The sequence below is a fragment of the Panicum virgatum genome, chromosome 9K (assembly GCF_016808335.1).
Source record: "Panicum virgatum strain AP13 chromosome 9K, P.virgatum_v5, whole genome shotgun sequence".
In the NCBI taxonomy this organism is placed as follows: domain Eukaryota; kingdom Viridiplantae; phylum Streptophyta; class Magnoliopsida; order Poales; family Poaceae; genus Panicum; species Panicum virgatum.
In genome coordinates, this window is record NC_053144.1 from 51,384,047 (window position 1) to 51,516,914 (window position 132,868).

General features: G+C 44.1%; 10 protein-coding genes and 3 pseudogenes across 14 annotated transcripts; 4 read left to right on the forward strand and 9 right to left on the reverse strand.

Moving 5' to 3' along the window:
* The first annotated feature begins 7,429 nt into the window (after positions 1–7,429).
* LOC120648099 (protein NEGATIVE GRAVITROPIC RESPONSE OF ROOTS-like) lies at positions 7,430–8,950 on the forward strand. Its single transcript, XM_039924858.1, has 5 exons — positions 7,430–7,435; positions 7,535–7,622; positions 7,723–8,258; positions 8,331–8,508; positions 8,588–8,950. Exons 1-5 carry the CDS (start codon positions 7,430–7,432, stop codon positions 8,605–8,607), a joined length of 828 nt encoding a protein of 275 aa, XP_039780792.1. The 3' UTR covers positions 8,608–8,950.
* Positions 8,951–10,271: 1,321 nt separating this feature from the next.
* LOC120652100 lies at positions 10,272–14,070 on the reverse strand (annotated as a pseudogene).
* Positions 14,071–16,100: 2,030 nt separating this feature from the next.
* On the forward strand, positions 16,101–19,567 carry LOC120652101. Of its 3 annotated transcripts, XM_039929817.1 has the most exons (5): positions 16,121–16,990; positions 17,066–17,131; positions 17,216–17,302; positions 17,384–17,642; positions 19,151–19,567. In XM_039929817.1, the coding sequence occupies exons 1-5, from the start codon at positions 16,780–16,782 to the stop codon at positions 19,299–19,301; spliced, it is 774 nt and encodes a 257-aa protein (XP_039785751.1). In that variant the 5' UTR covers positions 16,121–16,779; the 3' UTR covers positions 19,302–19,567. The 3 variants fall into 3 exon arrangements, with proteins under 3 accessions (XP_039785750.1, XP_039785749.1, XP_039785751.1); XM_039929815.1 differs by lacking the exon at positions 19,151–19,567 and having other exon boundaries at positions 16,104–16,990; positions 17,384–18,794; XM_039929816.1 differs by lacking the exons at positions 17,216–17,302; positions 19,151–19,567 and having other exon boundaries at positions 16,101–16,990; positions 17,384–18,794.
* A 336-nt stretch (positions 19,568–19,903) lies between these two features.
* Positions 19,904–21,505, reverse strand: LOC120652102 (SPX domain-containing protein 5-like). The gene is made up of 2 exons (XM_039929818.1): positions 20,997–21,505; positions 19,904–20,851 (listed from the first exon to the last, which is right to left on the reverse strand). The coding sequence occupies exons 1-2, from the start codon at positions 21,219–21,221 to the stop codon at positions 20,309–20,311; spliced, it is 768 nt and encodes a 255-aa protein (XP_039785752.1). The 5' UTR covers positions 21,222–21,505; the 3' UTR covers positions 19,904–20,308.
* Positions 21,506–35,186: 13,681 nt separating this feature from the next.
* LOC120648100 (probable nucleoredoxin 1-1) lies at positions 35,187–36,351 on the reverse strand. Its single transcript, XM_039924859.1, has 2 exons — positions 36,286–36,351; positions 35,187–35,843 (listed from the first exon to the last, which is right to left on the reverse strand). Exons 1-2 carry the CDS (start codon positions 36,349–36,351, stop codon positions 35,187–35,189), a joined length of 723 nt encoding a protein of 240 aa, XP_039780793.1.
* Positions 36,352–39,107: 2,756 nt separating this feature from the next.
* Positions 39,108–45,885, reverse strand: LOC120648101 (probable nucleoredoxin 1-2). The gene is made up of 4 exons (XM_039924860.1): positions 45,163–45,885; positions 44,569–45,054; positions 44,006–44,485; positions 39,108–39,179 (listed from the first exon to the last, which is right to left on the reverse strand). The coding sequence occupies exons 1-4, from the start codon at positions 45,235–45,237 to the stop codon at positions 39,108–39,110; spliced, it is 1,113 nt and encodes a 370-aa protein (XP_039780794.1). The 5' UTR covers positions 45,238–45,885.
* Positions 45,886–46,659: 774 nt separating this feature from the next.
* On the reverse strand, positions 46,660–50,032 carry LOC120652104 (annotated as a pseudogene). Its single transcript, XR_005666460.1, has 4 exons — positions 49,798–50,032; positions 48,406–48,899; positions 47,826–48,314; positions 46,660–47,528 (listed from the first exon to the last, which is right to left on the reverse strand). The product of XR_005666460.1 is annotated as a probable nucleoredoxin 1-1 (transcript).
* Positions 50,033–53,482: 3,450 nt separating this feature from the next.
* Positions 53,483–62,235, reverse strand: LOC120652107 (ubiquinone biosynthesis protein COQ9-B, mitochondrial-like). Of its 2 annotated transcripts, none has more exons than XM_039929822.1 (6): positions 61,797–62,235; positions 61,594–61,701; positions 54,838–55,005; positions 54,584–54,755; positions 53,951–54,024; positions 53,483–53,839 (listed from the first exon to the last, which is right to left on the reverse strand). In XM_039929822.1, exons 1-6 carry the CDS (start codon positions 62,139–62,141, stop codon positions 53,750–53,752), a joined length of 957 nt encoding a protein of 318 aa, XP_039785756.1. In that variant the 5' UTR covers positions 62,142–62,235; the 3' UTR covers positions 53,483–53,749. The 2 variants fall into 2 exon arrangements, with proteins under 2 accessions (XP_039785756.1, XP_039785755.1); XM_039929821.1 differs by lacking the exons at positions 61,594–61,701; positions 61,797–62,235 and adding exons at positions 58,601–58,708; positions 58,804–59,222.
* Positions 62,236–63,181: 946 nt separating this feature from the next.
* Positions 63,182–69,679, reverse strand: LOC120652105 (3beta-hydroxysteroid-dehydrogenase/decarboxylase-like). Its single transcript, XM_039929819.1, has 12 exons — positions 68,697–69,679; positions 67,298–67,387; positions 66,856–66,989; positions 66,595–66,765; positions 66,194–66,316; positions 66,021–66,100; positions 64,744–64,942; positions 64,458–64,554; positions 64,175–64,349; positions 63,905–64,061; positions 63,681–63,747; positions 63,182–63,597 (listed from the first exon to the last, which is right to left on the reverse strand). Exons 1-12 carry the CDS (start codon positions 68,944–68,946, stop codon positions 63,461–63,463), a joined length of 1,680 nt encoding a protein of 559 aa, XP_039785753.1. The 5' UTR covers positions 68,947–69,679; the 3' UTR covers positions 63,182–63,460.
* Positions 69,680–70,410: 731 nt separating this feature from the next.
* Positions 70,411–75,803, reverse strand: LOC120652106 (3beta-hydroxysteroid-dehydrogenase/decarboxylase-like). Its single transcript, XM_039929820.1, has 9 exons — positions 75,469–75,803; positions 74,699–74,788; positions 74,090–74,223; positions 73,662–73,820; positions 72,776–72,898; positions 72,622–72,701; positions 71,639–71,840; positions 71,466–71,537; positions 70,411–70,718 (listed from the first exon to the last, which is right to left on the reverse strand). Exons 1-8 carry the CDS (start codon positions 75,713–75,715, stop codon positions 71,478–71,480), a joined length of 1,095 nt encoding a protein of 364 aa, XP_039785754.1. The 5' UTR covers positions 75,716–75,803; the 3' UTR covers positions 70,411–70,718; positions 71,466–71,477.
* Positions 75,804–82,470: 6,667 nt separating this feature from the next.
* On the forward strand, positions 82,471–98,255 carry LOC120652108 (annotated as a pseudogene).
* A 15,003-nt stretch (positions 98,256–113,258) lies between these two features.
* Positions 113,259–118,698, reverse strand: LOC120648103 (root phototropism protein 2-like). The gene is made up of 3 exons (XM_039924861.1): positions 118,640–118,698; positions 118,056–118,378; positions 113,259–113,950 (listed from the first exon to the last, which is right to left on the reverse strand). The coding sequence occupies exons 1-3, from the start codon at positions 118,696–118,698 to the stop codon at positions 113,259–113,261; spliced, it is 1,074 nt and encodes a 357-aa protein (XP_039780795.1).
* Positions 118,699–118,719: 21 nt separating this feature from the next.
* Positions 118,720–121,236, forward strand: LOC120652109 (protein TIFY 10a-like). Its single transcript, XM_039929823.1, has 5 exons — positions 118,720–119,111; positions 119,427–119,559; positions 120,200–120,441; positions 120,534–120,591; positions 120,685–121,236. Exons 1-5 carry the CDS (start codon positions 118,994–118,996, stop codon positions 120,827–120,829), a joined length of 696 nt encoding a protein of 231 aa, XP_039785757.1. The 5' UTR covers positions 118,720–118,993; the 3' UTR covers positions 120,830–121,236.
* Positions 121,237–132,868: the final 11,632 nt, after the last annotated feature.

A 132,868-nucleotide genomic window follows, 5' to 3' on the forward strand; every position in this document is an offset into this window, starting at 1 on the left:
CCTTATACAGAAACACCTAGAAACCATGTTTTTGACCCAGAATGGTCCGCGGTTGGCCGGAGGACGGTCCGCCAAATGGTCCGCCGTTTAGAGCCGGACGGTCCGCTTTTTCTAAGCCGGACGGTCCGCGTTTAGTGGTCTATCACCCCTACACTTAGCTATGATTAATCCACATATGCACTACATGTCTAGCCTCTTTTATCATAGTTTTGCAATGTTAAATCATACCTTCTCATATCATTTGCATACCATGTCAATCATTCATGGCATATTTATTTATCATGCATCATTGCACTCATGTAGAGACCGTGACGCCGGAGCAAGAGGAGCTTGAACCGGAGATTGTTGGAGACTCCACTTTCGTTGAGACTCAAGGCAGACAGCTAAGCATTTCTTACACCCTATTTTGGATCAATGAAGTATATGTGTCTTGTTTGCGCATGAGTTACTCTATATATATCATTGATTGCTTAGAACCTATTTGATGCATTATCAACCTTGATTAGGATATCCTCCTTAGATGAGTATGCTTGAATAGGTGTCACGAACTATATGCTTAGCCATGCTTAGCTACGGTACAAGACGAGAGGTGGCAAGGTCACCACCACTCGCGAGCTATAGGATGTTTGATTAATTTTACATGATTAGTCAAGAATGGTTAAAAGTTGAGCAAATATGAAAGATGATTTGGACTTGGGCAAGTATGGTAGGGCCATGTTGGGATGGAGCTCACATGGTTAGTCTTGCTTGAGTTGATTAAGGACCGGTCGTTATCACTGTGATACTTGAGCACTTCTCCGTACAAACCACATACTTTATAATGGGATGGTAAGCCAACTAGCATGAGTCACACCTTGCCTTAATTGGATTCGGTGCGAGTTGTAATTGAGTGTGATCGGCATTTCTGGTGCACTTGTCCTTCCCGACCGTTCGCTCATAGTCAGTTGTGTTTGTGTGAAAGGTTGAGGCATGAATCAACACTTATCCTTGGCCGTGGGTATGGTCGTTGGTCTTGTTCTCATGTGGGAAAAGTTGTACACCCCTGCAGGGTACTTAATCTATTGCAATAGCCGCGCTCTCGGTCATTGAGCACGCTTTTGTACTTGGATTTTAACGTAGTGTTACCGAGTAAGTTCATGAAAGATTGAGCTTATGATTATGAACACTTTATTTATTGTTGACGCAAAAATCAACACACTGGAATCCGAGGGCAAGTGTTCGCCAAGCACGGAAAATAGACCAAGCGTGCCAGTCAATTTGACCTATTGATTGACAAGGAGACAGGGTAAACGTTAAATTCGAGGGTGTATCGGCTGGAGTTCCGATTATCCCTCAGATAAGCGTATCGGCAAGCTTTGCCGATACTGAATGCGATAAAAGAATATTTAAATGCAAGCGTGTAATAAACGAGTGCGTCGGCAGGATCAGCCGATGCACTAGACGACAAAACCGGCTTTGAGTAGCCGATTATGCGTGTGTAACAAAATCTAAGCTACGAATGTGTAACTCAGATGATGTAAACTAAAAACAGATTTAAACCGGCTTTTGAGATAACAAAAGTGTTACTGTAAAACCTAAAGCCGATCCAATATGTTTTTAGGTGTGATAATGGCCAAAAAGCGTAGAAAAACCTACAAATCTAGTCGATATCGATAATTGGCGAATAAATCTAGACGAGACGACATCGATACGCCCGGAAGTCAAAGCCTAGATAAACTCGATAACTTTTGAATAGATCTAAACGAAGCCACAGCGATGCGCCCGGAAGCTAAGGCTCAGATTTATTCGGTAAACGAAAACTTACCAGCAGATCAAGTCGCTCGAATGTGATGCGTTCTTGATCAACTCGAAAGAACTCGTCGAAAAAGAAAAGAAAAGGCGAAGTCGCCGAAAAAATAAATTGCAGGTAAAAAGTAGAGTTGTTTGATTGATCATGTGATGAAAATTACAATGACCGTCATCCCTTTATATTTATAGGGGCGACTTGGATCTCACGCAGACTCCGACTTATCTAAACCAACTATGATTTGACTACCTTAATTAATACCTAAATAATGGAAATATTGAGATAAATAGACTCTAAGTTCCCTTACGTAGAATCCTTACTAATTAAGCTTCCTTCCGATTTCTCCAGAAAAGATTGATCTTGATTGGCTCCTCTATGGATACACCACCGGCCATCAAGTTGCGCATTATCACGCTCACCAATCATGCACGTGCACCACATATCCAGCCTTGCCACGTCTCTAAAATAATATGCCTTTGATTGAACGTGTACAAAACTCAGTTCGCATGTAGATCCTTCACCTGGTTGCACACGCAAGCTTCTTCCCTTTAAATTATCTTTCTTTATTTTGATCAGCTCTGCCTTCACGTGACTAGCCATGCGCTGCCCTCTAATATCAGGTGGAATCCATACGAGGCAATAATTCTCCATCCGTGTGCATGCTTCTGGCTCTATCGACAACTGCCAATGCATATCGGCTTCCACATTGATACTCTATCCAAATATACCAACAGCCGATTGACTCAAAATTCAGAGTACATCGAATTTACCAAAATTTGGTGTCAACACTTATGCAATTGTTTGATGCATGCTTTAGAGATCATAGATGCTATGTCTTTTGCTTATTACAATTTGATCAAAGTAGATGCTTTTTATGCAAAAGTTAAATACCTTATCCTATCCTTGCTACTAACCAAATGCATTATCCTTGAGGTCGGGCTAGCATATACCCATATTGGATAAGCCCTGCGAGTACCCTTTGTACTCATGGTGATATCGTTAAAGTTGTTGCAGGTGATCCGCAGTCGGAGGCCGTCTTTGGGTACTTCTACCCCGCGGACGGAGGTGCGGGTGAGGAGTAGATGGCTGGTGGCTATGAGAAGGGTACTATCGGCATATAGTGTTAACCTTCTATTTTGTACTATGTATGGAGTGAATGCGATGTAGAACTTTCCGCTGCAAAACTCTGAAACATGATGTCCTTATACTTGAACCTCTTTTATGTAATTTAAACTCTATGTACGGTTGTGCTTGTGTGATGATGTCCACATGTTGTGCGAGTGAAGTGTGTTTAAATCATAGGCGGTGCTCATGACACATTCCAATGACTACCGGGATTGGCCCTCTTTAATCTAGTTGATCAATGGACGATAACTTGATTAAACGAGATTAACTTAGGCTGGTTCCTCACAGACGGGGCTTCAATGTTTCATGCATGATGCATCGAGGTGCATAAATTTTGAAAGTACAGATTGAGGCCACTTGTTAAATGTGTCCATTTAAGTACAAAACGCTTAAAATATTCTATGGCTTTTGATTGGATTTTATCATCGTGGAGATATCTTATTCACGAGTAATTAGAATCAAATGAAGCCCAATCCTGTGAAAGTCGTACGCAAAGAAGAAAAGGATTGGAGCCGCGGTGTCTCCTGAGCCCCAGCATGGGCTAGTGGGCACGTGTCCAAATAGTGGCCTGTCTACGTGGTGGAAGGTCAGCAGCTCTTGCCGTACAAGCTTACAGCGTCTATACTCGTATAGTATTCTCCATGTATGACTATTGACTTGAACAGTTGGGGTTAATTCTGACCGAAATAATATCGTTGCCAAATTTCAAGGCTGATGAGTAGTTTACTTGCGTTCTAATTTAAGACAAGCATATGTTAAGGATTGGAACGAAAGGTTCGCATTAGTCCAGCAGGTTACCTTGATCGTTCATCATTAGGCTTATTAGGCACTCAGAGTAACAGCCGCATGCATGGCTATTAAGTTATAATCGAATGTACTCAAGTGCGCCGATCTCATTGGCTGGCAAGACTGATGATGCATTATGTCCGGGCTCCAACTTATTCTAGGAAAAAGTTAAGTTCTTGCTCACTCTCATCGATGCATTCTATTTGTACATACAATAAATTAATGATTAATGATATATATGGATGCATCGAAGAGATCGACCGCCATGAAACGACGTGATTGCAGGTTATGTACCATATATACCTTTTCAGTGACAGTACCACAGAGAGAGGTAGGATAAACTACATTCATGCCCGTGATGGGCATTATCACACGTACCCCAATCATACTGAAGTGTTCCTCTCAAGCAGGTCTCAAAGTACTTTCTATGCGATGCAGTTTTGCTTTTACAAGTTTCGTAATGAGAGAACACTAGCTATGAGCTTGCTGTGCTTTTCATTTCTGGATCCCCAAGACTCCCCTTCCTTTCGGCATATCTCGTGGCCCTTTATTAGTAGAAAAAAAAAATTTCTAGCATGACTTCCAAATACAACATAATATCATGGAGAAAAATCATTCTCCAAATTCCTAGTTTTTTTATTAGGTATCTCTCCAATATCCTTAGTTAATTTTCTATTTTTCTTTCTTACATTTCCATTGCTACAAAACTTCCACACTACTACAAAAATCTTATAATTGTTTATTCATTTATAAAAATAATTAGAATATATATAATTACTTCATTCAGCCATGTCAACATGTGCATAACTATTGGGATCCATAAGAATTTATTACTATTTCTTTTTCTCTGAATCAGCCCTATCCATGAAATGCATATCTTATTCATTTCTTCTCTAACCAAAGAATAACCCAAAAATCTATTATTTTTCATCCAAGAGATTTCTCGTATGGTTTTCAATGTAATCTCTACAAATGCAGCATTTGTACGAGCTTTTATTTATTAAAAAATCTATCATTTTTTTGTTTTTAGCAAACTCGATTTAAGTGCTTATTTGTCTTACTACATGCTCTTCATGGTGCTTTATTTAAAGAATTATTGTATTTTTATCATAGTTTATCGAAAAGCTCTCTCAAAATTCCACAGCAATGCACGGGGAATCACCTAGTCTAATATATGAAAATAGGCCAAAATTATCTTTGAAGACCATAAAAAAGTTAGCAATGTTAAATAATTATGACTGGAGGTAGTACTGTTCAAATCCATATATAGAGTAATTAACTGTCGCGAGGGTAATTATATATGAATGGGTGTTCAGTTATCATGCAACGCTAGTTGTTGTTTTTTTTCCTTTGCAAGGACATGCAGGCTAGCTTATTAGCGATTGTTCACAAAATTGTATAAAAAGTTCTTCCTCTAGAGAATTCCTTTTCTCCATGAAAAAATATGGTTGGAGAAGCTTTTGATTTTCTATCCAAAGGGGGGGGGGAGTATGCATTGTTTATAAGAATTTCGAAAGGATTTTCAAGCAACAATCAATGTGGTGCAAATTAGCATGATGTCTGCTGTTTTTATTAATGTTATCTTCTCCAATTTGGCGGGTCGAGGCGCTTAATAAGAATGTCTAGGACTTTACATGCCCTAAATAATTGAGCTCCGATAGATAGGTTGCTCATTGGAAACAATAGCATAATGGTGCTGCGTGTTCAGGTCAAAAGGGCTAGCTGTGCGTGCGTGCATCAGCGCATGCGTCAATTACGCTCCGGGAAACCACTACCTTGTCTCTTCATGTGCTGCTTCTCGGCGTCCTGTGCATGAATCTTGAGGCAATATCTTCTAATCTAGGCTACCCAATCGATCAATCATCAACATATCACCCGTAAAAACTAGTCACTCATCACTCGCGTTTATCACATCTGGGAAAAATCCGAAGCTAGTAGAATGATCGATCTCTCATCCTCATATTTTCTTCCTATATGTGGCGAGAAGGTAATGCGACTTAATTAAATCACATAATGCTAATTAATAAATTTTGAACATTTGGATTTGTTTAATAATGCTACTTAATTGGATTTGGTTAATTGGATGAGAGAGATTATATGAATTTCGATTGATTTTTTAACCATTAGCAAGCATGAATATCCTTGCCTGCAGTAGATGGTGAATATTGGAATATCTGTTTCATTGATTTAGAGAATGGTGTTATTAATTTCGGTTTTTGTTTCCTCAATTTCTCCCTATGAAATAAATGCATCATGTTGCATGATGCTTCATTTTTAAACAAAATTTAGGATTTAATAATTGTTCATAACCTCCCTTATGACCAGTAGTATTGTCATTATTGTTTTAAACACACCACACATTATCATTCATCATTGCTTTTTAACACTAATTACCATTGATAATAGATAACAACCACAACAACAACAACAACAACAACTAATTATTACTAATAAGTAAGGACAAACCAAGTGCATCTCAATGCACCATATCCATCTTGTGTTGTATCATGATGTCTCCACACCTTTGTGCACGAGATCAATTGCTTATTTTCCATTGCTGTGTCAATGACATGTGGGAAGCCCTTCTGCTTCATTGACGGTGTTAAATAAGGGATTGGGTAAGAAATACAGTAAGAAAAATAATTATTTTATTTAAGATATTAAATCTCCAACTTTTCCAGTTTGGGTTAGTTTGGGTCTCAGCTGCAGCGGATCTACAGTAAGGACACGGCTATATAATTTTGAAGCAACAACACCAATTTTAACTGCTTCATGTTGTCGCAATGAGATGAGTGCAATTATTTTTTTCCCAGTCTGAAGCTTGTGCACTACCTTGGCTCATTGGCTCCAGGTGGCTTCGCTCCTGGTGTTCGGGCAGAGCTAGTAAGACCCTACGACCTAGCTAGAAACCAGGCTAGCTAGACCAAAATATTAAAAATATATACCAGTATGTTCCTTTTCACATTCAATATTCCTAGTGTCCACTCTTGAAAGGCATATTTTGATTTGGAAAATTCGAACCATTTGAAATTATTTTTGTAATATATATTTTCTAGAAGTTGACGATACAAAAAGAAACCTGAAATTTCAAAATTTTCTTTTGATTTCTTCTATTAAATAGGCTTGGCATGAAGCTCATGAACATGTCAGAAAAAACATGGAACTACTTCCCCAGCTCCTTCTAAGATCACATGCGAATACTCCTCTAGCAAATCAAATTTCTGATATAATTCATTCAGGTTAGAAAAAAATAATGAGTACCCAACTCTGTAACAAAATACTCCCAAGAGAAAATATTATAGTTGACATGTGCTTCCTTAAACTTGAAGCTATTCTGCCCATTCCATTTGCCACTACAATTCAGTGTAAGCACGCTGCTGCAAGTAGGAGCATCGCACTAATTAAATGCCAATTAGATATCAAGTATGACTAATGATGACATGCTAATCTCCAGCTATTTAAGCATAATCCTCCCCTTGGCAGGGGACCAAACCAGAGGTAGCTACTACTACTCACTAAGAACTTAACTTCCTCCTGATTGCCTGGTGAGAACATACTCAAAAAGGGCTTTGGGACCAGCCATAGAGCCCCTGAATCTAAGTCCTATATATCGTCATTGCCGAGGGGTTCCCCACTGCATTCTTTTCTGCAACCTACCCTTGCCGTCCCATTGCAATTGCTCCAGGTCGTTGGAGGCGAATCTAAGCTACAGATTCTTGGAACGGGACAACGATGGGGGTAAGTAAAACTTCACTTGCATTGCAGGAAAACAAGAACTAGCTCATGACAGATTGTACGAAAAAGTTTACGGTTCTGTATTTTTTTTGTTGGCTGCAGATCATGAAATGGGTGCAGAGCAAGCTCCATGGGAAGACGACGGAGAACAAAAACTTTGACGGCGCGGCCGCCGTCAGTTCATCTCGCGGTAACTCTCATTGCATTATGCTTGCAGCGTGTGTGATCAGATCACTGATCAGCACTGTCAGTCGTTGCTGTGCTAAATGTGCGTATGTTCCTCTGCATAGGTGTTGAAGTCCACGAGAAGCCACAAATCATTTATGAATCAGAGAAGCATCTGAGCGCCGATCAATGGCCTCAGGCCGGCCTCCTCTCCATTGGCACGCTCGGCAACGACGAGCATCCACCGCCGCAGGAGGAGGACCTGCCGGAGTTCACCGTGGAGGAGGTGAAGAAGCTCCAGGACGCCCTTGCGAGGCTCCTGCGACGGGCCAAGTCCATGTCCAGCGCCCGCGGCTCCGGCGCCGGCGAGGACAGGCCGCCGCTGGACAGGTTCCTCAACTGCCCGTCCTGCCTGGAGGTGGACAGGAGGGTTCAGACGCCGAAGCACGGAGAGGGTGACGGCCAGACCGGCGACCTCTCGCCGGACACCAAGATCATACTGACCAAGGCCAGGGACCTGCTCGACAACAGCAGTGCCAGCGGCAGCATCAAGCAGAAGTCGTTCAAATTCCTGCTCAAGAAGATGTTTGTCTGCAATGGTGGCTTCTCCGCGCCGCCTCGGAGCTTGAAGGACCCACTAGAATCAACAATAATGGAGAAGGTACGCGTGTGCCCAAACCAGCAGACATGGTGAAAGATTCTGTCCTCTGAACTTCGACTCTGTTATTGGCAGTTCTTCCGGACGATGCTTGGTAAGAAGATGAATGCCAGGTCGGACAATGGAACGGCGTCGTCGAGGAAGAAGTACTTCTTGGAGGATGGAACCAAGGGGAAGAGGCGAGGTGGTCGTCGTTGTGGCTGCGAAGAGGAGAGGGAAGAGAGCTGCAGGTGGGACAGAACAGATTCTGAATGTAAGTCTCTGTCTACTCAGAAGTTGCATGCAATATTGTCACAGTTCTGTATCTGAAAACCCATTCTTTTTTTGTGCAGTCATTGTTTTGGAGATTTGAAGCGACATGAACCAGGACTATGCTGAAGACATGCATGTACACGTGAGACCAATGGCAGTGGGATCAAGAATATGAACGAGTCATCGGCCGGTGACAGTTGATCAGGGTCCTGGGCAATTAAATGGAAACCACGAGAAAGAAAAATGGACCCCTGCAAGCAAAGACCTTGAGCTGCTTGCATTCCCGCATTGGGGAAATTATCAAATCTCAAAACTCCTTTTTCCTTTCCTTTTGTTGTTTTTTTGAGATAACAATCTCCTTTTTTTGGTCCTAATGAGAATATGTAAATTCATTTTGCGGCACATATAGTTGGGCTGGAAGGAATTTGAATCAGCTTTGATATGGTACATAGATGTTTTGTGAAAGGGCCTGTAGCCTAGTGATTACAAGAGCCTCAGTAGTACTTGAGGTCCTGGATTCGACTCCCTTCAGTGGTAGTTTGGTAGACGACGTTCCCGTCGACAGGGAAGCGTCTGTGGTGACTTCGTCAATCTCAAAGATTTGCCGGCTCCGTCTCTTGAATGTGCTCATAGGGGTAGGATTATGTGTGTGTATTTATAGAGATGAGTGTGCATGCGTGTTTGTGAGCGTATTCGTCTGTACTGTGTTTCTAAAAAAATATATATAGATGTTTCATGTGGCCTGGCTCATGATAAATGCTGCCCTCCCGCAAGAGTGCATCTGTACATGTAACGTGTTATGTTCTGCAGTGTCATGTACAGACCAGAACCGTTATTTATCAGTCAGTTCATGTACGTTGAGATTGAGCACCTACAGGTTGTATGAGTAGTTTGTCTTTAAAGGAAGTTTCACAGCCACTGCAGTTTTTCTATTGTTTTGTCAATTCATTATATTAATAAAAATTGTATTCTTCAAAGGAAAAATAATGTTTTAGGAGCGTGTGAATGCTGGAAACGTCCCTCTTGTTGTCGCCGCCCAGGGCATGAGGCCAGTCTTAGTGGGAGTGTTATTGACACAGTTATCATGACTGAAAACTTAAAAACTGCGCCAGTGGAGTGTCATGATGATGACACTCCGCTCACATTCTATGACACTTCTCTCTCCTATTGGTACATGTTAGTAAATTTAATGTCTATGACACTTCTATAATACTTCCACTGAGATTGCCCTGACAAGCATACGCAAATAGTAGTAAGGCTGCATCGGTACTTGAGCCCTTCTATTACCAAAAGAGGAAAGCCAGGCTGCTTTTTGGCTGTTTGGCAATTGGATCGGTAGCAGGGGCCCGGCACTTCCGGGTTCAGGTTAACAAAAAGGAGGGCAAACATGTGCGTCCCAAGCAACGCCTGTAAACCTTGTGGAGTCGCCATAGTTTAATCTCCGCAGCATCGTGGCCAAATCTGAGCCAATCATGGTTCGTATAATAACCTAGTCAATGGATCCGATGCAAGCAGGACTTTCATTGCTGTTCAAAACAGAGGTTGTTCAAAATCGAACACTTTACTACAAATTACTGCCAAATTTAATTTGTTCGGTCGCTCAGAAGTACATGGACAATGCAAAATGTGCGACACGAACGGCACAAGGGCAGAGCAATGAGCAGCATGCGCCACTGACAACAATGCTTCTTACTGACGAATAACGATCTGGCAACACCATCTGCCTGAAGGGTAACAACTAACATCCACTGCGGAGTCAACGCGGATAATGTAACCGGGATTCCAAAACAGTCAAGTTAAAACTGTCGACGCGCTTCCAAAACATAAATAGCAGAACCAAACAACAGAAAAAGGAGGCGCTGAGTTCCAAAAATTAACATCCAAACTAGCATCTTTCTGTGGCAAATGCAGTCAGTTTTAAAGCAAACAAGTTCAAAGGCAAAACAGATATAATGGTGATTGCTATGATGAGCGTCGGAGGCAGCAATGGAACTTTAACAAGGTGTTCCATTCAACTTTGGCTCCCTGATGATCCAGTTTCTGGAGGAAAAAAAAAATCAGCAGATCAGTATTCCAGCAGAAGCCAAAGGTTCTTCAAATAGAAATATAAACTTTTATTGTCCTAACATTACAGCAGGGTCAAGGATACGAAAGTCAACCTAATAAACTCGACAGATGCAAATTGTATAATGTATTAATGTGATGTGAAATAAGTGAATAAAGAAACCAGGGCAAGGCTCCGGAACCAAGCACTGCACAAAAATTGACGCTATTGCTAGGAACTACTCTAGGGTTTTATTCCAAGGAACGCATACACAATCCACTCCCACATACAACAGATCAATGAATCCAGAGTGGTCTAGTGGGGTACATTATTTATTCCAAGGGAAAATGTTCATGATGTACACACAGCATACCTGAATACTTATGAGGGGGGAAAAACAAAACAAATTTATGACAAGGAGGTCCCACCCAATACAACAGCCAGATAGCAGCAGTACCAATCAGCTTTCTCCAAAGGTTGGCTAGCAGCATGTCTATTGGGCACTTTGGCCAAACTAGAGCTGCTACGAAAAGGCAGCTCTTATGTGGCTTCTTCTCCCAAGTCCCACAATCTTACCTCTGGCTTCGCTGTTTGAATCAGCTTCAGCTTATGAAGCTCTTAAAGATTAAGAAATACTGTGGGATATTCTGTGGCACTGTTACTGAAAGCTTTAGACTGATTCAAAGCAGAAGACCCCTAGTAAGCTTCAAGCCAATGACAAAGGGCTCCTGGACCTAATGAACTGAAGCTAACTTACAAAGCTTATCTCTGTCAAATATGTTACCAGTTAAGTGGAGTGTTTAGAGTGGAAAAGGGCTCAAGTTCTTGGAAAATTCACAGATGAGTCCAAACTGAACCTAAAGCTAGTCCAAATATGCTCTTAAACTACTGGTTGTGAATTTAGTCAGTCCAAACATGCTCTTAAACTACTGGTTTAAGGCAACTTACAGATTTTGTTGAACGCCACAATGTCGCAGCTCTGAATGTACTCATTGCCTGGCTCAGTGCAGAGATGATCCTCAATCAGACTGTCGACAGAAACAAGGTCATCCACAATGGTCATCATAATTTGCATCTTCTTGATGCCATATCCAACTGGAACAAGTTTTGCTGCAAAGTACACGCCATCTCAAGTTCAGAAAGAATATACTGAACTTTAACAGGTCATGGTAAGTTGTTAGACCTGCTTTGATAAGTAGAATACTATGAAAGAGCAGAGTCACATACTGACATACATGCACCCCAGAGCAGACCTTCCATCTTCACGCTCCTAACAGCTTCCTCAAGTTTTTGCATGTCAGTTTCATCATCCCATGGCTTCACATCTAGAAGAACTGATGACTTCCCAGCTAAAGTAAGATACATCAAGTTAGCAATGGATTTTCTCAGATCAACCTAACTTCAATGTTTTGGTTGAGGGCTAAATGAGCATATATGCAACTGAATGCAATAAAAATCACTACAAGATATGATGATGCAAATTTGGCTAAAAGCTTGTTGTAATTTGCATCCCACTTCATAATATTATAAAAATACTAATTAGGGATTTCAATGCCAAGGCCCATGCTTTTCTTTTTCTACTTCTATTCAATACCACTGTCTAAGTCAACTACTGGGCAGGAAACTAGATAAATCAAGAACAGACATACACTCTTTCTTCTTGCCAGAAGCTTTAACAGCTGCTGCACGTGCTGCTGCTACTGCACGCTCCTCTTCAGTCTACTCACCGAATAGGTCAACATCATCATCATCTTCATGAGCTGTCGATGGCTGAAATCACAAATGCTTCAAAAAAAGGAGATAGAAATACAAATTTTCACAGTGCAAACTTGTTAAATAGCAACTTTGGTGCCAGAAAGATGGCAAATCAAATTGCCCATTGTTGGTATCTAAAAATTGCCTGTCTGAGTACATCTTTTTGGTCCTGAGCCAGATACTGAACAGTTAACTACCACAACAAGCTATATAGCAGTTTTGTAACCTTTTGGCCAGCAACTCCAGGAGTTGAAGCCACAGAACAAGCGGATGACTCAACCTTGACACCTTCACCTTCGGCAATGACTCCACTGCACATCAAATCAGAGTATTTTTAGGCACATGAAAAATGCAATGAAACTGTAGATATCAGCAGTAGCTCAAGTACACACCTGGACCTAAGGAGAGCACTGATATGATCGTACCACCTTGTAACATTGACATAGCTCGATGGGGGAGCTGATGACAATGCAGTGAAGACAGCCATGTCATCCTTTGAAGCTTGGTATCTAAAGTGGACAATGATTTAAGGCCCGGAATGTGACAATAAAGACGATCCATCAATGATCATGAACACACATTATACAACGCAGTTACATACCCGGTAATGTAACTTCGGGTGAGGAGGTAATGGTTAAGCTTTTGAAGGCCTGCCTCAGAGTTGACATTTGACAAAACGACCGCCATCTTGAGTCTAAAATCAACTGAGTGACCTGTAGGCAGACGAAGGAGAATAAGCAAGAATCTCTAACAAGAAAGACCCGCGAGGCTGATTCGGAGTTCTGCGAAAGCTTGGTTGGGAAGCTGTACTATCGGACCCTCAGCAAACTCGGCTTGTCGCCTGGTGGAGTGATTCAAGGAAAAAGATCTCAAAGGATGATAGACAGTGCTTCGATTCTATTGTGGTCTTAATCTGCTGGCTGCTCTGGAAGGAGAGGAACGATAGAACTTTTGATCGGCGAGTTCGTACGGTGGATGACACCGTCACTTGGGTGGGTGACGAGCTTCTAGCTTGGTTCCAGGCTGGTTTCAATAGCTTACGCCCAGCGGTAGTTGTTTTTGGTGGGTCTACAGGTCGCGCAACAATAGCTGTATAATAGTGTATTTGTTTCTCTTGAGTTGGTGTTTTCTCGGAAACCAACTCCGTTGTAACTTAACTTTCTTTTCTCTTAATGAAAAACGTGGTCACTCGCGGTCGCGAAAAAAAAAAGAAAGACCTGCGAGGCACTGTTGTACCAAAGAAGATAGCATGTAAGCATCTCACAGGCACAGCAATAAAGGGATAACTACATTGTACACAAATAATCAAATCACAATCAAGTAGCAAGCGGACTGCAGTGCAGTGCTATCAATAGGATCAACAGGCGTTAAACGAGTGCAACCTCAACAGCAAGCCCAGCGGATGGTGTTATTGCCTGCAAGGCTGATAGTGATAGGGTAGAATCGAAGCAGCAGCGAGCAGGACCTATACGAGCACGGACTTCAGTTAAGGCGTGATCTAGTTCTCCGCGTGACGGAATGTCGGAATCTGCTGGCCTTATTCGGTTGTTCAACTAGGCAACCTAATCCCGGGTTGAGATTGAAGAAAGTCCGAGGCGCAAGACTTACCGGCAAGCAGGGGAGGACGCCGGCCGGCCGGAGAGGAGACGACGGGAGGCGGGGTGGGGAGGAGAAGACGGAACTGATGCACTTCCGGCAGCGGCGGCGGAGGACGCTTTATGTGCGATCCTCCTTCCCGCAGCCGCCGATTGCTGTGATGGGCTGATGGGCCGAGAACGCCTTTTTTTTTTTGGAGAATGGGCCTCTTGTCGTTACTGGAGACTCCCCTCGTGCTGAAACTGAAACTGTTCTCGACAGAACTGAATCAGGTGCCGATGCTGAAAGTGCAGTGGTTTTCTTTTCTCGCGCAGCAGATGATGAAGAAGCCGAAAGTGCAGTGACGATGAGTTTGAGATGAAGCTGGAACTTCTAGGTATAGATCTCCTTCCTGATGCTTACGTCTTGAAATCGGTCACGTAACCACTTACAAATCACAGCAGCGATGATGCTCAATTGCTTATCAGGTTCTGAAAAAAAGGGAACAGATTGATAAGAACACTGAAGAGCAGTTTAGACAAGGGACCAGGCCAGTAGAACTCCCCTGGCCCCTGCTGTCTGCCCACCGAAAATGCATCATCCTACTTGATCATAGTTTAGCTCGACCCCTTAGGAGTTCAGCTGTTTTTCTGGTCACATGGAAAACAGGCGATAGAATTGCTAACATATGAAATCATGACTACATGTGGCCATCACATACTACAGATCTTATGCTTCATTTTTTTAAAAAAAAAGAACTTTAAAAAGGCATCAGGCTTGGTCAAGATTTTTCTTAAAACTTCCATGTGGAGTACTCTAGTCTAGCTTGAAATCTCTACAACGCCTTTGCAGTTCTTGGCTTCTTGCACGGGGTTTAGATTGAACCACTTGCTTTGTGGAGCCTGCCCAGACTACCTGCACCCCAGATTTGTCCGTGCGCATTGGTCAGTTGGCAGGCTAGTCCGCTAGTGCAGCGAGATCAAATGGCCGCATATGCTCGACGTAATTGGCTGCTTTACACAAAGGCGGCAATTCAGGATAAGATGGGCTCACTCGTAACAATTATAACTAATCTATCAGGCAACGCCACCACTACCCATCCATCGACCATTCTTACACTGTCCATCTGCGGATCGATCTGCCTCAAGGGGGGGGGGGGGGAAGGGGGGGGGGGGGGCAAAAAGAAGGTTATCGCCTCGGCATAAAAACAAGCATATGCTCCTGCCTGTATTTTGTTGACCACTGACCACAACACCTCTTTCTCCCTCTCTCGATCGATTTGGTGAAGCCAATAATGAGATTGCTAAAGTGCTTCCTTTATCATAAGATCCTGATTACTAGTTGCATTACAGTTTAACATCGCAGATGGCGACCTGTGTGACCATCTAGATAGATACAAAGATCTGCAAGATATTACAAGTCGAACTAGGCTTTCAGAGACAGGTTCCTCTCATCCTCTGTCCCTTTTCTTGTCCTATCCCAAACCTTAAAACGGTCAAATAAACAGAAACGAAAAATATCGGCATAGAAATCTCAGAAAGAAAGTTCACTTTCATCTACTTCTAGGGAAAATTAGTCGCGTACTCTCCGGAAAGTTCCTTTCAAATGCTGAAGCATGCAAAAACAAGACGCAAGATGTTCAGAGCTTCAGATTCTGAAATGACCCATTTCTGGGACTCTGCAATCGATCTGAGGAATCTGTTGTTGCCGACGCAATTTCATCTGTTTACGCCACCCAGTCCTTTTCTGCGCATCCAAACTCGCATGCTTTTCCTGCCCCTTCTCCGCAGTGGGATCTTGCTGATCATAGCTAGGGACCCTCCTCCCAGTCTCGGCATTTCTGGGAGGAATATCCAGTGTTCATTATTAGAGCAGCAACATGCCCATCCGGCCATCTGTCTGTCTGTCCACGTCGGCCGCCCTACCTTTGTGAAAGAATATGCTTTGTCATCTTCCAAACTTGAAAGCGAGAAAAGAAAGAAAAAAAAGCAGAGAGAGACGCTGCTATCTGCATGTGAAAAAGTCCTGAAAGCTTATGAACGCATGACCACTGGCATCGACCTCGGAACAGATGCTGCCTTGTTCTTCCTCAAGCAGCCCCATGATCGGCCAAGGTATATTCGCCCGGCCGAGAGGATCATCTCATCTCATTTGACGTGCTGCCTGCGCTTACGACCAAGGGCGAATTCCATTCGTTCGCTTTTGGAATTGTCATCAGGCATTAGTTACAGAGACCCAAAGGATTTAAATGGTGATGGGTTGACTTGTCAGAAATAGTGTAAACCACTTGAACAGCACAGTTCAGAGTTTCTTTTGTTTGGTGTTTCGCCTTCGGCGTTGCGTTGCCTGCCGTCGACTGGATGAATTCTCGACCTTGTTTTGCTGGCTCTTTTGACTCGTCAGGAGCGCAAGTTGAACGTTCTCTTGTCTCCGGAAAGTTGATTCTCAAATCCTCCCGAAGCTAGAGTTGTACTACCAGGACACCTTCTTAGTATAATCTTGTCATTAACCCTCCGTTCTTGTTTATTAGGCGCGCGGCCACGGAGCACTGGAACCAAGAGCGATTCTCAGTGCACGCACGGGCTTTAAACGCGGCGAAGTTTAGGCACCGTAGAGTAATTGCTGCATGCAACATAGGCACCATAGAGTAATTGCTGCAGGCGTCCCGTCGGTTGCCAAAACGCCACGGCAAATAATTCCCGCGCCATTTTTTCAATCAGAAAAAACATTGCCGGTCCAACCGCCAAATTCTTTTTCGCCATCGTCAATTTTTTCCCTGCCCGCGCTCATTGCATCTGTCTTCTGCCCCGAAATTTTGAATTGCATCTACACTTTTCAATCTGCGCCAAAGCAAATGGAAAACATGTGTATAAATAGCTTCTCCAATTCTTGTAAGCCATGGCGGATCCACACCCAGATGGAGGCTTTGATTTGAATAAAGATGCTGTTGGGCTTGATCTTAATGTTCCAGTGCTTGAAGATGATGCTAGGGAGGTGCAGCGACTACCTGCTGTAGAGATTTATCTACACAACCCGATTGACTGGGATGAGCTGCAAGAAGATCTCTTTGATTTGAGTAACCCCATATATTTTCATGCCCCTGAAGAAGGTTCGAATACTTTGAAGTCTTTCTCTGTTTGTATCTTCTTGTTGTCGCTAATATGTTTGTCAAATTAATTTGTAGGAGATGAACAGCATGACTTCCAGGACACTGAAGGAGAGGACATACAAGATGTACATCAAACGCCAGGTTTGCCTCTAAACCTTTTGTAGACATTTCATCGATTGGAGTTTTTGGTTTTGGATGGTGTAGACATTTTTTGTTCACTTGCAGATGGAGATGTACCATCGAATTTGCCTTTCCTGAATCAGAGTGCAAATGCCCAAAGAGATGTTCTACCTGATCTAAATATAATGCCTAGTAGGAGTACTGTTATTTTAGTTTTATTTTACTCAATACTCCTACATGCTGTCTCACACCTTTTTTGCTCTTCATGTACAGGTTTAGAAGATGATACTAGTGGCTTTGATCCTGATATTGTTCAAGATAACAGCAGCAACAACACTTGTCCAGTTAGTACGAGAAAAAGAAAGCAATATAGTGATGATACAAAGCGAGCTGTATACGCCATGCTGTTACAGGGATCAGAGCAAGGCCGTTTGCCAGAAGGGTTATCGTTGCAAGTGTCTTTGGCTATGGATGTGTCTCTCAGATCAGTGCAACGTATATGGCTACAAGGGCAAAAAGGGGGAGGAATTCATGGTGTCGTGAACAAGAGGGTGAACCATTGTGGACGTAAACGATTTGAAATCCCAACAGAAGCAATAACTTCCATACCGTTTGAACAAAGGACAACTTTAGAATACCTAGCAAGGGCTTTGGGGCTGTCCAAGAGCACTGTCCATAAGCATTTGAGAGAAGGGAAAATTGAACGGCACTCGAGTTCCATCAAGCCATATTTGACAGATGAAAACAACAAGGCCCGGGTGCAGCATGCTCTCAACATGTTAGAACCAAGCACAATTCCTCACCAACCGATCTTTAGGCATATGTACAATGTGATCCATGCTGATGAAAAATGGTATTATAGGACTAGATCAACTCAAAAGTTCTATTGTGCACCGGGTGAGGAAAGGCCCCGTCGGACTTGCAAGAGCAAGAATTACATAGAGAAAGTAATGTTTTTTGGTGAGCAGTCTCAACCTTGGTTCAATGAGCAAAATGAATGTACATTCGATGGGAAAATTGGCATATATGCATTCATTACTGTTGAGCCTGCAAAAAGGAAGAGTCATAATAGGCCACGAGGCACTCTGATCACAAAGCCAATGACATCAGTAACCAGGGATATAATCAGACGTTATATGATCGACAAGTTGTTGCCAGACATCAAGACAAAATGGCCAGCTGAGGGTCGACATGAAACTATATGGATACAGCAGGACAATTGTAGAACTCATATCCCGGTTGATGATCTTGAGTTTTGTGCAGCAGCACAAGCTGACGGATGGGACATCCATTTGACATGTCAACCTGCAAATTCTCCAGACACAAACGTTTTGGACCTAGGATTTTTTGCAGCCATACAGGCTTTGTTCCACAGGAGTGGCATGCCAAAAAACATTGATGAAATTGTGGAAAAGGTTGAATCAGCTTACTGGAATTTCCCTGCTGGTAGGTCAAATCGAGTATTCCTCACACTTCAAGGCTGCTTACGTGAGATATTGAAGGAAAAGGGAGGGCAGCATTACCCTGTCCCACATATGAAGAAGGCAATGCTGGAGAGACTAGGAGAGCTACCAAAGACATTGCCATGTGATGCTGCCATTGTTTAAGAAGCAATAGATTTTCTTGCCGCCGCCGAATGATCATTTGTAATCTCTGAATTTTATCAACAATCATTTGCATCCAACTCTGAATTAGTACTCGCATCTTTTATCATGTCATGACCAGCATGCATCAAGATTACTGAAAAGAACTTGCAGTTTTAAACAGAAATTCAACCTTACATGACACCACGGTGCTTTCACCAACCTAAACATTGAATCCTAAAAATCTTAACATACGGATACATTCTTCAACATTGTCATCATCTAACAAGTTCAAATCACCATCGATTGCACGTTTACCTCAACGGATTTCATCCATTGCTGTCGCACCTTCAAGAACATCACTGCTGCCTGCGCCGAAGTACAAAGGAATAAAGAACGGCCCTATTATCTTGAAAGCTTCATGCCGGGCGAAATCTGACATGAATACGTCGATGGGTAGTGAAGCTAGATGGACGAGAGCTTGCGCTGCCTGTTCATCCTCCTTCGTGCGAACCGGTAGCTTGCCATCATCCTCAACAACGAGCATCTTGTCGCCGATCTCATCGCCGTTGCTGCCGGAGCGGAGGACCTCATTGTCGTTGCCATAGGAGCAGATGACCTCGTCGTCGTTGCCGTCGGAGCGGAGGACATCGTCGCCGTTGCTATTGCCGGCGGAGCGGATGACTTCGTCGCCGTTGCCGTCGGACCGGAGGACCTCGTCGCCATCGCTGTTGCCATCGGAGCGGATGATCTGGTCGCCGTTGCCGCCGTAGTGGACGACCTCATCGCCGTTGGAGCAAACTTCAGCTCCGGCGGAGGCGCTAGCCATGGAAGCAGAAAAGAAAAAAAGATAGGTGGATTGGATGTAGAGGACCGGGATTTATATGCATTCGTGGGCTGTTCGTTTTCCGTGGGCCAATTCATTCCGCGATTAAATGAGCAGAGTACCGAGACACACCGACGCGGCGACATCCTAAAAAATGAAAAAGCAGAAAACGGACGGGCGCCAAATAAACAAGAACGGAGGGAGTATGCCTAACCTTCATTGTCAATTTTCATTCATGACCTTCATGAGTAACATGTCCAAACCGGCATAATAATTTATCTAGAGCAGAACAGTCAGAACCTTCATGACCATTCATTCAATAGTCGAGATGACTTGTCATTAGGTATAATTAATTGAGGAAAACATCAAGAATTTAACAGAGGATTTGAGCAACTTTGATCCGCAGCATGGTGCTGGATTTGCCGGTAAAAATTCACTGCAAGAACAATGCTGATTGATCCTGCTTGTTACATTATTTAACCCTATATATAGTCCTACTAGTAGTCAAGACAAGGGCACACATCTAAAGTTAAGGAAAAGGGAGTGATATTACAGGCTGATAATTACACATCTGATCTTTTCAGCATTTGTATATATAGATAACACTGCAGCGCATTTCGTGACAAAAAAATAAAATAAAATAAAAACGGTAGCCTCTAATAGTTAATTTAATTATAGCACCGCATTATACGTATTAATTAATTGGTGCGTTGCTCATCAGTTGTCGTGCAACGGAGGACATAGGCGGGAGGTGGTGAATCGCATCGCATCCGCAGCAGGACACCTGGATCACTGCGTGGGGATGAGGGGCGACGCCGGCGGCTGGACGGACTGGAGGAGCCAGTCGGACTCCGGCAGCGGCGCCATGGGCGGCAGCGAGAAGTGGCCGATGGTGGAGCTGCCGCTGCGGACCTCCTGCATGGTGAGCAGCGCGGCGACGGTGTTGCGGAAGATGCTCTGCTCGGCGGCGGCGAGCGCCTGGCGCTTCTCGAGGTCCCTGGTGGCGGCGGAGACGGCGGCGGTGGCGGAGGCCGGGAAGACGGTCTCCATCATGGCCTCGCAGTCCCTGACGAGCTCGGAGATGAGGTCGGTGGTGAAGAAGGGCTGCTGCAGGACGCCGGCGATGACGGGGAGGCGGAGCACGCCGCCGGTGCGCTTGTCGAACTTCTTGAGGATCTTGGCGAGGCCCGTGTAGTTGATGCTGCTGTAGTTGAGCAGCAGCACCATCTCGCCGTGGAAGTCGACGACCTCGCGCTGGATGCGGGCGACCTCGGCGTCCGCCGCCGGCGAGGGCTTGGCCTCGGCCGCCCGCTGGATCCTCTCCTGCAGCTCCTGCGAGAGCGGAGGAGCTGCACGCTGTCAGCCATGTCGTGTGGACAGAGCGGGCGGGATCGAGGTAGGTAGAGAACGAAGAAACAGAGAAGCGTTGATTGATTAGCAATCTCAATCTGCAGACTACTGCAGGAGCACTACCCACCCTCTGCCTGATGACGAACTCCTCCTCCTGCTCGAGGAAGAAGGCGTTGAACTTGTCGACCTCGGCGTTGAGGAGCGTGAGGAAGTCGGCCTCGGCGGCCGGGGAGGGCGCCGCGGAGGAGACGGCGTTGACGCGGCGCTTGAGCTCCTTGTAGTTGAGGAAGTGGCTCCGCCACTGGGGCAGGCTCTCCTCGATCTGCTTCTTGAGCCGCTTGCCGAACTTCATCGATTCTGATTTGGTATATCTCTGTAGCCAAGACAATATAACTAGGTAGATAGATCACCTAACTGCTGGAACGAGAATGAGGAGGGCGAAGCACTGGCGACGCTGAGCTTAATATAGGGCGGATGGAGGCCAGAGGTGGGTGTTGGTTGGAGCAGCAGTAGCTAAGTAGTAGTAGTAGTAGTAGGAGGCAGGCAGCACCGGCAGGGGAGGAAGAAGACGGGGGAAGCGAATATGTGGGAGCATATCCGATGCGTGCAATCAAGGGGAGCATCACGGTTTTGGGATGGGGAGAATGGGAGGTGGGCAGGGATGCTGGGGTCACGATGGGCATGGTTGCTCCACGGAGCGATCCGTAATCGCTCCGTCCGACTCATTTGCTAGGTGGTGGAGCACCGGTCGCTCCATTTGGTACTTTTCCAGCCCCGCGGTGCACCTATGGTTATCGTGGTTCGACCCACGTACAGCCCTGCCTCTCCGTCTCTGTTTGCCTTTAGTTAATACGTATAGATTCCAGACCCTTTACTTGCTTTACAGTCACAAGTAAATTGATAACTACTGACGATACGTGGCATTTCCCTAGCTACGCTGGAGTTTCATGTATTACCAAAGCCATCGTAAAGCATTCAGGATGATGCAAGCCATATATGTCATATATTTTCACAGCTAGTGCTTACCATGTAGGGTGCCATATACAGAAAAAAATATTTAATAGCACCATCCATGTAGATTTTCATTACAGAAAAAATATTCAGATAATATCTTTATAAAAGCATTCAGTTTTGGAAGCAACTGAAGTGACTGACAAAAAATTGCCCCATGAGTGAACATTCAGCATTCAGCTTTGGTCATTCAGTGATACAGGAACATTCAGCTATGCTGCTTCCTTCAGGTTATGCCAGACTCCAAGATATGCCAAACTCTAGTTTTCACCTTTCTGGACCACAGTATAATTTAGATTAGTGATGCTACCCCTTGTCTGTTGACTTGAACTACTCCCTATGAGAGTATCTGCTACTGTACATTTTCAAGAAGGAAACACGAAGATCTGAACAGAAACTGAATCATTGCGGACTTTTGTGGACACAACACAACACTTTGTTTCCTATATGTAGTAGTCATCTACAACCTGAATGCTAATAATACTAAATAAGCTCATCAAAAGGTCCTATATGTTGGACTGAATCTAATTGCAGTTTTAGAAAGCAGAGGATGGATTTCAACACACATACCGGAACTTCATTCATGTTGATCAGGTTGCTCAATGAAATCATGGATACTTTTCATCCGAAATTTTGATGAACCTACATAGAAATATTTATTTAGAGGATATTTTCATGAAGACTTAAGGCATCATAATTGCAAATAGAGTATATAAAAATCTTACTAGAAGCTCGAATCCAATCTTGACGGCACACTAGTGCTTCAACCGTTTCAGGAGCTAATCGACTTCTGTCATCAGATATCACTCTCTTTCCAATGTTGAATGCTGATTCTGATGCGACCGATGAAGCAGGTACCACTAGAATATCTCTAGCCATACGGGACAGAATTGGATACTCAAGAGAGTTGCTCCTCCACCAAGCAAGAACATCAAAATGGCAACTGCGAGGAATAGTAGGCTTAGCTAAATATGTATCAAGCTCAGAAGGCAGCTCACTTGTTGAGGTAGCATTAAGGCTCATGTGGATGTCCCAATCTGCATATCTTCCACTTGTGCTTGTGATCAGCTGAACATCTGCAACTTGTTGTGTTGCCTCTTCACTACCAACGGTCAGTTGTGAGTTCTCCTTAAACAGGTCCTTCAATAGCTTCTTCACTGTAGCAATTTTAGAATATGCATTGTTACCAAATGCTTTTCTCAGACGGAATTCTATGTACCCAAACTTAAACCTTGGATAAAAAATAACAGGAAACGAGACCTGCAACCATGTCAACTTCCAGTATCTATAGAACTTTCTCCGCATATACTCAATTGTCACAGTAAGGTCAGAGTTCTCCTCAATAGCTCTATTCTCCAAGGCATCAAGAAAGTGGCATGTTATGCACATGTATCCCAATGTTTGATTTGATGTCCACATATCCATGGTCAATGAAACTTGACTGTTGGCAGTTCTTAATGCCTCTTGAAGAGCTTGTTTTTGCTCTTTAAATGCCTTCATAGTATCAGCCGTGATTGTCCTTCTTGATGTCATCTTGAAAGTAGGATTTAAGCTGGACACAAATCTTCTAAATCCATCATATTCGACGACTGAGAATGGCATTCCATGAAGTGAAATCATTCTATCCAACTCTCTTCTCGAGACATCCTGACTAAACCTCCATTCCTTTAAAGCTACACCTTCATGAGACATTACAGTAGACTTAATCTGATTTTCAATATTCATCACACTTTGTCTCACTTTGCATCTCTTCAAGTGATTTCCCATAGCACTTGTTCCTGACCATCTCTTAGCACTGATCTCAACATTGCAATGGATACATTGACCTTTGGTAACAATACCCCCAACACGAACTTTGGAGAATTCAGTCCAAACCTTAGGTCTAAATTGCATGTTCTCCTCTCCATATAAGAATCCATCTACCATCTCCTCAACACCACCATTTTCAGCAGGTTCATCCTCGTCCTCTTCCTCACCTCTCCAGCAGTCGCCTAGATCCCCACCCTCGTACCCCCAATGATAACCACCACTGTCAGTATTGATGTGATCATTAGTAGTACTGGTTGGAAGACATGGTCTGTTGTTGGCCTGCAATCCTTCAATTCTTGAAAGTGGGGTTCTGTATTGCTTCCCTCTAAGCTCTACAGCCTCAATTTCAGGAGTACCAGTTTGGAGAGAAGTGTCTGATCAAACAATAATAGTAAATTGCAAGTATCTAAATGCAATTGAAAAGGCTGGAAATACATATTTGCATTCTGATCTAGTATAGCTTTAATCCATATTCATCAAATGACACCTATTCCTATAGTCAATTTTCAGAAGGAATCAAATTAGACCACGTAGACACCTATATGCTATACTTGATCGAGCCATGACAACGCACCTCGGTGTGATCCACCGTGGTGTACTCCCGCTGGAACATGTAGACGTGCCTCGGCGCCCCCTCCTTCGCTGTCGAGATCCGCCTCTCTAGCATGGCCTTGTTCCGCTCTTTCATCCTCAGGCATGCTAGTTGGACGAGGCTGTCACAGAACAGTCCAAATAATACTGATCAAGTGCAATAGTTAACAACTTAAGCTTAAACCACAGCTTCTGCACTCAACCAGTACACCCAGACTGCCTGCTGTAACCAGGATCGATTACACGGGAACTCTCGACAAAAGACGAGCACAGATGATTACATGCAAAAGCAGAGTTCAAATTAATTTACAAACAGAGTTTAACACAAGCTTCAAAAATAATTTACAACAAAGTTTTACAATCAAGGGTTTACAATCCAAATCTCAGAGTTCAACACAGCGGAAGTAAAATAGAGTTTAAAACAGAGACCCAAAATACAATACGATAACTGCCATCGACGACAAAAGACGAGCTTCACATCTTGCCCACTGATGTGAGGCCAATCTGCCCGTACTTCATGGAGAAGACGGAACCCACTCAACAGTCCAACCCGGAGGAAGAGGCTGACCACTCCAAGACGCGCAGATCTCCTCGAAGTCTTCCGGAACACAGCCTGCTCAGAAGGGGTGTAAGGATCGATGGACCAAGAGGGGGGGTGAATTAGGCCTTTTTCAAATTTCTAAAACAAAATAAAGCAACCTTAACCTATGCAATATTAGTAAGGCTCAATTCACCAACCGGCTAACTAAGCAAACTACACAAGCTATAAAGGATACAACAAGATATAAAACTAAGCAAGGTAGAGCTAAGTTATGATCTCTAGGGTCAAACACATGAATAATTGCATGAAAGTAAGTGCTTGAATGTAAAGAGTGGGCAAGAGACGACCGGATTTTTTTTTCCGTGGTGTCGATGTGTTGGCACACACCCCTAATCCACGTTGTGACACTCACTAAGAGTCTTGTCACCTCCCAAGTCACCGAGATGAGGGTGCTCACTAAGAGTCTCCGTTCACCATCCCGACGTGGTGTAGCTCAAGCCACGTACAAACTTCTTCGGGCTCCCACAATCAACTTGGCAAGCTCCGGAAGAAACACCTCAATCACCAAGATCGCCTAGGTGCTGCCAATCACCAAGAGTAACAAGCTAGGGCCTTCACTTGAGCAAGAATCGATCACCAAGAATGAATGCACACAAGCTTCTCTCTACTCAAGTCCTTAGTCTTGCTTCTTGGATGATTGAATGATCAAATGAGTGGAATATGAAGCTCAAGGTGGCTCTCAACAATAGTATGAGTGTATGAATGTTGCCTGGTGTCAAGAGACTTCAAAATGACCCATTGGAGGAGTATATGTAGGCAGCTCACGCGGATAGAGCCGTTGGAGAAAAACTGCCAGAAAAGTACGCAACGCCGGTTAATCCGACGGTCCTCCAAAAGTCATCGTCGGTTTAACCGATGAATGTAAACTGACCATTTGGAAAACTAGCCTTTACAACTCAGGCAATTTAACCGACGTATCATCGGTTTAACCGGTGAGTGTAGTTGTCCACTGATCAACTGAGAAACCAACTCTCTGGACAACTGCACCGACGCTAACTCAAACCCATTGTCGGTTTAACCGGTGAGTATAACCTTGGAAATCCCTGGAAAAAACAACTTTCTGGACAACTGCACCGACATTAATTTTAAATATCGTCCGTTTAACCGGTGAGTATAATCTTAGAAGTCCCTCGAAAAACCAACGTTCTGGACAACTGCACCGACGTTAATTTCAAATATCGTCAGTTTAACCGGTGTACTCAGTGTCCATGCTTCAGTGACAACGTTTAACCGACGTATAGAAAATTGATGTCGTCGGTTAAACCGGTGATAAGATTTTTTTCCTGATTTTGTCTGTTTTGATTTGAGTCTTGAATGAAATCCAATTCTTCTTGAGATATGAGTTGAATAGCACTTGTTTGAGCTTCCAAGAACCTGAGTGACCAATGTGTGCATCCATTTTTGATTGACCATGTCCATGCTCAAGTTACTTGGCCTTAACCCCTCTTAATAGTGCGATCGCTACAAAACTATAAAACCTATACTAACATAAGTGTCCTTCTCAACCTTGCGACACTTTGGACTAGAAAGATCCTTAGTCTTGTTATATACTTGAGTTGAATACCAAGATCGCCTTTTTGAATGAAGAAATTTAGGGGCCTCTTTAACAAATAATCCAATGAGCGATAAGATTTCATTAAGCTGCACAAACTCATTAGTCACAACAATGGTTGTCATTAATCACCGAAACATACCTAGAGGGCCTAGATGCTTACAATATCCCCCTTTTTGGTGATTGATGACAATACAAACAAAAAATAATGAGAGAGCGAGAAAGGTAAACAGGAGAAACTCAAGCAAACTCGAAAGAGAACCAAAGAGCTCAACGGCTCAAACGGAATCCATAGATATGTCTCAGAACACAGCATATGCAAGAGTCAAATGTACATATCCATGAACTAACATCAAAATAGATATAAAACATCAAAGTCCTGCAACTACGAGCTCTCTCTAGCTCTACCCTCAGTGACTCCCCCTAACTCTCTCCCCCTTTGGCATCAAAGCACAAAAAAGGCGAGCTACGGGTCCTGCTATCGCGGCACGGCGAGGAAGCGGTCTAGGTCGTCGTCGTCGTCGGACGGAGAACCCTCGGTGACGGACAGGAGCTGTGGGTCCGAGCTGACTGGAGGTGTAGCTGTCGTGGAGGCTCTCGTGCTGGCACTGCCTGGGAGAGGGTCCGTAGAAGTGGTAACCGGGTCAGCAGAAGAGGTGTCAACATCTGAAGTCGTAACTACTGAGGCTGCCGGCTGCGTCGACTGCGGAAGTATAGACTCCTCTCCTCCTCCTCCCCCTGAAGGTAGTGCCTGTGGTACGACGGGGAGGGCGACTGACTGAACCGCTGACGGTGAGTCCTGAAAAAGCGTAGTCGCTGGCAGAAGCGAGAAGAGCGGACGACCGGCAGACCCAAGAAGTGCGGACATCGAGAACGTGGTCTTCGGTGTCGTCGAAGAGGCTGGAGCTACAGTATGGGCTGGAGCTAGAGTGACTGCAAGCTGAGGTGCTCCAACACCCTGAAGTCCTGGCTGCTGCGGGGCGAGTCCGGTGTGAGTGTAAAGCTATGTGATCATCCCGAACATCGCCATCATGCCCTGCTGCATCTGCTGGAACTGAGCGTCTGTCCTCTGAGAGACTCGGTCAATGAGCCCGACAAAATGCTCCTCGGCTGCAGCACGCTCTCGGGCAGCCTCCCTCTGAATAGCTGCATGCTGAGCCTCATGGGCTCTCGTGGCCTCCTCCTGTGCGATCCGATCCTCTCTCTGCTGAGTGACAAGCTGCTGAAGGAGAGAGGTGAGCTCGGACGGTTGAGTCACCTGGGACTCTGAGATAGTAGCAGCTGCTGGTGACGATGGAGGTGGCTCTCTGGACCATCCTGCCTTGTCGTCGTGACTGGCTGGTGCTGCAGAAAAGTACTCGTCATCCTCGGAGGAGTCTGTCTCAAGCTCAGACCAGTGAATCTCATCATCTCCTCCGGGAAGCTTTGCCTCTGCTGCTAGTAGTACCTCGTCCTCCTCTGCCACTCGGGCCTGTACCTCAGCTGACAGCCGTGCCATAGCAGCTCTGTCTGCCTGTCTGCCCCCTCCTCCGGTCCTGTGGTGCAGTGGGACGGTAGACTGGGAACCTGGGAGCCTCATCCTGACGGTAGACACCGCTGATGGGTGACTCAGCTGGCACAATCATAGAGCAGATGAAACTGATCCAGTGAGCATAAGGAAACTGGCGCACAACACCCATCCCGTCAGTGATCACATCCTCTATCTCAGCCAGAATAAAATCCACTATGTTAAATGGCTCGTGAGTGAGGATGTGTAGAAGCAGTAACTATTGTAGACCTGTGAACCCCTCTGGGTAGCCACTCCTCGGTAACAAGGTCCTCCGGAGGGCCATGTGAACTGTGTACGCCTCTGGGGTCAGCAAGCTGGGGACTCTGGCATACGAGGCTGGGAAAGGCTGACGGAAGCACCGAGAGATCGCCTCGTGAGAAGGTGCTATCCCGCCAATCATCGCCCTGCGAGATGGATCTGCATCTCCGTATACTCTCTCGTGCAGGGAGACATCGACCAAGTCGACTCCAAGGATCCCTGCAATCGTCGCCCTTGACAAACCAAAGACCTGGCCTCCAAACATGAAGTGCACGGCTCTGTGCTCGGGAGCAATCCAGGCTGTGGCATAGAACACTCTGACCCAGTCCTCAATGTATCTGTTCTGCTCCATCTCAAGTAGCCTGGGCAGACCTCTGAAGTGTGCAAAGTGCTCTCTAATGTCTGCTCCCCCTGTGGCTATCCTCAGTGAAACCCAGCCGAGCACCCTGTGCGGAAAGATCATGTGACCTCGCCTCTAGTAGGTCTCGTAGAAACTGGCCTGAAGAAGTGTCCAGAACCTACGGTCAACCCTGCTATCATGAGTCACGGGGAACCAGTCCTCCTCTGCCATGCTCCACCTGAGCCTCTTGACCTTCGCCGCATTGGCCTTGGTCAAGTTCTGGAGTAGCACACCTGGCTCCAGACGCACAACAGTGTCCATACGAAACACTGCGCGCTCGACCGCTAGGGCCTCGGCTCTACGGGCTGTTGCTGCTGCTGTCCTGCGAGGCACCTGTGGCTGGTGACCACCTCGTGTCCTGGGCTCGGTGCGACGCTCGGTCGCTGGTGAAGACTCTGTTGCTGGGGACGTCTGCTGAGTGCGACCAGAACGTCGTGGAGTCGGTGACCCCTGAGTGCTCTACCCCTGAGACTGCTCTGACTGCGCTGCATCTGAATCTGCATCTGAATCTGAGCGATCTGACTCTGCAGCTACCTCAGACGTGGCCCTGTTGGCCCTGCCACCTCTGGCTCTGCCTTCGGCTCTGGCTGGCTGCTCCCGGATCCCGAACGGACGAGCACGGCCTGACGCCTGCTCCTCGGTGGCCTTGGCCACCATCTCGGCCCTCTTGGCCTCCCTCTCTGCACAGGTCCGCTTTCGGACCGGCTTCTCGACCACAATCTCCTTTCCCTTCCTTTTCTCGCGACCCATCTCGGTCAGGCAATATGTCAAACGCTTTGCGATCATAGTGCGAGAATGTGGGCTACGGCTGCGTGTGAATGGCGTGCAGGGCGCTGCTACATGCGTGTGGCGGTGGCGTGGAGGTGTGGCAGTGGCGGCTCTGTGGCGGCGGTGCAGATGCGCACGGCAGCGGCGGCAGCGCACGGGCGGTGGCGCACGTGGGAGACGGTGGAGCGGGCGTGCGCGGGCGCACTTGATATTATGATGAGAAGAGTAGGCAAGAAGGATGCGGATAGCTTCAAGTCTTGCGACCGGAGCAAAAGTTTCACCAAAATCCAAACCTTCGACTTGAGAAAACCCTTTTGCCACAAGTCTTGCTTTATTGCGTACCACCACCCCATGTTCATCTTGCTTGTTTCGGAAGACCCACTTGGTGCCGATGATGTTCTTGTTTTTCGGAGGAGCTTCGAGGACCCAAACTTCATTGCGGGTGAAGTTGTTCAATTCTTCTTGGATGGCCATCACCCAATCTGAGTCCTCAAGCGCTTCCTCTATGCTAGTGGGTTCAATACAAGAAACAAATGAGTAATGTTCGCAAAATGAAGCATGCTTAGAACGAGTTCTTACTCCCTTGGAAGGACTACCAATGATTTGATCAATTGGATGATCCTTGGAGATAATACCATACTTCACTAGCGGTTCATGAGTGGATGTTTGTTGAGGTGGATCATGAATGACTTGTGCTTGTGGTGGAACATTTTGCTCTTTTTGTTCTTGGACTTGGAGTGTTGGCGGTGGAACACTTTCTTGAGAATGTAGATCATCTTTTTCTTTCTCTTCATCCACTTGGGGTGCCATGGAGGTGCTTGGTGTAGACGAGAAAGGTCCTCCCCATTGATCATTGCCTTCATACACCTCTTCCGGCTTGATATCCCCAATGGACATCTTCTTCAATGCTTCTTCAATCTCTTCATCACCTACATTGTCATAGCCAACAACCTCCTCTTGGGAGCCATTAAATTCATTAAACTCCACATCATATGTTTCTTCAACTAACCCGGAGGTTTCATTGAATACTCTATATGCTTTGGAGTTTGATGCATAACCAAGAAAGAAACCTTCATCACATCTACTCTCAAACTTACCGAGCCTTTTCTTCTTATAAATGAAGCATTTGCAACTAAAGACTCGAAAGTAGGATATGTTTGGTTTTTTCCCGGTGATGAGTTCATATGGCATTTTCTTGAGGAGTCGGTGGGGATACACCCGGTTGGATGCATGGCACGCCGTATTGATTGCTTCCACCCAAAACCTCTCAGACGTCCCATAATCATCCAACATTGCTCTTGCGGAGAACTCATGTTTGATACCCTCTTCATCGCACCATTCTTCAATCTTCATATTCTTGAACTCGGTGCCGTTGTCACTCCGGATCTTCACAATTGGTGAGTTGTATTCCCTTTGAGCTCTTCTTGCAAATGTCTTGAAGACTTCCGGAGTTTCACTCTTATCGCCTAGAAACATGACCCAAGTATAACGTGAAAAATCATCAACGATTACTAGGCAATAGAGGTTACCACCAATGCTCTCGTATGTGGTTGGACCAAAAAGATCCATGTGAAGTAGCTCGAGCGGCTTGGGGGTAGACAACATCATCTTGATGGGATGATGTGTTGCAACTTGTTTTTCGGCTTGACATGCACTACATAGTTTGTTCTTGTCAAAGGTGACATCCTTCGAGCCGGTGATCATCCCTCTCCTGTGGGCTTTCTTGAGGTTGCTCATGCCAATATGAGCAATTCTTCTATGCCAAAGCCACCCAAGAGACGACTTGGTGAAGAGGCATGTCATGGAGCTTGTTTGCTTTGAAGAGAAATCCACCAAGTAAATGTTGCCATGCCTAAACCCCGTGAATACCAATGACTTGTCTTCTTCAAAGGTTACTACAACACCATTCTTGTCAAAGGTACACGTTAGTCTAAGATCACATAATTGAGCAATTGAAATAAGATTAAAACTAAGTGATTCTACAAACAAGACATTAGAAATGGATAAATCTTTAGAAATTGCTATTCTACCCAAACCTAAAACTTTTTCCCTTGAGTTATCACCATAGGTGACATGTTCATGATCGCCGGGGTCTTCAAGAGAGGTGAACATGCTATCATTGCCGGTCATGTATTAAGAGCAACCGCTATCAAGTACCCAATGTTTTCCACCGGCTTTGTATTTCACCTACACAAATGAGAATCATTTTTAAGTTTTTGGAACCCAAGCGAGCTTTGGGTCTTGCACATGTGTGACAAGAGCTTTGGGAACCCAAAGTTGCTTGGTTAGCTTCTTCTTTGCTTCCTTTGTGATCTTGCCAATGAATTTGGCCTTCACCTTGCCCTTTACCTTACTCAAAAGAAAGTGGTTATTTTAATGCATAGATGAGTAATTTTTAGGTTAAGTAGGAAAAGGACGTGATGGCAAAGGACATTCCCTAGTGTGGTGCCCGGTGACTTGGCAATGTTGACAATATGATCCAACTTCTTTTATGAAGCTAGTCTTGGTCTCCGGAGAAGGAGTAGTGCCTTGGTTTGGCTCCGGAAATGAACCAAGACCTCTCTTGCCATAGTCACGAGCATTGTTGAAGAGAATTTTCTTGTGGATGTATTCTCCTCGTGAGAGTTTCTCCACACTACTCTTGAGGCTTGCCACTTGATCCATCAATTCCTTTTCCCTAGAAGGAGCAAGCTCGGACACAACATTAGTAGCATGTGCATCATTGAGTAGGTCATCACATGAAGTAGAAGCATTGATCTTTTCAATATTTTCATTGATAGAGTTCTCAAGACTCAGGTCAATTGCATCATAGGCAAACTCAAGCTCTTGATATTTGTGAGCTAACTCCCTATGCTCTTGCTTGAGCTTTCTGTGACTCTCTTCAACTTGCTTAGCAAGTGCAAGTGACTAATGGTGCTTTTTGAGCAAGTCATTGTACTTGCCAAGCAAATCGGAGTGAGCTAGCTCTAGCTTGGCATGAGTGCTCTCAAGAAGTTTGACCTTGCCATTTTCCCTCTTGATGACGGATGTATACTCATTGATGAGGTTAGCAAATTCATTAGGATCAAGCTCATCATCACTATCACTATCACTATCCTCCTCACATACCTTTGTGTTACCTTTTGCCATGAGGCACATAGGAGGTGGAGGTAGCGATGGTTCTTCATTGGTGAGGGCAATGGTGACGATGTCTTCTTCATAACTCGATTCTTCACTTGATGAGACATCGGTCACCCATTTTTATTTTTCCACCAAGAAGCTTATCTTGGTGTTGCCTTTCTTCTTTGGGAAGAGCTTGGTCTTCTTGTCATGGCTCTTCTTCTTCCCAAGTTTCTTGTTTTTGTTCTTCTTTTCATCTTCATCGTCATCGCTTGAATCATGGCGATGCTTGCCCTTGTTATCCTCCTTTCTCTTGTCCGGCTTGGGGCAATCCGGAGAGATGTGACCTTTTTCTCCACAATTGTAGCATGTTTTGTTCTTGACATCTTCCCTTGGCCGGAACATTCTTCTTTTATGGTCAAAGTTGTAACCCTTCTTGTTGATCTTGTCACTCAAGCGTGTGAACTTTCTCATCATGAGAGCAAGTTCTCCATCATCTTCATCATCAGATGAGCTTTCATGATAATCATCTTCTTCATTGGTTGAGCTTGATTCTTACTTGATCATCTTGAGCTTACGGTGCTTGTTGGCCTTGGTTTTGAGAGCGATTGATTTGTTTGTAGTTGGCTCTTCGGACATACCAAGAATACCAATTTCATGAGCGCGAATTTTGCCCACAAGCTCTCCCACTTCCATCATATCAAGATTCTCCTTTTGAAGCATAGCATTGATGATGTTGTACTGGGGCTTCGGAAGGAGCATGAGTATCTTACGATTGATGTAGCCACTGTCAATTTTAGATACTTTAAGAGCATTAATGTCCTTGACAATGACATTCAAGCGAGAATACATATCATTGTAATTTTCATGAGCTAGCATTTTAAAAGAATCATACTTAGCTCTAAACAAGTGATATTTTTGCCCACAAACTTTGGGGGAGCCTTCATGAATTTCAATGAGCTCCTTCCAAATATCACTTGCCAAGTCCATGCCATTAACTCTAGCAAAGACTTCCTCACTAATGGCTTCGAAAATTGTATTTCTAGCCTTAGCATTCCACTTTAGTTGTTCGGGGGTGGGATTTCCGGGCGACTAGGGATGGCAACGGGCCCCCGATGGGGATTTCATCCATTAGGGGATGTAAATGGGGTAATTTTATTCCCCGTGGGGACCTTAATGGGCAAAAAACCATCCCCGTCGGGTGAGCCGGGGGCAGGAACGTTCCATGCCTCTCCGTCCCCGTTCCCCGTCGGGGACCCGTCAGCACTCAGCAGCACAAAAAGTCCACGGGCCACTGTAACAAAGGTTGTTTGCCCAAGGCCACAAACATCATATAAAAGCAATGTTCCAGTGTAACCCTAATTTATTTCTCATCTTCATCTCCAGGAGGCGCCGCCGTCACTCTCTCTCAGACCTCACTCTCTCTCTCAGTTCAGTCTCCGCCGCCGCCTCTTGCCCTCATCCTGTCCAGCAAGCAGCGCCGCAGCGGCCGATGCCCCTCCACTCTCCGACCGTTTGGCGCGCCTCTTCACTCTCCGGCTCCTCGACCTCCGTGCCGCCGATGCGTTACTCTGAGCTGACGAGCATGCGACCACGCTTTCTTTGGGGGAGCAGCGGCGACGCCAGCCGCGGACGCGAGGACAGCGGCGCCGGTGGGGCGCAGCGGCGCCATCGACGGGCGCAAGGACTGGAGGTCTGCAGCAGCCATGCGTGCGCCTAGGGGGTGCAAGAACTGCGGGTTGCCGCCTGCGGCAGAGGACCTCCGTGCGGCTGCGGCCGGGGATTATTTGGGGACGGGGTCCCCGTCGGGTCTGCTATCCCCGTCGGGGACGGGGACGGGGATATTTTGTCCCCGTGAGCAGTAGTGGGGATGGGTAACGGGAGATTCTCGAGCAGGCGGGGGGGGCAGAACGTTCGGCTGATCCCCGGCGGGGATAGCCCCGTTGCCATCCCTACTGACGACATCGTCACCCACATGCTCTCCAAGGGCCTCCCTGATGAGGAGATCACGGACAACGTCATGTTCCTCATGGTCGCCGCGCATGACACCACCGCCGCCCTCATCACCTTCCTCCTCCGGCACCTCGACGCCAACAAGGACGCCTACGCCAAAGTTCTCGAGGGTAATTTAATTTACACTTTGCATTTACGAATTTCAATCCAGTTTTGGCCAAGCAAGTACTCGTGCTGATGGATTCATTCCAATTCCAACCATGGATATCTGATGGATCGAGGAGCAGAGCAACAAGAAATCGCGTAGAGCAAGAAGCCAAGGGAGGCCCTGTCGTGGGACGACCTCGGCAGGATGCGCTACACCTGGGCGGCGGCGATGGAGACGCTGTGGATGGGCCCGCCGACAGCTCTCGCCGGACGGCCGGTCCGACGACGAAATTCCGGCCGAAATTTTCAAAAAAATTCGGTGATTTCGACCAAAATTTGAACGTGCCTGTTTGACCGGCAGAAACGAAATTTCGTCCGAATTTCGCGAATTTCGGTCATTTTGGACCTGGGCGGAAAATTTTGCAAAACGAAATCGAAAACCCTGATTATTATTCAAAAGACTATTACATGTTTTTTAACATTTCTGCACCTGAATGTTCAGGGCATAAACTGCTTAAAAGTTAAAACTCAAACATCACCAGTCCAAACACTTCAATTCCAAGCAATACTATTGAATGTCTATGCCTTTCTGCACACACCTCCCTCACATGCATATCCCGCTGGGGATTCATCACTGGCCTCTTCCTTCTTGCCCTTCCCCAGCACACACCTAGGGTGCAGATTGAAGTCGCACCGCTCGCACCTGTAGTACCACGAGCTACCCAGCCCTTCACAACCGTCGCAGCTGTAGGTGTCAGCAGTGTCACGGCGCGCGAGGACAAGCTCGTGCCTCTCATGGAGCTCGTGCTTCACCTTCTCAGGCCACGCCTTGGCCTCTCCATCGAGCTTCTTCTCCAACTCCTCGAGTGTCTCTTGGGTGAAAGGGAACGCGTCGGCACCGTGCGCCAGCAGGTGGGATTTGGCATCCCTGGTGAGTGTCTGCTCGGAAGGACCTACGATGATGAGTGAAGGGAACCCATGGATTTTGAACTTTTTCATCAATAGTTCCCTCCTTTCGTCTCCCAAAGGAAGCGCAAGCCATGGCATGTCAGAGAAAAACTCGTCATAGGAGCTCTGGTCCCTGTCGAAAGAGATGAAAATGATCTCAAAAGCATGCTTCTCCTTGATCTTTTTGTACTCCTTGACAAGTGTAGGCAGGAAGTCTCGGCATGGTGGACACCATTTGGCTGAGAAGTAAAGGATGACAGTCTTCCCCACTAGTTCTGATACAGGAACCTAACAGTACATAAAAGAATATTTCAGTCTTCCCATGCTAATCACAGAGATCGATCAATAAAACCAATCAAAATTGCATAAAACAGTTAGAGCATCTCTAGGAGTACCTAAAAAATAGAGACAAAAACTCGATTTTGGGACCTTGCCAAAAATTATTGGAAGGAGAAAAGGTCCCTCTCACCCAACGGTTCCCAAAAATTGGTTGTAAAAAACTTAAGAGTTAAATACGCCAGCGGCCCTCGAACTTAAGAGCCAAAAATCATGGCATCGTAATTTCCAAAATGCAGTAAATGTTTTGAATTATGGGGTCGGTGCACAATTAGGACTTAGAAGTTTAATTCTGCTGGGGACCGGTCTGACCGGTCTTGACCACCGGTCTGACCGGTTGATCTACGTCAAGCCCATGCAGACCGGTCTGACCGGTCGGTTGCACCGGTCTGACCGGTTGAGCGCAGACAGAGACCCCTAAGTTGTGTTCAAATAATTGATTTTCGGCGATTTCTTCCATGATTCGGATGTTAGTTGCAGTCAAGATTTTTCTTATGTAATCAAAAAAATGTAACTAACCCAATCATGGTTGAATGCAGAATGGGAGAACCACCAAACCCTCCTGAGTTGGCCCAGTCCATTGCGGCCATGCTCACTGGGCGCGATGAGCAGACAGCACTCCTCCGTGAGCTTGTGGCACAGGGCAGAGCGCCGCAGCCTGAACATCACCACCAGCCGCCTGCTCCTGGATATCCAGAGTTCCTGGCTACTCAACCACCGCTCTTCCATAAGTTGGATGAACCACTGGAGGCAGACAGCTGGCTTTGGACTATTGAGTCCAAATTCACCCTGCACCCGTACAATGATGGGGACAAGGCAGGATTTGCCGATCAGCAGCTTAGGGGCCCAGCACGCACATGGTGGGACAATTATGTGGCAATGTTCCCCGCGGACACCCGGTTCACTTGGGCACAGTTCAAGGAAGCCTTCAAGGCACATCACATTCCAGCGGGGGTGATTAGAAGGAAGCTCACAGAGTTCTTGGCCCTGAAGCAGGGCAATAACAGTGTGCTACAATATTCCCAGGCCTTCAACACTCTATCACAGTATGCCGGGTACCATGTGGACACCGATGAGAAGAAGCAGGCCTGTTTCAGGTAGGAGCTCAGTAGCAAGCTCCAGAATCGCTTGGCAATGGTCAGGTTCGACAGTTTCAGTGAGCTAGTCAACGGGGCTATCATTCAAGAGGACGCCCATCTAGCTCACAAGGCGGAGAAAAAGAGAAAAGCACCGGTTGTGGGATCTTCTGGCAGCGCTCCTCAGAGGTTCCGCCTAGTACAGTTGGGCCCACAGAGAGCCCCTTTTCAGCACCAACCACAACAGCAGTGGGGATACAGGCCCCCTCAGTACACGTCGTCACAGGGGACAGCCAGACCTCCTGTTCCTCAGTAGGGTGAGTAGAAAGTATGGGTGCAGCAGCCGGGGGTGCGCCCCAATTTATTCCCGTGCTACAACTGTGGGCAGCCTGGACATTTCGCACGCAACTGTCCGATGCCACCGAAGCAGGGCCAGCAGTCCGGCCAGCAGAGTCAGAAGCAGCAAGTGGCTCATTTCAAACCAGGACAAGTGCACTATACCACTTTCGAGGCCATCCCTGAGGGAGCACCAGTGATGTCGGGTACGTTCTCTATTAGCGGACATCACGTTACTGTGCTATTTGATTCTGGGGCATCTCACACATTTATTAGCGAAGAATGTATAAGCAGACTGGGATTAGAAGTCGAGAGCATATCCAGGCCATATAATATTCACTCACCCATGGGGCACTTGATTACTAATCAACTCGTTAGACAAGTTCCCTTGCAGTTACAGGGGAAAATTTTTGCCACCCAGCTTATAGTGTTGCCAACCCAGAAGATGAATATTATTCTCGGCATGAATTGGATGGGAATTCACGGAGTTATTCTTGACACTGTTTCTTCATCTGTGCACATTAATTCTCCTGTCCATGGTTTGATGACTTTGTCTCTCGCGAGCTCCACCCCGTTGGTGTATGGTGAACCACGCCGAGGACAAGAAGCTATCAGATATACCCGTGGTATGCGAATATCCGGACGTCTTCCCGGAGGATTTGCCTGGAATGCCACCGGATCGTGATGTAGAGTTTGCCATTGAGTTGCAACTGGGAACGGCACCAATTTCCCGAAGACCTTATCGGATGCCACCCAATGAGCTGGCGGAGCTAAAGAAACAATTGCAGGAATTGCTTGATAAGGGCTATATCCGTCCTAGCACGTCACCTTGGGGCTGTCCTGCACTCTTTGTGAAAAAGAAAGATGAAAGCCTCAGGTTGTGTGTGGACTATAGACTTCTGAATGCCGTCACAATCAAGAATAAATACCCACTTTCCCGGATTGACATCCTGTTTGATCAGCTATTCGGGGCCCGGGTATTTTCAAAAATTGATCTCCGCTCGGGTTATTATCAGATAAAGATCAGAGCTGAAGATATTCCCAAGACGGCTTTCTCCACCAGATACGGGATTTATGAATATCTGGTCATGTCTTTCGGGCTAACCAATGCCCCTGCTCATTTTATGTATCTCATGAACTCGGTATTCATGCCTGAGCTAGATAAGTTCGTCGTGATTTTCATTGACGACATTCTGATATTTTCCAAGGATGAGGAAGAGCATGCAGAGCATCTCCGCATTGTGCTTCAACGCCTGCGGGAGCACAAGCTGTATACCAAATTTAGCAAATGTGATTTTTGGCTCAAGGAAGTCCAGTTCTTGGGCCACATCATCTCAGATAAGGGGATTTCTGTTGATCCTAGCAAGATTCAGGATGTCCTAAATTGGAAGACTCCAGAGTCTGTTTCAGAGATCCGGAGTTTCCTTGGGCTAGCAGGCTATTATCGCCGGATTGTATCGGAGTTCTCTAAAATTGCTAGGCCCATGACTGAGTTACTCAAGAAAGGGGTGAGGTTTATTTGGGACGACAAATGCGAGCAGGCCTTCCAGACTTTGAGAAAGCTTCTGACGTCTGCCCCTGTCCTCGCTCAGCCAGATATTACCCGGCATTTTGATGTGTACTGTGATGCATCAGGTACGGGTCCCGACTATGTTCTCATCCCTGTTTGTTTCCGCCGGATATTATTCGGCCATTAATACTTGTTGTAATGCATCAGGTACGGGCCTAGTCTGCGTCCTTATGCAGGATCAACGAGTGATTGCCTATGCCTCCAGAGCTCTCAGATGGCATGAAGAGAATTATGCTACTCATGATCTGGAGCTGGCAGCGGTCGTGCATGCATTAAAGATCTGGCGCCATTATCTTCTGGATAATCCTGTTCACATATAATCAGACCACAAGAGTCTTAAGTATATTTTCACCCAGAGCAAGCTGAATTTGCGCCAGAGACGGTGGTTAGAACTCATCAAGGATTATGACCTGGAAATTCATTACCATCCGGGCAAGGCTAATGTTGTGGCTGATGCGTTGAGTCACAAAGCTAGTTGCAGTTGTATCTCAGCCACAGCGGTGCATGCAACCTTATGTCAAGAAATGGAGAAATTAAATCTGGTCATTGTATCTGAAGGCACACTTGCTAATATTACTCTCACACCTACACTCCGGGATCGAATTGTGGAGACTCAGAAAAAAATGCTGGCATGGAGAAGATTAGGCAGAGGCTTATGGAAAATGATCCTAAGGCTGCATGTTTTCACCAGGATGGTGAGGGTGTGTTATGGTTTAATAGTCGCCTGGTGGTACCTAAAGACTTGGAGTTACGGAAGCAGATTCTTGATGAAGCCCATCTCTCTAGGTATTCCATCCACCCGGGAAGTAACAAAATGTATCAAGATTTGAAGCAACGATTTTGGTGAACACGGATGAAGCGGGAAATTGCTAAATATGTATCCGAGTGTGACACCTACCGAAGGGTTAAGGCGAGCCACTTGAGACCAGCCGGCCCTTTGCAACCCCTGAGTATTCCATCCTGGAAATGGGAGGACATCAGTATGGATTTCATTGTCGGCTTACCCAAAACTTCCAAGGGGTATGACTCGATATGGGTTATTGTAGATCATCTCACCAAGTCGGCCCACTTTCTACCGGTAAAGACCACACATACGGTGAAAGCAATATGCCCAGTTATATTTGGATCGTATTGTGAGTCTTCATGGAATTCCAAAGACAATCATTTCAGATCGGGGAACTCAGTTCATTGCACGGTTCTGGGAGCACTTTCACGCCGCCCTCGGCACTCAGCTCCTCCGTAGTTTAGCTTATCATCCCCAGACTGATGGTCAGACAGAAAGGGTAAATCAAATCTTAGAGGACATGCTTAGAGCCTGTGTGCTCACATATAGCCAGAAATGGGATGAATGTCTACCGTTGGCCGAGTTTGCGTATAACAATAGTTACCAAGATAGCATCAGAATGGCTCCTTTTGAGGCCTTATATGGACGGAAATGCAGAACGCCATTAAATTGGCCAGAAGCTGGGGAAAGAACTTTCTTTGGGGCGGACATGGTGAATGAAGTAGAAGAACATGTTCGGGTCATTCAGGAAAATTTAAAGATTGCAAAATCCCGACAAAAGAGTTACGCGGATAAGAAACGTCGATATGTCCTATTCCAAGTGGGAGGTCATGTTTACTTACGGGTCTCTCCAATGAAAGGGGTTTAGCGATTCGGCGTAAAAGGAAAACTTGCACCTCGCTACGTTGGGCCTTTTCCTATTATTGAGCAATATGGGCCGGTAACGTATCGCCTGGAGCATCCTGCCCAATTATCCGCGGTTCATAATATTTTCCATGTCTCCCAGCTCCGGAAGTGCCTCCGTGTTCCAGAAAAGGTGATTGGCATCGAGGAATTGCAACTGGAGCCCGATCTTGTCTATCCGGAGCAACCAATAAAAATTGTTGATTTCAAGACTCGGGTTACTCGGAATCAAACCAGCAACTTTTATAAGGTACAGTGGAGCAATCACTCCGAGCGAGAAGCCACATGGGAAACCGAAGAGTTTCTTAAATCAAAATGTCCGGATTTGCTCCAAACTCACCAAGTTACCTAACCTTCCATGCATTTCCATGTTTCTTTGCAATTTAACACCTCCGTTAAATCTCGGGACGAGATTTCTTTTAGGGGATAGGATTGTAACACTCAGCTATTAATTCACTGCAGTTAAGCTAATTAAGTTCATTAGTTTTGGACCTAAATAAGGAACCATAAGTTAGCAACCTCTTTGTCAGTCTGGCCCGGACCGGTCTGATCGGTATGGGCGACCGGTCTGACCGGTCTAAACCGAGTTGGCGGTTTTTGGGCCCCACAACATTTAAATCACCCTCCTCTCTCTCCCAACGCCTCATTCCTCCTCCCCGTGCCCAGCCCGAGCTCAGGCTCTCCCCCTCTCATTTCTCCTCCAAACCCTAGAATCCGAATCCCTCCCTTCCCACTTGATCCGAGGTTGAAGGAAGCATCAAATCGGCGTGGAGGATCATCAACTCCCTATGTTCCTTCCTTGAGCCGCTTGGATTCAAGTTCTTGTTGTAGGGGAGAGCTCACCTCAAGGTAAACATGGGTTTGGCTCGATCTCTCGTTCTAAATGGTTGTAATCGATTCCCTATGGTCAAATACGTCCTAGTGTATCCCTGAACTAGATCCTAGAAGGGTTTTAGAATTGGTGGGCGATTTTCGCCGCGTCAGGGATTCTAGCTTCTGTTCTGGTTGGGACCGGTCTGACCGGTCGGAGGGACCGGTCTGACCGGTGATGCGGCTGGGTTAGTGTGACCGGTCTGACCGGTGGGGGTTGGCTGAGAGGGTGTAAAGTCGGGGTAGTGGGTACAATCGGTTAGAAATTATTTTGGCTATTAATTGTTAGTAATTTTTATAAGTCATGCACGCATTCTCATGTCATATGTATATGCATACGTGTAGCAGCCGCGGTGGAGGAGGTCGTATACGAGGTGGTTGAGGAGCCACAGGAGCCGCAGGGGCAAGCCCCGCAGGAGGAGGTTCGTGGGGAGTCGGCCCAAGGCCCAACTCACCCCCAGTGTTGAGCAGTAGACGCAAGGCAAGCCCCGGAGCACAACTTATTAATTTAAATTATGATATATATATATATATATATATTACTTGTGCATTACGTATAGATATTGGTTGAAACCCTAGTTGCATGATCTCTTGGTTTCCTTGAGTTTATACTAGTATGATAGGACGATAGTAATGCTATGCTTAAGAGTTCGCGGTAGAAGTCGAGTGACTTCTTGTCACTCGCGAGAGATAGAATATATAGAAGTCGAGTAATTGTCAGTTACTAGCGAGACATAGGTTATGTCTACTTGTGTTATAGTACTTGAGTATTGAAATGGATATGGAGATGTGAGACCGGGCGGGGATGATGTATAGGTATGGCCGCAGGACAGGGTTCCTGGGTGCCTTAGCCCCGTCTGAGTCGATTAAGGACCGGTCGTTGTCGGCAGTGCTGATCGGGGATTGAATTGTATTAACCGCATGCTGGGAGTAGGAGGTAGTCGAAACCGGTAAGCCGAGTACTGCTTTGTTTCGAGAGTACAGAACTTCTACCCATCCCTTAGGGCGAGTCGAGTGGCCGCTGAGAATCGGGATGCATATGTTTACTTTTGGTGGTCTCTCGTAGGGCTCGGCTGACTATATGCAGGTGGGGTGGTTCTGTAGTTCGAGGCAGGGAGGGGAATGGTTGGCATGTATAGTCCGACGGGGCAAATGCGTGCCGTGTTGGTTAGGTCCACCTTGCAAGGTTAAATCGGATCAATTCGCCGTGTCTCGCGGTTATGATGGCCTTGATCTCTTTGCTGCATCGTAGCAAAATGTTAGAATATGAGTTATGTATATTTATATAAAATAATGAGTACATTGAATTATTTTGCTTGCACCACCATGATTGCTATAGTGGGTCTATGCAAATATTAGATGAGAGTTCATTTATATAGAACCTGGAGCTAAAATAATGAAAGTAAGGAAACTACTTTAGTCGCTCTTTCTGCAAAATAACCATCAGCCAAAAGCCTTGCATGTCTAGTTATGTGGGCTAAGTTATACCCACTGGTCGGGTAAGCCTTGCTGAGTATTAGAATACTCAGGGTTTGTTGCCACATTATTATTACATGACATCCGGACGTCGACTTCTGCACCTGTTGTGTCAAGTTCATCCGCCGGGACGCAGAGGGGTAGCAGGTCGAGGAGCGGGACCCTTAGGTTAGGGCGCTGTCGAGTTGTACACTTGTGGGCTGAGTGTGCAGCCCTTTTGTTTTGCGTAGACCGGTCTGACCGGTCCGTGGGACCGGTTTGACCGGTGGTGTTGGCAGCATGGTGCCGACCGGTTGGGTGGACCGGTCCGTCCGGTCGGGGTGGATCAGAACCGATGTAAGCTAGAGTAGTTGTAGGATCTTTGTTTTCGACTTCAGTCATGTTTATGTAAGTGTTAATTTTATAAATTATTTATGTATTTGAACTTGTTTTGTAAAACTAAATATTTCGTGTCGTGATCACTCTTATATTTTTTAAGTAATGAGTTGTGCTTGTACCATCTGCACCCACCTTCGCGTGGGACTACCGGTGTTGTTTCGATTGGGCCGTGGGTTGAGAAAGGATCGCCAAATTAAGCCGTTAAGCTAATACGTCCGATGTATTTAAATGACGACTATTGTGCTTAATTAGAATTTTAATTTGACGGTTCCGTCGCAGTCTCCAGCAGATACGGTGGCCTGACGTTCTTCGGCACAGCGCAGCAGACCCAATGACTGGAAGCGGCAGCAGCATCTCCAGCAGGGTACGGCAGCCTGGCGATCTTCAGCAGGGTGCTACGGGCATCTAAAAGTTAGCGCGCATAGAGATGAGCTCGACGCAGGAGGATCTCGATTTGGTGGGGATCTGTGATTGGGAGCGCATCAAAGCGGTGGAAATCTGGCTCGGTTGGCTCCGGTTTTTGGACGCGCGGAAATATTGGGAACAGGTTTAGACAACTGTTGGAGCAGTAATTTTGATGATGGTTCTTAATATGAGGTTTTTGGGATATGTATTGGACCCTCTTGAAGATGCTCTTAATTCGTTTTACTAAACAGACAATCTAAATAAAAGATAAACTGCAGGTGATATAACAATCTGTACGATTATAAGACATACATACCTTCGCCCCATCTTTCCCAATGACAAAGTTCAAGTGATCTTTGACCAGAAGGGATTCCAAAGTTTGTGATGCTTCTTTGGCCTTGGACTTTTCAGTAAAAGTTTCCAGCTTCTCAGCACTGAAGGGAAACCCTTCCCACGCCTCCAAACCATGCTCTTCAATTACATCCGCGATGTTGTTGTTCAGTGTTTTCCCATCAGGTCCAATCAAGACAAGTGTGGGAAGAGTCCTAAGCTCAAAGTAGCGAACCAGTTTGTCACACACCTCGTCACCGTGAGGAATCGCAAGCCAAGGCATGCTGGCAAAACTCTCATTAAACACCGACTCGTCGTTGTTGAAGTATACCGCTACAACTTCAAATTTCTCTCCCACCTCTTTGAGTTTCTCATATATCTTAGTGAGCACTGCCGTGAACTCATCGATTGGCCTCACCACAAAGAACAAAGCGACGTACTTCCCCTCAAGCTCAGAAATGGGCACCTGAATAGAACCGTCGAACCTGAATTTGTTGAAAATAAAAACTGAAGGGAAAGAGACGATGAACAAGTGCATTGATCAGGTACCTTGTCTCCTGTGCTTGAAATCAGGTAGTCACGGGTGTGCGTGCCAAGAACACTATGAACAGTTTGGTTATCCTTGGCTGCTTTCTCCTGCTCCTTCAGTTCGTTTATCCTCTCTAATGTGAATGGGGAGGCGCCCACACCATAATCGCTGATAAATTTAACGCCCTCTTTTGTGTAAATTTCACCTGTTTCTCCACTAAGGATGACAAGGTTTGGAATGCCGTTGACCTTATACCGCTTGTTGAGGCGCTGAAGGCAGTCAGAGTCCGAGAATGGGACAGCCAGCCACGGCATTTTTGCAAAGTACGCGTTGAACGACTCCTCATCCCTATCGCAAGAAACAAAGACGACCTCGAGACTCCTGTCCTGTGTGGTCAGTTGTTCATATACTTGGACAAGCTTCGGTGTGAACCGCCTGCAAGGTGGGCACCATAAGGCTGAGAAGTAGAGGGCCACGGAGCTTGCCTGGATGCTGCTGATCTTCACCTGCAGGATAGCAGAATGACCAGGGTCATGGAGAGGCAGAGCTACAGTGGGAAGGTGTCGGGAGAAATTAAGACAAATGCAAGAGGCAAGATGAAGATTCAGGGTGACCTGCTCGCCGGAGTTGCGGACGAGGAAGTCCCGGTCCCCGGTGGCGAGTATGTCGCCGATCGCCCGCTCCGCCATACTCAGCGCTCTAGCTAGCTAGCTCACCTCGTGGACTTGGATTATTTATTGGCTGGAGCGATCGAACAAGTGGAAATATAATGTGCGAGCTGGTGTTGGGTAGTGGGTGGTGGCTTCCGCCGCCGGTTGGTTTAGAGGTTTGGTTTTACGGAAGGCCAAGCGGAGCCGGCCGGGGTGGCGGGGTGGTCTCCGCCGGTGAATTTTGGCGGCTCGCAAAAAAGTCCCGTCGATTCCAAGACAAAAGGAAAAAAAATCTCCAAGTTCGCTCTTAAAATCTAGAAATTCTCATGTTAATCGAAAAAAAAATTACCCACTACTGGCATTACAATAAAATTTGTCCAAAATACCCTTATGCCTAATTAAAATTAACCCACCACTGCCATTAAAAAATAATCTAAAATACTCTATATTTTATTATTTATATTAATTGCGGTAAATTAAGTCATGGAAATAGAAAACTTATTTGTACGCACGAATTGAGAAGATTAAAATATAAAGCAACCACCTTTTGAGCCTACAATCCAATCAATCTCATATGTACAGATCGTTGAGTGTTCATCTTAACTAAGTTATAGCTTAGCCGAATATGGAAGACCGGAGTTATCTTATTATTTAGCCAACAAAAGAAGCCTCCACGTTCGCTCTCAATGTCTAGAAATTCTCACGTTAATCAAAAAAAAAGAAAAAAAAATTACCCACCACTGTCATTATAATAAAATTTGCCCAAAATATCCTTATGCCTAATTAAAATTAACCCACCACTGTCATTTAAAAAATAATCTAAAATACTCTATATCTTTATTTATATGAATTGCGGTAACTTAAGTCATGAAAATAGATTCTCGATGCTAGCCGTGCAAATGCACGGCTAGTATCAAGAATCTAGTATCGATAATCTATTTATATAAATTTAACAATAATAATAATACCAATATATATAAATATTTAGATTCTCGATACTAGTCGAGCAAATACTGAGGCCATCTCACTAGTTATACAATAATAACAAGAACAAGAATCTTCTTCCCAAAGTCCCAACACAAGTGATTTCGCAAGAACACTGCGCAACAAATTGACCCCATAAAGCTGTATGAACAGTACCTCAACTTCAACAAACCACCACCCAACGAGACAAGCAAAATGCCAAAATAGAGTAAAAGACCTGCTTCCAGAAACAAGTTCAAACAAACGCAATGGAAATTGGAACATCAACACCACACCCTACTACTATATATTTTCTCAACTGGATGCAAACCCCCAGCATGATTCAGATCGAACAGAAATATATAAGATGTGGATCCAAAATCAGAACAAGCATGCAAGATTCAACTTTCACAAACAAAGATGCAAAACAAAATCAAAACCACCGAGCTGAACCAACTTACTCCAACCCGCATATCCCACAACATGCTTAAAGAAAAGAAAATACCATGCGTGGCAAAACCAGTTCTTTGATCTGAAATAGCACTCACGTATACATCTAAAAGTTCAGGGTGCGACTACTATCGATTAACACAGACATCGACAGGCCAAACACCTCAACTCCAAGCAAACCATCTGATGATTATTTATTACCACACCACACACCACTCAGACAGCACTAACACAACCCCACAATAACAGCTCTAGGCCTTCCTGCACACATCTCCCTCGCACACATACCCAGCCGGGGCTTCCTCAGCAGCCTTCCCATCCTCCTCCTCCCCCTTCTTTTCCTCAGCCAGCGCACACTTGGGGTGAAGATCGAAGTCACACTCATCACACCTGTAGGACCATGTGCTGCCCATCTCTTCACACTCGTCGCAGCCGTAAGTGCCACGGCGCAGCAGGACAAGCTCATGCTCTTCATGCAGCGCATGCTTCAACTTCTCAGGCCACCCCTTTGCCATCTCATCCAGCTCCTTCTGCAGCTCCTCAAGTCTCACCTCGGTGAAGGGGAAAGCATCAGCACCGTGGATCATAAGCTGGGCCTTTGCATCCTTACTGACAGTCTGCCCAGTAGGACCAATAGCGACAAGTGAAGGGATCCCACGGATTCTGAAGGTCTTCTTCAGGAACGCCTTCCGATCGTCCTCCAAGGGAAGAGCAAGCCATGGCATTTCAGAGAAAAATTCATCAAAGGAGCTCTGATCCCTGTCACTAGAGATGAAGACAATCTCAAAATCACTGTGCTTCTCCTTGATCTTGTTGTATTCCTTGACAAGTGTAGGCAGGAAGGCACGGCATGGTCCACACCATTTAGCTGAGAAGTAAAGGAGGACAGTCTTCCCCACAAGTTTTGATACAGGAACCTGCGATATACATAAAGTATACTTTAGTCTTCTCATGATAATTAGATTAATATAATCAGAACCACCAAAAAGTGCATAAAGAACTGTATGTGTCTTTGCTAAGCAGACAGTTAAATAAAAGGATGACATTAAACAATATATCCCTCATCAATTGGCAGAATTCTGTTTTGATAAATGTCTTTTTATCATCTATCAATGCCTGAAGTTAGCATAAGAATCACTATTCAATGCAGTGATATAAATTGTCTTTTGCAAGGACAAAAGAGGACTTTCGTATAAGAAGTGAAGCAACAGTACCTTTGTTCCATCTTTTCCAATGACGAAGTCCAAATCACCACTGATTAGAAGGGACTCCAAGGTCTGTGATGCTGCTTTAGCTTTTGCCTTCTCAGCAAGAATTTCCAGCTTCTCAGAGCTAAAGGGGAAGCCCTCCCATACCTCAAAACCATGCTCTTCAATTATGTCCGCAACATTGGTGTTCAGTGTTTTCCCATCGGTGCCAATAAGAACAAGTGTAGGAAGAGACCTAAGCTCAAAGTAACGAACCAGCTTCTCACATATCTTGTCACCTTGAGGAATTGCAAGCCAAGGCATCTTTGCAAAACTCTCATTAAATGATGACTCATCGCTGTCCAAGGATACAGCTACAACTTCAAATTTCTCACCCACTTCTTTGAGTTTCTCATAGATCTTGGCAAGCACAGCAGTGAATTCATCAACTGGACCATAGCCACCCACCACAAAGCACAGACCAACATATTTCCCCTCGAGCTCAGAGATGGGTACCTGGATACAGACAACAATAGTAAAAACAGGTAAGCATTTGCAGAACCATGAATCAAGTAAAGGTGATAAAGAAGTGGCATCAAGCAATTACCTTGTCTCCCTTGTTTGAAATTAGATAGTCCCGAGTGGATGTGCCAAGCACGCTTTGAATAGTTTGATTATCCTTTGCTGCTTTTTCCTGCTCCTTCAGTTCATTGATCCTCTCTGGTGTGAAAGGGTAAGCCTCTACACCATACTCGCTCACGAACTCAACACCATCTTCAGTGTAAACTTCGCCAGTTTTTGCATCAAGAATGACAAGGTGTGGGATACCAGAGACCTTAAACCGGCCATCAAGGCCTTCACGGCCTTCAGAGTCAGAGAAAGGGACAGCCAGCCATGGCATCTTTCCAAAGTATGCATTGAATGCTTCCTCATCCTGATCACCTGAAACAAAGACAACCTCAAAGCTCTTGCCCTGAGAGGCCAGTTCTTTGTATAATTCGATTAGCTTGGGCGTGAACCGCCTGCATGGCGGGCACCATGAGGCTGAGATTCTGAGAAGTAGAGGGCCACAGGGCTCGCCTCTATGCTGCTGATCTTCACCTGCAGGATAAAAGAAGAAGAAGGCACATAGCTGTTCAGCTACCACATTCTGGTTGAGGATAGCAAGATGGCTGAATTCATTCACCAAATGTAAATAATTATGCTTTGTCACCAAATGTAAATAATTATGCTTTGTTAATTGTAGAAGAAGAATCTGATGCATAATTCCAGAAATAATCGTGCCTGAACTTACTGAAGGTATCATAATCTATGAATTAATCTCATTATCTTTCAGTTACAGAATTAATATCAGCCACCATATTTTCAGAATAAAAGATCAGAAAAAACGTTACCCCCATCTTGCACTACAGATCACGGCACAAAGACTGGCAGTTATCCTGCAAGAGGACAGGATTCAAGTATCCTATTCCTAGATAGATCCCCTAAGAACATAATGATTCCATAGTGGAAGGAGAACGCAGGGTTAAAACTAAATCTGTAGCATGGATGGACTTTTGAGCTCAGTAGCCTGAATGAATGAATAAAACAGAGAAACCTAAAAGAAATAAATTGAACCTGTTGGTAAAAATTGGGGGCTACTGTAGCCGTTTCAACTTTGTAGCAAGCTCGTGCCTCTCCTCACATGCTATGCCGGTTAAAAATTGGCAATCCTGCTCACCGCGGTACCTTCCGAGTTGTACGGTTCTACCCAAGTAGAAGTAAAAGATACTGAGCTCTACATTAAAGTTGGCGAAGCAAAACCCCTCTCCCACCGACCACGAAACCCCATCCATCATCCGTCGGGATCATCATTCATCCAACCGAACGAATCGCTAGAAGAAAGACGAAGAAGCGACGAGCCACGGGGACACACAATCCGGCCACGAACAGCACCAATTAGCGAATCGGGAGTTGCGGAGGGAGGAACGCAAAGGCAGAGAACGGGGGGTGGTTTGACCTGCTCGCCGGAGTTGCGGACGAGGAAGTCCCGGTCGCCGGCGGCGAGGATGGCCCCGATGCCGCTGCCGCCGTTGGTGGTGGGCTCCGCCTCCGCCATCCGCCGCGCGTTGGGCCGCGGTCTTGCGCTCGGATTCGCTTGGAACGGGTGAGAGCAGGGCTGGCGCAGGAGCAGAAGAGCGTGTGCTGCAACTGCGAGGAACGGGGGCTGGGTAGTGGTGGAGCGATGCGATGCAATGCGGTGTGGTGGCGTGCTCCGCCGTCCTGTTTATATAGGCGGGCGCGCGGCGCGCCGGGCGCGGGGGCTGGTCTTCGCCTGAGGACTTGGGCGGCCGGTTAGCTTCCTTCCTCCGCTTGCAAGGTGGACTTGAAAACATCGCAGAATCTCAGAAACTTGTGATTATTTGAATTTCAGGATTTCACTATTACTGTTCTTCAGTCAGACGACTTAACTTTCACTCAGAGCTAGCAGGCGAGACTTACGAAAAATACTTAAGGCGTGTTTATTTGAGCTGCAGCTTTTGAATCTTTTCTGAAAAGCTACTATTAGTCTTTTGCTTTTGAAAAGCTAATAATAACTTTTAGATGATGGTTTTAGATTTCTGGACTCAAAAGGATAGAAAAAAAGCTTAGAAAACTGAGCTTCAGTTTTGCATATAAACTTGGTTTTTCTAAGTTTTTAGTTTTTTTTGGAAGCTGTATGAGAAATTCACTATTTGTTTGAGCTTTTGGTTTTTCACATTAAAAAGCTGCCTCAAACAAATAGGGTCTTAGAACAGATTTAGATGTTAAAAAAGTTTTTTTTGATCCAATAGAAAAGTTATGGATAACATAAATTGGACAATAATGCTGAGAAGAGAAGACACGGGGACTCTAATGGTGAGGACTCGTCTCTTAGTGGAGGACCGCCGGTGGATGGTGCTAAGGCGGAGGAGGCTAGTGCTCACCGTAGTCAAGTTAGTATGGTAGGAATGGGTCGATGCGGCGGGAAGAAAATATCCAAAAATAAGTAGGGGAAAGTGGCGGAGTAGTTGAGTATGATGAGATGAAGGATGTTTAATTTATTAAATCCGATGAATGAAATTCTTTTTCTGCAAAAGAAGGAAAAAGGAGACATTTGAAGGCTAGTATATATTCTTTAAACTGAGTTCAGGTGATCCATAAAATTCAATGTCATGCTTATACACAATGCCACACGCTATGAATCACTCACAAAAGGTCAAATTAGGGGGGAAAATAATCTCTTGAAGGATATAGCGGTGCTCCCGCAATCACGTTACTCCTTTTCGTTTGCTTAGAGTCTTCGCGCTTTTCTTTTCCCAAAAGTGCGGCCACACGCATTGCCGTCGTCGCGATTTCCTTTTTTAAGTGGAAAAGAAATTCCATTAAACCTCTGCTGGCACACCGAATGAATGTAGTTGTATCGTTCGCCAGAAGAGACAAATGCAAATTGGTGGGTGGTGATGGCATGGCCGGTCGCTTTAGCATGCCGGTCATGTCGTGTCGCGGTTCTTTCATGGAATTTTCGGTAAGGCAATGGCTGTCACGTATATTAATTATCTGCCTTTCCCTGCCACACGAACCGATCGATTCGTCAATATCAAACACAATTGCGAGCGGCGACGCCTACTTTGGTTGCCAAGAAATACTCTGGCCAACTAAAAATCTGATCCAAGCAGCTACCCTTTATCTAAAAAGTAATAGAGTAGCTAGCAGGACATGCCCCCTTTTTTTTTGTTTTTGACGGACATGGACTTTGTTAGGCAGTGAGAACTTCCTGATCTTCAGTGCTAAGAAAACTCGAGCCGGTTCTTTCCACATTGATAAGTTGATTGTCTCATCCGATTTCTAGTTTTCCACTACTATACTGCTCTACTAGTTTATGATCACTTACGCGTGTCCTAGTCATCACCGTACGAACAATTTGGGTCTGGCCGGCGAGAAAGCGACAACGACATCACGGAGCCTCGCTAAAGCACAATCTAGTTATTGACCCAAATATAAAAGCTAGGGCTAGTCAATGCCAAGGTATAAGCTAGGGCTATGTTTAGTTGTAAAATTCAAAATTTCAAATCTATCACATCGAATGAGAATCTTACATGCATAAAGTAGTAAATCTAGACAAAATAAAAACTAATTACATAGTTTGCTTGTAAATTTCGAGACGAATCTAATAAGTCTAATTAGGCAATGATTAAACACTAAATTACTACAGTAATCATACTCTAATGATGAATTAATTAGGCTCATTAGATTTGTCTCCTAGTTTACAGACGAGTTCTGTAATTAGTTTCACGATTAATCTATATTTAATATTTCAAATGCGAAAAAATTCAATTTCAAAATTTTTACACCGGCAACTAAACAAGGTCTAGCCTTCGTGAAATAAAAAGTGCTGATGTGTGATGATCCAGAACTTTCCGAACACAGAGGAACCTTTTGCCGCAAAAATAAAACTTATGTATATTTTTCTTTAACCCTTTTCACAAAATGACGAATATTTTTTGCGGGTAAAAAGAGAGAGACAAATTTACTAGTCAATTATATATCCGGACGAAGTTCACAATGGTGAAGGCGTTAATGTGGTTTAGACGAGAAAGCTACTAGTCATTGGTTGCTCGGCGAGAGCGTCCGCAATGATAATAGTTAGTACTAGCTACGTAGTCTGCTGATATGAGATGAGAGATAAAAAAACTATTTTATACTATTGGATTTATACATTCCTCTCGCATGTTCTTGGACTACATGAAATAGATCAGCTATTTACTCGTCGTTAGTGACTACTCTCCCTTCTATTTTTTTATTGCCACATTAGATTTAGCTAGCTATTGCAGAAGCCCTAATGCTCTGATGCTGCCAATACTATTATTAGAGTGCGAGCCAGGCTGTGTTTAGATGCAAAAAGTTTGCGAAAAGTAAAGCTGAAAAGCAGTGTAGCACTTTTCATTTGTATGTGGTATTGTCCTAGCTAACTAGGCTCAAAAGATTTATCTCGCAACGTACATCCAAATTGTGTAATAAGTTGTTTTGTTTACCCATATTTAATATTCCATGCATATGTCATTTGGTATATTTAATATTTCGATGTGACGGAAAATTTGGAAACTTTGTAGGAACTAAACACAGCCCGAGATCCCTGCAATTTGCTCGTGAAGGTGCGTGCGTGACGAAAGCACCATGACGTTCGCCGAATTGATCGTTGATCGGTCGGCGTCAACTCCCAAGTCTTCGTCGCCTCTTATCTGGCCACCTACATGTTTCTTTTTCCTTGCTTTCACATGGCCTGTCCGTCAGCCCTTGTAACCTTACCTTGCACATGACCACCTGCTTAGTCCTTGCAGAGCAAGCCAGACTGCCAGAGCCTCTCGAAGCCTCAACTGACGCCACGAACATACAGGAAGTTTCAGCCGGGCCCGTCCAATTAACTCCCGAATCATTTTCGATGCTAGCTGCACCAACGTCACGATCAGCTCAACGATGTACTCCCGCGAACCCAAGCCCAATCAAATCGCAACATAAAGAGATGACGAGCGACTAAACGCCCCCATCGGCAAACTGGAGCCTTCAAGGGCAGTTTTTATTTTTTAGAGAAAACAAGGGCAGTTTTTTTTTTATCTAGACCAGAAACGTCTCCAACGAAGGCAGATAACGATTGGTCCAAGCGTGGCCTTACGCGTCGTCGCCAATTAACAATGAAGCTGAGCTCAAAGCGAATAATTCCACGCCTTTGCACGCATGCGCGTGACGCGACCACACGATCTGGCAGCGTTTCATCTGAAATGAACCTAGGGTTATTATATACACTGTCACCAAACCCTAACGTGATATGGAACCACAGCACAATTCGCTTTATTAAACAACATGCCAACTGGAGAACGAAAAGGGCGCCGGTGGATCGGAGAGACATTTGAGAATGAAAAAGCAGTCGATGCATCCCGCGGAACTGTTCCAGTTCATGAACCTCGGTTCTGGAAGACTCGGTTCAGGACCCCCTGCACGGTACCACCCATTCCTGCTCCCACGGCTTCAGCTAGGTACGCGGCCTGAGAGGAGATTTGTTTTGATTCAACAGGTTAATACGTGATACCAAGGAGGCCACGACACACAGCGGAACAGCTCATGTGATGGTGTAATTTGGGCATTGTATGTCCTACCTCTTGGAAGGTTTTCTGAAGATCAAGAGCATCCTTGATGCGGCGGTTCACAAACATCCACGTATCTCGAAACTCTGCCAAGTGCCACAAGTGGGAACAATCCATTAAAAAAGCAAAATATGGAATGGAAGCTATTTACTTGAATGTGGTCAACACTGACAGAAAACGAGACAAGGACCCTTAATCATTTTAATTATATGATGTGCTTTCTCAACACTGAAGCCAGAAGATCAGTATTTGAGTCTAACACGTTCTTTGGACTGCTTCTTTCTATGTTTTAATTATATATTACACAAGCAAAAACAAACAACAAAAATGTAAGACAGCAGGGTAACAAAAAATGTTCTGCTTCTATTGTGCATTTCCAGATAATTTGGGGGAAAAGAAAAGAACTGTAACTTCAAAAAAAGAAAAGAACTGTAAGTCACAAATGCATTTCACTCTGGCATTGTTCCAAAGAAAAGAAATGGTAAATCATCTGCATTCTAAACCACTGGCAGTTCAACTAGTGTATCAGAAACGTCTTTTTTCAATTCAATGCTTGCTGTCAAAGTCAAACAGTCAAACTGCTGCCTGAAATCACTTGCAATAAACAAGAATAGGAAACCAATAGTGTTCTGGAGAAGTGCAAACCTGGAGAATTGTCCGTCAACATATACACCTCAGAGGTTGAGTAGATACCACCAAGCACAGTACGCTTCACATACCAATCAATATCTGATCCAGCATCTCCAGCTGCATGCCAAATCTCATCAACCAGGACAGCTCGCTGCTTCAAGCTTGTTGAGACGTTTGCTGGTTGAGACTGTCAAGTACAATACAGATGGTATTACATCCATGTGACTGAAGTAAACTCAGAAGCCCAAAGGAAGAATACTACTGCACACCTGGATACTCAGTGCTTGAGGCCACTTTGATATATAAGGTGCCTGCATTTCCAGCCTCATACGAACAAGTTTTGCGAGCCTCTCACTCAGTATTAAGCTCTTCAACTGCTCTCCTTCGCCAGCATCAATGCGATCCATCAGTTGTTGAAGGCAGTCATCCATGAAAAACTACACAGAAAAACGAAAAGAAAATCAGCATGGGCACATTTTAACAGAGAAAAACAAAGTTAACTTCAGACTTTCCAGGACTTTTCTAATAATATTTTTGCTAAAGACAACAATGACGTGTTTTACTCATTCAATGAAGTAAAATGAAGATGTATCATGTGCTATGATGCTATTGATTCATGTTAACATTGGAATATCCAATTATCATGCAGATTATAGAAGACAGCACCTAGAGTCGTATAAGGCATCTTTCACTCAATTATCTGATAGTTAAGCAGAATTTCATGTCAGAGGTCAAGCCATTCAAGAATCTGGGAAGATGCATCGGAAGTTTAGAACACTGGTGGAATAACATCAGTTCAAAATAGAAAAAGGGCACTATGTACAAGGCAACAGCAAGGGATCATCTAAAGTGAGCCACACAAGAAAGGATTTTCTTTTTGAAAATATGCAATAATTTAATTGACTTGAGGAGGTCAAGTTTTCCGTGATTCAAAATTAGTTGCCATCACAAACAAGACGACCTCAAATCTACCAACAACTTTCTTTTACCATAATTCACTCCTTAAACTCAAAGTATTAGAACCAATGTTTTCAAATCGAGCGATTAATCGCAATTAATCGCGATTAATCGACCTTATCGGTCCAGCGCACTCGATTAGGGTCCACGACTCGATCAGGAAGCCTAATCGACCGGTCGAGCGACTAATCGGCGACTAGAGGCGATTAATCGCCCGACTAGGGGTATTCTCGATCAGGTTTGTGTAACTGGGCTAGATTGTTTGTGGGCCGGTGAGAAATTGAGAGGCCCAAAGCCCACTAGGGTTAGAACTCAAGAGAGGCTCCCAGCGGCCAGCGCCACACATTCCGTCCCCGTCCCGACTCCGAGACTCCCGAGTCCCGACCGAGCCGCGCTCCCTCCATTGCCGCCACTAGGGTTAGGCCGCCGCTCCCTCCATTGCCGCCGCCGCCACGGGCTGCCGGCGCTGCGAGCAAGCTCCCTTCTTCCCTCCGCTGATCCGCTCCCCGTCCCGACTCCGAGACTCCCCAGTCCCGACCGAGCCGCACTCCCTCCATTGCCGCCACTAGGGTTAGGCCGCCGCTCCCTCCATTGCCGCCGCCGCCACGGCCTGCCGGCGCCGCGAGCGAGCTCCCTTCTTCCCTCCGCTGATCCGCTCCCTCCGGCGAGCTGCCCCGACCCGCGACCTCCTTCTGTCGGCGAGCGAACGCGAGGACGGGTGACGGGTCCGGCGAGCTCCAAAGAAGATGGCTTCGTCGTCCTCTGATAGTGCGGGTGAGCAGTTCCTTCTTCCCTCCTTTCCCTCCACTGAAGAGGATGCATGCTTCCATTTGAATGATGATTTACTAGAGTAGAGATTAGAGATTTATCATAAGCCTGGCCTAGTTGGCTTTTGTTATGTATTGAACTATGTTTTTGGCCTTGTGTTGGACCTGAACCATTGTTGCTTTATCCTTCATTGCTTCTTTATTAGTTTGGTTTTGTACTTGTTGCTGCTGGCCTGCTACTGTGATGCATAATTCAATTTATTGATTGTCATATAGTGCTCTAACTTGTTAATTCTTTGTTATTCCAGCTTCAACAGGACAACAGCAACAAGTCAGCAAGAATATGGAATTATGGAGTTTGCAAAGAGGATCAGGAGCTATGGAGTATGGATTATGGAGGACAAGGAACCAATTTCAAGAAAATCACCATTTGCTCTATATTCAGTACTAGACATAGAAAACTAGACACTTTCTTGGCCTAAAATATATATGAGAATATATACTAGTAGTTCAATACTTAACTCCTATACTATATGAGTATATATATATATGGATTCTAAATGTCCTGGACGACTAGGGGACGACTAGGGTCGATCAGACTCGACTAATCGACCCTAGTCGACGACTAATCACGATTAGTCGTCTGGTCCGCCCATTGTTCGATCAGACGATTAGGCGATTTAAAAACATTGATTAGAACCAGTAAACCTAAACCATCATGGATCCCTCCATGATCTGCCCTCCAACTCCATTTTCACTTGAGTTATATTTTCTTATTCCTAACTCTATGGCTTCCGCCCATATCTTTTTCCCATCACCTCTCCCTTCAATACAACTAAATCAACACAAGTAACACCTGCAAGGTGTTTTTCATCTATGCACAACTTGAACATAAGTAACCTAAGTCAGAGTGAAAAGCATTGCCAACAAACAAAGCATCAAGTATTGTCATGATTGACAAATGACAACAAGTGTTAGCTCACTGAATAGCTGAAACGGAATCATTGTAGCCAACACAGACGGCAGGAGCACCCAGGGAGTCCAGAGACATTACAATGATGAGGAGCTTGACAAATCAAAGAAGAGATAATTGTACAGGACTAGCAAATCTGAGGCAATAATTGTCTGCAGGAATGCTCAAGCATAAGAATGGCTAAGCAGGAAGGGTATCAAAGCATAGGAATGCTCAAGGCTCCATTTTTCTTAAAAAGTCAGATAAGTGTTGAATGCTCATTTTCATTAAGTCTTTCACGGTACCATACAAACGAAGGCAACCTAGCCTCACACAATAACAATCTAAGGAAACACACATACATTTCAGATATAGTAAGGACTAAGGAAACATCATGTATTCAAGAACCCTAGGAGAAATAAAACAGATTGTCAACTTGAAAACGAAATGCAGGCATTCCAGATAGAAAAAATAGTAATAAGGTCTCATTGGTTTTTTAAGTAGCTGTCACATCGAATATTCGGATGTCAACTTAATATAAAAATAATTGCATAAGTTGCAATTAGGGCTCTAAACGAATCTATTAAGTATAATTAATGCACGATTAGCGGATGATTACTGTAGCAATTAGTGGTCAAATTATGGACTAATTAGGCTTAATAGATTCGTCTCGTGATTAAGTCACGACTTATGAATCAGATTTGTAATAAGTCTATATTTAGTGCTTCTAATTGGTGTTTAATCATGCGGTGTGACGGGACTTATGACTGAAACTTAAAAAGACCAAACCTGGCCTAACTATTACCATCCTGTATACCGCTAATTCAACTATATTGCCTGGCATTTGGTGTTGATGAATAGTAGCTAGTAAGAAATCCTCACCAACATTCCATATAAAGCATTTGGATTGTCATTAGCAAATGAATGGCAGAAATGGATTGTTAATACAATGAAGTTAAAGAAAATAAACATCAGTCATAGCCCATAGCTACCATAAAGCTTCAACGAGATCCACCACACCTTTTCTTTTGAGGGCAAAGGAAGATCTTGATAAATCATTGCCATACAATTGTCAGAGAGATTGTATATCAAAAACATGGCTAAGCATGAATTAATTAACACAAGAGAGTAGTATGAATGTGTAATGAATCCATGGTTTCAACACGAGGCTGGTTATGTTAGCTTCCAATCCAACGAATTGATACCTTAAGTGAACCATTCACCAGAGCTATATCACCAATTAAATCTAAGTATGTAGCATCACCAAATGTTCTTTTCTTAGGGAGATTAATCTGGGCATCTCATAGAATCAATATGCTCGCAAACGCAAATAATCCATTGGATAAGCAATGATACCTCAACCAGGGCGGCCTCCTTCCTTGGGAATGCGCCGACGATGGCCGGGGAAATGCCCACGTCCCTGGCCCCAGCGACCATGGCCGACTCGCTCCACCCCATGCGCGGCTACACCACACACGACCAACAAATCTCGCTCAAACAACAAAGACGCGCGCGAAACGGAAGCAGATTTGTGGGGGGGAGCGGGTTCGAATCGCAACCACGTGGAGCAGCGACGCGCGGAGGACCTTCTCCTGCTCCTCGTAGCCCGTGCCGCCCTGGCGCCGCGCCCCCGCCGCGGCCCCCGGCGACGACCTGTGGGCCCCTCCGGCACCGGCGGTGGCGGAGGACGAGGACGAGGCGCCCGCGCCCTCCGACCTGGGCGGCTCCGCGACGGGCTCCAGCGGCGGCGGCGGGAGCGTCTGCGAAGGCGGAGGCGGCCCCGCGTCGGCGGAGAAACGGCGGGGAGCTACCGCGGGGGCGGAGGCGGAGGCGGAGGGGAAGGGAAGCCGGCGCGCGGCGGCGGCGCGGGAGAGGAGGCGGCGCGCGGCGAGGGAGGAGGCCATTGCGGTGGGGGAGCCGGGGAGGGAGGTGCTCGCGGAAGGAACGGCAGCGACTGGAATCGGAGCGTGCGTGGGGTGTGACGCCGGACGGGTGACGGGTCCGGCGAGCTCCAAAGAAGATGGCTTCGTCGTCCTCTGATAGTGCGGGTGAGCAGTTCCTTCTTCCCTCCTTTCCCTCCACTGAAGAGGATGCATGCTTCCATTTGAATGATGATTTACTAGAGTAGAGATTAGAGATTTATCATAAGCCTGGCCTAGTTGGCTTTTGTTATGTATTGAACTATGTTTTTGGCTTTGTGTTGGACCTGAACCATTGTTGCTTTATCCTTCATTGCTTCTTTATTAGTTTGGTTTTGTACTTGTTGCTGCTGGCCTGCTACTGTGATGCATAATTCAATTTATTGATTGTCATATAATGCTCTAACTTGTTAATTCTTTGTTATTCCAGCTTCAACAGGACAACAGCAACAAGTCAGCAAGAATATGGAATTATGGAGTTTGCAAAGAGGATCAGGAGCTATGGAGTATGGATTATGGAGGACAAGGAACCAATTTCAAGAAAATCACCATTTGCTCTATATTCAGTACTAGACATAGAAAACTAGACACTTTCTTGGCCTAAAATATATATGAGAATATATACTAGTAGTTCAATACTTAACTCCTATACTATATGAGTATATATATATATGGATTCTAAATGTCCTGGACGACTAGGGGACGACTAGGGTCGATCAGACTCGACTAATCGACCCTAGTCGACGACTAATCACGATTAGTCGTCTGGTCCGCCCATTGTTCGATCAGACGATTAGGCGATTTAAAAACATTGATTAGAACCAGTAAACCTAAACCATCATGGATCCCTCCATGATCTGCCCTCCAACTCCATTTTCACTTGAGTTATATTTTCTTATTCCTAACTCTATGGCTTCCGCCCATATCTTTTTCCCATCACCTCTCCCTTCAATACAACTAAATCAACACAAGTAACACCTGCAAGGTGTTTTTCATCTATGCACAACTTGAACATAAGTAACCTAAGTCAGAGTGAAAAGCATTGCCAACAAACAAAGCATCAAGTATTGTCATGATTGACAAATGACAACAAGTGTTAGCTCACTGAATAGCTGAAACGGAATCATTGTAGCCAACACAGACGGCAGGAGCACCCAGGGAGTCCAGAGACATTACAATGATGAGGAGCTTGACAAATCAAAGAAGAGATAATTGTACAGGACTAGCAAATCTGAGGCAATAATTGTCTGCAGGAATGCTCAAGCATAAGAATGGCTAAGCAGGAAGGGTATCAAAGCATAGGAATGCTCAAGGCTCCATTTTTCTTAAAAAGTCAGATAAGTGTTGAATGCTCATTTTCATTAAGTCTTTCACGGTACCATACAAACGAAGGCAACCTAGCCTCACACAATAACAATCTAAGGAAACACACATACATTTCAGATATAGTAAGGACTAAGGAAACATCATGTATTCAAGAACCCTAGGAGAAATAAAACAGATTGTCAACTTGAAAACGAAATGCAGGCATTCCAGATAGAAAAAATAGTAATAAGGTCTCATTGGTTTTTTAAGTAGCTGTCACATCGAATATTCGGATGTCAACTTAATATAAAAATAATTGCATAAGTTGCAATTAGGGCTCTAAACGAATCTATTAAGTATAATTAATGCACGATTAGCGGATGATTACTGTAGCAATTAGTGGTCAAATTATGGACTAATTAGGCTTAATAGATTCGTCTCGTGATTAAGTCACGACTTATGAATCAGATTTGTAATAAGTCTATATTTAGTGCTTCTAATTGGTGTTTAATCATGCGGTGTGACGGGACTTATGACTGAAACTTAAAAAGACCAAACCTGGCCTAACTATTACCATCCTGTATACCGCTAATTCAACTATATTGCCTGGCATTTGGTGTTGATGAATAGTAGCTAGTAAGAAATCCTCACCAACATTCCATATAAAGCATTTGGATTGTCATTAGCAAATGAATGGCAGAAATGGATTGTTAATACAATGAAGTTAAAGAAAATAAACATCAGTCATAGCCCATAGCTACCATAAAGCTTCAACGAGATCCACCACACCTTTTCTTTTGAGGGCAAAGGAAGATCTTGATAAATCATTGCCATACAATTGTCAGAGAGATTGTATATCAAAAACATGGCTAAGCATGAATTAATTAACACAAGAGAGTAGTATGAATGTGTAATGAATCCATGGTTTCAACACGAGGCTGGTTATGTTAGCTTCCAATCCAACGAATTGATACCTTAAGTGAACCATTCACCAGAGCTATATCACCAATTAAATCTAAGTATGTAGCATCACCAAATGTTCTTTTCTTAGGGAGATTAATCTGGGCATCTCATAGAATCAATATGCTCGCAAACGCAAATAATCCATTGGATAAGCAATGATACCTCAACCAGGGCGGCCTCCTTCCTTGGGAATGCGCCGACGATGGCCGGGGAAATGCCCACGTCCCTGGCCCCAGCGACCATGGCCGACTCGCTCCACCCCATGCGCGGCTACACCACACACGACCAACAAATCTCGCTCAAACAACAAAGACGCGCGCGAAACGGAAGCAGATTTGTGGGGGGGAGCGGGTTCGAATCGCAACCACGTGGAGCAGCGACGCGCGGAGGACCTTCTCCTGCTCCTCGTAGCCCGTGCCGCCCTGGCGCCGCGCCCCCGCCGCGGCCCCCGGCGACGACCTGTGGGCCCCTCCGGCACCGGCGGTGGCGGAGGACGAGGACGAGGCGCCCGCGCCCTCCGACCTGGGCGGCTCCGCGACGGGCTCCAGCGGCGGCGGCGGGAGCGTCTGCGAAGGCGGAGGCGGCCCCGCGTCGGCGGAGAAACGGCGGGGAGCTACCGCGGGGGCGGAGGCGGAGGCGGAGGGGAAGGGAAGCCGGCGCGCGGCGGCGGCGCGGGAGAGGAGGCGGCGCGCGGCGAGGGAGGAGGCCATTGCGGTGGGGGAGCCGGGGAGGGAGGTGCTCGCGGAAGGAACGGCAGCGACTGGAATCGGAGCGTGCGTGGGGTGTGACCGACTGGGGCGAAGAACAAGGGCCGTGCGTTGATCAGGGCGGATGGACGGTGGTGATCTGGTCACCGATGAAGAGAGGAAGCCCGCGACCCCGTGGTGGTTCGTGTTGTGGGCTCGGGGCGCCCGTTCGGAAGCCACGTATCGCGCGTGGGGCAACACGTGGAATCGAGCGCGAGCTCGACGTGTATGGCGAAATCACCACGGGCAACGACGGCTCATGGCCGATGGTTCAAACTCTCTGAGTTCCACAGTACAAGTACAAGCGAGAGAAAAAAAATCCTCGAAGTCATGTTAATTAGAATTCAAAAGCAATTCGGGGAGTTAAGACAGTACAAACACGAGTAATTTCAACAGTTTAGAATTGAAACGAAGCCAGTTTCTGAGAACATGATTATCAATTTCCACCAAAGTCCAGGGTTCACGTATGATCCCTTTTCATATGTTTCACAAAATTTCATTGTTACAAAAGTGCTCTTTCCGTTTCAAATTATAATTCGTTTAACTTTTTCAACTCCAAATTTGTACAAAAATAGTTAAATTTAAATTATTTTCAAAAAACTTTTATTAATAAAGCAAGCTGCAGTAAAAAAATGATATTTCACAAAAACGAGTGGTCAAACTTAAGGTTAAAAATCAAACGAATTATCTAGAACAAAGAAAGTAAATTTTAGCCCATGGATGTGTATTTTGCCAACGAAGGAGCACCGAAGTGGTAACCGCGGGTGGTGCTTCAGAGCAGCCAAAATGCAACAAGCCTGCACGGCACATGTACATTGCTCACTCGCACCTGACACGCTCCACATATATTGCACATTTTAGACACAAAAGTCACACTTAAGTCAAGTTCCGGAGCAACTACGATTCTACAAAAGCGTAAATTCATGCCCGTACTGTACAGACGGGTTTTTGCTGGAGGGCTGAAATCAACAGGTTTCAGTAGTATCAAAACTAGTCTGCCTGTATACTTATTCAAGCATGCACCCATTCTGCCATTCAGCAAACTTATTGCAAGATGAACTTATCTGTCAGCCAACATAAATGAGAAGAGAACCTCTCAAGAGCGGGAGAAAGCATACAGTTTCATACCATACATCAACTAGACAACTACCTATTCCTTATCAGCCGCTAGGCAATTCTGTTACGTCAATAAAAGAATGCAGACAAATTCCAGGCGTACAAAAACAATAAACAGCAAGATAATAGCACTAAATGAAGCAACTGATCGTTTGCAAGATCCACATCTACATTTGTTCCTGGCTTGAAGATTTCTTATTCGAACCAATGTGCGTAAGAATAGAGCACGCGTCGCCAACCATACTGTCGATGGTGTCCTCCCATTTCTCATATGCTTTGAAGCCAGTGAAAACCAGAGCAGTACCTGTTGTTTACATGGGAAAACCAGTCAAGTGTTCATGCTGCTTGTATTGTGGTACTTGAGGGAAGTGTGACGATTTTCCATACCTATTTTGAAGGCAGCCGGAGACGACATTGAACTAAGAATGCTGATAACCAACAGAGATAATGCAACCTGGCACAAACAAGAGAATGACAATGACATTTTAAACAGAAAAATATGCCAAGAATCACTATGCCTCCCACAGGATTTAGAATGTGAACTGTGAAGCATGTACTAAAGAACTCTATTTAAATGTACAAGTATCAGACAGAAGCAGGGCTTAGCATGCCTTGAAAAACAGTGGCCAATCATTTCCTCTGCAAAGAGATCTTAGAGCACCGACTAAAGAGTTCCATGATGAGCTGATGGAATGAGCTACATGATGGGCCTCCACCTCTGTGATGTGAAAATTTGAGGCCTCAAGTTTCTCAATCTTATGGCCAAATCTGCAAAGTTATTATCCAGCACAGTAAATTACAATTGCCAACAAAGTGCTACTGTGAACAACCAAAATGGTGGTTAAACTCAACAAAAGAAAAAGGATAATAAAGAACCATACACATTTGCTGGCAGCATGCCATGAATGAATAAAAACAATGCAGTCAGTGACAAAAGCTTTGCCATAGCTGTGATGAAGGTGTAACCACATGTAAACAAGTGGTAATAGATAACAGCCAATAGTAGTAGCACCGTCACTGTTTGCTTTGTATCTTCCCAAAGTAATGTTTTTGCCACTGCATACCGATAGATAAATTGGTGAGCATTTAAAATTGCTATAAATATATATGGTGGTTTGTTGTGCGTGTGTTGTTGTTTGGGGGGGGGGGGGGGGCAATTCATACAATTTCCATTCCCAAGGAAAACTGACGCCTTTGATATGCTTCTCTGATTCTGAGCTCGTAGATGGGGGTATGATTCTACGGTTCTCTTCAGTCCTTCCTGAATTTCAAAATAGAGATTGATTAGTTATTGCCAAGTAGGCAACATACTAGAAGCAGATGCCTTAATGAACTACTTGCTCCAACCCCATCAAACAAAAACGCACATCATGCCAAGAAATACAATTAGTTTCCTTTCGAAAAAAAAGAAAGACAACTAATAATTAAGTTAAAGGATATAGATAAACACCTTAAGGGGCACGAGGGGCTCATAACCAAGCTGGTCCTTTGCTCTTGAGCAGCTGAATGTCCTGTTACATGAGAGCAGCCTAATCCTTGAAGGGGTCAGCTGAGGAACTTTCATTCCATACTTGGCAAACTTCTTGTAAGTCCATTCTACAACATGAGCCACTGGCATCATAACAGAGACAGGTATTTTTATTGAAGGCCTGCAATGAAGTTCTAAAAGATTAGTACACTTGTTACTGAACTTCTCATACAGAAATGAAACACATCTGGACTCCTCATCATTAAAATGAATTATTTCCTTGGCCCTAAAAAAAGTTGTGCTTAGTTTATTGGCCCTTTTTCTCTTGAACTTGGCTATTTGGCCCAAAACGAGTTTAGTTTAGTTTCTTGACCCTTTCGTCACCTGCAGTTAGGTCTACAGTCTAATTATATTCAAACACATCAGTTTAAGTTTTTAACCAAGAAAGCGATAACATAAAGAATTTTTTCATGAATTTTTGGTATTTCCCTCACTAGTAAAAAATTTCTAGGCATTTATAAATCTATTTTCAGTTTTTAAATCACAGGAACATGGTAAAACAGAGAAAAAATCACTGGAGTCATATCTAAGCATGCTGGATCCAGCAAAAATCACCAACATGTCATTTGAGCTACTGAAAAGTAGATATTGCTATTAATAGTAAACATAAGTGTAGCAGGTAAACATCTAGGATCAGTAACAGCTAAGGTAACTTCAATAGCATACATAGTTAGGAGGCCCAACAATCTATAAATGAGCTTACAGAATAGACAAAATAATTTCTCTCACCATGTCTTCAATTTTAGGAATTCAAAAATAATGGTGTATTTAATCTAGGGATGAAAGTGAAGGAAATCATTTGGGTATACTCAAAAGTTAGTGGACAAATAAGCTTAACTTGAAAGTCAGATAAAGATAACAACAGAATCATATCAAAAGTTCAAAACCTACAGGAGCAATTCAGTGAACAAGAGACATGATATATCTAACAGGAAAATATTAGCAACCGAATTTGAGCCTTTGTGATAAGGTTCTTGAGCTTTTTAGTCATGTGGATATTTACTTATCATAGACTTAATTGGTACTAATAAATGTCCTAGCTCTTTATATACATTACTCTATATGGAGTCAATGTGGAGGAACAACCTAAATATTAGGATACAGTCTGCTCAAACAATACATGATCTCGACATTCCACAATGGTTCACATAACATAAATTAACCAAATTGAAGATGATATTTGTTGGAAACATTAATACCTTTCATATCCAAGACCTTCTAAAATCAATGACATGAACTCCCAGAATTTGATGGGCTCCATATTTGTTATGAAATAGGTCTGGGAAAAAATATCAAACATGAAGCTTAAAAGTAAGATCCTGAGCAAGATCCTAACTTCTCTAGAAGGTTATATGTTAAGTGAGATCTTTACTTTTCCAGCGGCTATCTTTGCACCATCTTCAGATGATAAAGTTTTCTCTGCACAAACATGGCCATATGCCACATTTTCCACATAGGTGAAATCATAGTAGTTATTCCCATCACCAATAATGTACTGCACAGGGAGCAGATTGTGTTTTTTAGGAAGTGTATTAACATGAAAAACAGTTTCGTATGAAGCTTCTCTAAAATTCTAAAATATAAACAAGGGCTAAAAATGTGGGATACCACATATAAAGTTGCTTAGTTTCATATGATTCCAGCAACTACTTAAAACAAAATGGTATTCTTAATCTGTCAATGGGAGTTGTCAATATGTACATGCAGCCATTAACATTTACTAAACTTGGCATATTGAAGTCGACATATAAGTAAGTAACTAACTATTCTTACTTTGGATTTCCCTGCCCTTGCAGCAGCAACCAGAGATGGAACCAGTAGCTTATCGCCAGGGCCAAAAATGCTACTTGGGCGTATACAGCAAGTAAGAAGCCCTTCCCTACCATTAGCCTTCATCACCAGTTTTTCTCCATCTGCCTTCGTTTCTGAATATGAATCATTAAACTGGAGTAAGAAAACATCATGTCAGGAAAGATGAAACAAGCGCAAACCAGTGTCAAATCAAAAAACAAATGAAATCCATATGGAACAGACCTTATCTGGGTAAGGCATTGATTCATCTGCATTAAAAATTCCATGAACTCCATCAAATACAACACTCGGTGAACTAGTGTAGATGAGTCTCTTCACCTTGCAACGGATACAAGCATCAATAACATTTTTTGTTCCTGTGCAATGTTTAATACAAATCATTACACAAAGTTAGCTGTTTTGAGTAATAGGAAGTAGGGTGTATTTGGCTTGCAACTAAAATTACCACCTAGTAGCCAAGCCAAATTTTGGTCCCTAAATTGGTGGCAATGGCTTCAGACACCAAAATGAAGGCCAAAGAGAGGCTATTAAGCCATAGTTTTGGAACCCAACCAAATGATCAAAGGTGCCAAATTTTGGCTTGCCTAGCTTGGGCATACTTCAGCCAGAAACCAAACACACCCTAGGAACCAAAGCTGGCTGCACACAAGTTAGCAATACCAACCCTCGACGTTGACTGAATAATGAAGATGGAAGTTGTTGATGGATGAATCTGGAGCAGCCATATGGAAAACTACTTCGGCCCCTTCAAAAGCTGCAGATAGAGAACATATGCAGTGAACATAAGAACAAAGGCTGCATATATAAATTAACTAATTGATGAGTAACGCAAATAATAACTTTTGCACATTAGAACCAACTGGTACTTAAATTAGATTAGCTCAGAACCAATGGTTGCTCTGTTGCCAAAATTGAACAAACTTGAGAACTACTAAGACAAAAGCAACTAATAGCAAGACATCTGAAAGTGAAAAATACACAAAAGTGAGGGACACTAACTAACTGGTTCTTACTTGCATCTTCATTATCATATTGACCTAATGAGGGTCATTGATTAACAGATTCAAAACTAATTCTCACTAGCACTGTTGGACCAAGGATAAAGGCCCCCACCCCTCCCACTATAACACCTGGGTTTTATGGTCGGGTTGGCTAGGTGGGGCGCTCTAACTTGGTACCAGAGCCGAGGTCCTGGGTTCGATCCCTCCCGGCCACGCATTTCCGCTGCGCGATTTCCCCTGCGTCTCTCATGTGCTAGACCTGCTGCGGGCTACGCCGGGCCCTAGAACCTGCTGCGGGCTACGCCGGGCTCGCACGCCGTAGGGGGAATGTTGGACCAAAGATAAAGGCCCCCACCCCTCCCACTATAACACCTGGGTTTTATGGTCGGGTTGGCTAGGTGGGGCGCTCTAACTAGCACCAAGACATGTCCCATTGGTATACCCCATAAAATCAACTTAATACTTCTCACATCATTATACTCCACCCGATAAGGCTAAGATCCAGAACCAACAACTACAAAATACCATGTTCGAGCTGAATATCCGAAATCGACTCGTGGTTTTGTATCACCATTCACATCCATATCACAAAGGTGTACCCCTATGGAACAACTGATTAGTTCCACAGGACCAACGTGGGTAGGTGGCGGGCAATATCTGAGAAGAAGTGAGCACTAGGCCAGTACAACCAATCAGAACTCATACCCAGTCATATATACAGTGTGAAGCTAACAAAATGAATGTTCCACAAGACCACAAGGGTAGGATCAACACTATTTAGTACTATCTATCTATGCAAGTATGTATCTCGGCAGTCTTCCAAAATTACTCAAATCATACGGAACTGCCACACTAAATGAAGATGGTACCGTATCGGGCACATAGAACAATTGGGAACTAAATCATGCGGTCCCTGTGGCAGACATCACTAGTTTGTCCGATTTCTTAAGCCCAACAACGATAATCGAAATCGGAGAGCGCACCGCAGCCGCGCATCGCCTTTCGGATCCTACCCTGGCTAACGATCTGGGAAGGGGGGAGAAATTGGTAGACCACACACACCTCTGGCGACCTGGGCCTTATCGCGGAGGTCCGCGGAGACGTAGGCGGCCTGGCCTTCGCGGAGCGCGGCGCCCAGGTGCCCCTCCTCTTCGTCGCGGTCGAGCGCGATGGCGGGGGCCAGGTCGGCCACGCGCACCCGCCACTCGCCGGAGCGGAGCAGCATCGTCACCAGGTGCCTGGCCGCGAAGCCGCGGCCGCCAGTCACCACGCACCACCTCCCGCCCCCTCCGCCCGCCGCCGCCGCCTCCATCTCCCCTGCCGCCGCCGCCGGATTCGAGGCGGACACAACGAGGCACGCACTGCGCGGCTGTGTGTGTGAACTTCTGTATGGCGAGCCTGTGGGTTGGTTGAGCACTTGAACTGTTGCGATCCGATCTGTGGCGTGCGAGCCTTCCGGTCTAGCGGGCCCCGTTTGTCAGCGGCTGGTCCGTACTTCTCGGGGGATGGCCCACCTCCAGCGACTGGAGCTTGGAGGCTGGGGCACAATTAATAATTTCACTCGTTTACCACGAGCTGGTCGAGCAGTGGGCCACGTCTCAACACAGCGACGTCTCGCAACAGTGGTTGCTGAAATTGGTGGGGTTCCTAGGGGTTCAAAGTTCAAACTCACTCGACGTGCAAGTGGAAATGGGGATTCAGTTTTATCAGTTTATTCGGTTACAAATAGATTTCTATAAATGCAAACGGAACCAACTCAATCCCCTGATTTTGTTTGGCTGTCGAGAAAGTGTAGCATTTAAGGTCCAGGGTTATGGGTGTAAATTGGTGTTCCTTATGTGCGCCTTCAATCTCCGGTGCTTCTCAAAATAAGATCATGTTTTTAAAAAATAGTATAAATATTTGAACTAAAGATGATTGAAAGTACATCTAAGAGTCACAAATTTGCACCTCTAGTTTCGAGCTGCTCAAGTTATTTGGCTAGTAAGGGGTTGTTTGGTTCCAGGAGCTAAACTTTAATCCATGTCACATCAAAAAAATCTTAATATTTAAAAGTATTAAATAAAGATTAGTTATAAAACTAAATGCAAAACCCCGGGACTAAACTGCGAGACGAATCTAATGACGTATATTAATCCATGATTAGCAGATGGTTACTGTAGCATTGCCGTAGCAAATTATGGATTAATTAGACTCATTAGATTCGTCTCGCGAATTAGCACTCAACTATCAAAAAAATTTATAAACAGATTTTATTTGATACTCCAAAATAGTAAAATTTCTTTTGATGTGACAAGGACTTTAAAAAAGTCCGTTGAAACAAACACTGCCTAATATTAAGTCTAAGGCCTTCCATAGCATGTTGCTTCACTACTGGTACATCATCTCGTAGATGATGTCAGCTTTGCTTGTAACTTCATACCGTACAACATCACTATCTTCATCATATACCTAAATCCCAAAAATCATCTCCTCTCTCCTTCCCTCCAAACGCGAGCAACATATTTTTGTCGGCAAGGACAATGCATGTTCATCGATTGCCAGTGTTTGAGCACGGTAGAATCCAAAAGGTACTTTCAAGCATGCTTTTTGCAGTACCTATGGAGGGCATAAAGGCACGATTGGTTTTTCTTACATGCGATACGTCTTGCCAGATTTGAACTTACAAATGTTAGGCGGAGCTTTTTCACCACCCGTCGCCCTTCATTGCAAAAAAAAAATGCCAAGATTCGTGTGGGCTTGCCAAAGCATGGGCTTCCACCCAAATGCCAGCAAAAAAGTTGAATTGATGTTACTTTTTATATATTTTAGCCAAAATGTTATAGAAATATTACAAATATAATGTATATTTTTTATTGTAGGTAGCATAACTTAAGTACATGACTGATTGTTACGGAGTGATCCTTACAAAAATTACAATAATCATATTGTATCTCTGCATACCTCAAGAGATTTATGAGATTAATATTTTATATATGGAGACATCATCAATATAACTTTGACTCGTATCATCACTCCGGAAGTGCAATTCTATATATGCAACAATAAACACACCATGTCGTCGCCGAATCCATGCATGAAAACCTAGTATTAGAAGAATTAGAATTAGTTAGCTTGCCACGCATAATGTTCCATTATTGCACATAGAGCTATTATAAGATTTATGATACGATCAATGCTGTATATAGCCTCAAAACTATGCAGGCCACCTATCTATATTTTTTTCTCATGTACAATTATTTGAAAAGTTTAATATTTATTTATATATTTGTATGCGAACTTTTTTGGGATCAGGGGCAAAACTACATAGAGATTAGTGGGTGATAATGCACCCCTCTAAAAAAATGGAAAAATAGTGATTGTGTCTATAATTTTCACCATATTTGCACCTCTATAACTGAACTCTATGCACCCACGAGGCAAGTGCACACCCCTCCAATTTGCTTTAGCTTCGCCACTGTTTGGGATGGTAGTATTAGGGGGACTATTCATGTCCTCTTAGATTTGTGCACCATTTAGGTTGCTTCAAGTTGATGCATGGCAAATGTCATGGATATGTATCTTGGTCACTAGGAAAAGTGAGGAATTGAGAATGTACTACATTGAAAATTTTGAAGACTTTGTAGGAAGAAATGAAAATCTTTTAGCCTTTTTCTCTCCTAAGTATATCCTGGTATGCATTACCATGTGCCTTTCATAGTTGTATATTAATATTTAAACTGCTAGATAGAAATATTGAATATGATATACAAAAAATTTAGCATGGCCAACTTTCCTACAAGACATATAATAGATAAGTAGAATACAAAGGCAATTGATGCAAATTCATACCTTTTCCTCTTTCTAAGAAAAATCTTTATTTTGCAATTGAATGTATGATTTGACTGTTGTCCTTAGACCATCCTGACAATATATTAGAAAAGTGTGTGAGTGTTTGGAATACGAAAGGGTTACACCAATATAAAAATGAAGTATGATGGTAACAAAAAGTTAATGTTAAGAACCATGATCGTCACAGTAGGTTTGTAGCCTAGTTCTTCAATAGCTTTGTTACAACTAAATGTTCTATTGAGTGTCACATATTTAATCCTTGCTGGTGTAAGAATCTGAGGCTGAAACATTCCATAGCTGAGAACCTTACACCCCCACTCTACCAAATAGCTTATGGGCTTGATGATAAGCACTGGTAGTCTCATCTTGAATAATCTACAATAAACTTTCAACAGATTAGCAATAGAATTCAGTTCCATCATGTGTGCTCTAAACTTTGAAAAATATGTATTCCAACATAAAAAATAATTTAAATGAATTATTTATTAGAAATAAATATGAAGTGAATAGTTCACAATTAGACTCATTTCTATATTGTGTACATAGTGTGAAACTTACATGAAGCATTGGTTGCAAAGGAAGAACTGTTGAATAAAAGGTAAATATCATCAAATTTTATAGTCGAACAAATGTACCTCGCTAAGAAATCAATGTATCAATATATACAAAAAAAATAGGAATACCATTTTAGATTTTAAATAAAATATTTTTACCAAAACCATCAATTTTTTCAAAAAGGAATTGATATTCATATTCTAATTCCACAACACAATAACAACCATCGAGTAACAGGGTAAATATTTCAAAATATGCCACAAAACTATAATGCATAAAATTGAAATTCTAATGTACTAGATATGAGTCTTTTGTAAGTAAATTTGGATGGAAGTGTTGTATGATAAATTATCCACCACATGGTGCTATAAGTAACATTCTGCATGCTATATGTAACCTCAAAATTACTACACCAAAACTTAAATTGCCTAGAGGATTACTGATCAACTGAGGCATGCAATGGATTTTATAATGAAGGTGTTGTAAAATGGTATGCGACAAAGTTGATATTTTATTTTTATGCATAGTGCAATACTTTTTGCAAACTACAAAGTAGAAGACTAGTAATTAAGGGATAAGACTAGATCCATAGAAAGGGCACCTTTTGTGTCCAAGTTCTCCCTGAACCATGTGTATGAAGTCCCACATATTCATTGGCTCCATATTAGTTATAAAGTAGGCCTGGCAATTTTGAATGTCATGATAGTTCATATATAGTATAGATTAGAGGTAGCCATTCAACAGTAAAAGCATACTTTCCCTCCACTTCGTTTTGCACCCTCCACGGTAGAAAGAATCCTTTCAGCACATATATGAGAATGTACCACATTTTCAACATATACGAAATCATCATAATTCTTCCCATCGCCAATAGTAAACTACAACAATAATATTACAATATTAGGTCCACTTATGTATACATAGATCGCAAAACCTGCCATTGAAACATCCCCATTGTTATATAGTGTTAGCAATAAATTTTATTGCTTGATAGGTATATAAAACATTATTTAATTAAGCTAGATTTGTTATAACATGATGTCATAACTCCACACCAGTGTCATTTATAACTGAGTAGGTACGTCAATTTTTGAGTTAATTTGTCTTGATTTGGTATTAGGCGGTGCCATAACTCTGTAACAACTTTATTTATAGCTTGATGGAAACATCAAATTTTGATTTATTTAGGTTTGATTTAATATTAGCGCTAAAACTCTAAATTAGTTTCATTTATAGCTTGATAGTTGTCTAGTTCACAAACCTCGCTAGTTCGAGACATATGCACTACTTTGGAAATTGGACCAATTTTTGTTGGGACAAATAAATTCTGCTTATAGACCCAGCAAAGTCTAGTAGATCAAATTTGTAAAAAAAACTACTAGTATATTGAATAACATACTAATATTATTATACCATTTAAAATAAGATAGTTTTATCTAGACATTTATGATAAATAACTTTTTTGAACATTCATTCAATGATGTGTAGATGTGTCTAAAGATCTAATATGTCAAAAAAATTAGCTATGGGACATCAATGTCAATTATTTTAGTCATCACTATGTTATATCTTAAAGTAGATTTGTTCCTATAAAATATTTTTTTACCTCTGCAATATTAAACATAAATTATATTTCCTTACTTGTGTTCGTCCATATCGATCCAGAGTTGGTAAAATCAAATCACCAGGCCCAAAAATGCTACTAGGACGTATGCAACATGTTAGAAGGTCATTGGTTCCATTGGCCTTCATAACTAACTTCTCTGCTTCTGCCTTTGTTTGTGCATATGCATCGGGAAACTGCCAATGCGAGCGAAATATTTGGTTAGAAAATATTTTCATTATACTTTTGCAATTCATGTGGTCCAAAAATATATTTAAAAATAATATGAGCAGAAAACACATCAAAAACCTCTGCATGAGTGGTTTACTTTATCTTGTGAACCATTGCTATAGGAAAAGAGATGTAGCAAGCGTAGTATAAAACATTAAGTGCCTAACTAATTGACTGGTTGATACCTAAACTTCAAATATGTATATATATTTTTTCACAAATATCATCATGCAACCTTATCTGGGTATGGCAATGATTCATTCACGTTCAAAAGTTCATGAACTCCGTCGAACACAACAGCACTAGAACTGGTGTGTATAAGCCTTTTCACCTTGCAGATCTTACATGCATCAATTACGCTCTTTGTACCTATGTAGGTAAAGAAAAATGATAAAATTAGTAAATTTAAACCATCTTATAATACTTCTAAAAATGATAGCAAACTTTTGAATTATGTTATATTAGTTTTATCTGATCTAGAGTTCATATTTGGTATTATTGTCTAGTTAGCTAGCCTGGAGTAATATAACACTTTCATAAGGTCAAATTGAAACTCAATATATATAGATAAGGAAAGATATCAATTCATGGTTTATACATAGTCTATTTCTTATTGGCTTTATATTTATATTTCCATGTTATAAACATATATAAGAAATAATAAGAACATCATCACCTGCAAAAAAAAAATAATGATCAACTTTGTGAAAAATTATGTGCAACGGATCTGAGTACCACATTTAAGCAAAAAGTTACACAAACATGAGAACTAATTAGATATGGAATAGCTCGGCATATTATTTTTAATTTTTTATGGTGTCCTTGCCATGATTCTTTTACTAACCCTCCACGTTGACCTTGTAATGAAGTTGCAAGTTGTTCTTGCTAGGATCTGCAGCAACAGTGTGGAATACAACATCTACCCCATCAAAAGCTGAATAAAATAAAACTGATTAGATATTGAGGTTATACAATTAAAAGTAGGTACAAACTAGCTGCTTATGCAAAGAAATAGCATGGGCCAGGCTTGGGGCGATAGTGTTGTTATTAGTCTATGATTGAATAGTACAATAGTTTGGTTGCAAAACTATTCCATGTGGTACCTTATTGAGTCACTTTGTCTATGGACATAGATAGGCACCACATATTAATTTTTCTTGTTGATGAAAAGCTATGAGGAAGATTCCTACAACAAATTTATGAAAGAACTAAGTAAAAGAGAACACATACAATGAGTTGGAGATGGTGACCCAAGGTATAACAGTGGCGGTATGGAGCACCAGGGCAAAGGTTGATATATATATATATATATATATATATATATATATATATATATATATATATATATATATATAGTGGTGAAATAAGAATAATGTTCATTGAATATGTACGTGTGTTTATAGGAGTGAGTGTGCGTGCGTTGTGAGTATTTGAGTTGTATTGTGTAATTGAAAATAAAAAAAAGTAGTAGCATACTCAGGAGCAACAAGTCTGTGTCCAATGACCTGTTTCTAGTTGACCGATCATGCGGTAAATAAAATGTCGATCTGTTCTTATTACTATAGGCAAGAAGTGAATATGAATCTTGTTTAGCATCGCCGTACGACGTATCACCTTTGATAACTTGATCCAAGTTGCAAACATCAACCGAGGCATAGACGGCACGGCCATCACGCAGGGCATCACCGAGGAGGCCCTCATTCTCGCCGGGGCCAAGCACGATGGTGGGGGCGAGGTCGGTGACCCGCACGCGCCACTCGCCGGAGCGGAGCAACGCGGCCACCAGGTGCCTCGCCATGAACCCCCGGCCGCCGGTCACCACGCACCACCTCATCGCCACATCATCTCGCTGCGACTCCATCTAGAGAGGTACAGTATATACGTGGCTTGTGTAGTGCGCACAAGCTAATTAAGGTTATACTATGATTTGTCTGTGTCCGGTGCTTAGCCTTAGCTTGCAGGTGTATTTATAGCCAGGACAGGAGGAGCATGAGCCCAGGACCGTGAACTAGAATATAATGATGTTGATCGCGATCAGTACTCAAAACAATAGGTACGGTTCGTCATGCTGGTGTCGTCGCAAGGTACAACCATTTTGCAATGCAATGGCCCAGCTCACCCAAAAAAAGAAGTGGCAGGTTTTGGGAATTGGAATAAAATCTCCATTATTATCGGTCCTAATTAAATCCTAGAGTGCTAAACACATGAAAATAAAATTTTAAAAGCACTATTCATCAGTGTGCTTTTGAAATAATATAATGTATGGGACATACGTACGTACTGCAGCCTACTACCATATAATTTTCCATCTTTTGAAGCTACTGGTTTTCTCTGGAAAAATGAATGTAGGCAAATTTGAGTCGCAAGCAAGTCCTGTAGATGGAGTTTTGGGGATAAAAGTAGTTTGGTTGTGGGGCTTGCAGTGTGTACCACTAGCTAGCTACCAGCTTTTAATGGCCCTGTTTAGATGCGTAAATTTTTGGGTGTAAAGTACTGTAGTATTTTCGTTTGTATTTGGTAATTATTATTCCGTCATAGGTTAATTAGGCTCAAAAGATTCGTCTCGCAAATTATAGACAAACTATGAAATTAGTTATTTTGTTTAGCTACATTTAATATTTCATGCATGCGTTGAAACATTCGATGTGATGAGAAATCTTGTAAAGTTTTGAAATTTTAAAGTCAACTAAACAAGGCCCGAGCAAGCGCAGTCCTCCATTTGGCCAGTCAAACTCTAGCTAGATAGGAGGTTTAGTGCGGTCGATGCAGTTTGGTAGCTGTTCACATCGCCTCGCGTACGTCGATATGAAAAAACATGTGCATGGCTGTGTGAACATTCAACCTGTGAATTATCCTAGCTAGCTTAATCTAAAAAAAACATGTGCACGGTGGTTGGTGCATTACATCTAAATTAGTGTTCTACTGTTCTTAGAGAAAGGAGAAATCTGTCACTCAACTTGGCTTTCATTCCCAACCACGCCAGTCGTTCTGCTCTCATCTTGAATTTGGAACATCTATCTATCCTTCGGCTTGATCAGTGTGATCGAAACTTGTATGTCGTCGACCCACGGTTTTTAGACCCTGTTTAGTTCAAAAAAAATATCTACAGTACCCATCACATCGAATTTTCGGACACATACATGGAGCATTAAATACAGTTAAAAAACTAATTACAAAGTCTAACTGATTAGCACGATGAATCTTTTAAGCTTAATTAGTCCATCATTGAATATTATTTGTCAAGTAACAACGAAATATGCTACAGTACCAAAACCAATAATTTTTCACCAACTAAACAGGACCTGCTATGTGATTAGTATATATTTGCCTACTCTAGACATATATGGACTCTATACACACACACTGCATGCCTTGCTTTTGTAATTACTTGCTTCTGCCAATCGAGGAGGTCGGATTGAACTGATCGATTACCATTACTACACATGACATGCTTGCCCAAACACGGTATAGCAGAACCGACTATATTAGACCGAATTAAGTACACTAACCATTATATTTAGAACTAGTGCGGTTTACATACTTTTAAAACAGCATAATCCTAATAGTATGTCGGATAAATCATGATTCGACCACAGTAATCATGGATTGAGATATAGCCCGGAAGTCTTGCATGAAGATGAGCATAGATGACACAAGCATATAGAAATTCTCCAATTAAATTACAACATAGAATCTTACGACTAAAAATTTAAAACACACTTTTAATGGAGTTCAACATGCATCGGAAATTAAAATAGGAGTTCGATTTAAAACAACATAAACTAATTGAATCAACAATACAAGGTGAGCTTCACATCTTGCCCACCGATGTGTTGCCAACCTGGCCAAACTTCAAGGAGGAGACGGGAATCACTCAATAGTCCAGCCAAGAAGAAGAGGATTATCAGTCCAAGGCACACAGATCTCCTCCAAGTCAGCGGTAACACAACCTGAGGTTTTGGGTCACACCAACAACAACCCTGAGTATACTAATACTTGTAAGGCTTATCCGATTATGGACTAAACTTAGCCGACTCCTAACTATGCAATGCTTTTGGCTGTTGGTTTGTTTTGCCAAAAAGCGACTGGAATAGATCCTTACTTTCAATATTTAAGTGTGGTGATCCAAACGACATTTATAAACTTACAATGGATACCTGCTAATCACATGAAACACTCACACCACAACGGCAACATGTGGCAACTTTTCCTATTGTCACCTCGATAGCTGAAGCACGCCTGCTGAAATCCGGGTGAGGATCTCCACACGGTGAATCCAAGTGAACTCGGTGAGCCCAAGGGCGACTACAACACCTGCCATCATTCCACTCCGAGAGTAGCTTGTCGTGATTTAAAGTACCATTTGCAAGTCAGGTACATCAGTTTACTAGTTTCCAATTTCCCAGCATATGATTAGTACCATTCAATACTTGACCAACACTGTTAACAAATGAATGAACCTTGACCAACACTATTAACAAATGAATGAACCTTGACCAACACTATTAACAATGAATGAACCTTAACTAACATAGATGGGGCCATCTCAAAAATTTTTTACATCAACCTGACCAACAATAAACTTCCCGTTCGGACTCCATTTTTTCATCAAGGAAAATTACCAAGCACTTTCACCATAGATAACAAGATCATATATTTCGCGAGTGACAGGAGATCACTCGACTTCTACCAAATTCCTAATTAGCAAAGCATTTCTATTGACTTATGCATACAAAACATTTCTAACGATCTATGCATACTAGTAAGGACTCATAGGTACCTAGGGAGAATTATACATACTAGGTTTCCAAACAACACCAAGAAACGTAAATGCACAGTACATTAAAAAAAAGAAATATTGCATAGTTTTCAAGATAGGTTTTATGCTCTGGGTTTGCCTTGCAGCTCAACAGGGTTCATAGCTTCTAGGCCTTGGCCTACTCTACTTGCACTTGCTCCTAATTGTGCTCCAAGTCTTGCTCAACCACTAGCTTGTAGACTAAGTTGCTCATTGTGCCTACATGAATGAAGTGATGCAATGGAAGTATTAGAACAATAGTGCAACGATATGATGCATGAGTGCTCTTGATGCAATAATGCAGTGCACTAAAAAGAAAAGACATGACTCGGCAATCATTTACCGAACTAACAAAGCAAACAAACTCATAAAGAAAATGATTTGGGTGCTGGTGTGAGAGTTTTGGTATCAAATTTATTTTAGAATGAAGTGTTTCCTTCAATTAAACCTTACTAAAGTTGTTTAAAAGACTAGGCACACACATAAAGTCACAAGGAGTAAACTAAAGATTTTATTTAACTAACGAGAGATTAAAACAAAGTAATATCAAAGTGAAACACATTCTGATCTTAATTGCAATAACATAAAAGGCAAACTGAACCAAGTAACTTGCTCAAAATACTCATGCAGAAAATAATTTACTTAGCAGCAACACCAAAAAGGAGAAACTATAACTATGAACTAAACATTTGCAAAAACTTAACATGCAGCCATAATCTGGTAACAAAAATAAACCAGCATGATAGGCTACTGATAAAGCATGCAACAAAATTTACCAACAATTATTAACAATAGAAACTATTTATTTTACCCTTAGCAAGAGAAATTAAAAAATAAAAGTAATCTGCTGCATAAATTTTATAGTTTTTGGACAAATAGAACTATCGAAACTAATTAAACGTTATTAAGCACAAATCAACCTCTAGTAGGGGTAAACAAGAAATTTCACAAGCACATGCATTTTTCCCCAAAATATTGAGACCTAACAGGCTAACAAAACTAGGTTTGCTTTTTTAGTATTTTTTTTCCTTGATTTTTTATGAAATTTGCAAGATTTTTGAGCCGATTTAAACATTTGTCATACTACAGGTACCAGGTTGGGTCGACCACGGCCGGTTGGACTTTAACCGGCCGTGGCTGTTGGACTTTAACCGGCCGTGGCTGTTGGACTTTAACCGGCCGTGGCTCGCCGGTGGCTCGCTAGTTGGCAAAGGAGATGGCACGAGAGGCACAAAGTACGTCGAGGCGGACCCGTTTTGGGGCCTCGCGCGGTTCCTGGCCAGCCGTCGGCGTGCAGGTCGGTCCGGCCACGACAGCGTGGGACCGTTCTGCACACTCGCATGATGGGGAGAAGGCAGGAAGGGCAAAGGAGCAAAAGGAGAGGCGAGGGGTGCTCTACCACGTCACCAAAGGAGAGAAAGGTAGAAGACAGAGAGGTGACTGAGTCAAATGAAGTTTGACTAGCAAAAACTTCAAATTTCATATTTCAACTTAAAAAATAGTCAAAATAAAAGTTGTAGAGAAAAAAAATCTACAAGATTGGTGTTGGATTAAAGTTGATTTGAGCTTTGGATTTAGGAGAAAAGTGGTTAAAGCTCGGCCAAGGTTTAAAATCAGACTCAGGAAAATAGAGGTTTGATCGGATTTTTACTGCAGTTTTGAACCACTGAACAAAATTTTCACAGCAAAGGAAGTTAACCACATCGAAGTACTGACATTGTACTGCAAGTTTTACATTGGCCAAAAATTAAATGTTTAGATAAAATAATTTAATTATTAACATGCCTCAGCCTCAAATATGGTTAAAATTTCAGCATAAAATACTTATGAGCATAGAGTTCTAACAACTGGGTTAAGTATGTAATTAGCAAGAATTGCGCGCGCCCACACACACACTTAATTTGAATGCATGTCATGGCATAAAAATGGAAACATAATAATGCATATGTGAGTAATGACAATGACATTGTCTATGCCTATTATAGCGACTAAAGCAAAAGATTACGTCCGGGGTGTTACACACAGCCACACCCAAAGTGAGTGTGTGACGAGCCTTTTCACAGGTCGTCCTCGTCCGAGGATGCATCAGCTGCCCCCACCCCCCGGGGACCCACGAGAGCATTATTAATTTAATACTCCGGTCAATGGTCGTCGTTGTCTAAATTTCGCCATCCTCTGGTCCTAATAGGAGCCAATGGGATGAATGGCTGCTCCAGCCAAACTAGGCATTTCACATTTGAGGATTTGCCCAATAGCACAAACAAAAACGACAGGGTGAGCACGGAAGAGCCATTAGCATTCTAGTAACAGTTAATTAGCTAGGAGTTGAATTTATTCGGCGATCTATCAATCGGTTCAACCGTCCTTACAAAAACGACAGGGTGAGCACGGAAGAGCCATTAGCATTCTAGTAACAGATAATTAGCTAGGAGTTGAATTTATTCGGCGATCTATCAATCGGTTCAACCGTCCTTATAGGTACAACTTCCGGGACTCCACGTCGTACAGGGACTTGGCAGTAGATCCTCTTGGTAGTTGGTACAGCTCCTTGGATCCGCGCGTACTCAACCTCGGCGAGTCTCCGTACTACCTCCGTTGGAAATTGTAGTTTGTTTAATTTTTTAACTCTAAATTTGACCACTCATCTTTTTCAAAAAAAATTATAAATATTATTAAATTTGAGTCATTCTTGAAGATCTTGTATTAATAAAACAACCCACAACAAAAGAAATGGTATTTTACACAAATTTTTGAATAAGACGAGTGGTCAAATTTGAGGTAAAAAAATCAAACGACCTACAATTTGGAACGGAGAGTAGTTTAGAATTGAAGACAAACACATGCAAAATCGATGAAGAAGCTAGCTGCTAAACCTTTTCTCCACGATAAAGTTGCAAGCCAACAATAAAAAGATAAGGCTAGTCATATTTAAAGCATTTTTCATATTACACCCAACGCAAGAACAAACTTCTTTTCCTTACAAAGTATTATTTGGATTATCCTATTTTCTTCAATACCTTTATTATCTCTAATAGTTTTTAAACCATTTTTATGGTATAGGAAAAATAAAGATTAATTTTATTAAAACTTTTACCTATTTTAAACATTAGAAAAAGATTAGCCAATTTAATTTTTTAGATAAATCCAAACTATTTTAGCGAAATAATTTTTTCTTACATCATAGACACATAAAAATTTTACTAATAATTATACATAAAATTTACTCAACTATAAGACCTAAAACAATTTACAAACTAATTTGAAAGATAAAAAAATTATTCTAAGAGAAAAAGTAATTATTTGAAAGGTTTAGTGCAGTAAGAATCATGGACGGCCCAAATTTAGTCCGAAATAAATTGTCCTTTAACCGGCCCAATCTTGTTGCTGGCCCAAAGTATTCTAGGCCCACAAGCACATACCTCTTCCCCAACTCGACGCCCGGTCCCCCTAAAAAAGAAACTTGACGCCCGGACACCCCTCCAAAAAAAAAACTCGACGCCCAGACGCACGCCGCCGGCAACTGACGCTCACCGGCTGCGCTCGGGGTTCTCGCCACCAGCCAGCCGTTGGTGCGTCGACCTCTGTACCCATCCGTCTCGACTTCGATCGGTTTCTTCATCCATTGCTGAGTTGAGTTACCCACGAACTGGGTTGTTTCACGAGTTTTGCTTTGCTGGCTGCACGCGTCTTTGCCTGCTGCCGTAGCGCCGTGTATCCAACTGATCCATTCCATCCATACACTGGCTCGGATTAGGTTCTTCAGCCATCGAGATCAATCTGTCAAGGAAAATTCCGGGGATTCTTGGGCTAGCGCGGCGATGGAGGAGTGGATTCGGCAAGCTGAGATCTGGGTAGGCCAAGCGGAGAGCTGGATCCGTCAGCAGCCCCCTGAGCAGATCTACGTTGCAGCTGTGGCGATTGCCGTCACAATCCTGGTCCTTACCGCAGGTGTCGTATCGAGCCTAATTTCCTGTTGCCCTGCAATGCGTCCTCGGTTCAGCCTGAACCGTTGAGGGGAACAAGATCGTCTAACTTCACCCGAAATGACTGCACGACGCAGTCACGCCATCCGTGCCGTCAGCTAAGAATCGGAGGATGCAACTTAGAGCTGCAGGCCTGTCCGCCGCACTCCTCTACTATCTGGGCCTTGGCCCAATAACAAGTACATCCGTCGCTCGCCTTTTGGCGCTGTTTTTTTTTCCTTCTTGGCGCGAGCTCCGTCTCTTTTCCCGCGAGAGAGGGTTTCGGCGGCGTCGGAGTCGGCGATCGGCTTTTCCGCGAGCATGAGAGTGAGGCGATTGGCTGCTGCTGGAGTTGTGTCACCATGAACATGCTCGCAGGTGTGGATTCCGTCTCTCCATGTGTCTTTAGATTGCATCAATATTCTTCTAATTTGTTTGCCATCCTCCCATCCAGTCACCTCGTGTTAGACTTGATTGAAGAAACATCAACTTGCGTTCATCAGAAAATAGAATCAGGATATGTGAGATGGAAGAAAAGAGGTGTGTAACCCATGCTTGCTTCTTTCTCCCTCGTACAATCTGATATATTTTGGCTGCTTATTATACCACCACCAAATTAAATATCTGTTTGCTGTAGGGATGGATTTTCCCCAAATTTCTTATCTCAAATTGGCATGGAATTCTGTAGTACAGATGAGGCTTGGATGTTTTGGGTTAGCTATGGTGGACAAAAAGTTTTCGAGGTTAGAAAAAGGTACTCAAACAAAAGAAAATTGGATGGAAAGATTAGGTCGTGCAGATTTGTTTGTGCTAATGAGGGTCACAGGTTGAAAGACAAAAGAGATTATCTAATAAAGTGTCCAAGAGCTGAAACTAGAACAGATTGCCAAGTTCGCATGGGTCTCATACTAGACCGGGATAAGGGAAATTGCAAAGTCACTGAGCTGATTTTGGAACACAATCACGCCCTTCAGTTGCCACAAACCTCACATTTGTTGGTGTCTCAAAGGAAAATTTCAGAGCTACAAGGTTTTGAAATCGAGACTGCTGACGATGCAGGAATTGGGCCCAAAGCTGCCCATGAGTTGGCTTCCATTCAAGTTGGTGGCTCACTTAATCACAGTTACACTCTTAGAGACCACAAGAACTATTTGAGGGCCAAACGCCAACGTGAGATGGCATATGGTCAAGCTAGAAGCATGCTTATGTATTTTCAAGAAAAGATTGCTGAGAACCCGTCATTCCAATATGCATTGCAAATGGATCGGGAAGAACAAATAGCTAACATTTTTTGGGTTGATGCTAAAATGCTCACTGACTATGCATATTTTGGTGATGTAGTCAGTTTTGATACTACCTTTGGAACAAACAAGGAGAGTAGGCCTTTCGGAGTATTTGTTGGGTTCAATCATTTTAGGGAAACTGTGGTTTTTGGTGCTGTTCTCATGTATGATGAGACATTTGAGTCATTCAAATGGCTATTTGAGACCTTTCTAAAAGCACATAATGGCAAGCAGCCTAAAATAATATACTGATCAAGATGCAATAATGGGAAAAGCTATTAAGGAGGTCTTTTTAGAAGCTTAGCATGGTTTGTGCACTTTTCACATTATGCAAAATGCTGTTAAGCATCTAGCTGAAGCTGACGATGACGAATCATGTACTCGAAAGAGAAAGGCCAGCAAGAGAGCAAGAAAGGCCAGCAAAGAGTAAGGCCAGCAAAGAGGAAGGCCAGCAAGAGAGCGAGATGGGAAAAAGCTGAAGCTGAAGAGAGCGAGAAAGAACCAAGTATTCTCGCAGATTTTAGTGCATGTATGTATGAGTATGAAGATGAAGCAACATTTCAAGAAGCATTTAACATCATGAGGACAAAGGCCAGCAAGCAAACTTGGTTGGATAGTATATATAAGGTAAGAGAGAAATGGGCTGAATGTTATATGAGTAATGTGTACACATTAGGGATGGGGAGTACACAATTGAGTGAGAGTCTAAACAGTGACTTGAAGCGGCATTTCAAATCAGATTTTGATATCATTCGCTTTCTTAAGCATTTTGAAAGGGTCGTGGAATTTAAAAGAAATAAAGAATTGGAAGCTGAATTTGAATCAAGTAAAAAAAATACCAAGACTCAAAATGAAGACACCTATGCTAATCCAAGCTAGCAAGCTGTACACACCAAAGATTTATTAAGCTTTTTCCTTTCAAAAAAAGATTTATGAATCTTTCCAATGTGAATATGAGAGGTCCATGGCAGCAGTGACCACGACATTGGATGGCAAAAATGAATATCTTGTAGCAATTGGGAGTCTTGATGAAAATTTTACCCTTAAGGAGTACAAAGTTATTGGTGATCCGGCAAACCAAACCAGCACATGTAGATGTGGGCAGTTCAATAGAATCAGAATATTGTGTGGCCATGCTCTAAAAGTTCTTGATTTGATGAATATCAAGTCACTCCCGAAACAATATATATTGAAGCGATGGACCCGAGAAGCACGCAGTGGGACAGTACAAGACAACCATGGCCGAAACATCACAGAGGATCCAAAATTAGATAATATGCTTCGCTACAAAAATATGACTCGCAAACTTCTTAATTTGGCACATCGAGCTGCGAGTCATCCACGATGTGCCTTATTAGTAACCAATGCACTTGACATGGTTAGCAAGAAAGTCGAAGAAGAACTCACAGGTTTTCCTAGTGCAATGGATCCAACCAATGTTCCCACGAATAATTCTCCCCCAATCGATCTGTTGAGTACAGCAAGTCTAAAAAAAAGGAGGTGGAAACTAAAACCTCAAAGCGTAAAAGAAATTGGCTTGACAAGAAACGCAAAGTTGCAAAGAAGGGAGGTAAGAAAAAGGAAAATGGCTCTAAGGTACGTGATAACAGAAAATATATTTGATTCTCTTTCACTGTGTTCAATGTGGGAATATGTTCAATTTTATTTCTTTTGTTTGAAGGAACAAGAAACTGCAAAGAAGGGAGGTAAGAAAAAGGAAAAGGAAGTAGCAGTACATGAAACAACAGCAGTACAAGACACTGCAATAGTGCAAAATATTTATCCTAGTACTTCTTTACCCATGGAAGAAATGTCTGAACCATATATGGCCATCAATACCGTCTCTCAGATGTTGACGGTAATATTTCAAATCAGTACATCGGTTTTCTAAACCATACATGGCATAAAAACATTATCTCAATTATTTTTTGAATCTTTTATTTCGCAGGTGCCAATCACAGATGATGTTATTGCTGATTTCTAGTAGTATGGATATCTTTTGTCATCGATGTGCAATCTGAATATCTTTTGCAAGTTTAATTTGTATGACTTTCTTTTGCAATCTGAATATCTTTTGCTACCATGTATGTATGTTTACTGAAATGAGCGCATCTGAAGCTCTTTTTCAAACAAGACATGATCATTATTATGCAACAATCTGTACATCCAGTCATTCACTTGGGTAATTCGGTAATCACATTCTCAAATTTCTAGTCACAATATCACTCTACAATCTCACAGTTCTATCTAACGACTCTGCTCTAAAACTATCAACAGCTCTGCTATTTACATTACTGTCTGAACAACTGAACAACCTGATATGCAGAACTGCAGAACCATGGCTGCCCTTCCCCTTGGAATCCTGAAGCACATGGAGAAGGATGGAGTGTTGGTGGTGCTGCATCAGTTGCGGCCATGTTGCATGGATGGGCGCTATCTGCCGCATCGTGTACCTCTATGCGGAGCAGTCGGAGGGGAAGAAAGGTGCGGACCACAGAGGACGACACCTACCCATGGGCGGTGGTGCGGACGATGGAAGCGAACACTCAGCGATGAGAGCGGCAGCGCGGCGCATGGAGGCTAGGAGCAGCACGGCACGTGGCAGGTAGCAGCTAGCTGTGGCGCGAGCACACGGCGGCTACCGGCGGCGCGGTGCTAGATGTCGGCGGCGGCGGCGCTCAAGTGCTCCGGGGCTGCGACTCAACGAGCTGTGGAGAGCATGGGCTATAGTTGGGCCGGATTAGCAGGCCGTGAGTGCATAAATTATTGACGGATGCTGGCAGACGTGCGATCTTCAGCCGACGGCTCAGATGGCGTGACAGCGTCCTGCAGTCGTTTCACGTGAAGTTAGACGATCTTGTTCCCAAAGGTGTAATGAAGAATGGAAACCACCGACGCCTGAATTCTTCAAGATCAACTTTGATGCTTCTTATCACCAGAACACTGGTACTGGCGGCTGGGGATGTGTAATAAGAAACAACAGAGGAGATATTTTGGAAGTGGGGTTTGGAAAGCTGCAAAGGCTTTCAAGTCCTCTGCATGCAGAAGCGGTAGGAGCGCTGCGCAGTGTGGAGCATGCTGCCCAATTGGGAATGACTCACATTATTATGGAGACAGATGCAACAGTTCTTGGTGAAGCGCTTAGATCATTTGCTTGGGATAGGAGTCCGTACGGGGCTTTGTTCAGACAAACGCAAGATTTGTTGTACTATGTAACCGAGTAGCAGATAGTTTGGCTGCCTATGGTGCTAGTTTGGTTGAGGATGCTTTAGATGTATTCTTGGTCGATGCACCAGATTCTGTAATTCCTTTGGTCTCCGCTGACAAACCTGGAGCTAATGTTTAATGGAATGTTATTTCCATTCTCAAAAAAAAAACCTTTAGTTGCTGTATTTAGTTGGTGTAAGTGTGTAACACTGTAACCCACTAACCCACGATGCACCCAAGAACATCCGGAAGGTGGCATTGCAATTAAATACATGCCTTTTAGGTAACTGCTAGGGTGAAGCGCAATTTCCTCTTCCTTACAGGAAAGGTTATAATTGTAGATTGCAGCTGGCTCAGCTTTTCTATCTGCCTTAGATGTTGCTATTGGCAAATATGTTTGTTTGCACAGTTAGCTGCAGTATGCTGTCACAGAGTTCATATGCCATTGAAGTGTGACTATGACCATGCCCTGTATCCTAAGGTAACCATTCTAGACAATGACGAAGATGTTATAATCTGTGTAACCTAGCAACGACTGACCGATTGCTAAGAGAGCAATCCATAGTGGACTTTTGATTAGTCAAGAAACAACACAATTTTTGGTATGCATGTATGTATGCACTAGCCCATCTGTGTACTGTAGTGAGTATTTATTAGTTTTGTAAGTATGATTCTGCTCAGAAGGGAGGGAGTGGAGAACAGAATTTTTTGGCTTTTGTTGACCTTTTGTTTTCAGTCTGCCACAAGTTGTGTCCAGTGTAGATTGAACTAACAGAACTTGAACCCATGGTTTTATTAATATGGGCAGGTTTGGGCTTAGAAAATTTTAATGCTCTTAGATGATATATTGATATATAAAGGCTCTTAAACATTAAGCTATATGATGATGACATGTATGGTTTCATGAAACCAATAGGGTATTTGCTTGGAGATAACTTGTTTTAAATATATGTGAAGTGTCCTCGTGTCTGATCTGTATGCCTGTTACATTACTTGTTAAGGTTTCGGCTGTTGTGAGTAAGCAATACGTGTGCTGTTTTATTCCCCCTCAGCTTCTTGTCTGAAATCTTCGAAACCGAACACCATAGTGCTATCTGGGTTCAGTGGAAGTGGCAAAACTACTCTTTTCTGCCAGATAATTTCCTTTTATTTTTTGTTATCTCTGTGATGTTTAGGGTCTTGCAAGCAAAGAGCAATGAAAAATATCTAATTTGTAAAAATGATATCGTCCAAGTTCCATTTCACGAATTACGGTTCAAAAGAATAGCGAATGGCCTCCTAGCTCGACTTTGTTTCTGCTTGTTATGGTTATGGTGATTGGACTTGGTTTGACTGAATATGATGCCATCTGAATTCTACTTAACCATTAAAAAAATAATTGATTTTCTTTCTTTAAATTTGGATTTATTTTGGCATATACCTATGTAATGAATAGTTGAGTACCATCTTTTGCTTCCATGCTAATTCTGCCATTCTCTCCCTGTCAGCTTCGGGATGGATCACCACATCAAGGAACTGTGACTTCAATGGAAGAAAACAACGATACATTTGTGCTGAACTCAGAGAAGGAAAGAGTAAGGCAATTTTAAAGATAAATCTTTCTGACACGTTAATGTGAAAGAAATAAGTGGCAGCACTTTTTACTTTTTTATACACAAACTTGTACTTGCTAACTGCAACTCTTATTCTTTGCGCAGAAAGGAAAAGTGAGACCTGTGCATATTGTTGATGTTCCTGATCATGCAAGGCTCAAACCCAAGCTTGATGAAGTCCTGCCACTACTACAGAACATAGATATTGTAACACACTTTTGTAACACATTCATCATTGTGTTGCAGAGAAGTTTAATAGTAACACAAAACTATGTGTTACTGATGAGTGTTGTAACACATAGTACATGTTCTACGAAATTGTGTTATAGAAAATATTTATTGTAACACAAAAGTTATGTTACATCTAAAGTGTTACAAGATAGTAGTATCTAGTAACATATACAAAACAATGTTACAATTTAAGTGTTACAAAGAAGCGCTTCGAATTTTTTTTTCCTTTCACTAAGTGCCATTAATGTGATGACACTAGATAGCTTCACGAGTAGAGTAGACGATGGGGGTATAACGAGGGATTGAGATTCGGTGACATTGAGTCACTAATGTGTGGGACCCGAAGATGTGGGTCCCACATGTCAGTGACTCAATGTCACCGAAAATGTCATCATGAAATGTCGGGGGGTGTTCTTCGAACGGGTTGGGTGGAGGGGGCGCCGGGGTGGATGCACTTGGTCGGGGGCGCTGGGTGGTGGCGTCATGGATGCCCGTTGTTCGTCGAGCAGGCCCGGCTACTGAAGCAGGTGCGTGCAATAGAGGGTATGTGCAGGTTGGTAAGAAAAAAAATTACTTTTTATCACAAACAATCTCGAACATATAATTTCTATGGGTCTATCTTCATCCCACCTCCCTCGATCCTGACACGTTCATCAAAGGTGAGGGGTTAGTGGGGGCCGATATAGGTGACAAACATTTCAGTTATTTTATATCGTTATGATATATATAGGTACTTTTTCATATAGACCATCTCAATAGTTTATTATTTTCATAGCATAGAAGAGAGTTCAACACTTTCTTGCATGATTTCGTTAAACGGAAATCATTTTTAATATTTAACAATTGCAATTATTTTCCACGCAATGTATAGCAGAAATATCTACACCACGATAAAAAGAAGTAAAACAGCTTTTTGGTTCGGTGTTTGACCAGGTCATGTATGTGTGCCAAATTTTGTTTTCAGGTGTGTCAGATCGATCACCGCTGCCTAATCTTCCCCGCGCCTCTCCGCCTGCCGCGGCGACGCCATCCCCAACTGTCTCCCCCGCGCGCCTCCGGCGGTTCCATGACCGACGCCCTACCCAGGGCGGGCCCAGTTGAATTCAAGGGTATTCAACTGAATACCCATTATTTTTGGCATAAAACTTTGTATATGTGTTGTATTCCATGTATATGATTCAAAAAAAATAAGAACTCCACAGTATAACAGGCCTACCGTCTCTCCTTCTCTTGTTCAAGCCCAAAAATAATAGTAAGTCCATCTCCTCACCCTCCCCACTTGCTGTCCCAAAATACGGTCCATATCAGCACCTGATCCATCCTGTAGTATTGCCCCCTTACAAGACCGAGTAGCCACCCAGCACCCTTTCGCCCAGGAATCCTAGACAGGCGGTGCGCAGCGGCGGACCCTTGCCGGCGGCCAGACTGCGGCGAACGAGGAACGGGCTGACGGCGGCAGTTAGTCGTGGCCCGAGCCTAGGCCGTTGCGGCTCCGGCACTCCGCTTGCCGGGAGGCGGCTCCGAGTAGACCGGCTAGGCGCATAGGCATCGGGCGCATGGCGTGGGGGCACCAAGCTACCAGCCCCTCTTGCCTGCAAGCTGCTCGGCGCGGAGGCGCCACGCCCAAGCACCACGCACAGCCTAGTGCCCAAGGCCGCAAGGACGGTGGGCGGCAGCATCGCGAGTCTAATGTTTCATGCTTTGTTAATAAACCCTTGTAATAGGTGAATAGTTGTGAATTTGTGGTGAATCGTTAGCAATGCAGTGAGCAAAAAATGTTTGTGATAAACTGATGGCGAATTTGCGTTAAATTTTTAGAGAAGAATGGTAGTGCCACCACTAATTCTTGATGAGGTCTTTTTTTTTGGAAAGGATAGCAATGGATTATGTGATATGAGTCTATATTTGAGGCTATCAAAAAAAGTCTTTGAAAATTTTGAATACCCATGCTCCAAATCCTGGGCCCGCCCCTGGCCCTACCCCGCGCCTCCACCTTCACCTCTCCACCGTGCCGCCTCCGATGCCGATGATAACCCGCCGCGTGCGCGGCCCCGCGCGTGGATCCAAAACCGCCACCGCCACACCCGGCCTCCTCGCCTCCGGCCGCCGCCACACCCGGGCGGCGCGCCCCATCGGGGCCGTGCGTCTGCTGCCGCCTCGCCTCCCGTGCCCGTGAAGACCGAGGAGCCCGGGCCGTGGCCACCGCGGCCCCCCTTCCGCGAGTTCTGAAAGTTCGGCGCCCCCTGCCCGGAGCCGTACTTTCTAGGAACATCGTTGCGCCGGAGAGCCCGAGCGACTGGGGCCCCGGCGAACGCAAGCAGTAGCTCCACTTCCACATGGTCCAGGACCTGAAGGTGATTCGCGGTGGCATCATTAGCTGAGGGTGACAAAAATCTCCACCTGATGTTCCCCAGGAGCATATAGATAGATATAACAAGGATAATAGATACTTGCTGGCACAAAATTGGTGCATTCATGCATACTCGATGTTTAAATTAGCATCTTGTTAATATGATTCTGCAAACACTTCCTTTGTAGATTGTTTCGTTTTCTCTGTTACAGTACAATTTTATTAGTGGAATCACATCTTCTGATAATGAATTTGTTAATCTCCCTGATGATATAGGATTAGTTTTTGTTTAAAATAAATGATCAAGGGGTTTGTTTCATTTTCTCTGAAGAAAAGCATGACTTCCTCGAAGTCTTCCCTATATATTTTGTTAGTAAAGCATGTTAAGTTTAAGCAAGCTGCCACTGACATTTACTTCCTCTGATTTGGTGTACTCGTTAGACCACATCCTGCCATTTGGAGTCTGGACCACGGATGGCTGTTGTCTACCTTGTGGCCCTCACTTTTTTGCTTTTCCAGCTATGCTCTGTTTTTCATTAACCTTGTTCAATAATTCTTTTGATATTTATTCACTGCACATGTCAAAAGAATTAAATTCTATTTTTCTCACATATCTGTTGAGAAAACCTGTAATTCTGTATCATTACCTACTGTTTCACACATCGTAATGAGACGCATAGACGTCCATATATCTTTGTGTATATGTAGGTAATTCTGGGTCCCTTCCTATGTTGTTGCCTGATCAAATCTGAAAGCTAAAGCATCTCAGTGTGCTAACTCTGGCATAATCAACTAAGGTGCAAATTCTTACTAACCCTATGTAATACTTGTAGCAATCATCTATATCATCTCTTTCTTTGAATACAAATTGATGCTTATTTGTGGCCATCAAGCATGTGAATGACACTTATTCATCTAACATGTTTGTTATCTAGGGTTTTAGTTCTCATTGTTCTTCCAAGGGTAAATAGTTCAAGGTTTCTATTTATTAAGCTTCTCCTATTGTTCTATATATCTGCAGTCCACCAGGTCATGTGGATTTTCCAGCAGTAGAGACAAATTATTTTATTAGGGACCTTCTTTATATGCATGTTAGAACCAGCTACCCAAAGAGAAAAATAATCCTACCTCCACACGGTGACCATTTTGAGTGGATTGGTTTTCTGCCAAGCAGACTGGGCAGTTGGGTTCTATCCCCCGCCCTCCCTGCCTCCCTCCCTCCCTCCCTCCCTCCCTTCAACTCCCAGCTTGCCTCCATCTCCAAGATTTTTCAGAGAACATCCTCACTAAAATCTCCCATTGTAGTGTGAGTACCAGCACTATCTTTTCCATTCGATCTGACCCTACTAGTACTGAAAGACCCAGCCATTCTCAAAGATCGGCTTGCTTTCAATTCTTGCAGATTCAGTGCGCCCTACCTCATATTGACCTCTATTTAACCCTAGCCCATTTTGGTCTATATCTTGGCCTAGAATCAAGTGGTGATTCATTGATTTTGGTAGGTACTTTTGTTTCCTTGTACAATGCACATTTGCTGCTAATTTTCAGTGTCATCATGTCTTTCTTATGTGGTATATATGTCTATATCCGGTGATTGGATATAAATTTTAGATGTAAACAAAATCTGTGTATACTAATCGTGATGATGACTTGAAATAAATCATGTGGGACATTGAATTGGAGATATAGCATGTGCCATTTAATTTGGATGCCTAGGGTTACAGACAGTCCACTCATTCTAAAATAATTTGAGTCTGAATCATACAAGATGAGCCATTAGTAATGCCCATGACTGGTTACAACATCATTGGTGATGCCCATGCCAAAGGAGCACCCATTTGTGTATGTTATGACTATCTTAATTTTACAACTAGCTTTCTCTACGTAGACTGAAAATGATCAATGTTACACCTACCTTTTCTCTATGCAGGTTGAAATGATCAATGGTTGAGTTATATATCTGAATGTGCACAAGAATGGATCAAGGAGCAATGGATTTGAAGATTATTCCATATTCATGTTTCAAATTCATTTCAACTAGTCCAGACTTGTACAATTTGGTCTATAGAATCATGTCCTTATGTAAATATACTATTACATTTTGTGAACGAGTAGTATGTTTCCTTCAACTCCGCCTATGCTGACTGGAAGACTCTCTCTCCTGAGTCGTCTCAACATAGCCGGTCCCAAGCCCGGGTAAAGAAGGAGGGTTGCGTTAGGTTTTGGCAAACCAGCATAAAAAATGCCACTCTAATGGATTTGAAACCCACAAGAAACTCGTTGGGGCGTAACCCTCTTAGCGACGCGCTACATCGGAACCCGGGTGTGGTGATAAATGGGCAAGGGCCGGGTCGCCATCCCCCCAAGGGCGCGTCGTATCATGACCTGGGTACGATGATAAGTGAGCAAGGGTCGGGTCGTCACCTGAATGGCGCGCTACATCTACGCCCGGGTGTAGTGAAAAATGAGCAAGGGTCTTCGCACTTCCCTCGACGGGTGCGAAGGGTAAGGAAGCTAGCCGAGCCAACTAGGATTCGTATAGGTAGCTGGAACGTAGGGTCCCTAACGGGTAAGTTGCGAGAGCTAGTTGATGTAGCAATTAGGAGGCGTGTAAATATTCTATGCGTTCAGGAGATTAAATGGAAGGGCCAGAAGGCGAAGGAGGTTGAGGATACTGGCTTCAAGCTTTGGTACACGGGAGCAACTCCGGGTAGGAATGGTGTAGGCATCTTGATTGATAGGAGCCTTAAGGATGGAGTCGTAGAGGTTAGAAGGCAAGGCGACCGGATTATCCTAATCCGGTTGGTAGTTGGAGATTCAGTTTTGAATGTGATCAGTGCCTATGCCCCTCAGGTAGGCCTTAGTGAGAGCACCAAGATGCAGTTCTGGGAAGATCTAGATAGCATGGTTAGTACCGTGCCTACCAGCGAGAAACTCTTCATAGGAGGAGATCTCAACGGCCATGTGGGTGCGACTAATGTAGGGTTCGAGCGAGTGCACGGGGGTTTTGGGTATGGTAGCAGGAGTCAAGAGGGGGAGGATGTGTTGAACTTCGCGTTAGCCTACGACTTGTTGATAGCGAATACCGTGTTTAAGAAGAGGGAATCCCATCTTGTGACGTTTCGTAGTGGACAACACTCGAGCCAGATCGACTTTATCCTTACTAGGAGGGAGGATAGACGTGATTGCTTAGATTGTAAGGTGATACCTGGGGAGTGTGTTGTCCCTCAACACAAGCTTGTGGTGGCGGATTTTTGTCTTCGGGTACGTGTCCACTGGGACAAATGTGCCAAGATTGCGAGAACAAAGTGGTGGAAGCTTAGAGGGGAAGCGGCACAAGCGTTTAAGGAAAGGATGCTAGGTGAGGGGCCTTGGGAAGAAGGAGAAGACGCAGATGACATGTGGCTAAAGATGGCAACATGTGTTCTGAAGGTGGCCTTAGAGGTGTTTGGCGTGAGTAGGGGAGGCAAACAGGAGGGGAAAGACACCTGGTGGTGGAACGACGAGGTGCAAAGGGCTATTAAGGAGAAGAAGGAGTGTTTCAAGCGCCTCCATCTTGACAAGAGTGCAGCCAACATCGAGGGCTATAAATTAGCGAAGAGGGTTGCAAAGCGAGCTGTGAGTGTAGCAAAGGGTAAGGCGTATGATGACCTGTATCAGCGGCTAGGCACGAAAGAAGGGGAGAAGGACATTTATAGGATGGCTAGGATCCGCGAGCGGAAGACAAGGGACATCAACCAAATCAAATGCATTAAGGATGGGACAGATCGACTGCTAGTGAAGGATGAGGAGATCATGGATAGATGGAGAGAGTACTTCGACAAGTTATTTAATAGAGAGAGTGAGAGCCCTACCCTTGAGTTAGATGACTCTTTTGACGATACCAACAGACGTTTTGTGAGGAGAATTCAGGAGGCAGAGATTGGGGAGGCTTTGAAGAGGATGAAGAGAGGTAAAGCGATGGGTCCTGATGGTATTCCCATTGAGGTGTGGAGATGCCTAGGAGATAGAGCAATAGTATGGTTAACTAAGCTTTTTAATCTCATTTTTCGGTCAAACAAGATGCCTGAAGAATGGAGGAGAAGTATATTAGTACCTATCTTCAAAAACAAGGGTGATGTTCAAAGTTGTACTAACTACCGTGGAATTAAGCTGATGAGCCATACGATGAAGCTTTGGGAGAGGGTTATCGAGCATCGCCTAAGAAGAGTGACAAGTGTGACCCAAAATCAATTTGGGTTCATGCCTGGAAGGTCAACCATGGAGGCGATTTTCTTAATACGACAATTGATGGAGAGATATAGGGAGCAGAAGAAGGACTTGCACATGGTCTTCATTGACCTTGAGAAGGCATATGACAAGGTACCAAGAAATGTCATGTGGTGGGCTTTGGAGAAGCACAAAGTCCCAACTAAGTACATTACCCTCATTAAGGATATGTACAAGGATGCGACGACGTTTGTCCGAACATGTGATGGCAACACCACTGACTTTCCTATTAACATAGGCCTACACCAGGGGTCAGCATTGAGCCCTTATTTATTTGCTTTAGTGATGGATGAGGTCACAAGGGATATACAAGGTGAGATCCCTTGGTGTATGCTCTTTGCTGATGATGTGGTGCTAGTTGACGAGAGTAGGGCAGGGGTTAATAGGAAGTTAGAGCTGTGGAGACGCACGTTAGAGTCGAAAGGATTCAGACTTAGTAGGACCAAGACCGAGTACATGATGTGCGATTTCAGCGCGACTAGGCATGAGGGGGGAGACGTTAGTCTAGATGGCCAAGTGGTGGTCCAGAAGGATACTTTTCGGTATTTAGGATCGGTGCTACAAAAGGATGGCGACATTGATGAAGATGTTAGGCATAGAATTTCAGCTGGCTGGTTGAAATGGCGGCAAGCTTCTGGCATCCTTTGTGACAAGAGGGTGCCACAAAAGCTAAAAGGCAAATTCTATAGGACAGCAATTCGTCCGGCGATGTTATACGGTGCTGAATGTTGGCCTACAAAAAGGCGACATGTGCAGCAACTGAGTGTAGCAGAGATGCGGATGTTGCGGTGGTTTTGCGGGCACACAAGGAGAGATAGAGTCCGGAACGAAGTTATTCGGGATAGGGTCGGGGTGGCACAAATTGAGGAGAAACTTACTCAGCATCGGCTGAGATGGTTTGGACATGTCCAACGAAGGCCTCCTGAGGCGCCGGTGCGTAATGGGGTTCTTGAGCGGGTCGATAATGTAAAGAGGGGTAGAGGTAGACCTAAACTGACGTGGGATGAGTTGGTTAAAAGAGACCTTAAGGATTGGAATATCTCTAAAGAGATAGCTTTGGATAGGAGCGCTTGGAGACTAGCTATCAATGTGCCTGAACCTTGAACTTTTTTCTTTCGGGTTTCATCTCTAGCCTACCCCAACTTGCTTGGGAAAAAAGGCTATGTTGTTGTTGTTGTTGTTGTTGTTGTATGTTTCCTTCCTACAATCAATACAACTTCCCGTGATGATTGAAACTTTTGGTTATTCTCATTGTGCAGTATGTAATGTTCCCTCAAAAAATCTCTATGTCAACGTTATATCACATATGCAAGTGTATAATATTTATTTTTATTCCAATTTTTGAATGTGTTACAGTAGGTAAAGCATGTGTTACAAACCATATGTTCCTAAAATTCAATAGATTGTTCTCACATAGTGTTACTACCATAATTGGAAAGTATTACTAGAGTTTTAAAAAATGTTACAAAAGAGGATCATTGTAACACTTAAGAAATGTTCCATTAGAGTAGTAATTGTGTTATTGAGTAGTAACACTTTTTTGGATGTAAAAGAACACATTTATTGTGTTCCATTTGATCAAACTATAGTAACATCAGCTATAGTAACGCTAAAAGGATGTGTTACTATGAGAATTAGTAACACTTTTATAGAGATACAGTAACCCAATTTGGTGTTACTAAAGCCACGTTGTGTAGTAGTGTGCCTAAAGCAGCTGGGGTTGTTTTTGTTGTTGACGCTCAAGATTTCTTGTCTAGCATGCAAGCTGCTGCAGAGTAAGGATTCTGTTTTTAGTATAAAAAAAAAGTATTGATGTTTATTTGACTGTTTTCTTCCCTTCAATTGCATGCTCGATTGAAATTAGCACTGTAACTAGTAGCATGATATCTGGCTTTGTCCTATCCTATCATTTCATTAATAAAGTTGGTATTGTGTTACCATATCATGGTCTTTGTTGTAGGTACCTGTATGACACTCTGACGAAGGCCTCTGTAGTGAAGAAAAAGGTTATTCTGCAACAAGACAGATAAAGTTACCGCTCACTCAAAGGAATTCATTAAGAAGCAGTTGGAAAAGGAGATGTATGAACTACTTCCAACATTTAAAGCACTAGTATAGTTATAAGGCATCAACCTGGTGTGTCATTTAACTAAATGATATGATATGTGATTTCGGCCTAGATTTTATTGTGCACCTTCAGTATGTCCAATCATTTTTTTATTTAGATTTGAAGTGAACCACAACCATAGCCATGTGCCCATGTGGGCTAACTTGGTGAACTTCTGCTGATTTTTTCCACGTTGTAGAAACAAGCTTCGGGAATCAAGGAACGCCATATCATCAGCTGACATCTCTGATGAAGTCAAGCGTGGGGTACCTGGAGAGGCCTTTAACTTCAGTCAATGCCAGAACAAGGTGACAGTTGCTGAAGGAGCTGGTTTGACTGGTAATGTTTTGGCTGTTGAGCCATTCATTCGCGAATATGTGAAGGCGTATTAGATTTCATTGGATCTTTAATCTGAGCTGTGAATGATTCACTTGATCACAACCCACACCTTCATAGCTTCTGCTGACCTTGTTGGGTCCAATACATCTTCTGTTGATTCTGCTGAGTGCTGACCTTGTTAGTGGGCATTACATTTTGCTAACTCCTGATGAGAGTTGGATATGCAAATACAGCCTGTTAATGCGCTTTGGCTGATTATCTCAGTGCTGTGTTTGTTCCCAGTTTTAACCTTTGGCTGCCTAATTCGGGAAACCTAGAGTGCAAAGGCTGGCGCTGCCACCCTTGCACGCTTCCCAGCAATCTGTTTGCTGTCAGAAATTTTTTTTGCGAAGGAATCTTGCCAATTTGAAGTACTAAATGAAGTCTATTTGCAAAAATTTTTGCACAGATGGGTTGTAAATCGCGAGACGAATCTAATGATGCTAATTAATCCATGATTAAGCAATAATTAGCTGATGGTTACTGTTAAAGCGTGAATGTAAATGAACAAGATTTGGGAACAACCGTTGCTTTCATTGATCTCTGAAACGTATTTATACAAGTGAAGGGGTGTCACGAAGGGACACAACTATTCCCAAAGGACATGACACAACTGTTCCCAAAGGACATGCCCTTTGGGAGTAAACTAACTGTCTAATCCTATCCACTAATCTTGTACTTGATGGATGAGATCGCTCCGTGAACAGGCATCTGTTTGTGGTCGAAGAGGTGTCTATTGAGAGACACCATTTCATAACACTCCCCCTCGATCGAATCTTTCTTGAGATCAATATAGTTGTAAGCTTGGATTCCTCGAAAAACCCTGTGGGAAAAATCTGAGGAATATGTATGTATAATATGCCATAAAAACTCCTTTAAACCTTGTAGGAAAATAAGGAGAAAATAGCATATATGTGTGATTTAAAATAAATCATTATGTCATTGGTATCCCATTAAAAACCCCAGTGGGGAAAAAATATTGGAGATACGACATATTGTTAACTCCTTCAAAAACCCTTTGGGAAAAATATGAGGAGCTGTATAAGTTGATATACCGCAAAAACTCCTATAAAAACCCAGTGGAAAAAATAGGAGAAAATATGACGGTATATTATTGGAATTGCCTCTTGGATAACCCACATGAAAAACCTTTTCAGGGAAAAATCATGAATGAGTTGTGAGGGCAATATGTGTCTTTGATATTTCCCACAAAAACCCCGATGGGGAAAATAGAAAATATGACACATTTTTGTATTGATATTGCCTCGTTAAAAACCTTTTATGAGAAACCTTTGTGAGGAAAACTCATAGAGGGAAAAGAGTACAATATGATGTTTGAACAGGTTATAATCCAGGAAAAGACTCCCCCTGAACCTTGCAACTCTCAAAGTCATTGAATACCAATCCCATGAAATATGGATGTAGGTATGGACTTAGTGAGTGAATCTGTTTCCATCTTGACAATACAAGTAACCTTATCTTTACAGATAATGGTTGGTGATTCTATGGAATCACATTTGACCACTCTATGAAGCCATGCATATGTGATACTTCAGAATGATAAGTGGAAGTAACCATTGGAGTCAAATTTGATGACTCGTGTGTGTGGAGATTCCACTATAATCAAATCAGTATGTAATATGGCATGGGGATTAAATAGCCAGTGATATCCACTACCATATGGATATCTATGGATATCCCTTGACTCCCACCCTTCAGTGTTGTAGAAGTTGCCCTATTTTGTGCTAGCAAAGTATCTACAAATGCAATATCAGGCCTGTTGCAATTGTAAGATACATGAGCGCTTTATGGCATTATGGTTGTCATCCCAAGGTCTGAATGGATATAAGTCCATATTTAGGGATTGAATGTGGATATGAAGTCCAATATATAATTTGGATATTGACAAACAATATCAATTGGATATTGGTATACTGATATATGTACTTAAGTTGAGACTTAAGCATATCTCATCTCAAATTCCGTCTTAGAAGCCAATTCCACATAATGGAAATTGTACCTTGAATGATTGCTTTATTATTTCAAGGTATTGAAATAATCAATATGTGTTGAGATGATAAAGAATCCAATTAGGGATTTCTTTACACATATATGCAATCATGAGTAGAGTAATCCTTCTATGGAAGGAACTCAATCAATAAGTTGTACCACAATCAACTTAACTGTCTCAAGTCATGCTATGATGACCTGAATTATACACAATGTATGTTGCGATTTGTATTTGGATTCAGAATGTGAAGTCCATTGGGACTTATATGTCCGAATCTACCAAATTCATTTGACCTGCCAATGATTGAATTTAGGAACATAATTTTCACACATACCCTTAGGTATGTTAACATTATGTTGGGTCTCTGCGTGAAACCATATGCTACAAGCTCTCGTTGTTCACCACCTTGCTTCTTAAAAGAAGCTATGTGAGAGAAGACATCAGTTGTACTAATACTTCTCATCATTGAACAAGAGCAATTCTCCTTGATTGCCATCTTTTAGTTTGACCCAATTTGAGTGTGAAGACACTCTGCCTAGGACTTTTGGTCTAGATCCAGTAAGGTATACAACAATCTTTGAGGAGTATATGTCGCAACATTTTGTAGCCTTTAAATGATTGATTCATTGCTTCGAATCAATATAGCTTGTGAAAATTTTAACCCTTTTGGATTCTTTGTCATTCCCATTATTATAGAGTCAGGGTGTTCCGATATCCCGAAATCAGAATTTGGATGCATCGTTGATTTGGGTGGACTTCGATCCTGGTATTGGATGCTCGTCCATTGGGTGTCTACCAACTTTGAGGTTGGCTTGGATTTACTGACTTGGAGGATAGATCAGTCCTCGGTATCCTCAGATGCTTACTTAGAGCATTATCCTTACAAGCGGCCGTACTTCTCCCCCTCATCTTTGGAAGTGGGAGATGAATGGTTTTCATTGGTACCTCCATTCTTTCGGGCACATTGTGAGTATGATAGGAGGATTTTGTGACACCCTTATTATTAGTAAATGCTTTTGGCAGATTCTTTGCAATATGATGCAAAAATATAAGATGGTATAAACGATTTGGTTTAGATTCTTTTTGGTACGTGGATATGAGGATTGAATATCAATATGTGATACTCTTTTGATTCCTGGCATTCTTTGTGTGGTATAAGTCTCCCCCTAATGCCTGGAATTCTCCTCAAATTGTGATCAACATACGGGCTATATAAATCCCCTATAGAGATCCGAGGTATTGTATGAATGACGGATAATAATACCTCATTGGGACCCCTAAGCCCATTGGTATGTTGGGGTGGTGATATCGGTATGTGCAAACATACTCGATGCGCAGATAGGGAATGTTTGGCTGTGGCCAAAGCTCCACGTACATACTGCAACGGAGGGAGTTGTATAAGTGCAGTTTGATGAATTTGAATTATGGATGTGGTGTGTAAGGCCACATGAAAACAACTTAGTGTTGGTAATTACAATTCTATTTTAATGGGTCATGCAATTAAGTTGATTCTCAATAAGAGATTCAAACAAACCATTATTGGTATGGACATAAGGTACTCAAAAGTGAGTACATATGGTCCACAATAAATGGTTAAGTGAAGCACTAGTATGTACTTGAATTTCTTCAAGAAATTTAGTGGCTCATATTGATGCTATGACAAATAGAATTGATAATAATTCTCATGTTATCCTATGATTGAAAAACCTAGGAAAATATGCCAAGTCTTGTTGGCATCAAAAGAGAATTATTGTGTACGCAACATGTAATATGAGATTGATGTATGTATAATACACCCTAGATGATATGGAAAGAATCTGCAGAATTTAATTAGCTTTCATATATGTTGCACTAAATAGAGTGAAGATTTTCATCATCGCTCCTTAGTATTGGGTTTCAGTGGAAACCATGTAACTAGATAATATGAAAACTACATATGGTATTTATAGAATCGGGATACATTGATGCATCCATGATTACTTGAATACCCATAGAAAGAGCATAATCTCTCGTAGTTGTGTTAGCAAGACAATAGTCCAGTAATCAAGATTCCTTTCCATCTAGTTGAATCCCAAACAATTCTATATAGAGTGAGGCAATATTCGAATTTGAATTTGCACTCATATAGAATATGTATACTATGTATGTGTAGTCCAATCAAATAGAGGGCACCTTGTATGAGCACCTGATTTGCCATATCCATTTTTAAGAGAAAATATTCCGTTGGTTGTCATCTTGGGGTTTCAATATGGAAACCACGTTGATGGATATCTCTATAATCGAATTGGGTACATTATGGAATCAGAATGTAATATTGGATTCGTGATTACTAATTGAGTACCAATAGGGAGTATGATAGTAGCACGACCAAGGCTTTTCATGATCCTAAAAATTCAACTGTACTTTAGGTGCTAATGGAGCATCACTATGATGCCAATGATGATTACTCATTAGAGTTTATCATACATTTAGACCTGAAGTATTGTAGGATTTTTCTAGAATTCATACGGTAAGTTGCGGTTAATCGCAAAAACGCAATAATGAGGATATTTGGAACAACATAACTTTTATTCTCAAGTGAACATGAAGTCCTAGAGATAAAATTATGGCCAAACATAGTTGGCATTTGGGCAAAATTATTGCCTTGTGTTGTTCATATCACTTATTGAGAGCTAGCCAGTGCATTGATTTGCATCCTTTGAGATACACATATGTGTGATCTGGATGTGTATGGTGCTTTATTTAAATAAAACTCCATATTTAAATTGATCATGAGCAAGTGATGCTCTCTTATGAGGAGCATCAAATATTGGTATCAATCCATAGAGCATTAAGTTTAACCTTACGTCCATTGACCATGTTGGATAATGGAAACCATCAAGAGCGATTAAACTTCTTTGACGGTCATTTATCCAACACGAGGCAAACCATCGAACATTTTTAAGTAAAACTTAAAATGTTGAGGTGTGTAGTAATGAGATGCAAAATAAAGACAAGATAAATCTTGTATTAATGATGGTGTATCTTATTTACATAACAATATAATGGAGGTAGTCACCATGAAGGTGTAGACCTCGAATTGGGCATAATCTGTGTTAACAGTAGATGCCAAATTGTTAATGTAAATTGTATGGACACGTCTAAAGGTAGTCATCAATTAATGATGTAGACCTTGTTTAATTCGCAAACGTATTGGGTACGCACGTTGAGAATAGTCACTAAGTATTGCTTAGTGTAGATCCCGCAGTAGCAACTATGGTGCTAGAGTGGCCAATACGGATGCAGAATTAATGGTAGTCATCTTTTATAAAAAGATGTAGACCAAATGTTCTAAGTGGTAATGTTTTGTACGGACGTTGAGGATAGTCACTAAATATTGTTTAGTGTAGATCCTGCAGTAGCAATTGTGGTGCTACCTTGTGGAGTGGCCAACAAAACGATTATAGAACATGCGTGTTATACAATTGATTAATGAGAAAAATACACATAACTTGTTGCATCCATTATTTAAGCGCGTAGTGCTTTGAAATTGGAAAAGCGTAAAATTAAGGGTCTTAATTAAAATGATCGATTGCAAAAGAAATAAATTAATAAATAAATATGCAAGATCATGGTCGCTAGGGATATTATCTATTGGATTTGTCATACATACCGGGACAAATACTTTGAATAATATCACAAATGGATATTTTACAATGATAAAATATCATAGATACAAATACATTTAAAGTCAGCGACTAAACATAAGAGTAATATTTTACAGCACATAATTACTGGAGACTAACAGAGTCTTATGCGAATTATTGCTGAAATTAAATCAACTAAATAATAAAGATAATAGGCCAGCCAGCCATGGGGATTGGAAATGAATCCACGTTCATTAGCTTGGCCCATCAAGCGTGCACAGGACGAACAGCAGGAAGGGAGGTCCGAGCGTTGGCCATTGGGCCATCTTCACGGCCTATTAGAGGCATCTCTGGCAGGCAGTAGGGTTGCAACCCTACTCCACGCCGCTGGACACCAGGAAACAGCCGCCGCCTCTTGACCGCCCCGCCGCCGCTCACCACTGCGCCGCCGCTGCTCGCCGGATTTAGTTGGAGGAGGACCCCCCCCCCCCCCCCTCATCAGAAGAGTTGAAGCCGTTGCTGTAGGCTCCCATGTTCAGCACCTCCGCTCTTGGGAGGTTGAGAGCCGCCGGATTCCAAGATCTCCTGCGGATGCCGGGGCGCCGATCCACGGCCGCAACCCTGCGGCCGTGGAGGTGCTGGATCGACGGCGGTGTGGATGCCGAGCCCTCGGCCATGGTCGGGTTGGCGCAGTTCGCCATGCGTGCGGCTGCCTCCACCGGATCTCGGAGTGCGCGTGCCGCGGCCTGCGGCACGTTGAGGAAACCAACTCCGGGGGCGGCGACTATGGCTTCTTCCTTCACGGCGACGAGCGGTGGAGCAGCCTGTGTGGCGAGGTACCACGGGTCGAGGGCGCCGCCGGGAATCGCCACTTGGGCCGGTGTGGGCGCAGGCAGTGAGTAGGAGTACTCCAGCGTGTGCGGGATCGATGTGAACTCCTTGCAGAAATCACACCAGAAGCGCGGTGGTGGCGGAGACAGTGCCGGCGACATTGGCTCCATGGGGACGGCAACCACTTTATCAACGGGCGGCGCCGGTGCTTCGACAATTGGGGGCGCCGGGGCTTCGACCGCTTGTGGCGCAACATTGCTTGGGCCAGCACCGTCCACGCCTCGGCGACGAGACGGGGGCTGGCTCTGCAGACGCGGTGCGAGCGGAGAAGCCTGGCGGCCGCGACGAACTGGGCTCTAGCGGCGTCCTCGACGAGCATCCTGTCGGAGATTGCGAACAGCAGAAGCAAAGATACGGCCACATCCACTTCCATTTATGGCGCTGCGGCAAACACGAGGCCCAAGGCGCTCGAAGACGCTGCGGCGCTGTCCATGGTGACGGATGGGGCCATGGCGCATTTCTCCGACGCGGCGAAGTGCGAAGAACAGTTGACGAACAACATGCGAAGGTAGGTTGATGTTGATTCGCGTCATGGTTCTTACCGTGGGGTTCAGAGGCATGTGCCTCTGCGTTGTTCTTGCCTCTTGTTCAGAAGAGCATCGTGCTGATAACGTGTTAAAGCGTGAATGTAAATGAACAAGATTTGGGAACAACCGTTGCTTTCATTGATCTCTGAAACGTATTTATACAAGTGAAGGGGTGTCACGAAGGGACACAACTGTTCCCAAAGGACATGACACAACGGTTCCCAAAGGACATGCCCTTTGGGAGTAAACTAACTGTCTAATCCTATCCACTAATCTTGTTCTTGATGGATGAGATCGCTCCGTGAACAGGCATCTGTTTGTGGTCGAAGAGGTGTCTATTGAGAGACACCATTTCATAACAGTTACTGTAGCATCACTGTTGCAAATCATGGATTAAGTAGGTTCATTAGATTCGTCTCGTGATTTACAGCCCATCCATGCAAAAAGTTTTGTAAATAGACTTCATTTAGTACTTCAAATTAGTAAGATTTCTTCGCAAAATTTTTCGTTTTTGCGTTTACGGGGTGGGAACTAAACAGGGCCTAAAGCCTTATTCCTGCTTTATTGCCCGATGTCTTTGAGGGTGAGTTTGGTTGGGGAGTCCCTATGCAGCTTCCGGAAGTTAGATAAGGTAGACATCGCACGGCCCATCATAGCCATTTATCCCGCACAATAAAGCCCAAATCACATATTGCTAACGCACCAGCAGAGCACAGGCAGTGCGAAGTACAGCAAAAGCAACGATGCTGCATCGCTGATCCTTATCATAAGCAAAGGGAGAATCGACATGTGATGATCCTTTGTTTTTTGTTTCTTATGTTTTTGTTTTGTTTTTCTATTCTAACTCTTGTACTACCAGATTCAACATCTGTGTCAAATCAATTCAACATTTGTGAAAACTACTTCGATACTTTGGAACAATTAATTCAACATTTACTCAAAAAATATTGAAATAGAATATTACAAATGTTGGAACGACATGTTGAAAATGTTGAACTACTATATTGAAATGTCGAAAAGTAAAAAATAAAAATTTTAAATAACATATTGGATCTTATTTTATTCGATTAATTCCAATAGATACCGTGGTTCAAACGTATTTCAAATTGGATGCATGATTTAAGAGGAAAGATCATTTGAAGATTGACGTCCATTTACTATCCCATCCCTCTCCCTCCTATAGTATTGTGACACATGTCCCTTTTGCACATGCTCGTGCCCATCTGCTCTACTGTGATGCACAGTCTGCCTACTCATATACAATCTCACGCGTCCGATTTATGTTGCACGAATCTCAAACAGTGGAAGATACGTAGATTTAAATCTTCTGGAAGATGGATAGGATTTCCGGTTTGGTTGCTTGGCTGTTGGCTCACACCAAACCTGGGCTAAAACTAAGTTAGGCTGGCCCGAACCAGGACAATTGTTGGTTGCAATGTGGCTTCTTTTGGCCCAAGTTTGAGTTGGTTTGGTTCACTGCATTAGAGCTTCGTTGCATTGCGCAGTTGCGCTGGGCCGCTGGCCGTCTGGTTTGCTGAACCGGCGGATGTGTGCTTGCCGGCATGATTGCCCACCGACACTAGTAGTTCTTTGTTGTAAAGATATATATTTCCACGTTTGTTTGATGTCGTCACAGCATCAGGAGGAAATCCTTGCTGGCAATGCAAGAATAATCTTCTGACCCATGAGCTGGAATTCTTGTCATGTTCAGCAACATATAGTGGGAACAGCGGCGTTTTGAGCTGAAATTCATGACGCTGCTCAACTGAACGTCTGAAGTCTGAACCGAATGAACGAATCATCTGAATTCTGAACTTTGTTTTTCTGAAACGTAAATTCTGAACTAATACTATAGAGAGAAGTGTTACAAACTGGAGTGGGAAATCGAGTTGCCCGTCGCCTCTGCCTCTCTTCCTTAAACTCCCTCTCTTTACTCGTCTCTGCCACTCGCCAAACCCTAGCGATGGGATCTACCTTTGCCCTCTCCGATCATTTCAGGTGACATGTAGGTACTGATATTTAGCTAGCATCGCTTCAAAAAAAAAATTCTATGAATATTCACATGACTTTTGAAAAAACTAAAATCGGTGCTTTGAAAATGGTCCGTGTAATTAAAATCGGTACATGGAGGAAACTAATCTCTTATCTCTACTATATATTACTATAAAGAAAGCAATGATTTCTCGTTCCATCAATTGGAGTCATAATCAGAATCCAAGTAATTACCGCGCGTTTCAGTTCTAGTTGGAGTCTGTCTTACAACTGCACATCAGCTACTTGAGTTCCATCCGTGCACGCATATAAGATACAACCACCTAAGGTCCTAGCAACCAAGTTCGCTTAGGTACTACGGAACCTCTGAGACGGGAATTTGTTTCAAAGCTAGTATGCGAGCTGTTGATGACAACCGGTGCGCAGTGATGCACACGAGAACTTCGAGAGAGGGCATCTTATGCTTACCAGGGTGGTCACACTTAGAGTAGTAATGGGCAATGATTCTAGTGGTCTTTTCACAGTCTAATAAATTTTTTAAATATTTTAATTTAAAATTATATAAGATTAGAGCTCAGAATTTTTAGAGCTCGGCTCTTAAATTTTTAGTTCAAAATTTTGGGCACTTTATCACGTCTAGTCACACTTTGCCCGATAATGTATATATTGTTCTTCACGTCCATAGCAAGATACGTGCATATTTGCTACTCTATTTGATTAGACAGGTTGTATCTATCACTTACTCCTATATACTTCATTAATTTTAGTGGGAGGAACAAGCTGGGTTTCTTTAATGAAAACACGCACGTTGCAAAATGGAAATCGACACCCCAAATCAATATGAAGAAAAACAATGCAGCCCTTCATGACCACTTGGCCTTTGAAAGCTACCTCACGTGAATGCGAATCCTTTTGTTACAGCATGCTAGTTTATACCATCCGTGACGAGACATCATCCACTATTATCCGCTGGCAAAGATACAACAAAAAGAGGCCAAGTGGTCCAATTGTAGTTGGGCGGCGACCGTGTGAGCCTCTAAATAATCTCACTTTGCTTAGCTTGGGAGGAGGAAGTCACCTTAAAAAAGAGAACTACCGTTCTCCTATCAGACTAGTCTTTTAGAGAGATTGACCCTTTCTCCGAGTGAGTGTGCACTATCAGACTTTGCCTTAGACTGATGGAACAAAACTAAGAAGTAGGCTGAATGGAAAAAGAAAAGGGACAAGGGCGGTCGTCGCTTGGCGCGAAGGCTGCCGGTTCGGTACAGTACTAAAGGTCCTCGGACTTCCAGGCGGTTTTTCTTTTGGGCTGCTGTGAACCCTTGGATCTCGCCAATACAGCCTCATATGATTTTCGTCACCGAGATATCTTTTCTTTTTTTTCCTAGGGATTTTTTGGGTAATCAGCTCCCATGCTGCAAGCAGTCAAATTTGAACCTTGTCGCTCTTCTTTCCTCGTGGGCAGAAAGCACACCAGCTGCATGCGTTGCGTGATTCCACTGTGTTTTTTGCACTTGACTGGGCGGACAGTTGACCGGAAGATAACTTCGATTTGCCCGGCCACCCCACCTGGGCCGGATGCATCATTTGGTATCAGAGCTGAGCCCTTGTTTAAGGGAGTGCGAATGATGAGGACATCCTCCACTATTATCCGCTAGCAAAGACTAGTTGGTGTGCGCTAAGAACTGTTGGGGTCCTCGGCCAACTGTCCCATTTGCAATTTTCCTGTATAATATGTTTGTAATTTCCTCCTACCTTAATCGTTCAAAAAAAAAAATCCTCCTACCTTCATTCTTTTAATGTTTGCTTTCAGTCAGCTGTGTAACTTGTGTGGAACCCTAACCACAATTATTTTATCACTTATTTTTAATGTTATGCTGCCCATATATTATTTTATTTAACAATTGCAGGCCCATGTCCATATAAGCGGCACAAGAAATCCGGATCCTGCTGGAGTGGTGTGATGGTGACGGTGATCCGATCACGGAACAATCTAGCGTGCTGCTCCCAGGGTTTTTTTCCCGACGGGTTAACCCAAACCGCCGGCCACCAGTTCCGGTTTACCGGACCGGTTGAACCGGTAACCGGTGGAAACCGGTTAAATTCAAATCCAAATTCAAATAAATTCAAAAGATCCCGGGCAACCGGTTCCGACCGGTATACCGGCCGGTTTGACCGGTATACCGGCCGTTTAGACCGATTTACCGTCCGGTTTGGCCGGTATACCGGTGACTTGGACGGTCCGGTTCCTAGCGGCATACCGGCCGATTATTCCGGTTTACCGGCTGGTTTGGCCGGTATACCGGTGGTTTCGAGCAGTTTTCCGACGCTTAAAAATGGACCCCCGGTGTGAAATAAAAGGAAATTTCGGCATTAGCTATGCACGTTTTAATGTAAATGACCTTACCAAAGCTATAATTTATAATCATGCATATAAATATAATAGTAATAAGCGTGCATACAAATACGGAGTCATACACATATACACATGAAATGAAAGTTCAACGTAGGAATGGGAAGACCCCCATTTGGGATGCGGTTTGGTATTCGGTGGTGGACATCAAATCGATACCTCGCACTCTAAGCAGCTCAGCCTTGTAGTGTTGCCAAGTTTGGCCCGTCCACGCCGATGTTGTTTGCCATTCCTGAACTAACATTGTATAAAAAATGGGGGTCTTCCCATTCGTACACCCATCTCGTCGGTGGCTGCTGTAAGGATCACCGGGGTGTCCGACCCTAGAGGGGGAGGGGGTGAATAGGGTCGTTAATCGCTTTTCTATCCTAGGGCTCAATCTAATTGCATAAGATAAACCTAACACGTCCTACACAAGCTAGTTATGACTAAGGTTTATCTATGCTACCCTCTACTTACCCCAAAAGACTTGCAACCTATAGCCAATCCTAATCAAACTAACTAGGAAAGTAAAGGTAAGCAAGAAAGAGTAAATGCGGAAACGTAATGCGGTAAGTAAAGCGGTAAGGGAGAGGATATGCAAACTCCCGAGTAGACACGGTCATGTAACGTGGTTCGGCACAAACGCCTACGTCGACGGGACACCGAGGCTCTTCCGATCACCGTCTTGCACTACGCCACCAAGGCGATGCCGGCAAGCAAAGGCAAGTGCGCACAAGACACCGAGTCTAGTGCACCGCCACCGTCTCTCTCGGTCACCCGGCCGAAATCCACTACGGAGCTTCTCCACCAAGGAGGGGGCCTCCTCTTCCCCCGCACAAAGTGTCGTTGCCACTCCACACCAAGACGGAGGGTCACACGACGGATCACAAGTTGCTTGCCGCAGCAAGACTTCTCTCAAGGGAGCTCTCGCAAGAACTAATCCCTAAACAAGCACTAAGCACTCTCACAAGTGTGCTTAAGCCTATATGATGTACAATGAAGCTCTATGGTGGTTGGAGATGTTCTTGGGTGTGTTTGGGATGTTCAGCAACTCCAGCACACTTCAAATGGCCGGGGTGAGGCGTATATATAGGCCACCAAGTCTTGTAGCCGTTGCTCCAACGGTCAGCTGAAAATCTGCTACCACCGGAAGAACCGATGCCTCTTGGCAGGGTAGCGTCGGTTCATCCGGTCACTCACAACATGAAGTAGCCGTTGAAGTCCTGACAGCTGACGCAGAGACCACCGGTTGAACCGATGCAATGCACCGATGCCTCACCGGTTCAACCGGTGCTGAAAGAATCTTCTCCTGGATGCTGACGTCATTACACCGGTGGTATGCACCAATGCACCGTCGGTTGAACCGGTGCTGAAGAAACTTCTTCTGGGCACTTGACATCGTCTCTGGTACAAAGGACGGCCATTGCACCGATGCCCTATTTTGGACCGTCGGTTCAACCGGTGCTTATAGGCTGACTTGGCTTCGATTCCCTTCTGCACCAAAGTATCAAGGCGTCGGTTCTTCCGACTACCATCGGATGCTCCGATGCCTTGGCGTCGGTTCTTCCGGTGCTCCTGAATCGAAGAGCTTTCAGGGCGCTGCCCTGAGACCCGCGAGGGGCGGCTCCCCCTCGACCCCCGTCCGCTAACCGGGTAGCGGAACCCCCGTAGGGGCAGTCCATCGGGCCTTGCTACGCCTATCTTCTCTTTCTCTTTGTCATCACTTGAACCTAAAAGCCTAAGAATGATCATCTTAACAATCATATTAGTCCAAGTATTGTGTTGTCATTCGATCACCAAAATCACTCGAAATGGCATCAATGGTGCCATGTTCGTTACAGCTGCATGCTGATGTCAGGAATGGGGCAGTGAAAAGATTGCCTGGAATCGCTGTAGGAGGAAGAAGAGTGCTGTGGACTGTCATAGTCCGTCGGTCCACCTGTTCTCCTCTGCGAGTGCGGTACTCCATAGTCGGTGTCCTGAGTAGCATGTGTGAACTGAGTCTCCCCTGCAATCAACCAAATTTCATAATTAGTAGTCAATACTCATAGTCAGAAATATGTGTCTATTTATATGTGCAATGTATACCTGTGAAACGAACACCACGAGCATGACCACCACCACCAGCAGCAGCATGAGCACCACTACCACCACCTCCAGCATCAGGATCAACACCGTCACCATCATCACCATCATCGGCCGAGCTGCTATCCTCCGAGATACGGAGGACTACGCTCACATTCGCCATCATCAGTCTCGGTGTCGCTGCTCACTGGTTTTGCTGTTCAACCCCCCGTCGGAACTCTGCTTCCGCTCTCGATAGATCCATGGCACGCTGCACCTGAGCCTCCTCATCTTCTTCATCACCGGGATAGTTTTCCTCCGCTGCAGCCTTCTCCCATCTCAACCTCTCTCGGGCCCGGTCAGCAGTTGCCTTCTTTGCCCTATCCAACGCACGCTGAAAGAAGTCCCGCACATCAGGTGGCACATTCCTGCAATGGACCACCTCCGCCCCGCGGTGAGCTAAATGTTGCTTCAATCTTGTTGCACCACCTCCTCCTTTCTGCGTACGACAATAGTTGCATCGCCATCCGTGACAAAGATTTTCACCATGTTCCCATACAACATCTCTATCTCTCCCAGATATTTTCGACCTGCATAAATGGACAACAAAAACATCTCAATCAGATAAATATAATCCTAAATCCTACACCTAAATCTTACCTAAATCCTAAATTAGTACACCTAAATCTTACATAAAACCTATAACTTTTCAGCCATACACCTAAATGTAACCTAAATCCTAAAACAAATCATCTAATATTCTAAATCATACACCTAAATATGCCCTAACCAAGCATTCTACTCAAAAAAATTGAGCTCTTACCTTCTCTCCCGGTCGGGTCGGTAACCGGCGACACCGACCGGTAAACCGCTCCGACCGGACGGTAAGCCGGCCACGCGCACCGGTATGCGCCGGATCCGGGCGGGGGGGGGGGCGCCGGTAATCCGGCCAAACCGGGCGGCCAACCGGGCGCGGAGCACGGATAACCGGCCGCGGGCGCCGGTCGCCTCCTGGGGGACGGCGGGGTGGCGGACAGAGAGCGCCTGCGGGCAGATAGGGAGCGAGTGTGGGGCGCGACCCCCCCCCCGGGTCACACCAAACCCTATCTAAACATGCAGACCACCATGGGCCTTAATGGGCCTTCGTGTTTTTTCTTTTTCTTTTTTAAATTTACTTCAAAATTCCTCAAACTAGGCTAAATGAACGAATTTTTGAGAAAGTTTTACATCATTAGATTCTTCGCACCGTGTAGTATTTTTAGGAATTTTCTGGATTTTATTTTGAATTCAAATTTGAATTTTGAATTATGGTCGGTTTGATACCGGCCGGTTCACAAGCCGGGCCTGTCCGGTTTGACCGGTAACCGATCAAACCGGACCGGTTCCCAACGGTTTCGCAAACCCTGGCTGCTCCGAACACGAAGCACCAATCTTGCCAAACCATCGACCAGAAGCTTGCCAGCTAGGGCACCGCATCCCCACTAGGGCCAGCTGCCGCTCAAGCCCGAGAAAATTGGAATTATGCCATCCTCAAAGGTGGGCTTCGGTGTTTTGCCATCCCGCAAATTGGTTTCGGCCGATTGCCATTATGAAACGGTCGCCAACCAGTAGAATACCTTTTTGAGATTTTCCAATTCATCTGCTGATTTCTCCAACAGTAGACCACATGAACGGACCATTTTAACCTTGACCTCTCATATGAGAAAACGACTCCTGTTACTTCACCCCCTCGCCTCCTTGGGCACCGCCCCCGCCACGCCCACGAACTTGGAGATCGCTAGCGACTCCCCCGTCGCGAGCTCCGCCACCAGCTCGTCCACCGTCCTGGCCACCTTCTCCATCGCGCCCAAATCCACCTCTGCAGCTCGGCCGCCGGACAGTGACGCCCGCCGCCGGCTCCGCCCGCTTTCCGTCGATGCCGCCGCATGCCGCTCCACGAAGGCGGCGATGACACACCGCACGGTGTTGGTGTTCCTGACGCGCTCTCCGGCGCCGTAGAGCGCAACGCCCAGCAGGTCCCTCGTGGTGTCCTGCTCCAGCACCGCTGCGACGCGGAGCTCCAAGTCGCGGCACGTCCTGGCGGAGGCCTCGGTGGTGACCGCAGCGTGGAGGAGGCGGCAGAGGAATGCCGCCTGGATGGGCGCGTCGGCGGCGGAAGGGAGCACGCCCACCACGGACTCCACAAGCGCGCGCCGGTCCTCCCTGTCCCGGGGGTCGGCGAGGACCTCGGCCAGCACGAGCTCCGCATAGGCGCTCGCCGCGTTGCCAAGCACCTTGGGGTCCGCGCGGCGGCACCGCAGCGCCGTGACCACCTTTTCAAAAGACGCCGGCGAGAGCGCCTTGAGCTCCGTCGTCCACCACCCCGGCGGCGTCCTGGTCGGGAACAACGCCTCGTTGCAGATCCGGAGCGCGACTGTGACATCCCAGAGTTTTAAAAACTAAGCAAAAAAATATTAAATATGATTTTATGCATAATCAACCAAGAAAAATGGAATCGAATACATTTATGAGTGCATGCATGTGTATGTGTGTATGTATGTGCCCGTGTTTATGCACTTTGGCAATCAATAACTCACAAACCAATAAAGGTTTACATATGAAATGGTTTTGGCATGTCACTAACGTCATGATAAACCAAAGTCTAGTTGAAGTTAAAGTGAGAAAATGAAATTTTACACATGAAATGACAAGTCTTTTGAATCATGGTTTTTAAAAGATTTAAACTACATTTCAAATTTCGAACCCATCTGCTTTGATAATAATTTCTAAAAATATAGCTCAAACGAATTTTTGTCCAAAACCAAAGTTATAGGTTTTCAAAATACGAACAACTTTTGTGTTCAAAGTTTTTCGAGTTATCACACAACAATGGGAGAAAATTTTGAATTCCGAAGTATATAGTACCTTTTCAAATGCACTCAAGTTTCAAATTTTCATTTTCGAAGGAAGCTTCAAATGAACTTTTGCCTAAAACAAAAGTTGTAGATCTCGAAATTTTGAACAACTTTGGTATTTAAGAGTTTTTCATTTGAGGTCAAGAAAATGGAGAAAAACTGAGTTTACAAAATGAAGTTTTGGAATTTCGAGTTATTTACGAGTTTGCCCTCACTCCATCTCCTTCTTTGTTTTCCCAGAGACGCCGTCGACGCCGAACGCCGAGGCCGCCGGCCGAGGCTGCCGGCCGCGTGCCGCGCCCTCGTCGCGCCCCCAGCCCTTTCCCCGTCCCTGGTTTCTACCGAAGCCTCTCGACCTCGCCACGCGTCGCCGTTCCCTGCAATCACGCCGAGAATGGACGCCGAACCGCCACGACGACGACGTGCCGAGCCGGCCTACCCGCGCCTCATCCTCTGCCCTGCTCGCCACCCTTCCATTTGCTTCGCAAGCAAGCTCTCTACCTCCCCTCCACTCTCCTTCCTGCTCCGAGCGCCTGCCCGTGTTTCCCCCGGCATCCAGAGCCGCCGCCGCCCGCCATTAGCGCCACCGCGAGCAGCTCGCCGCGGAGCTCCACTCCCCAACCCTCCTCCGCCCGAGATAGCCCTCGGAATCGGTCCCCCACCCCACCCCGAAGCTCTCCAACCATTCCTCTCCGCCCCTCCTTCACTGGACCGGCGCCGCCGCGGAGCTCCACCACCGCCGGCCGCCCCTCTCCGCCTCGAGGCCACCACAGGCCACGTCCGCGAGCCCCAAGCCCCTCCAAAGGTAGATCTTGTGCCCCTCTCGCTTTTCCCAAGTGGGGCCCCCACCGCCGGAGCCTCTCCTCGCCGGGAAAAGCTGCGCCCTACCTCCTCTGTTCCTCACCCGACCAAGGACCCGCGCTGAGAAGAAACAGAAGTCCAGGGGGCCAAGCGCAAAAACACCATGAACTCAAAACAGCGAACTTTGAAAATACCTAGAAAATCGTAGAAAAATCATAAAAATACAAATCCAAATGTTTTGGAATCCTTGCAACAAGACCTACAACTTTTGTTACATTCACTTTTGCATTTGACCAATATTTTTATCTCTATATTAAATATTAGTTTTATACACCTTTGTATGTATCTCAAGTTCTACTCACTATATTTAGCTGATTTTTTGGAAAGTGTGCTACACCCTAGATGGATAGTTTACTGTAAAAATTTTAGGACATTTTGACAACTCTAGCTATAGGTTTCATTAGATCTTGGTTTATGCTTGTGTTAAATAGAATTAAATACCCAGGGTTCTATACTAGCTCTGTTGAGCTGTAATTTTTACAACAGCCTTAACTTTGTTTCTAGATACTATATAAAAATTTTGGGAATTTTTAGTACTGTATAACTTGCCCTTTTGATTTATTCATGAATAAAATTTTGTAAATCGAAACCTCTAGTTTCCTTCATTAGAAAAATCTCATATTTTTACTAGAGCTTGGTTCTTAGTACATGAACGTGCCTATAAAATTTTAGCCACTGAAACTTAGTAGTTTCCTCTGTAGATTTTTAGTTAGATATATGCCTAGGAAAGGAATCTAAATTCTTGTGCTTGCTGTATAGCTCAATAAATTATGAAAACTTTACCACGAGCTCATCTTAAGGAATCTAACCTATTGGTAAAATTTCATTACCAGAACTTGCATTCTTTACCCTAGAGATTTGTTTTTGTACACTAGTAGTAATAGATTCATGAGTTTTTATGATTTATTTGTTACATCAAATGACCTGAAAATTCTATTGCACACTAGCGACTTAGTAAAGCATCTCTCATAACAATATCAGCACCATTCTATGATTTTAACTTTAGTTATAGTTTTCCCTTGTTTTTCGTGTGTTAATATGATGAAAGACACTTTTTCTGCATTTTTCTGTCCTAATATAAAAGAAAAGCAACACACCCAGCTCTTTTATGACTTAGTTTAGATAAAATTCCTACTCTATAAATGACTGCCCAGCAGGCTGAAAAAGAAAGTAGTAGCACCTTTCAACTTGAGTTAGTTGAGCTCCATCTATATCAAGAAATAAATGCATTATATTCGTCTCATACATATGCATTGCTGCATTTCATTTAGGTAAGATAGATGGACCACGTGAAGGATGTGACGTTGGAGCCGAGCCAGAAGACGGTGAATGGTAGACGCGTCTTGAAGATGGATGGATGGATCCCGATGTGCATGACCGAAGAAAGATGCTCGCCGAGAAGTTGTTCTCTAACTAACACTGACCTAGTGTTAATTCCAGGCAAGCCCCGGAGCATGTCCTATCTATTTTAAATTTATGCAAATTATTATTGTTTCTATCTACTTGCGCATTTAAGTTTACAGGAGTTGCTTGGAACCTTAGCTGCATAATCCTAGATACCTATGCTTGAACACTAGTATGTGTAGGTCGCTAGTTGGCTAGGCTAATGGTTCGGTAGAAGTCGAGTGATTTTCTGTCACTCGCGAGAATTATAGGAGTTGAATGTCTACTACATACTGCAACTATAAGGCTCAAGGGCGGGGTCAGGGTACTATGTTTCTGGATGAGACCCCGTCTGTTTCGTGCAGAAAATGCTAAGGCCGCAGTGTGTGGTAGTGGTGGTTAAGCGCTTGAACGTACTAGACACATGCCGAGAATATGGTAATCGGTAAGCTTGAGTACTGGATTGAACTGAGGCCGGAACATACCTTCCCACTGTCTTGACTTTGGTCTCATCTGGGATGACGGGTGCAGAGCCGGGCTCTGTAGTCGAGGGTGGTGGGCCTGTTCCGTGAAGCGGGAATTGAAGGAAAAAGTTGCACGTGTGACTCTGGGAGTAACCACGTGACATGTGTTTAGGTCTGCCTGGCCAGATTAATAAAATCGATTCGAATCGTTCCGCCGCTCACGGACAATGAGACTGCTTAACCCTTTTGCCACATAGAGTAAGAAGTGGAAGATGATGATGATGATGATGAATTTGGCTGGTTGGATGATAAAAGATAATTGTTTTCACCATGTATGCTATTGGATAGATGCTCACCTAAAATGGTTAATGGAACTAGAACATGAAAGCTAAAATCTGCAATTAAGGATCTACTCTTTACTGCTTTTCGGCAAAACAAACCTCTCAAGCCAAAAGCCTTGCATGTCTAGATTAAGGGCTAAGTATATCCTTAGTCGGGTAAGCCTTGCTGAGTATTAGTGTACTCATCCTTGCTTGTGGCTTTGTTTTTCAGGTGGTATATTTGAGGATCCGGTTGACGTCATGTACGGGCTTCATCATGACGTCTGGTTTCGACGCTAGACTATCGTTCGTTTTTCGTCAAACTTGAGCTCTGTTATACTTTTATAAATTCAAACTTGGTTTGTAATAATAATTCAATTTCATACTCTGTGCTGTAAAATTTGTGGAATATTGTATTCTCTGGACTGCTTTGTCGATCCTGTTTCAAGTGGTTTAATCGGGATTTTACCCGACAGCACTGCCGGATTACTCCGATTTAAGTGCGTGTTAACCCTAGTTACTGTTGCGGTGTTGGTTAGCACACTTAAGCCGGATTTATTTAGGCGGGGCTGCCACAGCGACAGCATCCGCGGCACGCCGCACGACGTCGAGCTCCTCGGAGGCCGGGAGGAGCGCCTCGCAGGAGCGCAGCACGGTCACCGCGCTGGGCAGCACGCAGAGCGCGGCCTGTGCTTGGAACTCGTCGACGCGGCGCGCCAGGTCCGCCCGGTGCTGCATGTCGAGGAACGCCGCGGCGCAGCGGAGCGCGGCGGCGTTGCGCGCGGTGATCTCGAAGTTGGCGCCGTAGCAGTAGCGCGCGGCCTTCTTGAACGCGTCGGCGCCACCGGGGAGCTCGGAGAGGTCGAGCTCGACGGCGGCGGAGGGGTCCTTGGCGACGGCCCGGCGAACGTAGCCGCACCTGGGATGTAGCCGCAAGAACTGGGAGCCAGCGACGAGTGAGGTGAATGGATGAAAGCGATCCTAACCTGAGATTCGAACGGATGGATAAGGATAAGGTCTCTGTTTCTTGTGAGCATAAGGGTAAAATGGTCCATTCATGTGGTCTACTGTTGGAGAAATCAGCAGATGAATTGAGAAATCTTGAAAAGACATTCTACCGGTTGGCCACCGTTTCATAATGGTAATCCGCCGAAACTAATTTTCGGCATGGCAAAAACACGGAAGCCCACCTTTGAGCACGGCAGAATTCCAATATTCTCGCTCAAGCCCAATCGCCATGGGAACAACGTGCTCAAAACATAAACTAACCGAAGAAATGGTATGGGGGAGTCCAACTTGCAGCTGCAGCACCGAAATAAAGATAAGCTCAGCCCTTCTGGCATTTATACGCGCCGATCGATCGCCAGCGACGACGGGCCAAGAAAGGGGAAAGGACGCCGGAGGAGAGCAACCACACCTGGAGGCAAGGGAACCGGGCGAATCGAAGCAAGTTTCGTGCTGATTCCGGTTGGTTCGGGGGCTTGCTTCCTCCTCTGCTTCCGTGAGAGATTTGAGGTGCGCGCGCGCGGGGAAGATGGCTCCTGCGAAATCCATGGAGAGGGCCACCAGCTTCGCCATGGCCTGCAGCCTCCTCAGCCGCTACGTCAGGGAGAAGGGCGCCGCCGCCGGGGAGGTCGGCCTCGGCATCAGAGGTGAGCCCCTGTCTCCTGAATCTCGAGGAGGAAAAGTCGGAATCTTTAGGAGCTTAGAACTGTATATGTTGGGGGACAAGTTGTAAATTTGTAATTTGAGCTAGGTTCGTGCAAGAAACTGCGATTTCAGGTGCTCTGGTAGTTGTCTTATGTTAGATCTGGACCCCGGTAGTTGTGATTTTTGAAGCAAAACTCTACCTTTTGGTTTCCTTCAAGAATTTGGGCATCGATCAGCTCTAGTGTCTTGAATCTGACAACTTTTTGTTCATTTAGCGATCTTTTTGCTAAAGAAGTGTGTTATTCTTCTGGTTTCAGTTGAAGCAGCGGATGCACAGAGGACGTCGGCAGACGCACGGAAAGGGGACGCGAGGAAGGAGACCATGGATCTCTTTCCCCAAAACGCTGGGTTCTGCTCCGATGCCGCAGGGCAGGGAGCCCCTGATGCCAGGTATTGGAAGCATGAGAAAAAGCACCTCTAGATATGTTTTGCTTCAGTTTAGAGCTGTTCTTGTTCAAACAAACAACTGTTGTAGTTAGTTAATTGACTAAGTAAATAAAGTGAACTCTTGTGCATAGGAAATACTCTTGAGGGATCAAATCTTGTTCCAAGGAGCTATGGTTCGAGTCATGGCCCTAATTCTTTATATGAACTAGGTGATTCGTTCATAGCAACATGGAGATCGATGTCTAGAAATGAATCAGTGATAAATATGCTCCCTGGTAGTTTTCGAACATATGATCTGAATCCGAATGTTAAAGTTTCCTATGCATGTTAGGTTGCAAACTACACTTTACCAAATTATACATTGCAAAGTCTGGCAGTCCACAGTTTCTGCGCCAAACTTTCTTTCTTGTTATGAGGTTTGTGTGCCAAACCTTCTTGTTGTGAAGTACTAGTAAGTAATTTGTTCATGGCATGTTATAAATATGTGCAGCCCTTGTTCTGAAATCCAAAACTTCAATTCAGTGAAATTGTTAGCCTGTATAAGTTAGCTATCAATTAGGCTGAAGAGGATGCATGCATGCCAGCCAAAATTTGTGGTTCCAGTATCTGGGACTCAACTTTGTCTTCTCATGACTCTTATCAGGGAGAAAGAGAAGCACCAGCTGACAATCTTCTACAATGGGAAGGTCCTTGTGTTCGATAACTTCCCTGCTGAGAAGGCGAACGACCTGATGCAGATGGCCGGGAAGGGTGCATCCGTGTCTCAGAGCTCTGGCTTGCTGCCTTCTCCAGCAGTTGCAGCTGTTAACGTTACTGACAGCACTAAGGTCGCAGCTGTGTCAGCTGCGCCGATTCCTTTGGTCAGTGCCCAGAAGAATGCAGCAGGTAATTAGTCCACGCCTTGTTCATATGTATTTGACATCTGGATGACCAATTTCTTCTGTCTGCTCATTGTTCCTGAAACGTATGTGCTGCAGATATACCCCAGGCTCCGAAAGCGTCTCTTCGCCGGTTCCTTGAGAAGAGAAAGGATCGGTAGGTTTCTCCTGCTGTTAGGGTGACGCGAGTGTTTGTTTAAATTTCTCAACTCGTTGACGATGATCTAACTTGTGCTCCTACCCGTTTCAGCCTTACCGCAAAAGCACCATACCAAAGCTCCCCTTCAGATGCTGCGGCACATGTGAAGGAGACGCCAGAGAACCAACCGTGGCTGGGGCTAGGACCTCAGACCGCCAACCCTGACCTGAGCTTGCGCCAGGAGCGCAACCAGTGATCAGCGATCCAGCGTCACCATCTTCGAAACTGCGCTACCGATATGTTTGTGTTAGGCCTATGATGATTCCGGTATGTGATATCTTTCGCTCGGAACACATAGGTGGTTTTGGATGTAAAGAAAGTTGGTGATGATGGAACGCGCATGAGGATATTACCGGCGCCAGGGCAAAGCTTGCTGGCTGATCGACCCGTGCCGACCTGCCTGACCCGTATTATACCACGGAAGAAAGAAGACACTGTGATGTAGCTGCTAGAAAAAGAAAAAAAACTCCGTATTTTGTTTTGGGCTGATGTTCTGTGTCGTTTGGCTTTGGCACCGCATCAGCGTGCAGCAAGGCTAGTGACTGTAACAGATACTACGTGCCGTATGATTATTTTAATTTTATTTTCATGTTGATATTGATCGATGGCTGGCTTATGAAGTGCGCCCCTCGCTAATTTTCATGCTGATGGTGATATCTTTTTTTTTCCTGATTATTTTGTTCCATGTTCACTAATGTTTTGATGAGAGGGAGCCCCCGACCGACGGCTGCCGTATTTTCGTGGGGACGGAGTGCGTATTACTCGGGGGCCAAAAAGAGAGTACGTAAATAAAGAGGCTACCTTGCTTCCAGCATCTTGTCCGATCATGGCAGCTTTCGCCTACCCGATTGCCGCCGATGATGGCGGGCAAGCAGCACCGGGAAGCTTGCGCGGGGCTTTGTTTATCGCCGCTGGTTTCGCAGCAGCAGGGGTTGGCGAGACCAGAGCAGACCAATTCACCAAGTGGCGAGAAACAGGGGTTGGCCCGACGAGGAATTCAGAGCACCTCTCTGCTGGCTCTGCTTAAACAATAGCATTTGCGCTCTTTTCCATGGCCACTTGCCGACTCTGGTTTCGCCGCATGCTTTTGCTTTCCGTGTGCGCCGCGGGCGGGTCCAGTCCAACTTGCGATTGGTGGGGTCGGGTCCACCCGTGCGCTGTGCGTCTTCTTTTCTTTTTCTTTTATTATTAAGCAAAAAAACGTGCGCAGGGCGTATAGGCGACTTCATTCGGTTATCGCCCAAAATTTTGTCCCTTCATATATTGAGAATAGTAAAAAATAACAGTCAGTATTCCAAAAAAACAAAAAAGGTATTGGAAAAGTTTGTTGACCGCCAACTAATGGAACCGCTTCATCCCAGGCTTTTGGTCGATGGGCCAGAGCCGCCGCGGTACCATCCATCGTATCGCTCTCCTCGAGGTTTTTTTATTTTTATATTATTTTTTACGATTTATCAAAAATATATATCAAATTTTTTTTTGCAAAATTGTCACCTTGCCGCCGGTTCGTTTGGCGGTAAGTAGATACCGCCGGATGAACCGGCGGTAAGGGTTCTGGCCCACCGCCTGACAACATATCGCCGGTTCATCCGGCGGTAAGAGGCCAGGCCAATGGGCCTTCGTGGGCCGGTAACTTACCGCCGGTTGAAACGGCGGTAGCTGGCGCTTACCGCCAGATGAGCCGGCGGTAACAACCTACCGCCGGACTAACCGGCGGTAAGGCCCCCTCTTAATCCCGGCCGCCCGCCCGCCAGCTCACTCCCCGCGCCACCGCCCGCCCGCCAAGCGCCGCTCGCTCTCGCGCGCCGCCCGCCCGCCAAGCCCCGCGGCCCGTCCGCTCCGCCACCCGCGTCGCGGCTGGTGAGGGCCGGCCCCCGCGCGCCGGGGTTTGGCCAGCCGGCACTGCCCCGGTCGCGCGCTCGCCCTTTGGTTCGCGCGACCATAGTGTGTCAGGTATATTTTAAAATTTAGTTTTACTAATAATAATTTGTAGATTAGTATTAGAAATATTAGTGATTTAGATATAGTTTTAGATGTAGAAATAGTTTTAATAAATATTGGTGATTTATGTATAATTGTTTTGAATATGAAATCGTAGAACATGAAATTGAAAATATTAGTTTACAGACGAATATAATTTCATATATAAATATTAATGAGTCCAAACAGACATATTAGTCTCATAAAAATATTATTAATTGATATTATATTACATAGAAACCCTATGAATATATGTCAGTAATAGAAATTGTAGAGAAACAATTAAGATAGATGTAAAAATAGCAAAATTATTTATTAGCGTTGATTAAATTCTAAGGACGAGTAATTATTGTCGTAAATATTGGCAGGCATGTCAGATGATTTGTATTTTCAAGTGTTCTATGGGTCAGGAGAAGTTAGATATGGTCCTGAAGGGGTAGATTTGTCAGAGTTTAGCCCGATCACAAAAAAAGTACCCCGAGCTAGAGAGAGGACTTGGATTTCAATATCCAATTGGCTATATAAAGCTTTCGGCCTTAGTCGAGATGAACATGAGATCTCTGTCATGGCAGTGGTCAGTCGAAGGAAACCAGTATTTTGGGAGCTATTGCCGCTTGAAGGGACGCAAAACTGGAGGAACTATGTCAATATTAGTAGTAGCCGAGGCTTACCGCTTGTGTTGTTTGTTCAAGCATTCGAGAAGATTAGTTTTAGAACTGAAGCGGCCGGGGATCATGAAGGCCTGGGAGATATAGTATCGGAAGAAACTGAGACGATGCATGAACCTCATGAAGAAGGTGGTGAACTCGAGATTTTAGAAGATGATAGACATGCTGCACACGAACCTCGTCAAGCAACTGGTCAAGCTGATGAAGGGGAAAACATTCCAGAGATAGTTGAAGAGTTTCAGAGGGAGGGTGAAGAACAGCACAATGCAATGAATGATGACTTCTCGGATGATGATGATGATGATGATGATGACGAAGATTATCATGTCCCACACAATTGGTCCGGGTATAATTTTTAAAAATTAAGTGTAAATGAAGGTGAAGCGGTCCCTTGGGAGTACAGGCACAATGAGGTATGCATCGGTTCGGTTTATGCCAACAGTGACAACATGAAGGAAGCTATAAAATGTTGGTCGACGCTCTCTTTGTAAAGACAGTTCAAAGTTGTCAAGAGCAGTCCGAGAACATATGACGTGCATTGTGTGAGAAGCGAATGTCCTTTCAGGGTGTATGCTTCTATGGGCAAGTGGCAGGATTTCTGGGAGGTCAAAAAAATTGTGGAGCACACATGTCTACTTGAGCAATTAGAACCACAGCACCGCAACCTCAGTGCAGGTTTCGTAGCTAACTACATGTACCCTTTGATCGTGGACAATCCTAGTTATGAACCTAAGTCAATCATTTGTGCTGTTGAGGAGGAGTTTAAATATAAAATTAGCTACAACAAAGCTTACAGAGCGAAACAGAAAGCGCTGCAGATGAGGTGGAGGCGTATGAAGCTTAGTATCACAATATGCCGGCATTGCTGCACACTATATGTCTTAGAAATCCTTGTAGCTACTATGACTTGAAAACGTATCCATGTGCCCAGAAGCCTGGAAAGCAGGTACTCCAACGGTCGTTCTTGGCCTTGGGCGCTTGCATTGAGGTGTTTCCGCACTGCCGGCCAGTCATTTGTATAGATGAGACATTTTTGACAGGAAGGTATAAAGGCACAATCCTCACAGCTGTTGCAACTGATGGTAACAGACAATTGTTGCCTTTGGCAATTGCCTTTGTGGAGAAGGAATCAGGGGATACTTGGTATTGGTTTTTGCAGAGGGTGAAGCAGATGATTGTTAAAGATGTAGAGAACGTGTGTTTGATTCATGATCGGCACAAGGGTATATTATAAGCAATCGATGACATACAGAATGGTTATACTGAGCGTAGTAGGACAGCACTTTGGTCGGACCTAAAGAGTAGGTGGTGCATGAGGCATATGGGGGCAAACTTTCATAGCCAGTTCAAGAACAAAACCCTTATGAAGCTATTCAAACGGTTATGCAGCCAGAATCAGGAAAGGAAATTCAACTTCCTATGGAAAAAATTGGATGAGCTAATAAAAAAGCAAACGGCGGAGCTAGCGAAGAGATCTGTCAATATAGAGGAGGACGACCAGGTCTCACTTGAAGACGTGGGCTTAGACGGTTCGAATGTCAAGCGCAAAAGGAGAAGGGCAATTAAGACATTCTCGGAGTGGATTGAGCACGAACCAAAAGAGAAATGGGCTTTACTGTTTGATGAAGGATGTGCTAGGTACGGTTTAATGACTACGAACCTAGCCGAGGTATACAATTGGGTGCTGCGTGGTGTAAGATCATTGCCACTTGTTGGGATCGTGGAGTTCTTCTTGTATCGCACTTGCGAGTACTTTAGGGACCGTTACGCTGTGGCACAGAAAGATATGGTCGATAATCGCAAAGTTTACGGATACAAGGTTACGGAGTATATGGAGAAAGCTTTCAAAAAGGCCCGTTTACATCGGGTGACTCCAGTTGGCTCTATGGAACGTCGGTACGAGGTGATGTGTAGGGACAAAGGCCGAATGGGGGCCGGCGTGAGAAACATGTGCAGGAGTGTGTTCTCCGTCCTGATGCTTATATTTGCTCATGTCATAAGCCAAAGCTGCTGCACCTGCCGTGCACACATGTCATTTCTGCCTGTTTTGAAGCTGGTGGACTATAGCCTCGTATGTATGTCTCAAATTACTTCATGAAGGAAACTATTTGGATGACTTGGAGGCATGAGATTTATGGGTTCTGCATCCTGGGAGACTTCATAACTATCCTGGACACAATGCAACTTACATTCCGGATCCAGATACAGAAATGTTTCAAGGTGTGGGCCGACGCAAGAAGAAACACATTAGAAATAACATGGATCGATCGGAGGCTGGTCAAGATGTCCGCCTCTGCTCGATGTGCCATGAGACGGGTCATACGTACAAGGATTGTACGTCATTGAGTTATGGTGGCCGCACAGATGGAGCAGGCCCATCAGAAGCTGCTCCAAATCCGGCAACGCAGGCAACGGGTTGTCGTGGCCGCCGTCCTAACAACGATGGCCTTATGTGATCGATGACGATTGTCATCTGTCTCATTCTCTATTGAATCATGTTCGATATTAAATTATGTAATATTAAGAACTAATATGTCGTAAACTGATTTCGTCTTGGCGTACGAATATTTGTTGTAATGTGTGGTGCAAACGTATATTCAACTTTGTTGCTGTAATTGGAAATTGAAGTTATATGATATGTAATTTGTTGTGCATCATTTATTACTTTATTATGTTATGTTTTATTTAGTATTTTATTAAAAATTTGTTGTATTACTTAATGTTATTATGCTTAATATTGTTATTTATGTTCTGAAATTTTTTGTAATAAATCTTATTATACAGGTATGGCGCACGAGGAAGGAGCCACCCCTGAGTTGCTCGATGCTCTCGTCGACAAGCGTCACCGGTCGTACATGTCTGCGGTCTGTGGCATAAGCTTAGGGACGTTTCGGGCTCGTGTGCCCATGTTGACGATGCCGATACACCGTCGCTGGGTTCCTAGGTACGGGTTACATTTGTCACATATTTTAATTGTTTCCGTAACCGTTTGTTCTAACTTGATTTTCATTTTCGCGATGCAGGCTACGCGCTTCAGGTCTTCTCCCGATTGTGCGACTTGTGGAGGGAGATATAGCCGACCCTGCACGTCGACCTAGGGACAGGGCTCCACGGTTTCAGTTCGACATGTCCCTCCTCGCGGCACTTCTCGACCGTTGGCGTCCGGAGACGCACACGTTTCACCTCCCGATCGGTGAGATGACATCTACTCTTCAGGACGTGGCGATGCTTCTAGGCTTGCCGTGTGCTGGACGAGCCGTGGGTGCAGAGGACGTGGGACTCTCGTGGCGCGAAGACCTTTTGGCTCGGTTCGCCGGGGTTCAGCGCAACGAGCTAGCGTTGCCGTACCGGACCTTGCCTGCGAACCACGCACACGGACCGACAAAGAGGTGGCTCCTACAGTTCAGTGTGAGTACATAAATGTTGAATCTTTCCGTACTTATATTCCTACGTATTTGCATTGACGACTCGTACTATTTTGAAGGCGGACTACATGAGGGCAGACGCAGACAACTTTACGGTTGCCAGGCACTTCGAGGCCTACTTATTGCAGCTGTTCGGCGGAGAAGGCTCAACGGAGTTTGCTACGTGGGGGTACGGCTATTAGGACTACCTAGTGCTAGTGACATGCTGCATTGTTGTATTTGTTGTGTTTTTTTAAATTACCTAAGACATGTTAGCTTAGTTCAGAATCTGTTTACCGTAGTTGCAACGGGTTCTGCCATGCCACTGCATGTCTGCTCTGTGTTTCATTAACGTTGTATTATGATGTAATTCCTATGGTTTACATTGTGACGATTAGGCCGGTGCCGTGTGGTGTTCCGGGCGATGGGATGTGTCGGGGCAGTACAATAATCACGAGTAGGTCGATGCAGTGACAGTACGACGATTAGGTTAGTGCGATAGTACGCTCGATGGGATACCAGTGAGCGTTGTGAAGCGTGGAAGTGCTGAAGTCATGAGCAGTGAGACGTCGTGTCGTTGTTTAAAGTGGGATGAGTGAGCGGTGTTGAGCGTGCGAGGGTAGAAGTCAGAAACGAGAGGTCGTGTCCGTGTTTAAAGTGGTAGCAGTGAGCGCTGTGGAGCGTGCCAGTAGTGAAGGTAGGAGCAGTGAGAGGTCCTGTTGTTTTTTAAAGTGGAATGAGTGCGCGCTGTGGAGCGTGCGAATGTAGAAGCGTGGACGACTGTGGAGCTGTGAGAGGTAATATCTATGTTCAAAGTGCTTGGACGATGCAGGCAGCCCTGCGTGTATAAAAGACCACCTTGTGGTTGCCGAGAGCACAGACTTCCAATTCAGGTTTCACTTTTTTAATTAGTCCAAACAAACAGCTATGAGCTCCTCATTCTCCCGGGCAGCTTTCCATCGGGAAATGGAGGCTAATTTAGGACTCTCTCCTAACGATCCCAATAGATGTATTACAGATTGCAAGGTATGGCCAAAAGGTGTAGAGCCACCCGATTGCTATTGCCAAATGCGTTGTGTTCCGAACATATCTCGTGATTACGAGACTTTTGGCCAGAGGTATTGGTGTTGCAAGAATATCGAGTAAGTCCAAAAAAGAGGTGCAACATCACAGGTATAGATTAATTTGTAAATATGCTTTTGATATTTTTACTAATTTTTAATCGTTTCTTGTTTGCAAAAGTACGCTGGTGATGACACGCATACTCATTGGTGTCATTTCCATGAGTGGATTGACACGTGGATCACCCATCATGATCAGCAATATATGGAGTGGTTGAAGAAAGTGAATGAAGATTTACGCAAATGCGAGCGTGCAAAAGCAGACATGGCGGGACGTGATAAGGGTACTGCCCGTGAATGATTGATGTTGTACTCCTCCGTCTGAATAAAGAATGTAACGTTTGTTCGAATTACCTAAGGCATGTTAGATTTAGTCTTGGACCTCGTTACCGTAGCTTGCAACAAGTCCTGACATGCCATGTCAAGTGTTGTGTGCGTTGAATTGTATGGACCACTTTTTTATTTGTGTTCAATGTATGAACGGTGATTGTTTTGTTTGTTTTTATTATGTGTACTGGCCGATATATGCCCATGGAGTTGTCATCACGTCAATCTGAAAAGTTTATTTGTGTACCAATGCTTCTGAAAAATCTAGTTGTAGCTCACGTTTTATGAAATGGGTACTTGTAATACAAAGTACACAATGCAGATTAATTAGACATTGAAATTACAAAAACCATTGCACTGGCATATACATGGAACACGCTAACGTCGTGTTCCATGTAGACCTAACATGCCTTAGGAAATATGAAATTCGAACATTACATGATAGTCATCTACTGAGTGCACCGATGATACTTCCCCTTCCTAATAGCCTCGGGCCCCGCCTCCTTCGCACGGCGGGCCCGGGCCCTCTCTCGCTTCCTCTCCCTATCAGCTTCACGCTCCTCCGCCTGCCGATGTTCTACATCTGCGATCTTCTTCTGGGTCTCTTCTTTATCTTTCTTGTGCTTCTCCACTATTTTTTCCTCTCGCAGCATTCGCTGCCACCTTTCCGCAGCCCACCTTGCTTCGCGCTCAACGTGTTCCTTAGCTTCGGTCGATTGCTCCGTATCCAGCCACTGTATGAAATCACAAAGAGGTGGTGGACTCTATTTCCAAGCCGAGTTAGAATTAACTTACTGAACTCCAAAGGCGCAAACTAGATAGTGCGAGGTGATACCTTCGCTTTGTCCTTGCCGTAGCGCTTTGGCGGATCGTACTCGTAGCTCTCACACATGAAGAACCTCCGGCCGAAGTCATCGCCCAAAACTTTAGACTCCATCAGCTTGCACAACGAACCGCAGAAGCACATTGGAACCTGCACTCCTTGAGGCACAGGTTCTCTAATCTTGTTCCACGGAATGTAGGTAGAACCAGAGAAAGACATGGTGCAGCGATGGCTAGTGACTTCGTATGAGATGGGGCGATGTCCTATTTATAGATGGAGTTATTTGGTCTATAGGCATGGTTCACGCATGTCTATCGCCGATTCAAACGGCGGTAGGTCCTCCCACATTTTTAATTATAGTGGGGTGCAGAAGAATCTGATGCAAGGTAACAGGACATCAAAATCGTAATTGAAACTCATGAATATCTCATAAAAATATATTTTCACATTCTATTAGAGTTAAATCTAATTTGTATTAATTTTTTAAAAAATATTTCCCTAACCTCCGCTATCTCTATTATTTTCTTAAATATCTCTATTATTTTCTTAAATATCTCTAAACGTAAAGAAAATAATTACAGTACAAACAGCCTATAAAATAATTAAACAATTAATTACAGCACTGAGAGCATATAAAATAATTTAAAAAATATGGCAGTACCTACCGCCGTTTCAAACGGCGATAGGACACAGGCCGTCTACAGTGCGGCTATAGCCGGCTATAGCCGCACTGTAGCCCGGTGGTAGCACCTACCACCAGTTCATCCGGCGGTAGGTAGCTTCCGCCGGATGAACCGGCGATATGCTTCATGGGCCGTGGGCCAGAGTCCTTACCGCCGGTTCATCCGGTGGTATCTCATTACCGCCAAACGAACCGGCGGCAGGGTGACAATTTTGCAAAAAAATATATATTTGGGCAGCAGATCGAAATTTGACAATATATATTTTTTTGATAAATCGAAAAAAATAAAAAAAATAAAAAATTTCCTCTCGCTCCATTATTTGGGCCAATTTCGATCTGCTGAGAATTTACTGGGCTGGCACCGCCCAGTCTTCACAGAACCTGAGCTCAACGGGCTGGGCTCAGGTCATGTTGGACGGAAAACCCATGCGGTCCATCATCCCTCGAAAACCGAAAAATAAAACCACACAAAGATGGTTGCGCTGCACTCTACACTGCTACAGCACAGAGCAAACAAAGCCCTCGGCGAGCTGGGCAACAAAGGCCTGGCAACCTGCCCAGGCTAAAATCAGCGCTCCTGTGTCCATGTCTGCCCAGCGAGCAGGGCACGGCGGCAGTCTTAGTTTATACTCTGGCAGTTTTGGCTGCACTAGCAAGACTCCAACGGCCACACCCAATGACTGACTGCCCTCCGAGTAAGTAATCGGCTCTCATGTCATGCCGCACGGAGTCACAGGAAAACCAGCCTAATAACCCAAAAATAATCCTGATGACTGACGAGATGAGATGAGAAGAGAAAACTAAACCTGCAGTCCCTGTCAAGACAAGAGTGTGCATGGCGTCCGGGACACACTGACACCCACTACGCCCCGGCGTCTTATACTTCGGACGAGAGGAGGCTCGTCCAACGAAGGGGGGCCCCGGTGAGCGAAGATAAACCCGCCCGGTTGCTCTCAGCACTGCCGATCGCCACACGGCGACCGTGACGCCTGCTTTATTTCTTCCTCCTCCTCCTTATTCCAACCATGCGACCGCTGCAACTCTTGACCAGCAGCGTATATAAGAAAGAAAACGCAGATCGATCGAGGGTTCGATGGCAACACGATCGAGCAGTGGTTAGCAGTATATCAAACTGTATGGTTTGGTTGACTGATTCCACCGCGACGGGCGGATGGGTGTTTCGTTGTTAAGTATGTTCAGGATCGTCATTCATCCGCCAGTTGCCTACTAGTTAATTGCTTGGATAAACTAGATGTACATGGGGTGAGATCGTGAAATAATGAAAGTGACGGGACAAGCTAAAGCGACGCGGTTGAACTCGGAGGTGTCAGGGCGTAGTGGAGCCAAGAGGAGCCGATCCTTTCAGTACCAGTCAGCATTTGCTACCTTTTGGTCATGGATAACCCCACCTGTACATGTAGCAGGATCGATCGATCGATCGATCTCTTTTCACGATCCTGAAAGTTAGCAGGTATCATCGATCCCAGTGTGCTCTGATGGCGATCATATCAATAGAGCCTGGAAGCAAGGAGCTCAGCTCTCAGCGCAGCAGATGCCTGCTAGCCCACACATGCCTGGAACCAAGGAACCAGCTTTGTGTTGGCTAGTACCACAAATCACAAAAAAATGGAAAGGGAAAACAAAAGGGCGTAACGTGGCTTGCGTCCTGAAGATGTAAGCTAGAAAATGTAGTCGCTTTCCTCCATGACATTTCAAGCAGATTGCGATCTAATGTGCTTCTTATCCGTCGAGAGCAAAACAATTTCCCATATCGTTCTTCAGAGAGAGGGGGGGGGGAGGGTGGAGTGGAGCCAAGTCGTACTGCCCATGTCATCCAAGTCCACGCGACTGTTTCTTACTACGTACTGCATATATAGTGCCGTCAGCTACAAATGGTAGCCCCTCCACGCGTCTGCGTAGTAAGTATTAACTATTAAGATCAATGCCATGGTTGCTTCTGAACTGAAAACGGTGTCTGCATGTTCAGCAAGCAAATTAAGCAGCCTTCCTCTTCTGAATCCAAAACTTTGCGGCTCTGCATGTTCCCTTCAAAAAACCCACACACGTGAGGCCTGAACCGCAACGATCGCGCGACGTCAAGAACCGTGGTGTGATTCCTCGTAGGCCTGAAACCCACACAGAAGCTCAGAGACCGATGCGCACAGAATAGACCCATCTGCAGGCACACGGTCCTCGTCACCCTAGACACTGGCGTGGCGCTGAAAGAAAGGGAGAACGAGGGTGAGGAAACGGGGCGCGTCTATTCATAACTCGGGCGAGCGTACGGCAACATATCGCAGAAGGGCGTCTGTCCGACTCCGTCAAGTGGACGTCAGGGCGTCAAGCTGTTTCCTGGGCCGCAATTTCTGGCCCAACGCGATTTTCTTCGGTTTCGGATTTCAACTTCTTCATGCTCTCGTTCAGCTTTGCATTCTCCCGCTGGAGCTTCTTCATTTCGCTGGAGGATTTCTCCTCCTTCTCGCGGAGGGATCGGTTCTCCATCTGAAGTTTCTCGACCTCCTCCCTGGATGTGCTAGATGTTTTCCTCAGTGTCATGAGCTTTCGCAGGTAGTGGTGCAGCCGGTGGATTACAAATATAAAAAGTCGAACATGTGAACATTTAAACAATATAAATTGTTCGAAAAAAATATTTCGAGACTTTCTAAACAATTAAAAATGTTCCTGTTTTTTAGAAACATTTTGCGAAGTATTAAAAAAAAGTTCTGAGTCTTAAACAATTAAAAATGTTCTGAACAAATGTTCACATTTTTTAGTCCAAAAAAAGTTCTGAGTCTTAAACATTTTTTATTAGAACTTTTTTGAATGTTCTGGAACATTTCAAAAGGTTCCCGGACTAGTTTGTGAACATTTCCAAAGTGTGAACATTTCAAAAAATGTTTTGAGAACAACTAAAAATGTTCTGGATAATTACTAGAAATATTCTGAAAGTTTTGAACTTTTTAAAATGTTCCCAAATAATTTGTTCAGAACATTTATTGATGCTCAGAACATTTTGTGGTGTTTTAGAGAAATTTTCCAATCTGTCCACAAAATGTTTGAGAACAACTAAAAATGTTCTGGATAATTACTTTATTCTGAAAGTTTTGAACTTTTTAAAATGTTCCCAAATAATTTGTTCAGAACATTTATTGATGTTCAGAACATTTTGTGGTGTTTTAGAGAAATGTTCCAATCTGTCCACAAAATGTTTGAGAACAACTAAAAATGTT

Bases quoted from the DNA above. Each gene is read 5' to 3' on its own strand.
- LOC120648099 (XM_039924858.1), top strand. The intron at 8,259-8,330 runs GTACGCGTGTGC...TGTTATTGGCAG, and splicing joins AATCAACAATAATGGAGAAG to TTCTTCCGGACGATGCTTGG. The intron at 8,509-8,587 runs GTAAGTCTCTGT...TTTTTTGTGCAG, and splicing joins GGACAGAACAGATTCTGAAT to TCATTGTTTTGGAGATTTGA.
- LOC120652101 (XM_039929815.1), top strand. From the start codon at position 16,780: ATGGCGGATCCACACCCAGATGGAGGCTTTGATTTGAATAAAGATGCT. The intron at 17,132-17,215 runs GTTTGCCTCTAA...GTTCACTTGCAG, and splicing joins AGATGTACATCAAACGCCAG to ATGGAGATGTACCATCGAAT. The intron at 17,303-17,383 runs GTAGGAGTACTG...CTTCATGTACAG, and splicing joins TGATCTAAATATAATGCCTA to GTTTAGAAGATGATACTAGT.
- LOC120652102 (XM_039929818.1), bottom strand. From the start codon at position 21,221: ATGAAGTTCGGCAAGCGGCTCAAGAAGCAGATCGAGGAGAGCCTGCCC. The intron at 20,852-20,996 runs GTGGGTAGTGCT...CCGCTCTCGCAG, and splicing joins AGTTCGTCATCAGGCAGAGG to GAGCTGCAGGAGAGGATCCA.
- LOC120648100 (XM_039924859.1), bottom strand. From the start codon at position 36,351: ATGGAAGAAATCGCCGAAAATCAATTATTTGAACACAACTTAGGGGTC. The intron at 35,844-36,285 runs GTCAGACCGGTG...ATGTACTGTTAG, and splicing joins TCTCTGTCTGCGCTCAACCG to GTTCCTGTATCAGAACTAGT.
- LOC120648101 (XM_039924860.1), bottom strand. From the start codon at position 45,237: ATGGCGGAGCGGGCGATCGGCGACATACTCGCCACCGGGGACCGGGAC. The intron at 45,055-45,162 runs GTCACCCTGAAT...GCTATCCTGCAG, and splicing joins TCCGCAACTCCGGCGAGCAG to GTGAAGATCAGCAGCATCCA. The intron at 39,180-44,005 runs GTATGTATGTCT...ATATGTGAACAG, and splicing joins TTGGGAAAGATGGGGCGAAG to GATTATCCAGAAGATAATGG.
- LOC120652107 (XM_039929822.1), bottom strand. From the start codon at position 62,141: ATGGCCTCCTCCCTCGCCGCGCGCCGCCTCCTCTCCCGCGCCGCCGCC. The intron at 61,702-61,796 runs GTTGCGATTCGA...TGTGTGGTGTAG, and splicing joins GCGCGTCGCTGCTCCACGTG to CCGCGCATGGGGTGGAGCGA. The intron at 53,840-53,950 runs GTAGGACATACA...ATCTCCTCTCAG, and splicing joins TTCAGAAAACCTTCCAAGAG to GCCGCGTACCTAGCTGAAGC.
- LOC120652105 (XM_039929819.1), bottom strand. From the start codon at position 68,946: ATGGAGGCGGCGGCGGCGGGCGGAGGGGGCGGGAGGTGGTGCGTGGTG. The intron at 66,766-66,855 runs GTCTGTTCCATA...TTCTTACTCCAG, and splicing joins CAATGCCTTACCCAGATAAG to TTTAATGATTCATATTCAGA. The intron at 63,598-63,680 runs GTATGGAAAATC...TGTAAACAACAG, and splicing joins TCCGGCTGCCTTCAAAATAG to GTACTGCTCTGGTTTTCACT.
- LOC120652106 (XM_039929820.1), bottom strand. From the start codon at position 75,715: ATGGAGTCGCAGCGAGATGATGTGGCGATGAGGTGGTGCGTGGTGACC. The intron at 73,821-74,089 runs GTTGCATGATGA...TCGCATTGGCAG, and splicing joins CATTGCCATACCCAGATAAG to TTTCCCGATGCATATGCACA. The intron at 72,899-73,661 runs GTAAGGAAATAT...TTATTGTTGTAG, and splicing joins ATCGATATGGACGAACACAA to TTTACTATTGGCGATGGGAA.
- LOC120648103 (XM_039924861.1), bottom strand. From the start codon at position 118,698: ATGGCGATTGGGCTTGAGCGAGAATATTGGAATTCTGCCGTGCTCAAA. The intron at 118,379-118,639 runs GTGTTTTTGCCA...GCTACATCCCAG, and splicing joins GTGCTCAAAGGTGGGCTTCC to GTGCGGCTACGTTCGCCGGG. The intron at 113,951-118,055 runs GTGCCGCGGATG...GGGATGTCACAG, and splicing joins GGAGCTCGACGTCGTGCGGC to TCGCGCTCCGGATCTGCAAC.
- LOC120652109 (XM_039929823.1), top strand. From the start codon at position 118,994: ATGGCTCCTGCGAAATCCATGGAGAGGGCCACCAGCTTCGCCATGGCC. The intron at 119,112-119,426 runs GTGAGCCCCTGT...TTCTGGTTTCAG, and splicing joins GGTCGGCCTCGGCATCAGAG to TTGAAGCAGCGGATGCACAG. The intron at 119,560-120,199 runs GTATTGGAAGCA...GACTCTTATCAG, and splicing joins CAGGGAGCCCCTGATGCCAG to GGAGAAAGAGAAGCACCAGC.